General features: G+C 43.8%; 2 protein-coding genes across 4 annotated transcripts; both read left to right on the forward strand.

Annotated features, from left to right (window-relative positions):
- Positions 1-1,628: 1,628 nt before the first annotated feature.
- Positions 1,629-49,862, forward strand: TRPM8 (transient receptor potential cation channel subfamily M member 8). Of its 3 annotated transcripts, XM_075710346.1 has the most exons (25): positions 1,629-1,670; positions 4,754-4,858; positions 6,477-6,550; positions 9,425-9,581; positions 14,304-14,481; positions 14,839-15,011; positions 16,196-16,370; positions 17,412-17,479; positions 22,857-23,054; positions 26,039-26,141; positions 27,134-27,252; positions 27,528-27,818; positions 28,955-29,050; positions 29,902-30,031; positions 32,574-32,719; positions 33,463-33,575; positions 34,045-34,261; positions 37,207-37,298; positions 38,325-38,466; positions 40,083-40,254; positions 40,493-40,670; positions 43,958-44,148; positions 46,400-46,499; positions 47,852-47,885; positions 49,812-49,862. In XM_075710346.1, exons 1-25 carry the CDS (start codon positions 1,629-1,631, stop codon positions 49,860-49,862), a joined length of 3,345 nt encoding a protein of 1,114 aa, XP_075566461.1. The 3 variants fall into 3 exon arrangements, with proteins under 3 accessions (XP_075566461.1, XP_075566462.1, XP_075566463.1); XM_075710347.1 differs by lacking the exon at positions 1,629-1,670 and having other exon boundaries at positions 4,742-4,858; positions 27,113-27,252; XM_075710348.1 differs by lacking the exon at positions 1,629-1,670 and having other exon boundaries at positions 4,742-4,858; positions 28,961-29,050.
- A 25,370-nt stretch (positions 49,863-75,232) lies between these two features.
- On the forward strand, positions 75,233-81,414 carry SPP2 (secreted phosphoprotein 2). Its single transcript, XM_075711477.1, has 6 exons — positions 75,233-75,281; positions 75,386-75,510; positions 76,879-77,001; positions 78,561-78,671; positions 80,889-80,943; positions 81,335-81,414. The coding sequence occupies exons 1-6, from the start codon at positions 75,233-75,235 to the stop codon at positions 81,412-81,414; spliced, it is 543 nt and encodes a 180-aa protein (XP_075567592.1).
- The last annotated feature ends 61,612 nt before the right edge of the window (positions 81,415-143,026 follow it).

Here is a 143,026-nt window from a genome sequence, read left to right on the forward strand (position 1 = left end):
TGCATGGCAGCTGCCTGTTCCTAAGTAATTAATTGCTAGTGTGCAGTATGTATTGTAGGGCAGACACAGAGCCATTAACCCTCTAACTGAAAACTCCTGTAAATGCAGATGTGTATATGCCAAGGTAACATGAGATTTAAGGTAAATAAAGCCATCTCCATCATGGAAGGAAAGATTGCTCTGAGGGCAGGCTGCAGGCTGGAAAAATCCTGCTCCATTCCTTCTTCTGCCAGTGCCTCTTGGCAGAACGACTTGGCTGAGTTGGTTAGCTTCTTTGTGCTGCAGGTCCTTGCAGAGTAGCAGTACCTACCTCACTGTGATTGGAGAGAAAAGTGCAGCTGACACTTCCAGCTCCTGCTCTTGCAAAAGCTACAGAAGTATTTCTGCTGAGCTTTTTTGGTGGTTATCCAGTTACACGTCCTAGCCCGCTGAGTGCATGCTGGGAACATATTGTTATGTGCATCATTCCCTCCATTTGGTTTCCAAGGGGAGAAAAGCTCAGAGCTGGGTGAGCAGAGGGAGCCCAGTGCACGGCAGCGTGTTCTTTAGTTTGGATGTTCTGGGATCACACTTCAGAATGCACTTGCACAGTTTAGAGACACCCCTGATTACCAGGAAACAGCACTGTGAGCTTTTGATCATCAACAGAAACCCCAAACACCTCAGCTTGTTTTTAATGGTTGTGTTTTCAACAGCAGATCTTTAATTACAACACATAACTTGGTTTGTCTTGTGTCTTTTGAACAGCATGGCCTCTGTTCTTTCCCTCTGCTGCTCTGGGATTGCTTATGTATTAGAAGCTTCTGCCCTCCAGAGCTGGATGCATTTTCTCCTTGCATGCTCATCCACTGCAGTGTGAAGTAAAATAGCATTGTGGGGGAGTGCTTGAGCTGGTGGGGTGCTGACATCTGTCCAAAGTGGGTGATTAAAAGGATGTAAATGGTTCTCCAGCAGCACACCCCATAGCTCTGCCTTCTGCCTGGAGAGGGGACTGGGAACAATCCAGCTCTCCAAGGAATCACTGTGAATGTCACAGCAATAGAAATAACTCTTACCAAAGTGAATCACTTTAAGTTAAAGGCAGACGGAAACCAGATTACTTTACACCAATGAGTGTCAGACCAAAAATTAAGGAATTGAGAGCAAGTTTTTTGTTGGGTGAAAATACCAGTTTTTGTAAAATCCTCTGTCGTACTCACCAGTGTTTCAATGACCTTGTAGTAAATTAGATTAATAGGTGTTGATTTTAGAACTGTGTTTCATTATCTTTTGATACATTAAAATCTAATTATTTATTCCCACAAACATTTTCTTATACTTCTGGCTTTTTAATACTGCTGTTGATTGCATGAATTTAGCTTGCAGTATTGTTACCAGTTTCCGCAATACGATGGCAGCAGGTGGGACAGAGGTGTTGCTGTTCTCTTACAAAAAACCTGCAACTGTTATTTCCTGTGCCCTGCTGCAATTATGCTTGCCTTCATTATTACTTGGTGAATAACCCTGACATTACTTGCTCCTGTCTTTATCTCTTCCTCTGTGCCCTCCCTTAAAAGGAAAGCATGACACAGATTAAAAAAGGTGGGGCTTTGCAAGCTGAAGTATATCAAAACCTTCCTCTCTGAGTAATGATTTCACTAGGATTGCTGGGGCATATTCTGGAGATTTTGGTAAGTGCTCCACTCTGGTACGTGATTAGGCAGTGTTTTTGCTCTGCTTAAAAGTATATCTTTTTAATATGCTGAAATTAAGGTAGCTGTGCATCTGAAGTTTGGCAACATCTTTTTCTTTTTGGAAGTTTTCACATAAAGCCAGTTGCTAGAATTATGTTAATGCAAATGGTGGTTAGATTTATCTGAAACCTTTCTGAAAATGGAAGCTGGTCTTGCTTTTTCAGTTGCAGACAGGTTTTTAAAAGCCTATTTATTAAAGTCTCTTTAGAACTAGTTATTTTTTGTCACTTTTTTTTTTTTTAATTAGTCATTTCTAGGTTGAAGATTTCCTTGGAATATGCTCCTTCAACTGCGGTGGAAGTCATAGTAGTAGTCTTATATTTAGAGGATTATTCTAGTATTTATTTAATGGTTATTACTCTCCAAATGTGTTAGTTTAAGAAGGTTATGCTTTAATGCACTAGTCTGTGCTTTAAAAATGTCTTCCTATATATTTAATGGGTTGGAAATGTGGTAGAAAATGAACTGCATTTGCCTGTTGCATAGACTGCAGCTGTGTCACATCTTTTAAAGTATGTATGATTGCTGTGTTATTTCTAACACTCATGGAGTTAATAAGCTTCGCTCATAAATACCAGCTAAACGCTGTGGTTTCAATGCAGCTCTTCAAAACTTAAATTTACAAATAAGTCCAAGGTTTTCAGGGTTCCTTTGCAATCTCGCTAACTTTTTTCAGTTGCAGCATGGTCATTCCTATAAATTATTTACAAATGTAGCAAGACAAACTTGAAATCCTTTAGTGTTTTCAATGAATAATTTAATGCCCTTGTTTCCTTTTAATCTTCTCTCTGTACAGTTATGTCCATAGTCACTTTTCTGGTGTTAACTTATTAAACAAATGAACAAATAAAGTAAAACTCTGCCAATAAGCATCTTGCATAGATCCAGACCAAAATTTGTTTCTCCCCATGGAACTTTTATCTTAAACTACAGCTTTAAAACCATCTTTACATTAAACATCAATTATATGAAATGGTAGGAATTGCATACTGGGTTATTAGGAAATATGTGTCCCAATGCACAGTTGCTATTCTTACTCAGTTTAAGTGATGTGGTGGTGGGGTGTGTGTGTTTGCTTTGTTTCAAAAAACGTGTTTTTAGGGACGGTACTCTCTCAGCCATGCAGCCGTCATTGTCTTGGTTGATACCAAAGTTAGCACTTCACAAAGGGCAGGATGATTGCTTTGTGGCTGTAGCCTCTAAATTCTTCTTGCAGAGTGTCTTTGTAGAAGAGGAACTGCTAGAGCTTTGATAGTTGCTTCTCTGCTCTAGCTCATGCCTGGAAACCATCCTTGCACTCGGTAAAATGTGCAAAGGTCATGTGCTGCCTGGGGAGGGAAGGAGGAATCCTAAAATGTTCAAGGTGCTGAGTGAAACCTGTCATAACCCCAACACCAAGGTCAGCTGTTGTCTTGTAGCTTGCCCTGTTTGGAAACGCAGTGTGAGAGCTACCAGTCTTTTGTTGGTGGACTTCTTGTTTACCAGGCCCTTCTTGATCTGCTCTGAAGTTAGGGTCATGCAGGGAAGGGCACTGTTACCTGCAGGACCCTGGACTTGTTTGGTGTTCAGAGAGTTTGTGAAAAGCCAGGCAGGCTTATAGATGGGCAATGGATGGTCTCATACATAGGGAAAGTAAAGCCAGACTGTATTTGACCAGAACGTATAGCTAGACGATAAAGCCAGAACTGCTGTGTTTGGTCTTGCCATCTGTCAGTGAACGAGTGATTCTAGCCAAGTCCCTAAATGATTCACAGGTGGTTCCTTGGACCTCACTTCATGGGTGCCCAGCACAAGGCTCCACTGGCCCTGAAATGATCTTGTGAAATAATGAGCAGAAATGGTAGTTTGACTGCTCTTGGCAAGCTTCTAGTGCTTTGTATTCCTTTAATGGAGCCCTTCCTGTTGGGCCAGCAGAGACAGGAGGTCCCTAGTGCAGGTGCACACACATGACACTCTCGGGGTTCACAAGCACACACATACTTGTAAATCCCTCGAGCCCTGCACCCTTGCCTGGATAGTTAAGAAATAATTTATTAAGAAAATAGGAGAGACTGCAATGATCAGGTGCAGGGCTCAGCCAGACAAGCCCATTGATGGCCCCATTTCACATGCAAAGGGCCCCTTTTATACCCCTTTCTGCCTATTCATCCTTTGTTCCTCCCCATCTGCCTTCCACTCATCAGCTGGCAGGGTTCCACCAGCTCCCCCTCCAACATCCTTGAACCTCAGGTTTGCATCTTTGTCAGCTGCAAAGTCCCAGTTCCCACACAGTTTCTTGATAGAACTATCAACTAGTATGACCAACAAGGTGTGGGTTTTTTTCTTGCCTTTGTCTCCATTACATTTGCCTGCCAGGTTTGAGCCTCTGTATATTTTGTGTATGGCTTCCCCCTTTTCCATAGTATCCCATTTGACAAGCCTGCCCGATCAGATAACCTCTATGGAATAAACATTCCCACATTCCACATACCCTTATCAATTAGTGTGGTTGACTAGGTTTGGGTGTCATCACTTCCTCCCTTACTGTCTGTCCTCAGGTTTTCCTCTCTGTTTGTTCTTGGTTATGGCTTCCTCTTTCTTCTTAATATCCCACTTAATTTGTAAATTAAGTATTTGTAAATACACTGGAATAGGGACTGCTCATTGTATATAAACACTGAATAGCTCAAGTTCCTCACCGTGCCCATCAGAGATAGGAAGGGAAAGAGAGTTAATATAAGGCAATGAATTGAATGGGATGGCATATAGGGTATGTTCCTTTCTCAAAGCATGTTGGCATGGAGTTCTTTTTGGAGTGGGGAAAGAGAGAAGAAAGTCTCTTTGCGGTAAGAAATAAGAGAAAAGATCTTCTCTGAACGTTAGTTTCACATTTTAGGAATCAATACACTTCCTAATCTTTATGCTGGATTTGAATAACCTCTCCCTTGCCTTCCAAGGGCACTAAGTGTCCTTGCTGGTTTTTATCTCGTGAAAGAAATGACTATTGCTCCTTCATCTGCCCCTCCACCATGCTCTTTCAGGTTTCTATGGGCACCATGCGACACCGAAGAAATGGCAATTTTGAGAGTTCCAGACTCCTCTATTCCAGCATGTCTCGCAGCATAGATGTGTCCTGCAGTGATGCTGTGAGTATCTGGTACATCCTTGATAAGCTTGGGTGTTGTCTTGGGCATGGGCTCCAAGGGTTATGAATTAGGTCATGTCAGGAGAAGGATGATTGATTTTTCAGTTTTCCCTTTATGGAGAAGTTTTCCTAGCCAGTGACCCTTCAAGCAGTAGCGGTGCTTTGTTGACATGGTGAAAGTCTAAGGAGGTATTGCCTTCCTTTTGATTCCTGTAACTCTTTATTGTGCATGCTTAGTCACTTCTGGTTTTAAATCCTTTTCCACATTTCAATTAGAGACAAATCCTGTCTCCATAAGAAGAACCCCAACCTCTTCGTGCAACTTGATGGCAAAGGCAGACAACATATAATTATGTTAAACATCCCTTGAAAAGCCTCAATCATTTGCTGATCACAGCGATTGTCTGGCAGATTTCTTGCTTCTGATGGGCCTGCAAGAGGCCTAATGATTAGCTCTTAGGTCTTTAGCAAGTGGTTCCCCCTCCCTTTTATTTTCTTGGTCTTGCATCATTGTGGCTTTTACTGGCTAATTATGTTCTCTCCCATTTTCTTTCTTTTGGATGTTATAGTCCTTTTCAAAGAATGCTTTTCCACTTGGAATAACTTCCTCTAACTGCTGTTTAACTCCAAGTGTTCTGTCAAAATGATAAACGTAACTATAGCTGTATGTCTTCCCTTTTCATCCCAAGCTAAATCTTTGGCTTGCAAATCCAAGCTGTGCTTAAAAACAGACAAAACCCCCAAAGCCCCCAACCTTTATCGGCAACTGAGAAATGTTTTTTGCTTTCCTAGCTTGCAGAGGCAGATTAGGGGTGAATTTGCATCTCCCAAGTTTAAAAGCTTCCCCTGCACTTGTGGCGTTTCAAGGTTAATATGAGAGTTAATGGTTAAACAAACTGGAGGGACTTTGCATTCCACTGAGGTCACATAAAGCATGACTTTAGTTCTTCAGGTATCCTGCTGGGGTCTTTTTGTGTTAAATTGAAATAGTCCCTACCCAGAGGACGTCTTTGCCTTATTGTTTTTTCTTTTTTTCTTTTTTTTTTTCCTTCCCTTGGGAAGAAACAGTGTTTGCCATAGTGTTTTAAGCAGTGTCTAGACCAGAGTTAACCACTGGTTTTGAAAAATATTGTCAGTGCTGCAAGTTATTTGGAAACATGGCAATGCATGCAAATAGAAATGCTCTGTAGTCTACAGCTAACTGTATTGTGCCACTGAATTCAAGTAAGATGTTTTCTATGTGGGTCTTTTGGATTAAAAGCTGAAATTAAAATAGGCTCTCCAGCAACTCTTAGGATATCAAATCCGTTTTGCTGTTCAAGATTTTTTTTTTTGAGGGGGAAGCCATACCTTTTGCCTCTTTAGTATATATTGTGCTTGATAGATATAAAAATACTGATATCACATCTTTTTTGGAATGCCTATTTGTGATTTTAAGTAGTCTTTTGTGTCCTGTCGACTCCCATCAGTACTTTCTAGTTGCCTCCCACCATCCACTTTGAGAAAGGAGGCTTATGAATTTGCACCAGTTTTACTTTGTGTTTAAACTGACTATGCTGTTTCTGAGGTTTCTCCTGTTTTATGAGTTATCAGAGGTAATTTCTTTTTTTCCCCCCAAGGATTTGGTCAACTTCATTCAAGAAAACTTTAAGAAGAGAGAATGTGTCTTTTTTACAAAAGACACGAAGTCAGTGTAAGCAGACACTTTCTCTTGTTTTACAGGAGTGGGGAGCTGGGAGCTGAGGGTATTTCTGCCTGCTAAGCCATGTGGCAGGGGTCGGGTGGTGAGCAAACTTTTTGATTTTTTGTTATGAGTCTGAATCTAGCAGTGCAGCCTCATCTTAGTCTCGTTTGTACAACTCCTTTTGTTGTCACTGCTTGTTTGGCTTGTTTGCATATGCCTGGGCTATTCTGCAGTCATGGTCAAAAAAGCTGGAAGTCTGGTGGTCAGACAGGCACCCTGGAGTGCTTCTCCCAGCTCTAGACCAGTGCTCTCCAAACTATTTTGATTGCACACCCCGTCAGTAAAAAGATTTTGAGCATATCCCCCAATATATGTTTATTTGTAAACTATGTACATCTACTACTGTACTAATATTATGTATGTTATATACAAAATAGCAATTAAAAAAGGATGAGATAAAGATGAAAATACAAAATAGCAATTTAAAAAGGATGAGATAAAGATGAAATAAACACTATTTTAAACTTTAAAAAAGTTTACTTAGTGTGCCCTCCGCTTCGGAGACCACTGCTCTAGACTGTCAGGAGGTCATGTAAAAACTGGAAATATATCAGTTTGAGATACTTCACAGATAACTTAATGCAAAACTAGAGGCCTGACCTTCATGCTAACTCTGTCAGCATGCCTTCCAGCAGCTCTTAAAGGGCTTTAATATCAAATTCCTTATTTGAAGCATAATTGTGGCAATATATAGGTGCTTTTAGGGATGCAGTACCAGCACTGGTATTGGTGTATAACAATGTATGTATGTGTCAGAGCTTTGCATAATTTAAATTCTCCTTTTAAACCCAAATCACAAATTCCATGCACAAGCCTTTACAGCAGAGAGATACAGCTGCTAGGTTTCGCTTAGGCTGATGTTCTCTTCAGATAGGATATTATACTTGCTCTGTATTCAGGCACAAGTACTGATGCAATATAAGTTTGAGGACCATAACATTGTTTTTGTTTTTTGTTGGGTGGGTTTTTTTTTTGTAATCTCAGGAGAAAAGTGATCAAACTACTGCAGCTGCAGAAGTCCTAATACAGAGCTCTGAGGGCTCTCAGTAATTCCATTCTCCTATGAAGCTGGGAGGAAAAATGCCTTGGAGAGAGAGAGGGAGGGAAATTAGGCTCATTTCAGAAAGTCTTGCTTAGGGTCCTCTCCTGCCATCTAAAATGGGATGTCTGGCAAAGGACCAACAACCAATGGAAAGCTGGTTCTTATCAGCTTCTTCACCTACAAGCCCACTGGGAAAGGATTGCAAATCATACTTTATAACTTGCTGGGGTTTTTTTGTCTATGTATTTTTAAGGTAAGCTGGTTTTATTTGCAAGCTACAGTGGAGTAGAAGAAACCTGTAAGTTTTCTCTCCTTTGAGAGGCATGCTGTGACTTACCTTTACAGCAATCTTCACAGGAGAGTATTACTCAATCTCATGTTCGCAATCTGCAAGCGAACTATAAAGGTCACTGTTAAGCACACAAACTACTGTCCTTATCTTAATCTTTTTGGGCCGATGCATTTTTACTTTTTTTCCCCTCTGTATATTGCCAAATTGCACAGTGCTGTTTATAGCATTGTTCCTCTTGCTTTGTCTCCCCATCTACTTTTTTGTGCTGTTAGCAAAGTTAACATTGTGCAAGTGTTTACCCGATGTTGTTTGTTAACTCGGACAGTAGGGGCCATACTTGCTCCCTCCTTTTGCAGTTGACAGTGCTTACTGTACTTGGCTGACTACAGTTGTCAGTCAACCCTGGCTTTTCATAAGCAAGGACCCTTTCTCAAGGCCCTGTGAGGAAGCAGGGATATAGGCTATGCAGAAGATTTCATGGTCTGTGCTGCAGCTTTTCCTAGGAAAAGAGTTCTCTGAGCTTTCCCAACTAGTCCTGCACAACCAAAGTGCAGATTTTTCCTGCCATTGATGCAGTTTCAGTGTTGGTGAGGAGGGCATTGGTAATGATGGCACACCACGCCATGCAGCGGACAGGGGTGGTGGTGGGGGAAGTGTGCTAGGAACACAGCAAACTGCCTGCAAAATCTGCTCAGAAACCAGATGTCCGTTCCCTCTTGATATGAATATGTCCTAGGTGTGCTTAGGTACCAGTCAGGCCCTGGATTTGCATGGAAAGTGATTACGCTTTGTAATCATCTTAGTGAACACTTTCTATCTGGTTGAGAGCACAAAAATGGAAGGAAACCATTTGTACGTATCAGGTTAGCAGCAGATGAGGTCACTTCTGGTAGTGTCTGATGCCAAGTTCTGGTTCATTTTTTCATTTCCGTGCATAGTTGTAGGGTTTCAAATTAAGCTGCTGGTGATTTAACTTGGTATGTGATAATGAAAGAGGTCACATAGGTCAGGCCCATCCAGAAGTGTCAGCTCATCTCTCAGCACAGAGTGGTTCCTGAGATATACACCACTCCATTGCCCAGGGCTAGACAGAAGCAGGTTATAGGAGGAGGAAGCATGATTTAGGTGCTGGTCTCAGCTGAGAGTTGGTTCCTCTTAGCTGTTAATTTGTCACATAGCAAATCCAAGTAGAGTCCCATGCGCAACTGGTTCCATAGCTCCACCTGCTGCCTGGCTTATTGTGTTTGTACAACCCTGCTTCCAGACTTTGCACTTGATGTGACTGCTGTGGTAGGCACCCTGTGTTCTACTGGCTCCAGGTTTTGCTGCAGAATAACACTTCTTGGAAATGTCCTGAGTGAGCAGAAGTTTTGCAGGTGGTTTCAGCTATGAAAAATTTCTGTCTTTTGTTAATAAACGTATCAGAGCTTACTTTTCTGTGCTCAGGATGATAACTGTGGGGTTTCGTGCCTACTCACTCTTCTTTCAGGGGCAACTTATGTAAATGTGGATACCCCGAAAATCAACACATAGAGGGCACTCAGATTAATACCAATGAAAAATGGAACTACAAGAAGCACACTAAGGAACTTCCTACAGATGCCTTTGGGGACATTCAGTTTGAAAACATGGGAAAAAGAGGAAAGGTAAGTGATTGTATTAAGGATATGCGTCAGGCCCCTGTTGGGTGAGCCATATTCAGAGTCCTGAATCCAGCACCAGTGGAAGCCCCTGCAAAGCAGGGAAGGTGAAGCTAAAGTCAATTTTATTCTAATGGTAATGGAAGGAGTTAGACTACAAATGAGACAAGCTGATTTCTCAAGCCCTGATAATAGGGAACAAAGAATAATTTCTTGAATAATTTCTTCTGTGTTATTTGTTTCATAGGCCAGTGATGGGAGTGAAAAGAGGTTATCTGTTTCCAGGCATGGCGGAAGAATGGGTGAATGAGAGTGATGCTCAATTATTATTTTTCTTTTTTCGTGTAGCTAGTTTTATTGTAATTGCCTTGTAATACAATTCTGAAGATCTTGGGCTAGGAGGAAATAATTTTAAACTAGACCTGTGATGTCTCTCACTGGGGCTCTGTACCCTGACTTATATCAGTGTGCAGTTACAGTGGCTGTTTTGTAGTTCCCATCTATACTGAAATGTCATGGTGTTGAGGAGCAACTTAGTACCCTGTTACCCATCTTTAGTGGTGAAGCCAACATAATAAGCTTATGTGCCTGAATGATCAAGCTCCTGATAAAGATGCTTTGTTCCTGACTGACTTTAATGCCAAAACAAGGCTGGTTTTTGGAACATAGCACCTTTCTAGTGTGGACTAACTCATGCTTTAGAAAGAAAATGGCATGAGGGTGTGCACCAGTGCAACCCTTGAGGCAGGAGCATGTATAACATGCTTTGCCTTTGAAGGTGCAGCAGGATCCATGAGGTAACAACCATAGCAATTTCACATCTGTAGGGATGCAAGACCTTTCTTTGGAGGACTCTTTAGTGCAGAAGCTGCAGATGCCTACTTGCTACTCCATAAAATCATCACTCGTGCTTTGTAACGGCTCTAACATTGCATGACATGTTATACAATGACTGCCTGCAGAACTTTCTGACCTATGTTCCCTTCCTCCCTAGCTGCTCTATGTGCAGATCATTGCAGTCTGTGGATGTACAGTGCTCCTTTCCATACAGTTGTGTCTTATGCCTTGGATTGGACACTGAAGGATGTTGTGGCATGTTGGAATGGGGCGTGTGTGCTCCACACACTCACAGAGTAATTTTGTTTGGAAGGCCTCTCCAGAATTTTCCAGCCAAAACTCTTGCTCAAAGCATATCCATATATACCAGCTTGCTGAGGCCCATAACCAATTGAATATTGAGTATTTCCCAGGTTGGAGATCCTACAGTGATGGTAAATTCAATGGGGATATAAGATACCAGTGGAACTTCAGAGCTTTTGTTCTCTTTGGTTTTTCCTTGGTGTGAAGACAGTGGAGGGATGGAAAGAAGAAAATAGCTGGTGTTGCTGTTTCTGATGATTTATACTGATAATGTGTGAGGAGTCACATGTGGCTGAGCTCATCTGCCTCTTCTAAATGACTGATATTTACCGCCAGTGCAACTTGCTTGAGACAATAAAAATAAATGAGGAAAATCAGAGCATGCTATGTAATTTAATTGGGTTTGTTTTATGCAAAGTAGCAGAAATGAGAGGCATTTGGGTGGGAAGTAAGACTGAAGGTTTTGAAGCACACTTAAACAGATCCAAGTACTTCACATATATGTTGATATGCATATTTTAGCTTCATACTATTGTGTTGTAAGCTGCTGTGTACCTTTACTGAAAGAAGAGATTATTTGCTCTATTGTAAAATTTCTGAGTTCTCAAAGCTTGAATGTTCTTTCCTCATGTTGTGTCCCCCTTCCCACCCTGGAGATTGGTTTGTGTGCCCATAGTTGTTTCGTGAAGACTCTCAAGGCCACTGTGCATGTTTCAGAGCATACTTTGTTCAAATGCCATAAGTCTCCTAATCCATCCCATCAGCACATTGGCTGGAGTTATGTTTCTATTCCACATTGTCATTCACTACATTGCAAGGCACCTGCTGGTCTTAAACATTGCAGAATATTTTCTCTTGATCTTGTGCACAGTGGGGAGAACTTTAAACCCAAGGTAACCTAAGAGTTGCAGACTATTATCAGTGAAGGATGGGAAGTTTCATACCCCTCATTGTACTTTTTAGGATGGATGAGTCCTAAAAAGTCCTGAGCAGAAATAGTAGATGTGAACCGACCAATAAACTCTCTACATTTAGTAAGTCCTGCTTGCACTCTCTTATTTTTGTGGTGTTGCTCAGATCCTGTAACATCCAAGGACATTGCAGTTGCTGTATTTTATGTTCTGAGAGCCCTCAATCTGAAAAACTGCTTCTCTTGAATACCTTTCTGAGTTCAGCTACTGAAAGACTTGGCACTGCCTGTGTCTGAGTGTTGGATCGGTGATAGTTGGGGTGCACCAGCAGGCTGTACCAGGAGATGGCACCGTTGTACTTCAGAGAAAGAAAGTGGCTGAACCGACGGGTTCACCTGCTTGAGTAGAGCCTGCAAAGGACTCTGGAGGTGGCAAGTGCCAGATGTATAGTTGCTGGTATATTGAATGAAACTTAGGTGTAACTGAAGTGTGTTTGCAATTATACACCGTGATGATGTATGAGAGAACGAGATAAGCTGTATGGGCAAGTCTGCTTCAGCACCTTTTTTATATAGATGAAAATGACTTGTATAGATGAAAAGTCATTCAGCTGGAAACCTTAACTGTTTATGGAACAAAGGTAGTCATATAGATACAAGGTACTCTGTGTTATCAGTAGGGTTTAGGAGAAATGCCTTCTAACTACAGAGCTAACCAGATTTGCTGTGGGGATGGCTTACTGGCTCTGTGGACCAGTTAATGTTTCTGGCAGGCTCCCCTCTCCTATGGGGGATGCTCTCCTGAAAAACACCCACAGCTGTATGTGGCTGATGCTTCTGAGAGCAGAAGCTGTGGGAGTCCCATAGCTCTCCTGTGTTGCTGCTGGAGCTTGCTAAGCTTCCTCTGTGATGTGCTGTTCTGAGCCAGATGCAATAACTACTCCTGGAACAGATGAATATGTTCTTTAGTTCAAGTTAAATGCCTCTGAAGAAAGGACGTTTCTACCTCGAACTAATCCCTTGGTTTTGCTCTCCTGTGAATCAGTATTAGCTGATTATAGGTAAGCTATACAAAATCCACTATGATTCAGGTCCAAGTTACTTCTTTTCATCCCCTGGTATGGGTTGTATAGCCGTGACTGTCTTCCAAAAGTCCATCACACTAATCTACTAACAGTGATGAAGTTGCAAAGGGGCTTTTAAATAGCACAGCAAAAAAGTCAGAGCGCATTTTACATAAATGGTGAGATGGTAGGTGCATCTGAAGCCAGTTTATCTATCTAGTGTGTTGTGGCTTCCTCATACAGTGTTAAAGCTTTACTACAAGTTTGATAAAGTTGTGATGTGTTAACTTAAAATGCTGTTATGGGTATATGTTATGATAGGGATGCTATGCTCATGGAGCCTGGCATTTGTAGCTAGTCAAATTAAGGCTTTAACAGTGTAATCAAAATAAGACTGTAATTATTAGTAGTTCACATATAATAATAATGCTACCACTAATCTATAATCCAAGCTATAAATATAGCTTTCTTACAGTTAACATTGTTATACTGTAAACTTCCTCGGTGTTGTGTCCATCCTTCCAATGTTTCTCTGAATCCCAAGGTCAGTGCTCTTGCCTTCCTCTAGTGGAAGGAGGGTTTGGAGGCTTTATGCTGACTCCCAAGGTCTTTGAAGGGATGATTTCAGTACCGATCATGGGGATCCCATCTTCATTGAACCTGGTGTGCTTGGAGCTCTTTCTAGATTTCTCTCAAGGCAGTCTGCTTATGCTTCTTTCTTTTCAGTAGTTCTGAATTATACAGTTATTTTGGTTGTATTTGTTATTTCTAAAAATGGTCTTACCTGATTCACAAGGTTGCACTCAAATAGTGACCGTTATTGGCCATTGTGATTTGTTTTTACAGACTGGGACCTCTGTCATTTGGTGTCTGCATTCTTCAATGCCACCTTTTATTCTGGTCATCAATTGTTCAATCCCCACAGAATAACTATTTGTTACTGTTATAACCTAAAGCAAATCAAATGTAGACAATACTGATTACACTACTAGGCAACTGCTATCGCAACTATACTCAGCTCAGGCCAAAGGGATCCTGAGAATCTTCACTCTTGTTTCAGTATAAAGACTGCGGACTTTTACTAGTCATGGCAAAAATCATATTTCTGGGGCTACACAATTTAGCTTTGCCAAATTAAAGATGTACGTGGCAGAACATGGTAGTGCAACCTGAGCACTGCACTACCCCCTGACCCCACTGACCAGGGTGCTGGAGGTGCAGGTTGCAGTTTTGGGCTGAACCTGGAAATGGTGGAGCTGGGAGATCTTAGGGCCAGCAGTTATGTTCTTCTCTATGCTGCTGGTCTGACACTAGCACTTCTGTTCTGCTTGCAGTAAGACTGTGCCTTATCTCCAGACCTGAGCACTGATCTGTCAAGAAAGGAGATCACCTTGCAAGTCCTAGTTATTGGGTGTCTGGTTACAGGGCGAGGATAAAGATGCTTTAGAGAAAGAAACAAAGACTTAAGCTCTGGTTCATCATCACTTTACCCTGTGTCTACTGGTTGTTGGAATAAGAGTGTACATTGGAGAAGAAAATGCAATTCCTGGTCTGTTCCCAGCTGTCACTATTTATCTCTTGCTTATTTGTTTCTCCTCTTTTCTCTTACCCAAGTATATCCGTTTGTCATGTGACACAGACTCCGAAACACTCTATGATCTCATGACCCAGCACTGGCACCTGAAAACCCCTAACCTTGTAATCTCTGTCACTGGGGGTGCAAAGAATTTTGCACTCAAGCCCCGGATGCGCAAGATATTCAGCAGGCTGATCTACATTGCACAGTCCAAAGGTAAATACCTGCATATGTGTCTGTATTACTTTATTGCTGCATAATACTGTTGGAGAGGTAGCAGCTCAAAGGGTCAGCAGGGAAGCAGAGCATTTGGTTTGTTTCTGCTTGGCTGCTGCACTTGGGGCAAATGTGACCTAACAGTTTGGAAGTAACAGGGTTCAGAGCTAGTCATCAGGATGCCCATGATAACATAAGGTAAGTTGTGTAGCATATTGTTTGTGTTTAACTGAAGAATAAATGCCTCTTCTGAGGTAAGGTCTTGAGAGGCGATTGGGTTGTTGTATCTTAGAGGTAATGCATTAGGAGGGTGGGTATTCCACTACATTCTCCCAGGTTATTGCATGTTGTCCCCAGGGGCCTGGATTTTCACAGGAGGCACGCATTATGGGCTGATGAAGTACATCGGGGAAGTGGTCAGAGACAACACCATCAGTCGGAGCTCAGAGGAGAACGTGGTGGCTATTGGCATAGCAGCCTGGGGCATGATTTCCAACCGGGCAAGTCTGATTCGCAGTGGTGATAATGATGTAAGAAATGTGTATGCGTTGGTGGGGAAAAAAAGAGGAGGTTCAGCTGTCAGTTATACAGATTCTGTCTTTGACTGACTGCTGCTCTCAGCAATAACAGTATCCATGCCAGGCTGATGCTATCAGCCATGTGATGACTGACTTGAGTGGTCAGTCAAGCTCCACTTGTGTGTTCTGGTAAAGCAGAGCTCAGCAGAATGCTTTCCAGTGCAATGTTAACGTAAAAGCATGTCTGTCTATTTAGCCTGATCTACTGTGACCTAAACCATTCAACCTGGGACCAGCTTTTTCTCAATGTATGTAGCAGTGAGATGAAATATGAGGTGCTATTCCCAGAACAGGAGGAAACTAAAGCCTTCTCATGGTCAAGATGGTCTCCTGGTGGGGGGACCAGCATGTGTTTTCAGCTGTGGGCTTAGTGTGTCTTTGTGGAAGTTCAGCTGTTCTAATTTCATATCTGGCAGAGTATTGGGGAATAAACTCTTCCATGGTTATTCTAGCTGCTGCGAAATCCCTACACAGTAGCCTGTAGTGGGGATTCCCATGAGCTAAGACGTGTTGTACCTGCTGCTGCTGTTATGGATCTTGCTCATCAATACTGTTGTCCTGTCTGTCAGATACCCTTGTCTTTTGTCCACTAGATGTTATAGAACATGTCTAAAAACCATCACGCTAGATAGAGAAAAGCAGTTTAGTTCACTGAGGGCTCTAAGGAGGTTTGAGGGTTGAACCAGGTGATCTCAAGAGGTCCCTTCCAACCTAAAAAATACTGTGATTCTGTGAGGTGTTGAAAGTAAGTTTGCCACAGATTTAATGTTTCTGGTGGCTGAAGGAAGCATGCATGGCTTAACAGGATCTCTGAAAGGACTAAACTGTTGCAAATAACTTCTACTATTCCATTGTCTGAGGTGAAGTTATGAGAGGTTCATTGCAAATCAGGCCATTCTTGTAAAGAAAAACTTTCTCTGCAAATATTTATGCTGTGCTGTTCTATGGGGTTTCTTTCACTGTCTTCTGCTGCTGTTGGGACTGCCAGTGAGCAGTGTCTTGAGTCAGGAAATCCAGACTCCTAACTAATGAGGAATAGTTGGTGGCTAGGGGTTCGGCTGTCACTGGTTTGTCATTGAAGGCTTGTGCATGCTCTGCCCTTGGTTCTCTGTTAAATGCTGTGCTTGTGCTTCTAGGGGTACTACTTGGCCCACTACATAATGGATGATCTCAAGAGAGACCCCCTGTATTGCCTGGATAATAATCACACCCATCTCTTACTGGTTGATAATGGTACCCATGGGCATCCGACGATAGAGGCAAAAGTACGAACTCAGTTAGAAAAGTACATTTCGGAGCTGGTGATCCCAGGTAGGTGTGGGTGTCACGTTGCAGACCTCCTTCTCCTTAGACCTTGCCTGCTTTGGGGCTGATGCACAGTGATTTTCTGGGAATAAAAGAGTAGTGGTAGCATCCCTTGGATGCTGAGCTGGAAGGGATGTGTTAACTGCGTTGCATCTTGAGCACTTTCAGGAACAACCATGCTTCTTCAGAGCAATAGCCCTCCCCTCATATTCCTTTCTGTACATGGCAATAGTCCATTGTGGGACACAGCAAATGATCCATTTCAGCCATACAGCCCTTCCCTCCCTTCCTGCTGGGCTATATGTTGGAAGCTGACCCATCTACATATTTCCCACCTGGCACTGAATTCCAGGTAGCTGAAGCACAACTACACAGGAGCTGAAATTAGGCTTTTTCCAAAATATTAATTTGTGAAGGTGATAGATCCATCTGAAACCCGCTCCTAAATCATTTCTCTTTCAGCTCCTTCTTTGCCAAAAAGGAAAAAATCACAACCCTTGTCAGGAAATTCTTAGTTAAAGAGTTTGGGTTTTTGTGTACCTCAGCTGAAGCCTACTTGCTGTTAGTCATGACGAAGCACCCAGAATCATTGTGAAACTTGGTATGTCTCTTAAACACTAGCTCCTAGATTTATGGAATTCTTAGCTTTTCTTTAAAATTAAAAATGTGAAGTCAGAGGTTCTGAATCTTCAACTTGTGATAAGAACCTTGCACCTAGACTCAAAATGGTCAAAGCAGTAGGTAAATGGGATAAAATCACTTTTGGGGGACCTTGGAGCTAGTAAAAATTACGATTGTGAGGAGGAAAAAAGCGTCTGATGGAGAAGGGTGTCTGAAGCCAGCTATGCAAAATGTCAGGCAGAACTGAGTTTTCATTAAAATAAGGAAAAGCTATTAATAAATTTGGCAAAATCAACAGTAAACTAGTACTGGAGTGTCTGCATAAACTGATTGGAAAGCCTTTCATTGTACTCAGGAAAAATAAGTTGTTCAAACTGTGTTAATGGGTTGAATCTTTTTCCCTTTTTCTTTTGGCATGTTTCACAGAATCTAATTATGGTGGGAAGATTCCAATTGTGTGTTTTGCCCAAGGTGGAGGGAAAGAGACTTTGAAAGTAAGTTTATTTCTTTTACTTGTTTCCAGGAGTGACAGGAGGGTCATTGCTCTAATATTTAAGACAGATTACTCGACAAGCAACATGGTAAGGTAGCCAGTCATATTATTTACTGAAGCTTGCCCAGCACTCGCTATAAAAAGACCTTGCTTGCAATTGCATTTAAGCTTATGAAGTTTGTTTCAGTCAAAATTTTCTTTGCAAAGTTTCTACCGCAGTCTGACATCCTGGAAAACTTTTGGCTGGGACAGTTCAGTTGTCTCAATTCTTCCATAACAAATCCAGCACAAAAATGTATGTTTCTTGTGTTTATTTGAGCAGCAATCAGAAGAGTCTTCATCAGCTGTGTAGCTCTTTTTATACAAATTTGCCTAAACTTTGGTTTGGGAAAACTTGGCTTGCCCATGCTCAGTGGAGATTAGTGCTTTCTTGTAATATACAGGGAAGATCAGCTTGTGCTGGAGATACTCCAGCTCAGAGCTTGCTTAAACTGACTTTTGATTGCTGCTTCTGAGAACTGTGGGCTGCACCTAGTTTAAATCTAGGCAGCTGAGTGAGGTGGGAGGGCTCTCCTGACTCTGACCCTTCTAAGCCTAGAAGGGGAGAAAGCAGGCATCATCTTCAGATAGATGACCGGTAGGAAGAGGATGAACAGAACAGGGGAGGCAGAAAGATGTTTCTTGAAACAGGATGCCTAAGTAACACTTAGGGAAGGGGGGAGAAGAGGTGACTTCTAGATCTGTCGCAGTGTTAAATAACAGAATTGTTACTTCCCCCTTCACCTTGCAAGAGTGACAATGAGTGGCCTGAATTGAGGAGGGTTGGGACTGAGGGAGCAAAGGGACCTGGCACCAGGGAATTCAAAGTGAGGGAATGTGCTGTCAGGCTGTGTGGGAAGGGAACAGTAACAGTGAGGATGAGATGGCTCTGACTAACAGCAAGAAGAAGAGCTGACACAGCATGGGCTGAAGGACCTTGAGAAGGAGCTGGGAAAGGGGCTGGGTTTTTTGCAAGAGGGTAGGATACAATGAGGGGAGTATGTCAGTGTTTGAGTCAGTAAAATTGAAGCAGGGTGATATTTATAATTACCTTTTGAAGATGTGATCTTGGTACCGCCTGTTCTGACCAGAGCTATGCTGTTAATATTGAGGTTAATCAAACTGGTTTGCCTGTCAGGATGACAAACAATGTGAATTCAAAGCACAGTCTCTGTTACCATTCATTGGTAACATTAATCAATTAGTCTGAACCACTCCATGAAATTTCAGATCATTATCACAGCCTCCCTGTATGTTTCCTGGGTGTTTTGGTTCCATTCACGTGATTAATTTTAGCTTTGCCCACAAGTAGATTGTAGATGAATACAGATGCAGAGCTCAATGGGTTAATCAGAGGTCCCAAGATGAAACTAAAGCATCCATTTGGGTTTCAGAGCAAAGCTTTTCTGAAAGTGACATGTTCAATATACCCATCTCTCCTTTTAGTTCCAAATTAACAATGTTTAAGAGAGGATTTGGCCATCACTGAAGGAGCTGTTTCTATATGCTATGCAGTGTAGTTTCTTGGGCAGCCTTGTGATGACAGGTATATTATGGAGACCTCAAACCCACTGTTAAGAAATTGTACATAATGCAGACTTACTAGCTATCTAATCAGAATGAATAAACGGCTTTTTAAATCAAATGCATAATTCCTGGCAAGAGGTTCCTCTGAAAAGTAACTGGATGATAGTTCAATTAAGGGTTCATGCCACTGTCTTGGCTATTTATCAGTTTTACTAGTACATGGAGACATTCATGTCTGCCTTCTCACTCATTTGTAGGTGAATCCATCTTCTCAAGGAGTAAATACAGTCTCTGATCAGGCCAAACTGACACAGCAGGTTCCATGCTATGGATGTCTGCCCTTGCCATGTCTTGATCTTAGCAGTGTTGGCCAGGAGAAACTCCCTCTTTCTCAGCTTCTGTGACTTGTGTGTGATGACAGGAATCAGCTTTAGCAGAGGAAAAGCAAAACTGTTTGAAATGTCTGTTTTAAACTCCCTGTGATGTAAAATGTGCACTTCAGCTGGACCCTTCGTAAGAAAACCACTTTGATCTAGTTGGTAAGAATCACAGAATCATAGAATCATTTAGGTTGGAAAAGACCTCCAAGATCGTCAAGTCCAACAGTTAACCTAGCACTGCCAAGTCCACCGCTAAACCATGTCCCTAAGCACCACATCTACATGTCTTTTAAATACCTCCAGGGATGGGGACTCAACCACTTCCCTGGGCAGCCTGTTCCAATGCTTGACAACCCTTTCAGTGAAGAATTTTTTCTAATATCCAATCTAAACCTCCCCTGACACAGCTTGAGGCCATTTCCTCTTGTCCTATCACTAACTACTTGGGAGAAGAGACCAACACCCACCTCACTACAACCTCCTGTCAGGTAGTTGTAGAGAGCGATAAGGTCTCCCCTCAGCCTCCTCTTCTGCAGACTAAACAACCTCAGTTCCTTCAGCTGCTCCTCACAGGACTTGTGCTCCAGACCCTTCACCAGCTTCGTTGCCCTTCTCTGGACACGCTGCAGCACCTCAATGTCTTTCTTGTAGTGAGGGGCCCAAAACTGGACACAGTATTCCAGGTGCGGCCTCACCAGTGCCGAGTACAGGGGGACAATCTAGTCCTGCTGGCCACGCTATTCCTGATACAGGCCAGGATGCTGTTGGCCTTCTTGGCCACCTGGGCACACTGCTGGCTCATGTTCAGCCGGCTGTCGACCAACACCCCGAGGTCCTTTTCTGCCAGGCAGCTTTCCAGCCACTCTTTCCCCAAGCCTGTAGTGTTGCATGGGGTTGTTGTGACCCAAGTGCAGGACCCAGCACTTGGCCTTGTTGAACCTCGTACAACTGGCCTCAGCCCATTGATCCAGCCTGTCCAGATCCCTCTGTAGAGCCTTCCTACACTCCTGCCCAACTTGGTGTCACCTGCAAACTTAACTGAGGGTGCACTCAATCCCCTCATCCAGATCATTGATAAAGATATTAAACAGAACAGGCCCCAATCCTGAGCCCTGGGGAATACCACTTGTGACCAGCCACCAACTGGATTTAACTCCATTCACCACAACTCTTTGGGTCAGGCCATCCAGCCAGTTTTTAACCCAGAGAAGCATATGCCCGTCCAAGCCATGAGCAGCCAGTTTCTCCAGGAGAATGCTGTGGGAAACAGTGCAAAGGCTTTAGTAAAGTCTAGATAGACAACATCCACAGCCTTTCCCTCATCCACTAGGGGGGTCACCTTGTCATAGAAGGAGATCAGGTTAGTCAAACAGGACCTGCCTTTCATAAACCCATGCTGACTGGGCCTGATCACGTGGTTGTCCTGTACATGCTGCGTGATGGCACTCAAGATGACGCTGCTCCATGACCTTCCCTAGCACCGAGGTCAGACTGACAGGTCTGTAGTTCCCTGGAACCTCCTTCTAGCCCTTCTTGTAGATGGGCATCATATTTGCTAACCTCCAGTCAAATGGGACCTACCTGGTTAGCCAGGACTGCTGATAAATGATGGAAAGTGGCTTGGCAAGCTCCTCTGCCAGCTCCCTCAATACTCTCGGGTGGATCCCATCTGGTCCCTTGGACTCGTGTGTGTCTAAGTGGTGTAGCAGGTTGCCAACCATTTCCTCTTGGATTATGGGGGCTTCATTGTGCTCCCTGTCCCTGCCTTCCAGCTCAGGGCCTGGGTACCCCAAGAACAATGAGAACAACTGGTCTGACTATTAAAGATTGAGGCAAATAAGACATCAAGTACATCATTCTTTTCCTCATCCTTTGTCACTATGTTTTCCCCCGCATCCAATAAAGGATGGAGATTCTCCTTAGCCCTCCTTTTGTTGCTAATGTACTTATAGAAACATTTTTTATTGTCTTTTATGGCAGTAGCCAGATTAAGTTCTAGTTGGGCTTTGGCCCTTCTAATTTTCTTCCTGCATAACCTAACAACATCCCTGTAGTCCTCCTGAGTTGCCTGCCCCTTCTTCCAAAGATCACAAACTCTCCTTTTTTTCCCTGAGTTCCAGCCAAAGGTCTCTGTTCAGCCAGGCTGGTCTTCTTTCCTGCTGGCTTGTCTTTTGGCACATAGGGACAGCCTGCTCCTGTGCCTTTAAGATTTCCTTCTTGAAGAATGTCCAGCGTTCCTGGACTCCTTTGCCCTTCAGGACTGCCTCCCAAGTGACTCTGTCAACCAGGCTCCTAAACAAGCCAAAGTCTGCCCTCTGGAAGTCCAAGGTGTCAGTTCTGCTGACCCCCCTTCTTATTTCTCCAAGAATTGAAAACTCTATCATTTTGTGATCGCTGTGCCCAAGATAGCATCCAGCTGTCACATCACCCACAAGTCCTTCTCTGTTCACAAACAACAGGTCCAGCAGGGCGCCTTCCCTAGTTGGCTCACCCACCAGCAGTGTCAGGAAGTTATCTTCCATACACTCCAGGAACCTCCTAGACTGTTTCCAGCAATAAAAAACATCTTGCTTTTGTCGTGGACCTGCTATCCAATTGACAGGAGTAGCGTGCTCACAGTTTTGATGGCTCCAGGTTGATTTTTTTTCTGTTCTGACGAAACTGTCTCTTCAGATAGCTAATAGATGTTCTGTCTTTCCAGTGGTTGTTGATAACTTGCATTGACTCCTTTTGTACAATTTGTTGGCAGACAGCTTATATTCTGGTGACTGTGTTCTCAGTAGTAGTGATGCAAATGAAGTAAGTGTCTCTTGTTGTGGTCTTTGCAACAGGAGGGCTAATGGACCTTCCATCATTATTGTAGTACCATTTTTTTTTTCCTGCTGATAAGTCACCTACAACATTGCTGTGTGAGAAGTCACATGAGTACCTACTTGGAGACATTCAGTAACATTGGAGTTCGATGTTCTCATGATGCTACAGAATTGATCTCTGTGTAAAAGACTGCTGCTTTCATCTCCAGCAAATAAAGCCAGGGTCCTTGTACTCAGCTGTAGTGTTACTTGGGAAATGCTGTGCCATCAACGAGCAGTGACTGTAGCTAGGCAGTGTTGTAGTGTGTCCTGAATGTCATTTCCACTTGGCAATTTTCCTGATCTGCTAGCCAACTCTAAAATTTGGCAAATGGTGATTCCTGTCCCTCAGTTTCTGTGAGGCTCTTCACAGCCCTCTGTCATTAGATGAATGCTGTTTTAAAGAGTTATCATTGGTAAGGTGTCAGTGGGTAGTAATAAAAATACTGCTCTAGACCACGGGTTTCTGTTTTTCTTGCCCGAGTCAAACCTAATGATCTCTAGGCTTTCTTAGTGAATTGTAGGCTCTAATAATACAGTGATGCTTCAAGTGATCACCTCTCCCTCTTTGGCTTCCTAGTCTATCAATGTGGCCATCAAGAGTAAGATTCCCTGTGTTGTGGTAGAAGGCTCTGGACGGATTGCTGATGTTATCGCTAGCTTGATGGAGGCAGAAGGCACTCTTGCTTCTTCATGTGTCAAGGAGAGCTTGCTCAGATATCTGCCTCGCACCATTTCAAGGCTTTCAGAAGATGAGACTGAAAGCTGGATCAAATGGGTAAGTGTGTGCTACGGCAGGGAGCTAGCAAGGCTGAAGGTGGGAGAAGGGCAGAGCAAACAGGAGGTCGGGAGCAGCCAGTGACTTCTAAATCCAGGATGTTGCTATCTGGTGATACCTATAGGATGTGCTGGGCTCCTTGCTATGACTTATCCATGAGGCGTGCATTTAACAGGATTTAAAAAAGAAAAATTCCAAACTCTTCTATTTTATAGGGATTGGAACAAAAGGGGCAGAGAATTGCATTTTTCTGGAAAGGCACCCCATATCTGGGTTTAGGTCTGGGCACAGGAGAGCTAAGGGTACATGTTTTGTAATGGTCTGCTCCCTGAATGCTTGCAATTCCTGCTGGATGTGTCTCTTGGCTCATGCACTGGTTGGTGTCACAATTCCCTTGCATGCTTTGTGAAGGTGGAGAAATTGGATATTTGCCGAATTGTGCCTTGCACTGCTAAATCCTGCTGGATTGCTCAGGGATAAAGGGTTATCACTGCTACTCCATGGACTTCCAAATTTTAGTGAATCTACTTCAGTATTCTCTCATTTGTTCCAAAAGTTTTTCTCTGTCTTCCTGCACCCCTTAAGATACCAGGCAGGTCAAATTTCCCTTACAGACTAGGAGCGGGGCCTTTAGGACTAGCAGCTTACTTGGTCAATATTTTGTCACAGTGGCATCCCTACACCTTCTCCATTGGGACATTATTGCTAAATAAAGTGTTGACTTACTAGTACTATGTACATGGGATGCAGCTGAAAGTACAGCACTGTACATGCACCAGCAAATTCTTCTTTTGCTTTTCTCTACCTCTTTGACCAGAGGTAGAGTCTTCAGGATCCCATGAGTAACTGTTTATTACAAGAGTGTTTTCTGGAGACTGGGGAAACTGGAGAACTAAGGAGAGCGTCTGCTATCTTGGGTTGCCTGGGCAAGTCTCAGGAAACTGTTATAACTCTCTGGTTACCTGACCTTCAGATGGGGACCTGGTTTTAGGTATACTTCTGCTATCCTTAATAGGAACACAGGAAAATGGAGCTCCAGAAAAGTCTTAATGTTCTGTTATTTTTCAGAAGCCTTAGTTCCAATAGCACTTCAGTTCACTGAACAATCCATTAACTTGAGTTAATTGAGTTTCTCAATTAACTGCCCAATGCTTTATCCTGAGGCCTGATTCTGTTTTCCTCTCTTCGTTAATTATCTCCTACCCATGCTCACAGTGGGGAGCAGGGAGTGGTGAGTGATTGCATATTCAAACCTCAGTTGAAGTTCATAATGGGGGATGGAAAATGTTATACTGCTTCCTGTACACTTAAGGCCCCTTCTTTCAGCTTTCTGCCCCCTGCCCTTAATTCCTTTATTTATTTTAATTTTTTTTTTTTTAATGAATGTACCATTGCAACTTGGTGTCATGGTTTAGCCCCAGCCAGCAGCTAAGCACCATGCAGCCGCTCACTCACTCCCCCTACCCCAATGGGATGGGAGAGAGAATCAGAGGAGTAAGAGTGAGAAACACTCCTGGGTTGAGATAAGAACAGTTTAATAATGGAAATAAAGTAAAATAGTAATGATAATAATAACAATATAACAATGATAATAATAATAATAATATACAAAGCAAGTGATGCACAATGCAATTGCTCACCACCCACCGACCGATACACAGCCAGTTCCCAAGCAGCAATTGCTGGCCCCCGGCCAACCCCCCCCCAGTTTATATACTGAGCATGACGTCATATTGTATGGAATAGCCCTTTGGTCAGTTTGGATCAACTATTCTGGCTGTGCCCCCTCCCAGTTTCTTGTGTACCTGGCAGAGCATGGGAAGCTGAAAAGTCCTTGACGAGCGTAAGCAGTACTTAGCAACAACTAGAACATCAGTGTGTTATCAACATTATTCTCATACTAAATCCAAAACACAGCCCTATATGCCTGCTACTTAGAAGAAAATTAACTCTATCCCAGCCGAAACCAGGACAGTTATTTTGCAGGCTCTGGAGAGGAATTCAGACACTCAAAGTTTTGTGTGTATTTTCTTTGAAATAAACAAAGCAAAGCTTCTGGTATTCGAGTTTAAGCAGCTATTGTTTCTGGCAAAGCATGAGTCAAATCTCTTGGTCAGAGTTTGGCAGAGTGCGTCTGTGGGACAACTTGCACGTTCCACTGGGCAACCTGCTTCACTTGACCCTGTTTTGAGCAGCACGCTTGGACTAGATCTGCAGAGCTATCTTCCAACCTCAACAATTTTCTGCTTCTGTAATAAGAAGCTTGCAGGAAAAAGGGCAGAAATAGGGCATGGCCTTATACAGAGACAGTCCTGCAGAAACCGCATCTGAACTTGCACTTTGATCCTGGGGGCTGTGGTGTCCAAACATGAAGAGGAAGAACTGCCCTCTGAGCAGACTGTGAGCCTCTGGATTCCAGAAGGAGCTCTGCACTGGGGAGTGTGGAGCTGCTGAAGGCAGTTTTCTCTGTTTGGTCTTCCACTGAGCTGCCTTGGAGTGTACCTCCTTCTGTAGTCAAGAATGGCTAAGACTATTTGTTTTCTATGTGCTAGAATGCAAGTAACTTTATAAGGCTTTGTTATGTGAGAAATTATCTCTGGTTTTGACAAAGCACAAGGAGGTAGAAACTGTTCTCTGATAAACTGCTAGACGTTCATTGAAACTTGTGCTGTCACAATGTTTTTTCTTTATAAGTAGTTTCTAATTACTGAGATTATATCTTTTTGCTTATGATGTTCTGCATAGGGGAATCACAGTTATTTGCTGTATGTTCAGAGGGTAATTAATCTTGTACTTTGGTGACTTTAAAATAAATCTCATTATCTACTTCTATCTGGACTTGATTAAATTTTAACTGTATGTGGAAACAGGACTGAGAAGTAGCTTTGCTATGATATGATGGGAAATTTCCTTTAAAGGTGCTCTAGGAGATCAACTACTAAACAGCCTAGATTGCTTTGAAATGGAACTTTTCCTTTTTGTAGATCAAAGAAGTCCTTGAGAACCCTCATTTACTGACAGTTATCAAAATAGAAGAAGCTGGAGATGAAATTGTGAGCAATGCCATTTCTTTTGCCCTGTACAAAGGCAAGTAATTGTTTTTCGGGAGGGGTTTTGTGGTTTGGTGTGTGGTTTTTTTGTTTTTTTTTTTAATAGATGGAAAAAAATGGCTATTTATTTTCTAGAACAGCCTTCCTTAGAGTAGTGCCATCTCTCTAGAGATAAGCTCCTGCCACAGTGTGGAGCTTGTCTTCATCTGAAGTGGTGTGGACAGGCTAAAGCAGCATCAAGGGTTCTGTTAGCGTGGGTGAGATCAAAACTCAGTCCAGATAATTGGGAAGGCATTTAACAGAGCTTTGGGGATGCTGGAATAGCATCTATGAGAGTAGCACACAAGTATGCAACACAACAGGGAGTCAGGAAGCCAAGCAAAGGATCTTTTCTGGTTATACTGCAGAATTGGATTACTCAGCATCCTGCAGTGTAAAATCAAGTATCTTTTAGTATATATGTGGATTGAAGAGGTTTGACCTGCTTTCAGCAGGGACAGAAGTATCCAGTTAATTAACAATCAGTGCAGGGCTGCTTCCCAACTCTTTCAAATCTCAGTGACTTACTACCATAAGTGATTCAGACCTGGGCTCTCTGCTACTCCAGCGAGCAGAACTGGTACTCAGTGAAGGTTTCTGGGCTGACCTAATTTTCCTGTTTGTGCATGGAGAAAGACTATGAACGTTACAACTTCTCATGACACTTCCTGTGTAGGGCCCCATTGGGAATCCCGCAGAATTTCTTTTGTGTAGAGGATACAGGAGACTGAGGAGCCTGAAGGAAATGTTGTGCTGATTTTGGTTGATGAGGTGCTCCTAGCAGCTCATTTGTGGCCTATGTTGACCATAGATATGTCTCTCAGCCTTCAGCATCCTCTAAAACCGAATCGGGAAGATGTGTGTGAGTCTCGGGAAAGACGCTTGATAGGGGTCTTGTCAGGTATAGTGTGAAAAGCAGAGATGACTAAGTATGCCAAGAAGCTCTTCTGTCTCTGGTCTTTTACCTAGAGGATTGTTTCTCCTCTGCAGCTTTCAGCACCAATGAACACGACAGAGATAACTGGAACGGGCAGCTGAAGCTGCTTCTGGAGTGGAACCAATTGGACCTGGCCAGTGATGAGATCTTCACCAATGATCGAAACTGGGAGGTACAGACCACTTCTCAGCACCCCAGCCTCTGTGATGATAAGTAAGAGTGTCTATTCCTCCTTGCACTGACATCACTGATTGCAAAGGTTACCTGCCCATGCCAGAAGTACTCTAGGCCATCCAACAAAGGCAACTGCATACAGAAAAAAATGATTCTGATGAAAACGTGGCAGTATGAAGGAAAATGTGGCAGTTAGCCATATGTGTCAGGCCCTTAGATAAGCTTTATATGTCTCACGTGCTCCCTAATATTTGTTTTTCCATTTCTTCCTAGTCTGCTGACCTACAGGATGTCATGTTCACAGCCCTAGTGAAAGACAGGCCCAAATTTGTCCGTCTCTTCCTGGAAAATGGCTTGAATCTGAGAAAGTTCCTTACCACAGAGGTCCTTAGAGAGCTGTACACAAACAACTTCAGCAGCCTGGTGTTCAAGAATCTGCAGATCGCAAAGAACTCCTATAACGATGCACTCCTCACATTTGCATGGAAGATGGTTGAAGACTTCCGAAGAGGTCTCAAAAGAGATGACAAAAATAGCAAGGATGAGACAGAGATAGATCTTTCAGTAAGTAATGAACAGTTTGATTCCACTGTGTGTCTCCTGAAAGAAAAAACAGAATTTATGTTTTGTTTCTGGTATAGCAGGATTTGCTTTAGAGGTCTCAGCCTTGTTTTATGTTTAACATACTGCCCCATTTTACAAATGCACATAACGGTCATTTAACTACAAGAAAAATGGGTGAGTTTGTTAGGGTGTTGAGTTTAAAATATTTTCTATTAGAGCAATCAGTGCTCTAGTTAAGCTTGTAATTTATGCCAGTATAAATTCAGAGTTTGGTACAGAGGTGCCAGCTGGGCATGAGGAATTTGGACTCATATTTTGGTACAGACTCTTGTATCTTAAACCTTGCTTGTTGCAAGGGTGTGAAGCATCTTCTGGACTTTATTTCATTGTCAGTTAGAACCAGACTTAGTTATCACAGCACAGCAGGTCCAAACATCCGATCCAGATCTGAGTTTCAAAGCTGGAGCTTGGGCGTCAGATAGGAAACTTTTGAAATCAGTTATTGACTTCAGAGATGAAATGCAATACATGTGACATTTGGGGGAAGCTTGGTTTGAAAATGCTGGTTAGCTTTGGGAGTTTACACCAAAGCCTGTGGTTCTTAAAAGTTTTGTTGCTCAAGAGTCATTTTCTGGTGGCTTTGCCATCCCCAGGTGCTAATTGCTTTAACGCAAAGAAGATGGCCGTATAGAATTCCTCTCTGTTTAAGTTTCTGTTGAAGTTCAGGGTCTTGCTTAAACACAAAAGGCATATTGGTATAAAGTTAGTATTCCTTTTAGAGGATGTTAATCTGTGTTCTCACAACACAAAGTCAAGATGTGAGTGAGGCTATCTGAACTGCATGGGTTGAAGCAGAAAGTGACTTCAACCCAAATGCCCTTTAATGCCAACTTTAGGAAAAACAGGGAGGCTGATTCTTCCATATCAAATAGGAAAATATAAGGTTTAAATATACATATAAAATATAACCTAACTTACATTAGTGTGTGACAAGCACCAGATAGCTGAGAGAGGATCAGTGGGCTGGCTATAAAAGGAAGAAAATATGAAAACAGGAGAGTGGCTGGCTAGGATTTGTTCCAGTTGAAAACAGTTTGGTGAGCTTAGGGCTGAGGAGTTGTTACTCTTTCTTTCAGGATGAGTGTCCTATCACAAGGCACCCGTTGCAAGCTCTGTTTATTTGGTCAGTTCTTCAGAACAAGAAAGAGTTGTCTAAAGTCATTTGGGAACAAGTAAGTTGAATTCTCCTTTATTCCTCTTTACAAACAGTACAGTGGTACTCCTTGTCTTTGGTTTGTAGGCCTTTGAAGGCTCTGGATCCATCTTCAAACACAAAACCACAAGAGGTAATTGCTAGATGACTCTGTAAGTAGGTTTAATATTACCCATTTTGTGTTTGGGTGTGGATTTCATACTTTACTTTCCTATTGTCATGTGTGAGTCAGCAGTCCAAGCTAGTGTTTACCTATAGTTGTATGTTCTCATCCATGTTCAAGCTTGGATGCTGAGTTCCCCCCCATTCCACAATATGAGTGTGTTCTGATTCCAGGTATTTGATTGAAATCTATTTCTAATTTTGATTAGACAGTACATTTAGTGATGATTGTATCAAATACATAATTCACAATCTGTAAATGTGAGGCTAGTGCAAGCAAAGCTAATGGATGCTCATGCTCACGTTGGTCTCCATGTCTGAAACAGAGTGCTTCTTCCCTGTATGTGTGGATGTTCTGAATGGAACGGACTAACACAGTCTGGGCAGTTCTGGGTACACCCCACTGATCCAGACTGGTGTACAGTGTAAATGGCAGTGTAGCTCATGACAGAGCAGACCCTCTTTTGTGAATCTTCAGCCAGAGATGCAAAGCTGATATGTAACTATTATATGCAAGACCTTTTCAGACTGGTCACAAAGTTGTTACCAGTACACTGATGGTTACTGTTTGTTTTGTGGAACTGGATCTTCATTTGCCAGTCTTGACTCGGAACTGAGCAGCTGCAAAAAAAAAGGGGGATAATTTTTAAAGCATATATCACATTCCCTTTGCAGAGGGCTTTGCATGACTTAACTCTCTCTCCATAGACCAGAGGTTGCACTTTGGCAGCCCTCGGGGCCAGTAAGCTCCTGAAAAGCATGGCGAAGGTGAAGAATGATATAAATGCTGCTGGTGAGTCTGAGGAACTTGCTAATGAGTATGAGACAAGAGCAGTAGGTAAGTGCCTTCTTTAAGTCCTTTAGAAATTTAATAGGAGGGGTCAGAGATCAGGAAATTGTTTCTGTTCTTGGAACATTACTTGTTTTAATGATCTCTAGGTCTGCTGTGTACCAATGATTGCATAGTGATGTTTTTATTTTGTGCAAAGCAAAACTGATAACCCTGCTAGTTTTGTTCAGCAAAATGCAAGGCAAGATAATTCATTCAATTTGCCTGAAATGCTGCCCAGAAATTCAGCCTGAATTTTAAAGAAGAGAAATGACATGTCAAAAGGAAGTAGAAAGAAAACTTTATTTAGAAAACTAGATATCCAACATTAAATGCTTCCCTTTAATGTCAAAATGTGTTTTTACTGCTTGGAAATCTCTTCCACACCATCTGTTCCCAGTAGAAACTGCGTGTCCTGTCTGAACAGCTTGCCTCCAAAAGTGGGTGTTATGGGTTTTTTTTGGGGGAGAGAATTCCTTTCATTGGGAAGAAAAAACTACCTAGCTCTAATGGCAAGGCTGAAGAAGAAGGGTGCCCAGAAATAAGGAGGAGAATGTAGAATGAGAGAAACTTTCTGCATGAGTGCTGGTAATACTCAGGTTGAGAAAAGCCACCCTTCAAATTTGCAGGAGTACTTTTGGGGCGTGAGAATAAATTCCAGGTAAAAAGTGGATTGAATTCCTAAATTCTGGACTGCAAAATCATACACATTCTGTATTCTAAGATGACAAGCAATACTGTCGCTCATTGAGAATGCAGATCTAGCCCAGTTATTTTTCTTCCTTTGTATGACCTTCAGTTCGTCCTATTGCAAGGACTGTCAGTAATTCAGAATTGAGCCCTGCATCTCATAGGCTGAACTGACCAATAGTTTCTTGTTTAATGAGGTAATGGGTGACAGGAGAGCAGAGGGACCTTCTTTTTTTTTTTTTTAGGACTTCCATTCCATGAGCAGGCTGATGTTTCCTCAGTGTCTAGTTTTCCTGCAAATTATTCAGAGAAACATGCAAGTGAAAGCCAGCACAGTTGGCAGATACCATGGCTGGGTTTAATTTGTAGCACCCACAATTTATAAATTCAAGCTTACCTGTGGTGCATCTTGTGGAGCAGGACCTTGGTTTCTAAACTTGGGAGGAAATACATTACAGTGTTGCCTCTGGGCTTTATTGCAGGTTATAGCCTTGTTCTCTTGCCTGATGCAGAAAACAATGGATCTGTAACTGCATTGCTGCCTAGCAATCTGCTGTCATCACCATAAGTCAGATTAGGTGACAAAGTGCAATAACCGTGCAGATTGAATAGGGAAACAACAGAAATGTTGCTGGAAAGGGCTTCTGGAGGCCTCTAGTCCAATCTTCTCATTGAGGTAGTGTTACCACCAGGACTAAATCAGTTCAGTCATGGCTTCATTTAGCCAAATCTTGAAAATCTCCACAGATGGATATTGTTTTATTGCTCCTAAAAGCAGACCATGTTTGTTCCTTTTCTGGGGGTCATGGAGACTAGATTGACCTGTTGAACTTCTGGCTTTATTGTTATTTGTGTGTATATCAGAATGACTACAAAGCTATTTCACTATCCACTAAGGAGTGGCACAAGGCCATGCTGAAAATATCTTGCTTGTTACCAGAAAGTATCTCCTATTTCACAAGGCGAAAACTGCTTAAATAGACTTTCTTAAAGGTATCTGCATCCCTCAGGTCTGATTATTTAGCAAGGCATTTAGAAGTGAACAGGTCCCATTGGAGTCTGTCTGTCAAGATCTATCTGCATATTGCAGTATATGTGGTAATACCAGCTGAAAGTATTGCTGTATTTTTGCATCCTTGCAGTCACGGTGATGCACCTGTTTCTGAAATGCCTGGGAAAATGCACTGTAGTAGAGAAGTGAATCTAGTGAAGGCTGGTGTGTTTTCTAGAGGCTGGATCATTCTTCAGGGCAATGTGCTCTGTCACAGATACACCAACAGAACTGCCTTTGAGTGGGAAACATCCAGAGCTGGAAAGGGAAATAATTTTTCACTCTATGTGCATTGTTAGTGGCAAAAATCTTTGGGCAGAATAAGATGCTCGTGACTCTTCTAAAACAACTGTTTCCTAGTGAAAAAGCATCAGATTCTGCCCTTGTTCAACCTTACTGTTAATATGATATACTGAGACTGACTATAACTCATTAGATCAGTGCTAAATGAATGAAGAGAAGATGAAACAAGCAGATATACTGAGTCATTTGATTAGGAGAAGTTCATACTTTTTACTCAATTTTTTAGTGCAGAACTGAACTTAATGTTGTCTCTGTGTGAGCTGATTTAGTATTACAGTTTTCCATCCAGACATGAATTCTGTATGGAAGTGTAATACATGCAAGTGGGGTTGTAAAGCATTGCACACGTTGTTTTACCATGCTGAAAATGTGGAAAGAGTTCTTGTATCTGCATGCTTCAATATTATAAATGTTATACTTTGGAAGTCACTGAAGACAGTTGCATCCAAGTTGGTGGGAAATTGAGCCTGAAGTTGGAACTCAGTGGGGGCTGCCTCTTTCCTCCAGAGCTATTCACTGAGTGCTACAGCAATGATGAAGATCTAGCTGAGCAGCTGCTGACCTATTCCTGTGAAGCCTGGGGAGGGAGCAATTGTTTGGAACTAGCAGTGGAAGCTAAAGACCAGCAGTTCATTGCACAGCCAGGGGTGCAGGTAATGTCAGTGAAAAGAAGGTGCACAGATTACTGTAACTCTTGTGATCTGGGTAGCTTAAAAAAAATGAATATTCTTGCTGTGAAAATGCTACATCCACATGAACAGTCTGTGAAAGGCCAATGCTCAGACACTGTCCTCGTGGAAGTGAAAGCCTGCTGGCAATATTTCCCAGCCCTGTGAACACTGAGCTTTGCATGGCGGCAGCGTAGCCATGTCCTGCAGCATGCTCACAGAACCAGCATCTGCAGTGCTGTGAAATGCATCCTAGAGAGCACTGACTGTGGCTGGTGGGGGACAGGGTGTGTGGCTCCTCTTCTTGAAATAGGAGGTGGCTGATTTGCCCACAAATGCTAACTCAGGAGGGGAAGACTTGATTTAGAGCTGTAAATCATAATGAGCTAGATGATGAAGACTGCCTGAAGTGACTTCTCCCTTGGCACAACTCCTATGTGTGCACAGTGTGGATGTACTGCCCAGCATAAAGTGCCTTATAAATCAGGGCAAGTCCTGCTCAGCCTCACTTTGAATTCCTCGTCAAGTAGAGTGGAGGATGGCTGGACTAAGGAACCAGCACACTGTTACTGATGCAGAAAGCTTTCTGTATTGTTGAAACAGGAATCCCAGTTATTTTGATTGAAATGTCAAAGTTGTTTTTTTCTAAATCAAATGTTCTCTAATAGCATTCCTAGCTTATTTTGTTGCTGCTGGAATAAATGAGGATATTTTCTTCTTCCCTGCAGAATTTCCTTTCCAAGCAGTGGTATGGAGAGATTTCAAGAGATACTAAGAATTGGAAGATTATACTGTGTCTGTTCTTTTTCCCTTTAATAGGCTGCGGTTTCATCTCATTCAGGTAATCAACTGGCTTCTCATTAGCAGAAGCATAGCATGTCATAGAATCATAGGGCAATTCAGGCTGGAAGGGAGCTCTGGAGATTATCCAGTCCAACCTGTTGCTCTCAAAGCAGGGTCAGCTAAAGCAGATTGCCCAGGACTGTCCTGTTGGGTTTTGAGTATCTCCAAGGATGGAGGCTCCACAGCTGCTCTGGGAACCTGTTCCAGTGTTCAAAAATCACTCTCAAATAAAGATATTTAATGGCTGAATGAACTTTTGACAGATCCCATCCTCACTCTGATCTGGAGTTAAGATGTGCCAATTTACTTGTGTGCCTGAAGTCAGTGGATGCAGAAGGGCATTACCTTTAAAGTAATGTCCTGTGCTAGACTTTGCACCTTTCTAATTTTCACTTTGACAAATAGCACAAATGTTTCCAGGCATAAAAGCTATGCTTTGAGACCTTTCCCCTCTCTTAATTCCTCAGGAAAAAGCCTGTGGAGAAGAGTAAGAAACTCTTCTTGTATTATGTGTCTTTCTTCACCTCCCCCTTTGTGGTCTTCTCCTGGAATGTCATCTTCTACATCGCTTTCCTGTTGCTCTTCGCCTACGTGTTGCTGATGGATTTCCAGAAGGAGCCTACCATCCTGGAGATGATCCTTTACGTGCTGGTCTTCATTCTGCTTTGTGATGAAGTGAGACAAGTAGGCAGCGCTTGCAAACCAAAAATGTTTAGTGCTAGATTAAAAGCTTCCCAGTAGCGAAAGGCAGTGCAGGCTGCTTCTAAGTTACAGGAAAACCACGTCTTTGTAGATATGTTCAGGCAACTCAAGGCACAATGGATATTTTAATTTTTTTTTCCCCTGATGTTTAATTCCTACTTACACCCCAATAGCTGCAGTGTCCATGCACCAACAGGAATGTGTATTGACTTTGAGGCTGTGTGGATAAACTGATGCCAGTGGAGATATTTCTGAGGAATGCTTGGCTTGGATTGCCAAAGCAGTTGAGAATAGAAGGTTAGATTTAACACATTTATCTGGATTTAACAGATTTATCTGGATGGATACCTCTAGATTAAGTGATTCCTGCCTTTCTTCTCCACATTCCACCCTGTTGGTTGTGGTGTTTTGTTTTTTTTTTTTTTTTTAAACCAATGAGCATCATTATCATTATGTATTTCTGTTTATCTTTTAATCATAAATACAGTTTTTGCTAGTTTCACATAGTCCCAAAGACCAGCTTTGGACTGGCTGCATTGCTTGTGCTGGTATGGTGTGGGAACAGTGTGCAGGACTGCCTTTATAGTCAGCTGCATAGTTGATATTCTTCTCACTTCATATGTCAGGGGACATATGACAGATGTTGGTTTTCAGGCAAGCTGGTCTCTACCAGTCAGTGTGCGGAATAGTGGGAAGATGCTGGGGAAATCAGAAGAGAAATGGGTGTGTGGTTTCAGTGCAGTGCTGCTTTCTGATTGTCCTGTAAGACATTAGTCTCTAAATGAGTGTTTGTGGGTGATCTGCTGGATCAGACCACCCTGCAACAATATTTCTTGCATGAGCTCAGATGACATGACTGAGTGTTGATGTTACTGTGCTTAACTTGCTGTGTGGTCTTTTTCCTTTCTAATAGTCAAGGTGGTACCCTTTTTAAGGCAACTTTACTTGCTAAGGAAAATGGGGGAAAAATAAAAGACTCTGTTGCAATGAAAACACTAATGGAGCGTTTGTTTCTGCTGATTTAGGTTCTGGTGTCTCTGGACCTGTCCTTGCACTTCCTGTGTGTACCCAGCAAAAGTCCTGGGAAAAGCCTTAGGGAGAGAAACCTTTTTTTCTTACCAATGTCACTATTTCTAACTACCCTGAGCAGGTAGAACAGCATCAGATCCCAGTAATCCCATTAATAGCTGGTGGCCAGACTGTACCAGTTTGATTGTGGGAGTGAAGGCAGCTAAAACAGAGGTGTTATTGAAGATTTAAAGTTATCTTAAGCCAGTGTCCTGGCTTCAAACCTATTTTATTAAGGAGCAGAATGCAGAGCAGTGTCCCAGTCCTCTAAGCTTCTCAGAAAACTTTCTCCCTGGCTTCCTCTAAGATTGGACATGCGTTGGTCTAACTCTGCAGTCAAAATAGTATCTGTGTCCTTAATATTTAAAAAAAAATAAGAGGAATGTCTCCGATTCTGTTTTCACATCAAAGGAAAAGTAAGAGTAACGTTGCTTGGGGTCCCACTATAGCTGCTGCAGTCAGATAACTCGTTTTGGGGAGAAATCAGCCCTCTGATTAGAGAGTGGTGTGTCTGTGGAGATGACAGCTACTAGAAAGTGTTCCAAATTTAAAGCAGGTTGTTCTGCTGTTCAGGAGAACTGAACTCTTTCTGAACCATAAGCCACTGGCTCAGGCCTGTTTTCACTTCTGGTGGGCCTAGAGAGTTTTTAACTAGCTGGAGCTACTTTCTGATATCCCATTTAGAGCTGTCATGGCAATAGTGAAATCGGAGATGCCTTTTTCCTGCTATCTTCTTAGCCATGTGGATGTAGCCTCCAGACAGGTGAGTGTATAGACTTGTGGGGTGTGCAGGAAAACACCCTTTTCTCAGAGAAGGAATCTGGACAGAACCTCTGTGCATGTTAACTCTTAGCCGTGGGAACTACTTGATATTTGAAGGACTGAACTGCGCTGCAGTGTCGGTTGTTCTCACCTGTTTACATGCATCTGCCTCTGTTTTCTCCCTTTCTGCTTTAAACTAAAACCTGTTTCCTTTCCTTCATCCACAATTGTGCCCTTAATAGAAGAGGCAACAGGCGTAAACCTGCTGCATTTAATACAGCTGTAGTGCAGTGATATGCTTATTTCTTTATGAAAGACATTTGGACCCTATACATCTAGTTGTTCACATAAAACACCAATTCACTGTCATGTATAGCAAGACAACTTATGTTTGATTCAGGGAGTTACTAGACAGAAACAACCCAACATCATGGGTGTCAAGATGTGCTGTCCTCACCCAGAGCTCAACCTTTGGTACTTTAAGTAGTAAGAAAGGTGTGTGTGTGTCCCAAGGTGCTGAAATAGTGTCTGGTAATATCTTAAGCCTGACATCTTGGTAGCTGCCACACCTGTCCATCACGTGGCGCATCCCATCATGTGAAGAAAATGCAACAATTATGGAACTGGAATAGCAAAGTGGCGCTCTCTACTCACAGCTCTTTCTGCATTTAGAAGAAAACTCCCCTCAATCTCTGTTTCCCATAAAAATACTGAGAGCAGAACTGCTTTCCTTGGATATGCCGGTTTTAGAGAGATTCACTCATCAGTACTCTACTCAGCTTTGTTATTTCAATGAAAATTAAAAAGAATTATGATTATGGACTTGGTCTATTTCTTCAGGCCTGGTGGAGGTTTCTCCTGGCCTTAAGTTACTTGTCCTAATGATCATGAGTCACCTCTGACTTGTATCTAGAAGTTGGTTCTTGTGCAAACTCTGAATCCAGGGTGCAGTACCAGTCAGTCTGGGAATGGGCAGAGATTCTCACTAGACTTGCAATTCAGAAATAGAGAGCCGGGTAATTAAAAGAATAACTTAAATCTGCATCTTTGATCAAAAGCATGTGTGGTGGTTACTTTCTGCTCTTTTTCCTTTCCAGTGGTACATGAATGGCAGTAAGTATTTCTCAGATCTGTGGAACGTTATGGATACGCTAGCAATCTTCTACTTCATAGCAGGGATTGTGTTCAGGCGAGTAGTATCTTTTCTTGTGGCCATGTTATGGTTTTGCTTTCTTTCTGGGTTTTGACTACAGCGTGCAATGAGATTTTGGGAAACAATGTGTTTGTGAAACTCCCTGTTCTTTATGAAGACCCCAATACTGCCAAGTCTTGACACTAAATCTTTAAAAACAAATAAACAAATAAAAGAAAGTGATTGGGGGAACATCTGCATGCAATATTTTCCCTTTTTTGTTTAATGGAAGTTGAGTCTATCCCTGAAATCAAGGACAAAATTAGGCTTTCCTAAACTCAGATCTTTTTGGGCCAGCAGGACAGTCCTTCTTAATACTTAGGTTGGCATGAGCATGTCTAGAAGATGATGTTTGAAATGGGCTTAGGTTTCATGACAGTGTCTTCAAGACTGGCTACATAGAATATATTAGGCAAAATTGCAGGGTAAGATGACCAATATCTCAGAGAGTCAGTAGTTCTTTGGGATTTTCCCTGGCTCCTATTATTGACTATTTAGTATGGTAAGCTGGACTCTTTGAGCTTTAGTGTGTTATATTTAAGGGGACTGTAATTGTACCTACAATAGTCTAACAGAATGTCATTAGCTCACATAAGCTGTTTTACAGGAATGGGTGAGTTAACAACCATGACAAAGAAATGATGGAAACACATTTTACAGTGTAATTGTTCAGTCAACTGTAACTTAGTTCTTGTTGCCTCAGTGCAGCAGAGTGGTCATTGCATGGATGTTTTTGGAGGGCTGTGGGAATAGCTAAAGGTACAAGATTTCCTTGCTGTTAATAGTTTTAGAGGGGAAGGGGAGACACAGCAATGATGTAGCTAAGATAGGAAGGCTGTAAACAAGGTGTGCATTAACCACTTCTACCACCTGTCATCAGGTGGGAGAGGGCATGGGGCCCTGGATAGCTGTGCTCTGTTTTCCAGTTACTCACTTTCCACTCCCCATTTTGGTGTATTTTTACCTGACTTCTGTATGCTTTACCCAATGCTTCTCTTCATTTTCTTTTACTGTCTCCATCAGGCTTCACTCATCTGATGAAAGTTCTTGGTATTCTGGGAGAGTCATTTTCTGTTTGGACTACATAGTTTTTACTCTGAGGCTGATCCATATTTTCACCGTTAGCAGGAATCTAGGACCCAAAATTATTATGCTGCAGAGGATGGTAAGTTTCTGGCAGCTATTCAAGAGAGTCTGAATAAATGATGTGACGCCTTGTTTTTCCTCAAGAGTGAAAATCACCACTGTTCTGATGATGGCAGCAAGTTCTCTGCTTCTCTTAAATCTGCTAAACAGGATTAATTAAGATTTAAATAGGACCTAATTAAGAGCAGGGCCTCTTTCTCTCCCTTTGCACTGGGAGAGCATAAAGATCAGGCTGAAGAACAGAAGAGGTAGTTTGTTTCCTGGCAGCTTTTGTCTTGCATGTCTCAAATGTTTCAGTGGTATGTTCCATCGGTCTTGTTGCTCACATGAGCATTCTCCAAACAAGGCAGTGATGATAAATGGTATAGGAGGAGGAGGTCAGTCTTTAATAATTCCCTGTCTTCTACTGCATCCATCACACAAGTAACTGCAGAAGCGGGTGGTGAGGATCCTCTCATGGAGTGGCCTGGCTGATTCTGTCCTTTGTAGCTGGAGGGGATTTTTGCTAGCAGACTGGGAAAGGTAATAGGAAGAGAGTGGGGTTCCATATAATACAGATATGGCTTGCTGTAGGTATGGGAATGAGGAGCATTAGAGAGCTGGAGTATGTCTGCTTGAATCTTCCTTCCAGTGATACCTCTGCACACATGCACATATACTCTGAAGAAAAGAGATTTGAAGTGCACTCAACATGGGAAGCATTTGGGGAACGGCGCTCAAAGGGCATACAAAGTGAATATTGCTAGATGTCTTTAGGAGAGGTTTTCCATGTCTTTCTGCATTTCTGCAGTGGTCTTGTGCCATAGCAAAGGATTGGCATATATGGAATTTAAAAAACATCTGTGTGGTGACAACAGGAGTAGTAGTGTGGTCTGCAGCTTACCCAGAAAGCCTTTATTTTGCCTTATACCACTGCTGCAAAGCTGAAGTCTAGAGATTACCTGGTCCTAGAGTGCCTTATGATATGGAAGCATCAACAGAGGATTGTTTCCTGTACATCTTTCTCTTGTTTAGCCTTCTTTAAAAGGGATGAGTTTTTGAGTAAGTCTAATAATAAAGTTGCTTGGGGCTAGTGGAAGGGCAGATCTCAGTGGAGGTGGATCTGCAACAAAAGGGAAAGCTCAGCTGGGACAGTGCCAGTCTTCAGTTATCTGTATATTGTTAAGAGCCAGAAATTCATGAAACTGTTAGCCAGAGTGTCTGGACTGTAAATGCTGGTTTGAAGCTATCCAGGGTGGCATTTTCAGAAGTGGTGGCTGGTTTCACCTGACACTCGGCTGCAGGGTCTGCAGATACAGTTGTTGCATAAATATGTGTGGATCTGACTTTTGTGCATGGACCCTGTCTGATGCCAGGGGGATGTCCTGTATTCTGAAATGTGCCTTGGTTTTCTGGTTGTGTAAACATTTTGGAAGTTCCCTGAGTGGGAATGATAAATTATTTGCATGTGTGTGTGTTGGTGACTGTAAATTTATGAAGCAGTGATCTTAAAACATGCATTAAAATGGTGCTGTGTAGGCTTTTCTAATATTTTTTCTCCACCCAAATATCAAATCAGGGAGGAGAAAAGGCATGTGTGGCTTGCGACAGGCATGCAGTGGGGCACTGATGCATTTGCTTGTTGTCCTTTTTCAGATGATAGATGTCTTCTTCTTCCTCTTCCTCTTTGCTGTGTGGATGGTGGCCTTTGGTGTGGCCAGGCAAGGCATCCTGAGGAAGAATGAGCACCGCTGGGAGTGGATATTTCGATCTGTCATCTACGAGCCATACCTGGCTATGTTTGGCCAGTACCCTGATGATGTTGATGGTACCTGTTTTCTGTGGGAAGCTCTCCTGGGTGGGTGGAAGGCTCTGTCCTTTCAGTGGTTATCCAGTCCTGTGTTGACCTCTTTCCTCCAAGCAGCAATAGGGCAAGGTTTTATGTCTGATGGGGAGGCGGGAAAGGAGGCGGCCACATGTATTGTGGTCAGTGGCAGTACCTGGGTCTGGAACCAACAGAAAGAGGGGGAGAGGGCTCACCCTTTGCTCTCATCTCTCACTCTGAGGTACCACCTACAACTTTGACCGCTGCACCTTTTCTGGGAATGAGTCCAAGCCCTTGTGCGTGGAGCTGGATGCCAACAACCAACCCCGCTTCCCAGAGTGGATTACCATTCCCCTTGTCTGCATTTACATGCTCTCAACTAACATCCTTCTTGTGAACCTGCTTGTGGCCATGTTTGGGTATGTAATAAAGGAGCAATCACTTGCTTGTGATCTCTGTATCAATATCCCTCTGAAAAAGGGAATGAAGTTGTGGAAAATGGCATGAAGCCAGGCCTTAGACTCTGCCTGTGTCTTTTGCAGAGGAATTGCTGGGAGCAGTCTGGACAGGGTTCCCAGCTTGAAACAGAAATCTGAAGTTAAGGGTGTGGTGGGGGAAGATGAACAAAGGCAAGGTTATTCAGCATTTCTCACAGCAGTCTGATTAAAACTGGTACAGTGTCCTGGGGAAGGATTGCTGCCTGTTCTTTTACTATTTCTCTAAGCATCCTTTGCACAGTGGGCTTAGTACAAACCCCTTGTCCTGGTTTCGGCTGGGATAGAGTTAATTTTCTTCCTAGTAGCAGGCATAGTGCTGTGTTTTGGATTTAGTATGAGAAGAATGTTGATAACTCACTGATGTTTTTAGTTGTTGCTAAGTACTGCCTATGCTAGTCAAGGACTTTTCAGCTTCCCATGCTCTGCCAGGTGCACAGGAAACTGGGAGGGGGCACAGCCAGAATAGTTGATCCAAACTGACCAAAGGGCTATTCCATACCATATGACGTCATGCTCAGTATATAAACTGGCGGGTGTTGGCTGGGGAGCAGCGATCGCTGCTCGGGAACTGTCTGGGTATTGGTTGGCGGGTGGTGAGCAATTGCATTGTGCGTCACTTGCTTTGTATATTATTATTATTATTATCATTATTATATTGTTATTATTATCATTACTACTTTATTTCAGTTATTAAACTGTTCTTATCTCAACACAGGAGTGTTTCTCACTCTTACTCCTCTGATTCTCTCCCCCATCCCAACCCATTGGGGTAGGGGGAGTGAGTGAGCAGCTGCGTGGTGCTTGGTTGCTGGCTGGGGCTAAACCACGACACCCCTGTGGTTCACACAGGGGGTGATACCTGGGTCAGTGCTTTACCAAGTATGAGTTGCTGCACAACTGACCTTGCTAGACTGAATAAATGAGTTGTTAACGCAGTCTTTTTGTGAAACTGTGGTTTTATTAACCAGAACTGATGTGTGGTGATGATGGGTGTGTTACTGCTCTGGTGGACCTGCTATTTATTTTTCTGACTTATACTGCAGGCAATGGGCTGCATCTCCTTGGGACATATAAAAGGACGTTGTCCTGAAAAATGCCATCACCTCTGTTTTTCTATGGCGATTTATCTGTCTGTGGGTTGACCAGTCAGGAGGCCTATCCTGGCATCTTGTGAGGTATTACACCATGCAGATGGATCAGACACTTGAAATGTGGTGCTGGTAACTGCTGACCTTATAACATAGCCAGCACTGAATTGCCAAATAAAAACGGTGGCTGTTGTGCACATTATCAAATATATATTGACTACATTGGGAGCAGCAAGAGCAGGGAAAAGTTTCCTCAGCTTCTTCCAGAAATCTTTACTGTTTACACTGCAAGCTCTGACACAGAGTTGAATTAATAATGGAAAGTCCTTCATATCAGACTTCAGAAGTGAGACAGGAGGGCAACACACTCCGGATTTGTGAATGCAGTTAGATCGGTGCTGTGACTCCGTTCTCCTTCCCAGCCCTGCTTCTTTTCTGCTTTACACTCCCTTGCAGCATAACAAAAATACTTACAACCCCTGGGCATCATTCTTGAGGTCCACTATGTTTATTTTTGCTTGTTTTGATGGTACTTTGTCAGTGACAGACTTGGCAGGAATTTGCTTTGGCAACAGCAGTATTTGCAGGAACTGCTAAGGACTCTTGGTTTGCCTCAAGAGCTTCTCCCTTCTGAATGCCAATGCCAATTTTTCCTGGCCTGAGATAAGATGTATTAGTGTGATAAGTTTAGAACCCCCCAGCTTTGGGATTTACTCTCCCCTCTGCTCTGAACCTTTTTCCCATGCTGACCTGGGCTCCAAAGACAGTCAGAAATACAACTTTTGGCAAGGCAGCATATCTATTTATTGTACATGTGTTTTCCTGAGCTTCACAGGACCTGGGGACAGTGCTTTACACTCCCTAGAAAGGGTGAAAGCAATTCACATTAACAAAGGAAAGTATAGCAGTAAGCCAGCTCTACCCTAGAAGCTTTTGATATTTGTTACAACACTTATTTTAACAGCACCTAATGGTAAAAGTTCTGGTTTATACAGTTATACCAGTAAAAGCCTAGTTTTTGCCAGTTCAGCTTATTTTGTGGAAGGACCCAGCATGAACTCTCTAATGACACTCTCAGAGCTTTGCATAGCTCATTTGAACAACAGACTGAATGATTTGATCAAGCCAGGAGTGCTGCATTGTACTGAACTCAGGAAGCCCAGTGGGCAAACAGCAATCCCAGGTGTTTTTTTCTTGATGCAGTTAGAAACGTGTGAATCTGTGATGGCTCTTCCTAAGTCCAGTGTGTACACCGTATTTGTCAATCTTTCCTGATGTCTATTAGACACCAGTCCAATCAGTGTCTCTATATGTTGTAATTACAATTATATATTAATTTTAACCGCAGAGAATCCAGCTTTTTCTTTGCATCCAGTATGCATTAGCTAAAAAAGGATGGATATTACTTTTTAGATACTTCTGAAATTCAGGATTGTATTTATCTCCTAAAACAACAGATAATTTCCACCAGCTGAAGGTTTTAGCTTATCTCGTGTAAGGGTCTGTTAGGATCTCAACAGATAAATTTTGGAAATACCCATCTGCCATTTAAAGTCAGCAATGAAAGGTCAGGCAGTCTGTGAGCTGTTTGCTCTTGTGGTTGTTGCTTTGCTGGGTTCATACAGCGCTTAGTATAGTAGGTTTGATCCATGCCTGGAGCATTCTTAATGCCTCTACTAAAAATCTCAGGAGCTTTTAATTTTTTGTAAATATTCTATTTTTAGGGTTTTTTTTTTTTTTTGCTTAGAAAGAAGTTAGCTGATGAGTTAATGAGACACAGCATCTTGCAAAGAAGCATCCTGTTCTCATGTGTCTAGGCTGGAAGAAAATTGCCTAGAGCAAGTATGTGGAGTATTTTCTCCCGGTTCCTATTTTTTTCAATTTATTTGTAACTTCAGGGGGGGTTCCTACTGTCTTAGCTCCTCCTGTTTTCAAATTTTTCTGTAAAAAGGAGGACAAACCCACTAACCTCCTAATCAGTAAAAATTACCAGCTCCAGGATGACTTCACAAAAACATGCTCTGGTATAATAAAAAGAAACACTGTGTTACTTGGCTCTGAGATGGAGTTCTCTGGTGAATAATTAATGCTGTATGTATTTCCTCTTTCTTTGCCTGTTAGTTACACAGTTGGATCAGTACAAGAGAACAATGACCAAGTGTGGAAGTTTCAGCGTTACTTCTTGGTACAAGAATACTGCAGTCGCTTAACTATCCCCTTCCCTTTCGTCATCTTTGCCTACATATTCATGGTGATGAGGAAATGTTTCAAATGCTGCTGTAAGAAAGAAAGTAAAGAGCCATCTATTTGTTGTGAGTAGGATTATTCATTACTGCCTAGAAGTCAGCTCTGTGGCAGGTGATATCTTCCATGATATGGTGTGCTTAAACCAGGCAGCTAGTGTTCTGGGAAATTTTCAAGGGCAATGTAGACCTTGGAGGAGGTGGAAATGAGAGCAGCTCATTCATGTTCTCTGTCAAATGCAAAACCACTGTGTGGCTGGAAATCTCTTTGATAAGATTCCAATCAAAGCCTCTGGCTGCTTCTCAACCATAGTCTTCCTTCAGTACTCAAGGTGTGCGCTCTTTGGGGTGTGGGGAATTACATTCCTAACTCCTTATGCTAAAACTCCAGTTGAGCATTGTTGTGATCCCCACTTTCCAATAGCTTTGGTTTTGGTCTGATTACAGAGCTTTTGTGTTCTACTGTGAGACCTGCTCTGCTTGAGTACTGTGCAGAGTTATACAGTGCTTTCTTGTCTGAACCATTTTGAGGCAGAATTACCTCATGTATGTAAATCAATTAAGTCTTCAAATCAATCCTATCAGTTTAGGGCTGCCTATGCTGCTTCCTAGCTTTGAAAGGTTTGGGGTTTTTTTTTTTGAGCCCTGAATAAATTCATCCAGAGCCTGCAGCAGCTGAAAGTCATCTTCATGGTCTGCATGAAAAATGTAAACCATCCCATTTGTCATAGTGCATCCCTCCTGCACTGCTCCCGAGTGGCAGAGATCCCTGATCTTGCATGCTCTGAATGTTTAGGTAAATTGTACAAGAGGTGGTATTAGTCTCTGCTTGCAACTCTGCCTTCTGGAATTGCATTTCTTTTTGTCCGTCCATTACAGTCTGCCAGCTAATACAGCTAATAGCTACTAGGGAAGCTTAGTAGTGCACAATCATCTTCAGAGACTCTTCTGCCTGCTGGTGAGTGACTGGAAGAGAAAGCAGAGTCTCCTGGCCAAATGGGCAATCTGCCTCAAAAATGCAGGATTGGCTGAATCAGTCCTCTAGCTATTTCCCTCTTATTTACTCTGTCAGAAGGCATAGATATGAATTGTTTTAACAAGCTTTTTTCCCCCAAACAAATGGAATGTTTTCTCTTTTTTTTTTAAGTGCCATTCAGAAGCAGATGAGATAGGATAAGTTAATTGACAGACTTATTCTCATCCATCAGCAACCTGACTGTTGCCCTGCAGCACAGGCTGGATTTGTTATTAGTTTAAGAGAAAGATGCCTGCTTTGGGGTATAAAATTCCTTAGCACTGACTAAATCATTTTGGCTGTCCAAATCACTGTTTGGTTTCCTTGCTGGGGAGGTTGTTTAACTGCAGATATTTCTGCCCAAGTGGTAAACTGTTGATGCTGCAGTTCTAAAAGCAAATGAAAGAATTAATTAGAGCCAGAATATCATTGTGGTTGAGCTGGTGACAGGAACCGAGAACTGCATGGAGAAAGCACACTAATGTATTGACTATTGCAAAATCCTGGCTTCCCCACTTAACTCTTATGGAAATGGTTGGGATTCATGTGCTTAAATGCCTGTTGATATCTGGGAGAACAACTGAGGCTGTGTGAGGTCAGAGGAGCACTGACTAGAGGACATGGGACTTCAGTCATTTGCCAGCTATGGGCTTCTTTTGTCTTGGCTAACTTTTTTTATTAAAACCCATGTGGTTTGTGCTGTCCTGTTGGAACAGGATAAAATGCAGAAATATTATGCTGGAGGACTTTTCCTCAAAGTGGTTTGCTCTGTGTCACTCTTTAATTTACAGCATCAACAGGAGATGCTTTTTAGAGAAGACAATTCTTCATCATCTTGAAATGTTTTAGTTCAATGATAAGTCATACAACATGGTTCTTAACATGTGTTACTCTTAATGATCCAATATGGGATAATGTAGAAACAAATGGAAAGCTTAAACCCAGATAGGAACTTTCTGGAATGACCTATGCCTGTTGAAGCAGCTGCCATTTCACAAAGCACCTGCATTAACCAAGACTCAAAAAATTCCAGAAAGACTTTTGAAGCTTGTTGGGGTTTTTTTGTTCATATTTTCTTTTTTTAACCAACTCTGGTTGCCAGGAACGTATGGCAAAACGCATTAATGTCATGTTTATCAGAGCTGTGTTACAGGTGGGATGTGGGGCTGCGAATGCTCTGGATGCAAGGAAGAGATTCATTAGCCTCTGAATGCAAGCACTAACCCAGCCTTTTTGCATCTTAGCATTGGAAAGACAAATTAACTGAATCTAATTTTGTTGGTTTTCTTCACATACATTTTCCAGGCTCAAAAAATGAGGACAATGAAATTCTGGCATGGGAAGCTGTCATGAAGGAAAACTACCTTGTCAAAATCAATACCAAGGCAAATGATTCATCAGAAGAGTATGTCTGCCCTTCTTTGTCTTCATTCTCTTAACTTTCTGTTGAATATTTTTAGTGAAGGCAAGTTTTCAGCAGCTCTAAAGGTTTGCAAACTAATGAGTAGATAAATAAACTCAGCATAAATGTGCCATTTCTTCTTAAGTAAAATGATGGCTTTTTTGTCAGCTGCTGCAGACTGTCTTCAGAAATAATTGATTGAGCTGGTAAAATGCTAATGGCAATATTGCAAGGGTTATAATGCCATATTATGCACACCGTAGCTGGGTAGTTGTATTAAACACACTTGTTCCAAATGTCTGTCACAGTATTTCTCAAATTATTTCACCTTTCTGTACTTGAGTCTTTCTATTTTACCACCAGAGGAGAAAATGTTGTCTTCCTGTAGTGTTTTGAGGTCTTATTGTGGAAAGCAGAGCTATAGCTGACTAGTTTTGTAAATTTATGCAGTTAACAGAGAATATTTAGCATTAGACATGGAATATCAAGTATTTCCACAGCATCAATCTATACGGAGGTGTGTACTTAATAGCATGAGTAGGAAAGACCTCTGGAGAGGGGCAGATGCTATTTGGAATAATGGTATTGGAAGGTTGGTGACTTGGACTACTCTTCTTTGACTGCAGAGCATGACGCTTTATCTTTGGGACCTGTCTCAGTGTTTTCAGAGTAATATTGTAAGAGGAAAGCGAAATATAAAGAAAGCCAGAGAACAGCAACAGTAACCTGCTGTGTATGATGGTGTAATTTTGTAGCTAGCTTTCAGCAGCTTGAGTATTTCCTTAAATCAAATGTAAGGGAAGAGCTGATAAGAATGGATAGGAAAGACCAGAGTCTTCCATGTCCTTATGCCCCTGCTGTGGATATTGCTGTCTGCAAGTACGTGTTTATGTTAAAACTACCCAGAGGCACTTGGCATTGGAAAAGAAAACAAATACAAAAAAATAGCTTTTATACTGGAAGCAGAATTGTCTTGACAAGGAAAATGGAATAGTACAGTACTAACAATAATTCATATGTTAGTTAATATACTTGTAATAAAACCAATACCAAACCACCTGCCGTCCTGCCTTCTTGGCAGGTTGAAAGACTGGTGTTCCCAAGCAGGAGCATCTGCAGACAATCTGTTTTGTAACTGACCTCCGACTACATGCAGAGGGCAGTCTTCTGACAGCTTCAGACTCTGTAGTTGCCTTAGCTCCACTCTTTGGCCAATGATGAGGATTATATCTCTTAGCTCCAGATAGACTTCTGCAAAGCAGTTCTGCACAGTTTTGCAAACGGGGGAGGTGGGTTAGCCAAGGCTTCTCTAATACCTGGGCTCAGCCTTCTCTGTGTCCTCTTTCTGTTTTCAGAATGGTGCATCGATTTAGACAACTGGATGCAAAGGTACTTGGGTTTCAGACTTCTCTGGGGGATGTCTCTCTCTCTGGTAAAGCAGGTAGTGGTCCCCGAGGAAAATGAGGATCACTGAAAGTTGTGTGCAGTCTATTGCCAGGACCCCATTTTAATTGGGCTTTTTTAATGTGCTCCTTTGCACCTTTGATTCCATACATAGCTTCATATTGTTCTGGAAAATGAAGTTAAAAGATGCTTGCTTAGCATTGAAAAAGTGTTTATAAGTATTCCTTACTGGATGGAGTACAAGTAAAAATAACTTCTATCTTATAAAACTGCAATATTCTGCTGTGTAACAGGCCCATGGAACACTGATGGGAAGAAGGGGCATTACACACTTAGAGTATGCCCTTCTCAAACATGTGTTCTGTCAAGTTTAGCCTCTAGTGCTGAAGAATGAGGTAATTAATCCTACTTTTTTGTTTGTTTAACCTCTGCTTATAAAATGACATGGCATTTCAGATATATTGTGGGAAGCCTGGTGGTGCTTCAGATAGCAGAGGCAACACCTGCTATGTAAACAAATGATGCTCCATACATATTGCAGGGTAGGAAGACTTTTAATTACAATTAAAATGACCAATCCTCATCTGATTCACAGAAACATCCTGTGTTGAAGCAATATAAAACTACCAATCTACTAGAAAGCACGTCATTATGGGAATTGTCATACAAGTATACTTTTTATGACTGTGATACTGAAAAGACTGTAATAATGGGTATTTTTTGAGGGCTTGATTGAATTATGTATTTTCCCTCTGAAGTGGGGCGTTGCTTTGGTGTGAAGAACAGGGTTTTTAGAAGTCCAAGGGTGAAAAGGCCCACACATACTTCAAAATGCTTCTTTTGATTGCTGTCAAATAATTTAGATTACAAAATAATAGCTTGCTTTCAAGACTGAAATGGAAATGGTGAGCAACTGAGTATGTGTCTAGTGATGCTCCTCTTAAAACTGAAAAGAAATACGATAACTTTAATTCTCTACTGAAAAGTAATACCCAAATTGTACCTCATATTCTGTGAGGGAATACCTTACAGCAAGCTGTTTTGTCTATTCATGCCTTCAGCTTTAATGACAGAAATGTACTGAGGTCAGTGCTAAGGAGTAGTGCCCCTGAGAGCAAGGCACTCCAGGGATATCTCACTGGCTCTCACTTGAGATGATGTCCTAAAAACAAGTCTGAGGATGTGACTGAGTCCTAGGCATGAGCCTTGATCATGGAGTAAACTTTTCTTTAAACTTGATGCAGATGTCCTGAGGAATAATGGACTTCAGTTACAGCGTGGGGAGGGTTTGAAGGCAGCTCCATGTGTCAGAATGAATGCTCCACAAAACTCCACGGATCTGCAATCTCTGCTTTGAAGGAGCACAAAGAGATGGCGTATAGATGGGAGCTTGTAGCTGTCATGATGCCTGCTTGTTAACTAGGTGAAATACATATGCATTAGGGCTCACTGCATTAATTGCATTGATGAAAACTGTAATTGTGAGTGTCCTTTCAAGCACTGTTGCATTTGGTATAATATTTGGAGAGGCAATTACTTGTTACTCATATTACTTATTAGCATTGCTTTCCTGTGAAAAGCAATATTAACACTGCTTCATTTGCTGCCACAGTGGGACTGCTGAATAAAAAGTGCAGTCAGTTATTGCTTTCAAAGTAGTGGCTGGCGTCCACAGGGTAGCCAGGGAGGCAGGAGTTCAGATAAGGGGTTTTATGCCTGTTGTTGCTGATGATGTACGGTATTTTCTAGGATATGTAAGTTCTAGGGTATTTTAAGGTACTTACTACTGCTTGCTTGTTTTGTTCTCTGCCTTTCCCTTCATCCCAAGCTGCGATCATCTGCTGGAATGAGTTAGATTGACTTTATATAAACAACGCTTTTTTTTTTTGCTTTTTTTTTTTAATTCTTAAGTTCTCTGATTTGAAAGGCCTGCTGAAAGAGATTTCCAGCAAAATCAAATAAATGCAGCTGAAATACAAAAGCAGCTACGTGAGCAGGGTAAGCCCTTTTTAAATCCATTCTCTGACTTGAGTAAGTTTTCAGCATCTGTGATGTTAAATTCGTCTATCTCTGGAAGAAGAGCTAGTATTAATTATTGATGCTTGTATTGATGTTGTCTAATATTGGAAAAGAAATAAGAGCTAAATTCTCTTCCTCATTTGTTTCTTCTGAAAAATTTAATTTTCCATCTGGTGTTTCTAATGATTTTTGGCAGGGTTTAAAATATCTTATTTTGCTCCCTTGCCTTTGAAAAACTGTGAATAACCCAAAGTTATTTTAGTTGTCTTTGTGCTGGAGGTCCTCTGGAAAATTAGGAGCTGCTGTGCTGGATCCTTTACAGTTGGTTCATTTTAACTCTGAAGTTAAAAACCAAATAGAAAAGAGAGAATTGTGGGTAGGAATAAGGTTTATTTTCCCATTGTCAAAGTGGGGCATTATGTTGAATCACTATAGCCTTCCTGTGTCCTATACGATAAACTGCAGAGTGAAGAGTTGATCCAATGTCTCCAGAGCTGTCGTTCAGTGTCTGGTCGTGAGCGTTGTGTCCTTTTTCATCAAGTTCTGTGGAAGAACTGGGTTGGTTCTGGTACCCACAGGTACCAGTGGGATGTGAAAGCCAGGCAGAATATTGATGGATGCAGAGAACGCCTCTCTTCTTTAAAGACAGCGGGTTAAGAAGGGTTGAACAAGGGAAATCTGGAAATTACTTGATCAGCCTCAATGTTAGAGCCTGGCTCCTTCTCCCATAGAGGGTTTTTCTGCAAGATAGCTTATACCTGTGCCAAACGTTCCTGAATCTGTTGTCTCACCATTTTTTCAGGGATAATTTCATATTCACTTGACCTGAAGTTCAGTTTAGTTATGGATGACTTGCAACCACCTAATAAAATCTACAAGGATTACCAGTTACTGGGCATTTTCTTGGATGCAATGAACTCCAAGTCACCTAGAGAATAGGCTGTAGAGTAATGGAGCTCTGGAGGTCATCTAGTCTGTCCCTACTCAAAACAGCACCAGCTCATATCAAAGGTAGCTGAGTTCGGCTGAAAAATAGGTTGCAATTCATTGAGAACAAATGCAAATTTTACAGTTACCTGGGAATTACTGGCTACACAGGCACAAAATGGGGGGAAATCTGATGAGACAGCAGTTCTCCAGAAAAGTGTCTGAAATGGAATATTAAATAGCTAGTCTGTTGTCTGTGAGATGTATGAAGTAATCCTCCTGCTGCTTATAGTGCAATGAATCCTCTGTTGGGTACAGCATCCAGTGTTAGCACTAAGCTTCAAGGAAGATGATGGAGTGGATGGAGAGTGTTCAGAACAGTGACAAGAGGAACTGAAATTCCTAACAACATAATCTGTAGAAAGGAGTGAATGAATTATGGTTAGCTAGCCTGGGAAAGAAAATACCTGTTTATGATGGAGCTTGTGGAAATGACCTCTCATTATATATAATCAGTGCCTTGAAAAAATGGAGTCCCTTTCCAGTTTATTCCTGATAAACTATCGAGATGGCACCCCAGTTGTGACCAAACTGTTTTGCATGTGAGCTGTCCTGACTCTGAAGCTGAGCCTTGGCAGTCCACAGTACTAACCTCATGGTGTGAACAGAGAGGTTAGTGTCTCACAGGAAGCAGATGTGTGTATTATACTAACTCATCTGAAAGGGAGTGCTTGCATCTGTGCTGACCATCTTCGATATGAGATGCTGCATTGGCCATTCTAGGTACTTTGCATGCAGGTGTTTCATTTGCTTTCACCTCCTGACATCTAGCATCTCTGCTGCTCTGCTAAGACACCATGTTCTGGATGGGGGCTGCAAAGAGCTCCTTGATCCCCAGTGCTGCCCAAGACATCTAATTTTCCGAGCTGATGTCACGAGGATGAAAGCAAAATGTTGAGGTGGGCTAGGAGTTCGACTCTAAAATTTTTTCTTTTGCTCACACAGGTACCGATTCATCAAGAATAATTTCTCTGAGCTGGCAGTAACCACCAAGCAAATGGTAACTGATCTGCCAGAGTGGCAATGTCTCAGCAGGAGTTACTAGGATTTTTTGGTTTGGGTGGGGATTTTTTTTGATAAAACAGCACTTTCTGCTTGTGCAAGGTGATCGTAAAACATTAAGATGACTGTTTATCTCCTGGCAGAACTCCCATGTTACCCAAGCTCTCCTTTTTCCTCATCTCCCCTGAAGTTCAATGGCAGCAATTAGTCCTTGTCAGCTGCTGTTAAAAAGCACTCCTAATTCCAAGTGTTCTGCTGCTGCTGCCAAAATCACTTTGCTTTTCAATTTCACTCAGAGGGACTTGGGTTTCCTTTAGCTACTAATCGCTTGTCTTAATGAATCAATCTTGCTTCCCTTTCCTTCGTGTAGTAGCCAGATCTAGCTTGTTAGTTGCATGGTCTGTCTGTCAGACCTGCTGAGGGTCTGTAATGCTGGCATGCCAGAATACAATGTATTTCAGCATCATCCCCTGGAGGAAAGACAGCCTTTAGTCCAACCATGCACCCACATCTCAGGCTCTACATGAAACAGTGTGGACTTCTTCCTGCTCTACCTGGAACTGTGCGGCAATGCAGAAGGTCAACTATTACAACCCTGCATGGGAGAGACTTCATCTAGAAAGTGTTTCCAAAAGCCTCATGTGCGATCCTTGCTTGTTCCTTTTGTGATAATTTGTATACTTGGAGCGTTGCAATTAATTTTTTTTTTCTGACATCTGTTTGCAGATGTTTGCATTTTGAAATGGAGAAGAGATTGTTGGCCAGCTTTAAATATCGTGATGCTTGCTATGGTGGCGTTGCTCTTTCTGCTTTCTGTCTAAAATAGCAGCTGAATCTTGTGGCATTTTGTGTGGTATAACTGGGTGCATTGCCAACTGAAGGGAAACAACTACAAATGACATTTATTTACCTTGCAAAGCATTGTATCTGTCTTCATCCCCAGTGTCTAGGAACAATTGATTTTTGAAGGTTTGGGTATTTTCCTTTTGCTGGCAATAGCTGTCATAGTCCATATACTTTACCATGACTTGCAGCTAGTCTGAGGGCTGCCAGGCAGAATATGTGGGTGCTTACATGACTGCCACATGAGGTCTCCATAATTAGGTAGATGGAGAGAGAGTTTCTGCTGAAGCAGAACACTCCCCAGGTGAGTCACCTTGACCAGTGGAAATACAGCCATCTGCTGCCTGGCTAGAAACCAAAGCCTGTGTGCAGGCCTGCCTCTGCACAATAGCATGTTCCAGTCCATGTGTGCTGTGAAAACTTGTTGGTCCAAGACAGTGAAGACAAGACAGGACCATTTTGTGTGTTTTGGTGTTTGCTTCAGTGTAGGGATATGAAGCGCTGTTGTACGTGGGGAATGTTCCTACTTTAGGATGCAGCTGATTGAGGTGCTGCTTACTGACTGAGGAGGCCAGCACATGCATGCATTGTTTACTGAATCTGCTGCTCTGCTTGTCTTTGTAGCTGAAAATGGAATAGTTTTACAGGGAAAACTGTGATGAGTTGTTATCAGAAAGGTTACTGCTCTCTTTTTGCTGCTTCACATTACCTAACTTTTCTGTATGCTGTGCATTACATGATCCTGGGGGATATAGCACTACTAATAGCAGCGTTACTTGTTTATATGTGGAAATATTTGTGTTTTCCTGTTAAAAAGTTTATAAAGGATTCAGGCTTTCATTGACTTCCGTGGCAGTTAGCTTGCATCATAAATTATTGAGATAAGTTTCCTTTCTAGAAATTATTTTTTCCTATGTCATTTGTATGCCTTGAATGTGAAAATTGTGCTTTTAGTTCATTCCTTTCATATATAAAACCTGCAGTGTACTTGCCAGCAGCTCTAGTGATCTGTTCTCTTGTAAAATGGTGAATGTAACTTTGAACCAAGTTCTGAAAATTCAAAACCCTGGAGTCTGTCCCTGCCCACTGCTGCAGCCCATCACTGCCAGCCTGCACCCCACACCCACTCCCTTCTCTCGGGCGTGCGGCCCCACAGGTTCTTCTCCAGGCTCCTCTCCCTCCATGAGCCCTGGGGTGCTGACGGAGGCCGGGCCCAGCTGGGCTTTGGCAGCAGGGTGGCACTGCAGCTCCTCGGGGAGAGTCCAGCCCTCTGCTCCCTCCAAACCCTGGCACCAGCCGGCTGCTGGCTGGGTGTTGTGGGTGCCCTGGCAGGGAAGGCCAGTCCTGGGTGCAGGGGGAGAGTCTGCACCAACCCTTCCCTCCATCCCCTTGCGCTCTCTCCAGCTGGTGCAAGACAGCAGCAGAGCAGATGAGTACCTGCAACAGTCCCTGCTCTACCTGCAGAGCCCACAGGAGTCCCTGCGAGAGGCGGCCATCAGGTTCATTGGTGAGACACAACCCCCCCACACACACCCCGGGGTCCCTCCCTGCCCCACTGCAGCTTGGCCCCAGCCCCAGCTGCTGCGCTGGCAGCAGGAATCGGCCCAGTGGCTGCAGGGCCAGGGCACCCACAGGGCTCCCTGCTGCCCTCTCCCACCCCTGCCCTTGGGCGCCATGCTTGGGGAAGGCCCCGGCCTCAGCCCTGCCAAGGGGAGGAGTGCTGCTGGGGTTAGTGGGATTTGTGACAGGCTGTGCGTGCCTGGGGTTTGTGGGGCAGCACGTGAGGGGTCAGCAGGAGGAGAAGCTCCAGGTCATCTGTGAGGGTGTGTGAGGGCAGTGGGGTGTCAGCGGGGGCTGGCAGGGAGGAGGAAAGACCCTGGGCAGGGAGCTGCAATCCCTGCCCCGGCTGGGGAGGGGTCTGCTCCCTCTGTGGATGAGGGGCAACATGGGCAGAGCAGAGAGAGATTTCAGGGTCACATGGGGTATTTGTAGCCAGCACCTTCTGGCTGATCCTGTTGGCCTCCGCTCCCTCCTGGCCATGGGAAGAGCTGGGTGGGGTGGCCCTGGCAGGAGGGGTTCCTGGGGTCCCTGCAGATCCAGGTTCTGACCTCAGCTCTGTTCCTCTCTGTCCCAGCCCTTCGAGGCATGAAGGATGACACCAGCTGCTCCATCTCAAACCTGGTGGCTCAAACCCTGTTCGTCCTAAGAGCTACAGAGAGAAATTCTTCTTCTGGATTCAGAGTAGCAGTGCTCCAAGAACAGCTCCGGAGGGCACGGAGGAGGAGACCTTCTCTCCCATGCACCAGCTTTCTGTGCTGCTGGAGCTCTGCACAGAGCTGACCCTGGGCACAGCTGAATGTGTGCAGAAGGCTGGGTGGCTCCTGGCCTCTCCTTGCCCTCCAGACAGCTCCAGCCCTCAGGCCCTGCCCATCCCCTTTGCCGGCTCCCAGGTCATCCCTCCGCTTGGCTTTCCACAAACAAACAGCCTGGCTCCTTCACCTTATCTGTGTGTCTTTTCTTTGTGGAAACAAAATGGCAGAAAACTTGGGCCCTGAAGCACACAAGCCCTGGTCTGGCCTTTCTTTTGCCCCATGTGTGCAGAGATGAACAAGGGCAGTTCACGGTGGAAAGGTCCTCCAGTAGGGTCAGTCCCTGTTCTGAAGGTTCCATCACCTTCACAGATGCAAGAGGATCTTTCTCCATCTGGCCTGGGTCTCAGTGCTGCAGAGGAGAAAGCTGGCAATGGATTTTAGGAGAATGGCCTTCGCCACTCGGGGACAGGTGGGTTGGGGTGCTGAGCAAGGGGATGCTGGCTTTGGAGAAAGAAGTTATGGAGCTTTATTCCTGTTGTTCTCTGCATATTTCCTAAGCGTTCATTGCTGAGAAGAACTGCTGTTTCATCTCCTGCCCACCCCTCCACCAGCTGGTTGGGGCCACCATCTCAGACAGCAGCTGGAGCTGCAGAGAGCATTAATTGCCTGGGAGTCCACCTAGGCTGCTTGTTCCTGGCCCATTCCTCAGCTCCTGCCTTGCTGCTGCAGGGATCTGCGGAGGGTAGGGCAGTCTCACCAAAGGGTGACTGAGGACAATTCTGAGGAGACAGGTCCTCCCCCTGAGCAGCAGCCACCCCAGCTCCCCAGGGCAGTACCACAGAGATGAAATCTCTCCCAATGCAACTTGTACCCATTGTCCCTTGTCTTCTCCATGTGGCTCCTTCTGAAGAGAGGGCCTGCACCCTCTTTACAGCTACCCTTTAAGTACTGTGATTGAGGTGTGTCCCCTCCAAGCCTTCTCATCACCAGGGGGAAGAGACCTAACTCCTTCAGTCTTTCCTGCAGGTGCTGACAGGCACCCCATCTAGCTGGTGGCTGTGCAAACCTACGCAGAAGCTTAAGGTCTCCAGGGAGGTAGAAAGGCTTATTAGGCAGTGCTTCCAGGTTGTTGGAAGCCTGGTGGTAGAGACCAGGCGAGGGCTGTGCTCTGCAGCAGACAGGAATCAGCTACCTGGCCAGGATAGCCTGGGGTGAATGGAGGTGGCCACCCAGACAGAGCTTTCTGTCAGGGAAGCTGCTGTCCAGGTGGAGGGCTGCAGAGACTGCACCCTCCCTCCTGGGTGGAGGAGGGTGGAAACTCCACCTGTGCAAGGTGTGCTCTGGTGGAGTCACTCAGGCAGTGGGTGGATGAGCTGCAGGACAAAATTAGGAGACTATGCTGTATTAGGGGGGGTGAACAAGAAATAGAATATTATTCAAGGCTTTGCAGGAAGAAATACTAGGGGCCTTTGGCACTGACCTCCAAGGACCACCAGACAAAAAGCTTCAACAGTGAACAGACAGCACCTTGGAGAAGGAGATGCCATGGTCTCTGGTGATCTGTGGGATCAGGATATCACTTCACTCCTCTTCCTCATATGTACCAACCAGCAACAGATACGAAGCCTTAGCAGCGGACAAAACCAATGAGCAAGATTCACAGGGAGAAACTGTACCAGCAGCACATACTGAAAGCTGCAAACGGAAGCATTGAGTGCTACTAGTGGGTGACTCTGCTGAGGGGCCCTGAGGCACCCATCTGGCAGCCTGATATACAGTCAAGGGAAGTTTGCTGCTTGCCAGGAGCCAAGATCTGGGATGTCACAGAGAGACTGCCACAACTGGTAAAAAACCACAGACTACTGTCCCCTACTTCTTTTTTTGTGTGGGCCAGCACAACCTGGTCTTCACAGGTGACTTCAGTTACTTGGACATTTGTTGGGAAAACAATAGAGCTGTGTACAAGCCATCTATCAGGTTCCTGGAATGTATTGGGGACTGTGTCCTGCTACAGATACTGGACATGCTGACTAGGAACAATGCATTGCTAGATTTACTGCTCACAAACCAAGATGACTTACTTGACAACATAACTACCAATGTTATCCTTGGATACAGCAACCTTTATCCTTGGATAAAGCATTGTGGAGTTTAAGATCTTGCTGAGCACGCTGAAGACCATTAGTAGAACAAGGACCCTGGATTTTAGAAAAGCCAACTTCACTATGCTCAGAGCCCAACTGCAAGGGATTCCATGGGAAGCATCCATGGAGGGCAAAGGAGCTTGTGAATGCTGGGAGCTATTCAAGAGCAGCCTCCTGAAAGCACAGGAACAGTCCATCCCCTACAAAGAGAAAGGAAGAAGGGAGAACAAGAGACCACCCTGGCTTTATAATGCGTTTTGGGTGTGCTTGAAAGCAAAAAAAGAAACATACTGGCTGTGAAAAGGCAGCCAGATAGCAATTGAGGACTACAAGAACCTTACTAGGGCATGCAGAGATGCAGGCAAGAAGGCTAAGGCTCAGCTAGAAAATTGGCCAAAGATGTCAAGCATAAGAGAGGGTTTTTGAGATACAGAAGCAGTAAGCAGAAACGCAGGAAAGATGGAGACCCATTACTAAATGTGGCAGGGAAGCTAGTTACTAATAATGCTGACAAGGCAGACATTCCCAATACCTTCTTTGCCTCTGTCTTTATCGGTGTAGCTGGACCCCAGATCACCCGGTCAAATAGCTATGATAATGCATGTGTTGACCCACCAGTAGTTGGAGGACGGGCTGATCTGCGGGCTTTTGCAAGGGCTCAACTGACATAAATATATGGACCTGGACAGATCCACCCCAGGGTGTTAAGAGAAGTGGCTGACATTGTTGCAAGGCCACTATCTATAATATTTGAAAAGTTGTGGAGATCAGGGAATGTCCCTGATGTCTGGAAGAGAGCAAACGTCATACCCATCTACAAGAAGGGCCCATTAGTCTTACTCAGGTCCCTGGAAAAGTAATGGAACAAGTCCTCCTAGTTGGGGAGAGCAGTAGATGTTGTTCACCTGGACTTCAGCAAAGTGCTTGACACTGTTTCCCACAGCCTTCTCCTGGACAAACTGGCAAGAAACAGACTGCATGGGTGGTCTGCGAGATGGGTAGGAAATTGGCTAACACGTCACATTCAGAGGGTGGTAATGGTTTTTACTCAGGCTGGCAGCCTGTCACAGGTGGGGTCCCCAGGGATCAATGCTGGGCCCTATGCTGTTCAACATCATGGATGATGGGATTGACAACATCCTCACCAAGTCTGCTGATGCCACCAAACTGGGTGGTGCAGTGAATACGTCAGAAGGGAGAGCCATTTTACAGAGAGACCTGGGCAGGCTGGCCGAGTGGGCTAGCACGAACAGTACGAACTTGAACAAAGACAAGTGCAAAGTCTGGCACCTGGGACAGAATAGCCAAGGAGCCCAGTACAGGCTGGGATCTGTGTGGCTGGAGAGCAGCCTTGCTGAAAGGGACCTGGGGGTCCTGGTGGACAACCAGCTGAACATGAGTCAGCAGTGCGCTGCTGCAGCAACAGGCCAATTAGATCTTGGGCTGCATCCGCAGGGGCATTACTAGTAGAGACAGATGCATGATCATCCCACTCTACTTGGTGCTTGTCAGACACCACCTGGAGTAGGGGCAGCATGGCAACGTTGGTGGTGAAATCGATAGCCCATCTCAAGTGCATGTACACCAATGCACGTAGTATGGGCAACAAACAGGAGGAGCTGGAAGCCCTTGTGCAGCAGGATAGCTATGACATAGTGGCCATCACAGAAACGTGGTGGGATGACTCTCATGACTGGAGTGCTGCACTGGATGGCTATAAGCTCTTCAGAAGGGATAGGCAGGGAAGGAAAGGTGGTGGGGTGGCTCTGTATGTTAGGGAGTGTTTTGACTGTATAGAGCTCGACACTGGTGATGATAAGGTCAAGTGCTTATGGGTAAGGATGAGGGGGAAGGCCAACAAGGTGGATGTCCTGTTGGGAGTCTGCTATAGACCACCCAACCAGGATGTAGAGATAGATGAAGCGTTCTACAAGCGGCTGGCAGAAGTCTCGCAATCGCCAGCCCTTGTTCTTGTGGGTGACTTCAACTTGCCAGACATCTGCTGGAAATACAACACAGCAGAGAGGCAACAGTCTCGGAAGTTCCTGGAGCGTGTGGAGGATAACTTCCTGACGCAGCTGGTAAGCGAGCCTACCAGGGGAGGTGCCTCACTTGACCTGCTGTTTACAAACAGAGAAGGGCTTGTGGGAGATGTCGTGGTCAGAGGCTGTCTTGGGCTTAGCGACCATGATATGATAGAATTCTTGATTCTTGGCAAAGTAAAGAGGAGGGGCAGCAAAACTGTTACCATGGACTTCCAGAGGGCAGACTTTGGCCTGTTCAGGACGCTGGTTGGGAAAGTCCCTTGGGAGGCAGTCCTGAAAGGCAAAGGGGTCCAGGAAGGCTGGGCCTTCTTCAAGAAGGAAGTCTTAAAGGCGCAGCAGTGGGCTGTCCCCGTGTGCCGTAAGACCAACTAGCGGGGAAGACGACTGGCCTGGCTGAACAGGGAGCTTTTGCAGGGATGTCATGGTTTAGCCCCAGCCAGCAACCAAACACCACGCAGCCACTCGCTCACTCCCCCTACCCCGATGGGATGGGGGAGAGAATTGGAGGAGTAAGAGTGGAAAAGAACCACTCCTGGGTTGAGATAAGAACAGTTTAATAATTGAAATAAGGTAAAAAAAAATTAATAACAGTATAATAATGATAATAATAATAATATACAAAGGAAGTGATGCACAATGCGATTGTTCACCACCCACCGACCGACACCCAGACAGTTCCTGAGCAGCGATCCCTGCCAATGTGACGCCCATCTACAAGAAGGGCTGGAAGGAGGTTCCAGGGAACTACAGGCCTGTCAGCCTGACCTCGGTGCCGGGGAAGATTATGGAGCAGTTCATCTTGAGTACACTCAACAGGCAAGTGCAGATCAGCCAGGGGATCAGGCCCAGCCAGCATGGGTTCATGAAAGGCACGTCCTGCTTGACCAACCTGATCTCCTTCTATGACCTGGTGACCCACCTGGTAGATGATGGAAAGGCTGTGGACGTCATCTACCTGGACTTTAGCAAAGCTTTTGACACCGTCTCCCATAGCATTCTCCTTGGGAAGCTGGCATGTCATGGCTTGGATGGGCGTACTCTTCACTGGGTAAAAAACTGGTTGGGTGGCCGAGCCCAGAGGGTAGTGGTGAATGGAGTTAAGTCCAGTTGGTGGCCCGTCATGAGCAGTGTTCCCCAGGGCTCTGTTTTGGGGCCAGCCTTGTTTAATATCTTTATCAACGATCTGGATGAGGGGATTGAGTGCACCCTCAGTAAGTTTGCAGATGACACCAAACTGGGTGGGAGTGTCGATCTGCTGGAGGGTAGGATGGCCCTGCAGAGGGACCTGGACAGGCTGGACCAATGGGCTGAGGCCAACTGTATGAGGTTTAACAAGGCCAAGTGCCGGGTCCTGCACTTGGGTCACAACAACCCCATGCAACACTACAGGCTTGGGGAAGAGTGGCTGGAAAGCTGCCTGGCTGAAAAGGACCTGGGGGTGTTGGTTGACAGCCGGCTGAACATGAGCCAGCAGTGTGCCCATGTGGCCAAGAAGGCCAACAGCATCCTGGCTTGTATCAGGAATAGTGTGGCCAGCAGGAGCAGGGAAGGGATTTGTCCCCCTGTACTCGGCACTGGTGAGGCCGCACCTGGAATACTGTGTCCAGTTTTGGACCCCTCAATACAAGAAGGACATTGAGGTGCTGGAGCATGCACAGAGAAGGGCAACAAAGCTGGTGAAGGGTCTGGAGCACAAGTCCTATGAGGAGCGGCTGAGGGAAATGGGATTGTTTAGTCTGCAGGAGGCTGAGGGGAGACCTTATCGCTCTCTACAACTACCTGAAAGGAGGTTGTAGTGAGGTGGGTGTTGGTCTCTTCTCCCAAGTAACTAGTGATAGGACAAGAGGAAATGGGCTCAAGCTGCATCAGGGGAGGTTTAGATATGTTAGGAAAAATGGCTTCACAGAAAGGGTGGTCAAGCATTGGAACAGGCTGCCCAGAGAGGTGGTGGAGTCACCATCCCTGGAAGTGTTCAAAAAATGGTTAGACATGGCACTTTGGGACATGGTTTAGTCTAGTCTACCCTTAATTGGTTTAGTGTGGACTTGGTAATGTTAGGTTAATGGTTGGACTGGATGATCTTAAAGGTCTTTTCCAACCTATGATTCTATGATTCTATGAGTAGTGTCCAGTTCTGGTCTTCAGAATTCAAGAATCCCTGCCCTTGGATAAGCCACAGTCAGAAATCAAACAAAATGAGACCAGAGGCAGAGGACCCTTCTAGTCTGTCTTGGACATTAATGCAGAACAGCTGAAGACGTAGCTGCTGCTTCTTCCTCCACTAGTATTTGGGGTTTGCTGACACTGGATCTAAGCCAGGTTGTGCTCCATTGTCCAAAGAATGTTCAGCGCAAGCATGAAAAATGCACAGTGGAGAGACCTGGATCTTGCTTAAAAGAGCATCCTGTGGGAATAGGGATCTGGTCTCTGTCACTGAGAACAGATGGGTTTTGCTGTCATGACTGGAGGCAGGAGTTCAGAGATTTGAAGATGACAGCAGCTAGCTTGTGTTTGCAGAGGGCCTGGGGCTTTAAATCTGAACCTACACCCGGAAAAACACTTGGAGAAGTAAGAACTAGAATGCCTGTTCTGAAAGGACTGTAAGTAATTCAGTTTTGCTAGGGTTTAAGTGTGTGTTTGTTTTCCCCAAGAAAAGTACTAATTTGGGTAAATCCCTTTGCAGGAAAGGGAGTTGCTTCCCAAGGAAAGTGCTTCCCAAAAAGTTCCCAGTGAGTTAGGTACAAATGTCTCTTTTTGGATCTCTCTGTGGTCCTTCTACTCCTGCTGGCCCATTGCACTTCAGCGAGGGGCAGGGGAAAAAGCAGGCTTGGGTTCTCCCTGCAGCTGCAGAGACCAACTCTAAACGTGGTCCATCCCAAACACGTGCCAGCAGGGTCTGTTACCCACCTTTCCGCTGAGGTCTGAGCAGGAGCATCTCTGCCCAGCTGAGAGCCCCAAAGCAAGGGGGGCACACAACCCCTGTCATAACAAATCCTGCCGGGTGAAATGACTGCTTTGTTGTCAGTGAATTATTCAACATTAAATACACTGTCATGGTGACTGGCTAGCTCCTGGGATATGGTCAGTTCAGTACAGTAGTGAGACCTGTGGATTACCTGTGCCTTTACCCATGCAAGCACATCTTGTCTATTTAGGCTGCTTTAATCCATAGCAATATGTATTTGCCTAGCTTTTGCTGCTATGCCGCAAGAGGTGATGGTTCTATCCTGCTTTTTACTTCCCTTACACAATAATCTAAGCTGGGGATGCATAAATTTAGTGTCACGATATTCTAGTGCCTGATGTCTCTAGACTTGTGCCTCCTCTCCTGTGCAGATGGAGATGGTTGCAGACAGATGGAGAGTTAGTCACAGCCTCTTCCTTGGTGGAAGGTGCTTTGGCCCAGAGCCAGCACAGAGCTGAGGTGCATGGGCCATGCGTCTTGGAGAGTCCTCTGTATGGCACCCACTGATCTTGATGTGTCCCTGGCCTCAGGAAAGGGTTGGAAGGTTTGACTCCCAAAGCTTCCTGCTGATTGGCCCTTTCTGTGCATCTTGGAAAGAATGAGGTAGGCATTTTTGGCAGCTGTTACTGTTGGGCATTAGCAGACCTTAAAATCGGGGCATGTTCTTGAACAAGCACAGCTTAGACATCCTGAAAGGAGGTGGATGCCGTTTGCTCTTCTCTTTTGATATGTGAGGGTTTGTCTGGTTTCAGGATGACACTAGACTATTGTGGGTATGTGAGGGGGTACTATGTGTACACAAATTGGCCTTTAGACAGCCAGTCCTGTCACCCTGGGTCCCAGAAAAACCTCCTAGTTGTCCTCCATCCACATGTGGATGCTGGTCAATACTGGGCTGTCCTGGAAATTGAGGCAGCTGATTTTAAGCTTCCATGTGTACCTACACATCAAGCACAACAATGTTCCTTCAGATATCCTTCAGGATATACCTGTCCTGCTGGGTCTCCTCTGACCTGATGGATGTTTTCCACATCTTGTGATATAAGTTGCTTTCCTGTGGAAATGTCCTACATCTGTTCCCAGGGGTGGGGGCCCTGGTATGGGATGGAGAACTTCAGGAATGGGAGGATGCATCATGGCCCACTGCTGATATTCGAGGCTCCTAGAGGAGCGGGCAATGCATGAGGCTGTGTGTCTTGGTCAGGAGGGATGTGTGTGCTGCTGGAGCCTGCTCTAGGAATATCAGAACAAAAGCAGTGCCTGGGTGTTACAAATAAGCCAGTCTGTATTTCCTCACAGAGGAGGTGGCTTACATGTTTTTGCCCCTGGCTGTCTCCTGCTTTTCCATTATTAATTTGATTTAAAACATTGATATGATACTGTCTCAAGGCAAATTTGTGTCGAGTTATTTTTCTGCATCCCCAGTATAAGTGGGTAGTAGCTCTTGCTTTATGCTATTCCTATTTTTTTTTTGTGTAGGTTATTAACATATTTCCAATAACAACATTGTAAAACTGTCATCTAAGAAACATGTAAATCTAATAATCTTCCTGTTAATTTATGATACGAGTTTTCTGCCATCAGGAAATCTTTCTTCTGAAAAGGAATATTAAAGAGATCATATAAAAAGTTGTTGGGTTGGTTTTTTTTTTTTGAAGAGGTATTTGCTTAAAAGATGTAGATTTGCTCTTCATGGTAAATAGCTGAAAAGCACTGTGTTTTATCTGCAATGTGGGCTTGGTCTGGGAGACACTAAAATGACATACAGTTAAAAATATTGGCTCAAGCAAGAATATATGAGTAAGCGAAGGCTGAAAGCATTCTGCTTGCCTAGGCTGGTGGCTGGTATGCAGGTATTGTGAAAAAGGATTTATGTAATTTAGAAATTAGTCATGGGCTTTAATTAAACCTTGATTGCAATAAATTTGCTTTCTGTGAAATCTCAGGTTCATATGTGCAGGATTGTTTCAGCAGGAGCAAAAATGCAGAATGAGGTTGTAACCACGTGGCTATATATTGCCTGCAGCAGAACTACTAGAGGTGAAGTGTTTCTTGGTTTCTACAAGAAATCCTTTTGCCCACTTCTGGCTGGAGTGTGCCCAGCTTCACCACAAACTTCATCTTTCTTTCCTTTTCTGCTCCTAAGAGGTTTTGTTTGGATATTAGAGATGTTTTTTGTTTTGTGGCTGGTGTCAGTGTAGAATTCAAGCTACAAAGTATTCAGGGTGTTTGTGCAGTATTTTGTACTTGGCTCGTATACATGTGCTGATGGGGTTCCTAGTGCTTATGCTGCAGTGTAACCGTAAAACTTAATCTCTGTAAATACTTGCTCATGGGCTTAGGTTGGGAGCGCTTGATAGCTGACACCCACAAATTTTTTTTCAGGGCAACTTGAACACACAAAGAGTTCCTACCTTGATGGAGCTGTACTTGTCTAGAATTAGTTGCTTTGGATGACTTGTGACAGCATATTTCCCTTAAGGCCCTGCCTCTTGCAGTTTGGGAATCTCCACTTAAAAGCAAGAAAAAACCCAAAAGCTTGCTGCAAGCCCTTAAAACGGTCAGCAAGACATAAACTTGAACTATAAAATCCACAAATCCAAAGGCAAAAATCTTTACCCATTTTATAATTTTCTTCAGTCTTTTGGCTTTCTGAGGTTCTATGTTCAAATATTTGAATGCTAAGAATCACTCGTGTCAGGGATGACTTTGATGCTGTTCCAGGTACTGAACACTCAAGAGGCAGCAGAACTCCAGTGCTACAAAACTGTTGAATCAAGGATTACTTAATGCTGCAGAAAATGCTTCAGGAGCACCACTCGTGTCACCATTGGAGTTGGCATATCCATGTTAATGTATATCTTTGTACTTTCTGCCAGTGCCATGTGATTGCATTTTGCCGGTGTGAATGCCCTTAGGATATTTGTTCGTGTGCTCAGTACATCAGGAAAGTAATTGTATTTTGTTTCTTAGAGCTGGCCATTGCAATCAGGTTTGTCTGCTAAATGCAGCCACTCGGGGAACAGAGGCAGTATCACACAGTTGGTGATGGATTGCAATGAATGCCAGCGTGGCAGGTTGACCTCACCAGGAAGCTAAGCCCGCACGAAGTCACTCACTCACCCCCGCCCCCAGTGGGATGAGGAAGAGAATGGGAAGGGCAAAAGCAAGGAAAAAAACCCCTTCTGGATGAGATAAAGACAGTTTAATAAATGAAGGATTAAAAAAAAAAAAAGAAAAATAGTGATGTAAAAGCAATCATCATCAGCCTGGCCAGTCCCTGAGCAATGGCTACTTTGGAAACACTCCTTCGAGTTTTTGCTCTTTGCTGATCATGGTGTCATATGGCATAGAACATCCCTTTGGTCAGTTTGGTCCTGGCTGTGTCCCTTCCCAGTCTCTTGCCCACCCCCAGCCCACTTGCTGGGGAGGCAGCATGAGAAGCAGAGAAGTCCTTGATGCTGTGCAAGCACTGCTCAGCAATAGCTGAAATATCTATGTGTTACCAACACTCTTCTCGTCACTGATCTGAAACACAGCACTATGCCAGCTGCTGTGAAGAATACTAACTCCATCCCAGCCAAACCCAGTACACAAGTTATGATTTGGAACAGCAAGCTGCACATTTAAATAAACTTGACAAAGTAATTCTATGCCTAGGAAGAGACTGCAAGTGCTGAAACGGAGAATTCACTTGGAAATGATTGCTCAGTTTGGCTGGGAGCAGAGTTGAAGAGGGTGGTGAATGGTGCTTGAAGATGCTGACAGAAGCTTGCAGATAAACTTTTGTGAGTTTATTGTGTAATCAAACCAAGGATTTCAAGGGTTTCCTCCAAGCGTAAATGGAGGAAGAAGTGTTGCAGTAACTCTGAACCAGGGAGGATCAGTTAGCATTTGCAGACTGGGTGCAAAAGCTGTGTTGCATGATAGCAAACCCAGATGTGATTCCTGTTCCCGTAGTGCTGCCACAGGAGATGGGGTTTTAAGCTTTGTGTACATGCACATACAAGGGGAATTGATGAAAACAGTGGGACTGCAAGAATTTAAGATAGTGCTGCAAAGTCTCTGTCTCAGAAGAGAGGTGATTGAGCAAAGTGCCTACTGACCCTGATCGACCTGGATCTACTCTGGGTCCCCAGGTGGGCCATGAGGTACAGGTGTTTATCAGGAGTGGTCCCAGTTGCTGTGAACCTGCGGCCTGGGCTCACAGAGAGCTTGATCTGTGACCTCTCCCCTGCAGGACATCAGGCTGCATCTATTTTGGATGGTTTTTGCTTGTGCAATACTGACAGAATTAGGGCAGACTGACAGTGTAGAGGGCTGTGCCCCATGGCTTTCCTGCTCAGGCCTTTTCTGCTGTGGTTCAATCCTGGAGCTGATTTGCTCTATAAATCTATAAGAGACACATAAGAGGTTCAGCAGCTCTTCTTTGTACTGTTGCTTTCTTCTGTGTTGGGTATAAGTAATCACTACCAGTTGTTTGGACTCTGGAATATCTTGTCTTGCTTTCCTTTGCTGTACTTGCTGAGTAGCTGAGGTTCCTCCTGTAGCTGTAACCAAGAAGCACTGCTACCCTTGTTGCAGAAAGGACCAACACCCTGTCCTGCTTTTGGCTGGGATAGAGTTAATTTTCTTCCTAGTAGCAGGCATAGTGCTGTGCTTTGGATTTAGTATGAGAATAATGTTGATAACTCACTGATGTTTTAGTTGTTGCTAAGTACTGCTTATGCTAGTCAAGGACTTTTCAGCTTCCCATGCTCTGCCTGGTGCACAAGAAACTGGGAGGGGACACAGCCAGGACAGTTGATCCAAACTGACCAAAGGGCTACTCCATACCATATGACATCATGCTCAGTATATAAACTGGGGGGAGTTGGCTGCGGGAGCAGCGATTGCTGCTTGGGAACTGGCTGTGTATCGGTCGGCGGGTGGTGAGCAATTGCATTGTGCATCATTTGCTTTGTATATTATTATTGCTGTTATTATTACTACTACTATTTTACTTTATTTTATTTCAATTATTAAACTGTTCTTATCTCAACCCAGGAGTTTTTCTCACTCTTACTCTTCTAATTGTCTCCCCCATCCCATTGGGGTAGGGGGAGTGAGTGAGCAGCTGCATGGTGCTTAGCTGCTGGCTGGGGTTAAACCACGACACACCCACTGGGGCCAAGTGGTCCAAGGAGTCTATCAAAAAGGAGGATATGAGATGTGGGGAGCAGCTGGCCAGCACTGTGGTCTGCCTGCATAATACAGTCCTCTGTATCTTGTCACTTTTGCACACGTAGTGCACAGGATTAGTGCTCCGTGCTCCGGCTGCCAACGGGCTAGCAGCCAGGACACTTGCCTCCCCACTGTGGCTAACTATCTCAGTAATGGGTGAGCAGGAGGAGGCTGTAGCACAGGTAGAAGATGGCAGCTGTGACTGGAGTGTATTCAGGCCTATAGGGAATCCCTTAATGAACAAGATTTCCCAGAGCTGAGGCGTGCTCCTGGTGGAGAACATGTAATGCAAAAATTAAATTTTAGGCTGCTTGGGATTGACCTTTGTAAGGAGAACATGACCAGCTGTAGACTGTCTCCTGAAGAGTCCGGGTTTGGGGTGTGTCTGACAGAGGAGAGGCCTTATCCTAGCTTTGGGCTTTAGTTTTGTTGGTTGTAAAATGTGAGCTTATGTAGCCTGGCTTGAATAATAAGAATGGGCTGATAATACCTCTTCTGAGAGCAGTGTGCTTGGAATCAGAGTTGATTTACCTGCATGGCCCTCAGCAATTCATAGGGAAAGGTGTCAGCAGTTGTGCAAGACGAGTCCCTTTTATGCTGTTTCATTTAAGCATTTGTCAGATGCCCAAGCACAGCCCTTGAATGAATTCATAAACCTAATTGCTCCAAGTAGTTAAATGAGTCTTACTTAAAAAAAAAATACACCACTTGCTGCATCTTTTCAACAGAGAGGACACAGGTGCTTATGCCATGTCTAATCTGGCAGAGCAGGGTCTGTGGTGTTCTCAATGCTGGGGGAAAGGGTTGATTAGGACAAGGCTTCATGGTGGGATCCAGAGCATGTCAGAGAGTGTAGAAGGAGGTACCAAGCTGTTCCTGAGTTTCGTGTCCACTCCTAACTGTGCTTGTGCTGAGTGGTTGCCTAGAGGTATGTGCATATGTGGAGGAGGAGGACTGGGTGCCTGATTTTTGTGTTTGAGGGCTTCCCCTCAGGAGGTGAGCTTGCAGAGGGCCTCCATTGTGTGGTGTGCACTCACCAAGGGACTGGCATGCTGTGGTGCTCTGTCCTTGTACATTTTTCTCCAATCCTCCTACTATTTGCACTCATTTATTCTCTGTGGTATCAGGTAAACAACTTCTGCAGTCAGTGCCTCTGCCTCTTAGTGGGATCACAAGTGAGCTGTTTCTAGGAGTGTTTCTAATGAGCATAAGGGCTGCCTGCATCCCTGGTTTTGTTGTTGGTTTTTTTTGCAGAAACTGTGGTTATGCACCATCTGTTGAACTAGGACCAGAAGTGATTTCTTGGGCTTTTCTTTGCTTCATTATATTGAGCTCACCCCAGTACAGTCCAACCACAGGCACCAGATTGGTCCCTTTCAACATCTGAAAGTCTTTGTGGTTTCATGTGTACCCTGAGACTTTTGCATCCCTTGCTAAATGCCAGGTTGCTGCTGTGCAGGACACGAGACGAAACAGTGCCTGGAAGTGCCTTTTTGGCTGATTCTTGGTTTTGCTGCTTATAACTGAAGTAATTATCTAAAATATATGCTGATTTAAAGCTTGAGCTCACTGCCAGTGACTTTTTATCTAATGTCTAAAATCTTGTGTAACTGCTCAGAGACTCTAAAAACACAGAGATGAAAATGACAGCTTTGGTATTTAAGAATCGTTGAAGTTTGTTTGAACTTCTGATTTTTCTGGTTATGGATCTTAATGCCTCTGGGAAATTACGAAAATATACGAAATTTTTTTGTTGAGAGGAAGACTGTAACTTGAAAAAAAAACTTTTTTATTTTTTAAACTCATGCTAAAAATTCATGAATTTTGTTAATCTGAATACGCACCTTGTCATGACTTGCAACCAGAAACAACCCTTTGTGTGTTGAATTACACCAATGCGGAGGGTTGAGGTTGAAATAGCATTAAAAGGAAATGCTGGTGTTGTGACTGAATACCAGAAAGGCTGAGCCTAGTTCAGCAATGCAAGGCACTTTCAAGAAATGGCAGCATAAGGCTCACAAGGGACAGGGTATGACACTGATGGCTGTACTTGGCAGTTGATGGCTTCACAAGTTGGAGGTGAACGTTTTGCCTAGTTTCATCTAGGATTTCAAGTTTTACCAGGGCTTGGTTTGACTGGTTGGTTGCAAGTAGCTTTCACTAAGAATGCAAAAGGATGTAACAGCTGAACTATCTGAGAACATGCCCGAGGGATAGGGCAAAAACCTTGAAAATTATCAGTACAGTCAGCAAACGTTTAAAAAAAAATAAAAACAGTTATAGCTCTTTGGCTTTTCAGGTAACAATCTTTGGGTCTGGAGGTAATGTTTGCCTTGCATCAGCTACAAAGTTGTGCCAGTGACCCCATAAGAGCTGTTACTGCTGACCTGGCAGGCACAGGGAATATAAATATTTAAAGTTTCAAAGGCTCAAAGTAGTGAAGTGAGACCTCTGAGGTACTGCTGCAGCCTGTGATGTTTCAGAACAGTCATCCAGTATGTGTTTTGGAGGTTTCGTTTGCTGTAATGTGTGCTTTCTGTTGCTTCACTCTCAAAGTCCGCTTCCAGCAACAGCAGTAGAAACTCTGTAGGTTTACATTGCCTTCATTAGACCAGCATGTACAGGACACCTCACAAATGCAAAGGAAAAGGGGTTAGGCACTACCTCTACGCACTTACTGAAATGTCTCCTTTAATCTTTGTAAAATTACTGTTAAGACATCAGTTCCAATGGTTTTCAGTCTGGACATAGAACAACTCAGTGAGTTTTCCTGGAGCATCAGTAACCCTTGCAGAGCATGAAACTGCCATGGTATAAACTCCAGATTTATGAAATGCATCTGGTTTCATCCTTAATACTGTAGGTATGGGAAGCTGAGGTATCACTATATTCACTTGTCTTGACTTTACTCTCCCTTTGACCACCAAATCTTCAAGTGCTTTACAGTGGAAAGCTGTATGTGGGGTTGAGAAATGTAGCCAGCATGGCAGAGGGTATCTTATGAGACCGTGAGAGCAATTAGAGAAGTTGGAAGAACAAAGACTTATTTTCTGTCCGAAGTGGTCAAGGGCTGGAGAACGTTCAGCAGTCCAAGGGCAGTGTCTGCACTGGCTTTACAATCCTCTGCTAGTTTCTGAAGGGAATCAAAGCTGAGTCTCTGTTGGTGTCTGAGCTATGGATCAGGTCTCAAAGTCTCTGTTAGTCTAAGCAAAATCTAGAAGCCTTTCTCCTGCCTCTATCAGCTGATGTCAATACAATGGTTAGTCTTCTGTATGTGTGAGGAAGAAGTGACTCATGGAGAAGAACTTTTAGGGAGTCTTGGTTTTGCCAATGCCATGATGCAAGAGCTTTCCAGAAAAAAAAGAATAACACGTTGTTTTGTATTTAGTTGGGTTTTCCTTTATCTGAAGGGACATCATTAACTTTCGTCTGTCATCTGAATGTCCAGGAGACAAGGTATCAGGTACAGCTCCTCAGTGCCTGGGATGCTGTTTAGACTGTTTTCAGAATACAGACATGTGATGATGCTGGGAAATTTAAATTTTAAATGAAAATGCATCTTGTAATTATCAAAATTTCATTCACAGAGAGAAATTATTGTTCTCTCAGTTGTCTGGGAACAGAGCTGACTTGATTGCTGGGAGTGAAAGTGGTCTGATAATTAGTCATCTACCAGAAGCTCTTTAATTTCCTCTTTTCTTAAATGGTGCATGTCTGTTTGCTGTGTAGATAAAATTGGATACAAACCCCCTCCCTCTGGACCAAGGTGCCTGGCATATGGAATTTGCTGGTAGTAGAGTCAAAGTTTAGTCCTTAAGTTGTGAAGAGTGTTTCTCTATCTTGCCCCCTCCCAAGTTTCAAGAATTTTTGTATTTTGGAGGGGTTTAACTATAACATTTGTCTTTTCTAAGAAGATATATATGTAGGTGCCCATATGCTTTTTCTGTCTGCTCTGCAAGCTCTCTCTAAAAGTCTTCTCAAACTTCTTCAGTCTAGTTAATCGGGAGGGGGAAGGAAGTTATCCTGATCAGAGACATTGTGAGCTCTGTTGCTGCTACTACAGCCAGAAGCCTTCATAAAGCTGCGGATGAAATTTGTGACTTCTCCCCAGTGCTATGTGGCATCTGGGTTGTCTTCCCGTGAAAGCCTGTATAATTCCCGGGGGTGTGGAAGGCAGCAGGCAACATGTCAGAAACACTTGTCTCATTTTTTGCACCTTCTCCATTTTGTTCCGCCCTGTTTTCAGTTTGAGGCAAAGGCTTCACCTTTCGTCACTTCCCCATGTGCCACAGCACCATTCACCAAAATGGCTTGTAACATGTAGTACCTAGTAATTCATGGCAGGGTCATTATCCACAAATGCCAGAAGCTGGTCTCTAGAGGAAGGGAAGGATGCTTTGCTCTTTCTGCATGGTCATGCCTGTTGTTCCCTTAGCATAGGTGAAACAACTTTCTGTTCTGAATGTGCCAATAAATGAAGAGTCTCTTGGGTTCAGGAATTTGACCTCAGAGGCTTTCTGCAAAGTATTGAATTTCAGGTTGAATTCCAGTCGCTATTCACAAGTTTAATGGCATTTCCTAACCTGAAGCTTCAGTTACAGTCTCCAGTCCAAAGTGAAAACCTCAGACCTCCTCAGAAACCCAGAACTTGGGGCACTTTGAGTCTGAAAATGTAAAGTTGGTTCCACTGCTTAAATCTACTGAAAGCAGAGGTTTCCCAAGAATGCTTCTTTCCAAACCGCTGCCCCAAAGGAAAATACCCCATCCTTGTCTTGTTGGCCATGCCTGGCCCATTAGCACTAGGCAGGTGGTGCCTGTGGAGATGCATTACCTGTGAGTGGGGACAATGTGGTGCCCTGCTCAGACTTGCCTTCCCTCCTCCCACCAGCACATGCCCAAGCCTGTTTTCTTCACAGACTTTCCCTTCTCCCTGTTCCCATCCTGCCCACCCCCAGTTTCTTCCTCTTACCCAGGTCCTGTCTCTGTTTGGGTTGAGCATCCTCAAGCCAAACACGCCGCTGACACGGACAGTGATTTTTGCTGTAACATGAGTCTACTGGAGTGTATAATGTATCTGTGGAGACATAGGAGAAATATTTACCAAGTTCATCACAGACTTAATGAGCCAGGATTCAGAGAGGTGGAATAGCAAACATCTCTCTTCTCTGGATGCTGCAAAGCAAAGCCAGAGCTCTGCAGAGGAACTTTCATTTCATTAAACAATTTTATTTTCAAGCCCCACTCAGCATTACTACAATCCTGCTGGCAGCATTTCCTAGTAGCTACTCTAAGAAGAAAGTCTTTAAACCTTGTTCCATAGTTAAAATTACTGCTGGACTGGCTACAACGCTGTGGCTTGGCAGTTAGGAAGCAATTTTACATATTCAGGTTCTGGTGGAACATTAACCGGTCCCCACATGCCAGATGCAGATGGTTCCTTTTCTAGGGATGAAGTTGAAAGCTAAATGTTATCCAAACTACCTCAGCAAGTTGGTGGTGAAGCATGCTGGAAAACAATAAGGACCTGGGGGCTCCGAATGCCAAGTTCTTTCCATTCAAGTTGTTTGAGCTGTCTCGTTCTTGTGTTTCATTATCACAGCAGCAGCACGACTGATTGCAGAGAAACCACTGCAGAAGCAGGTCAGACAGTGTGTCGGAAGGTTTTCCTTCTTGATCTGAGGGAGCATGGTCTTGGCTCTGGTTGCAGAAAAGTTGGGCATAGTGCAATTCTTGAGAATCTCCAGCTCAGTTTAAATCCTCCTCATTGTGGTGCTCTGGCGTGGCTGCAGCCACAGAAGAATATTACTGGCCTCCCCGTTGCACAGACAGCAGTTACAGAGAACTGGGAAGCAGGAAGGGCAGACCATGCTACAGATGAGTGTGTCCAAGAGCCGGGAGAGAGTGTTGTCAGCTGCAGTGAACGAGCAGAATGGACGTACAGAAGAGGCTCTGGCTTTTGACTGGGCAAAGTTTTAATCGGCATTTTTGATCATGTTTCCAATGCTGAAATCCAAGTTGGCTGGTAAAAAATGCCCACCCCTTTTTGGAACATGCACCCACATCCACTTCTCTCAAAGCAGTGCTTGGGTGGGATGGCACACACGTGGTGTGGCACTAATCAGTAATGTGGCCCCGGTGAGGTTCCTGTTTGGCGTTGTGTTTGCTTGTGCCCCCCAGGCATGGCTTGTTCCTAGCACACTCTCTGCTCATGTGCAGCTCTACCAACTGGCACACAAACTCTTTTCTGGGGTCTACTCAACAGGTTCCTTTTCTAGGATCTCACAGCAACAGGGAATAAATCCAGTGACTGCACCTGGGCAGTGGTTTCTATTGTGTCTTAGAAGAGCATTGCTTTTATGGGTCTCTGCCTTAAAGTACTTACAGTGTGAGTGACACTTAACCGAATCCATCTGTCACCCGAGGAGTCAGATCCCCCTAGCATGCAACCTTCTGATCGGCTGCCATCCTGCAATCTGACAACCTAACAGCCAGAAGCAACTTCATCCTCTTCCTTGTTAAATCTGAGCACTAGTACTTTGAACGTTCCCCTGTCTTTCCTTGAGTGCTTGTCATTTGGGAAGTCCTTAAAATGACCCTGTGACACATAATTCAAGTGGAACTGCGATTTGAAGGTTAATGAAGCCATTTCACACATGGGATCTTCAAAATGAATATGATTAGACACATCTTTGCCTTGTGAACAGTCAGCAATGGGTGAACTTGTTTGAAGGCAACCGTTTCCCTCCAAACTCCCATGTACAGCCTTTAAGCACTGAAAACCCAGGTGCATCTCTGAACCTTGCTAGAGGTATTGCAGTGGCTCTGTTGTGGAGTAGGTGTAGTAAAGTGATAAGATATGTTGCCGTTGTCTGGAAACCAAGACTAGCAAGTGCTGAGCGCTGTGTGTTGGAGAGGGTATAGCAAACACCTTGCCCTGTTGCAGTCTGGCTCCAGGTAGCTAAGAGCTGAGGTGTCATGTCCAGCTCATCCCTCTAATTCCTTATGATGTTTTCAGTACTGTAGTCAGGCCATAATTTTCCCAAAATCCCATTAATTTCTGTGCTGAAACTGAAACCTGAGCATCAGGGGTTCTGACAGGGGAAAGCAAATGTCCACAGCCACTCATTTAGTTAGCTGGGCTCAGGCTGAGCAAGAGTCAAAGCAATATGGGAGCTCTTCTGGCACGTACCAAATAGCAGAGGTCCCAGTAGCTTGCAAAGCAAAGAGACTTGGGGTGACCCAAGGGTCTGCTGTGTGCCTTGTGTCAAGGAGGCTTCTGCTGGGTGCTTTGGCCTGCAGGGTGGTGGTATCAGACAGGTCGACATGGGTAGATTCCCGTTCCATGCTGGGGAATTGTCCCCTTCTCAGGGAATGCCAGCTTCTGTGTGCTGTCAGTTGCTGCTGAGACACAAAGGTGCTGGGTTCAGTGCTAAGGAAAGAGTTGACTCACCAGCTTTAAATGGATAACTAACGGTTAACAGTGAACAAAATAATTAGGTTTTGTCTTTGGCTATGGAGATATCAGGACTTCAGTGCTTCCTTTTAGTTGCAGTGCTGGGAAAAAGGCACTGCAGCCCATCTCTTACCAGAGAAGTGCTGAATGGGGAAAAGCTGACAGCAAATATTTACTCTGAGATCAATTCTGTTTAAAGTGCAATGTTTGTAGCAGAGCTTGGAAACAGGAAGGTCAGGTGTGTAGGATCAAGGCTGCATTTATATAAAGACAGAGGAATATGCACTGGAAACCCTTGCTTAGAAAAGGAAAAGACCAGAGGATTTTGAAAGTCACGCTATGAGGATCTTTATTTTTGTCCTCACACTCAGTGTTTTCTCGTGTTCAGGTAAGTTGCTCAGAATGGAATCACATCCTCTTTCTTATGGTGGTTTAGGGAGGAAAAGTATAAGACCACACTGAACTTCTAATGGAACTGTGCCTCCATCTCAGGGTTTCCAGTGTACGACTATGAACTCCCTGTCACAGAAGAGGCTCTCAATGCTTCCATTGCAAGGATCAATTCTCAGTCATGGGGGACAAACCTGTACGGTGTTGTCAGGAGCCATGTCACAAGAGTAAGTGTGCAGATAACGGAGATCCTTTACCCGAAATATGCTTTGCTGTCATGGAAAATTCTTTTTCACCCAATCCTGGAGACCTAGCTGTAGTTGGAGTTTTCTGATGTTACTTGGAAGAGGGTGGTTTTGGGGCATTATCTGAAGCTATGGCTTTAGGAACCTAAATATTCTTTGTATGTCAGTTTGTAATTAAAAATACTTTAGGAGTTCAAATTTTGCACCCCTAGAATAGAAATCTTTGAGGGATGTCTTGTAAGATTTTCTTCAAAACGGGTGTTTTTAAATACCTCCAGGTAACTGCTTTGCTTTGGGCATAAAGTAAGCTGGTTCATCTGAAGGTCTCAGCTGAATGTCTGCACTGCTAATTAAATGCCACCACAAACACATTTAGGATTCTTTCTCCAATCTGTGTTTACATTATCTGTCACTACACACCAATTCTGGTTTAAATCTACTAGTGGAAACCCTTATCTGTTTTAATTTGTGTTGCTAGGAGTTATATTGGATACCCAGAGTTAAGGAGTTAAAGCTTCCTAAAGTTAGCATGTCCATGTTCCTGAACATCCTCAGAACCATTCTGTTTCTCTAGATGGCATGTATCAAGTCTTCTTCAAGAATGAATGACAAGATGACTTTTGGATTGATCTAGTTTGGGAAAAAAGAAAGTGCTTGAAAGCAGTGGGGATTTGTTGTTTGTTGGGGTTTTTTGGGGGGGGGAGTGGGTTTGGTTTTTTTTTTTTTTGAGTCTCCCACCTTGAGCTAAAACATTGATTAGACTGTGAGAAGGAGAAAAGAAAATCCTAATGTGTCAACAAAAGGAACCAAACTCTAAAGCTTCCACTGTGACAATGCACACTGCCCACTGAGGCACCTGAGCTGACACGGAGTAACTCTATAAACTGCATTAATTCGATCGCTTGCAGTGGTGTGATTTACTTTCCAAGTAATGTACTTGCAATAGACTTCCCAGCAGTCTAGATATCCAGAGCAGAGCTGTTAGCAACCTGGTTCCCACAGAAGAGGGAGCAGCATGCAGGGGTGATGCTATGCTTGCCTACTTTTGACAGTTACACTCCCTGCAACTGACTGAGCAGTAGGAGGTTCCTGCAATGGGCTGTGGGGTTTGAAGTGAAACTCCCGTGGAAAGCTGTTCTGTGTTGCTGCTACCAAATCTGCCTAAGAGAATAACTCCTGAGCACAGTAAAATACCCTTTCTCGCACACAGTAATCTGCTCTAAATTGGGCACTGAGCCACAATGCTCCTATGTCTTGCTTTTGCTTGACAGAGAAGCAAGGTTGCCATGTACTGGGCATAGAAGAATGACAGGCACTAATTAGCTGTTGTGTTGACCTTCCTTTTACCAGGTGGACATGTGGAACAGTGATGCTTATAGACTAGAGCTGCGGTTCAGTATTCGTGAAACTGTATGCACGAAAGCTTCAGGGAGAGACCCATCCACATGTGACTTCAAAATAGGGCCTTTCGTGGTAAGTGCATCTGGTGTGAATGTGAAACCCCTGCTCCATGCAGGATGTTCTCAGGACATGTTGAAACACTACTGGTGCTGAAGAATGAAGAATGAAGAATGACTGGCCTTCTGAAAACAAAACCAAACCCAAACACATACAACCTACAGTATGGAGCAGGTGTTAGATGGGAAAGGTCGCTGCTGGAAACTCTTCTGCCTGGTCAATGGGGAATTTGAACTGCTCTGAGCTGAAAAGAGAAGATGCGTCTTGGAACAGCAGGTAGTGACAGTGTCTGTGTGCTTTGGGACCAAATCCTGGAAGGAAGGTGTGGCTTCTTTTCTAACATAAGAGTGTGGAAAAACTGACATTTGACCTGCTTTTGTCTATCATGCATCTAGGCACCAGATGAAGGCTCATCTTCCTATGTAGTGTGGATTGCCACTCTGTACTGACAGTGCTAATCTTTCAGATTTACAACTCTCTTTTCAGCCTGAAATAAACATGGATCAGGCTCTTGATACAGCTCTTGCTGCGCTGTGATTCTTAGATGACCAGCTTTGGTGTAAATGCATCATGTTTGAATCTGGACTTCTCTGTGCACCGTTATTTTTGACAGAACATGGCTCCCTTTGCAAGCTTCTGAGTGGTTGTGTCCTAACTGCTTGGAGTAGATCTTGAGTCCCTGTGTGCAATGATGCCATACTGTGTGTCAGACTGCCACAGAGATTATCTCTGGTTCTTTGTGCTGCTCCAAGCTGAACTCTTCTTGAGTCTTTTTCCTCTATGAATGACTGCTAAACTTATCTGTCCTTCCTGGGAACAGGCTTTAGGGAAGGGGAGGGATTCTGGGAAGGCACTGAACAGATGGTGCAAAGGCTTTCCTCATAGGTTGTCATGCTACTACCTCAGGAGGTAGTTTACTCCATAAAGAGGTGGGTAAATGTGCCTTTGAGTATTGCTACACTTGAGCTAAGCAGCTTTTGTGTACGTGTAGATGGGACAACATGAAACTGATGGTGGTTGCTACGTTTTCTTTAAAGATGCAAGGGCTGGCTGCTGCAAAGTTATCACTGTATCGCAGACACCATCCCTCTTTTCTTCTTGGGGAAATACTGTATGAAAGGTACTATGAAGATCTCTGTTTTCCAAACTTGGGTGCAGGTTTTGCTGGAGCTTCTGTCAAATCGTAGAGACAACTTCTTTAAAGGTAGTTTTTCTAGAGATGGAGCTGCTATCAGCATAGCCCTGCACAGCTCTTCTGTTTGCACTTGGTCATGCCAGAGCCATGAAAAGGATTTGGAGATTTTCTCCTACCTCAAGCAGGATCAAGGCTTCATACAGCTAACATGCAGTTGCAGATCAATAACTTGTGTGTAGTCATATGCTGCCAGAATATATTCATCTGGCTGCAGTCTGCTCCAATAATTTGTTAGGTGTATAACCTTTCTTGAGTTTCTTCCTTTTGGAATTTGTTTTTAAAATCCCTGTACAGGTTCCCACCTCCAATGAAAATCCCATGAGCGGGTTTGTACTGTAGCTTTGCTCTACAAGATTTGCTCTATTTTGATCTGTTTCAGCCAACCACTTTCTGCAGAAGTGTTGTGGACGTATCCGGTGAGCTGATCTCGAACATTATCGTGCAGTGCCATCGTGGCACATCCAGCTCTGAATCGATGAGCAGTGAGGAGGTAAGGAAGGGTGTCCTGGTTTCAGCTGGAATAGAGTTAATTTTCTTCCTAGTAGCAGGCATAGTGCTGTGTTTTGGATTCAGGATGAGAATAATGTTGAGAACACACTGATGTTTTTAGTTGTTGCTAAGTACTGCTTATGCTAGTCAGCTTCCCATGCTCTGCCAGGTGCACAAGAAACTGGGAGGGGGCACAGCCAGAATAGTTGATCCAAACTGACCAAAGGGCTATTCCATACCATATGGCATCATGCTCAGTATATAAACTGGGAGGAGTTGGCCAGGGGGCAGCAATAGCTTCTAGGGAACTGTCTGGGTATCGGTTGGTGGGTGGTGAGCAATTGCATTGTGCATCACTTGCTTTGTTTATTATTATTATTATTATTATTATTATTACTACTACTACTACTACTACTATCATTACTATTTTACTTTATTTCAGTTATTAAACTGTTCTTATCTCAACCCAGGAGTTTTTCTCACTCTTACTCCTCTGGTTCTCTCCCCCATCCCATTGGGGTAGGGGGAGTGAGTGAGCGGCTGCGTGGTGCTTAGTTGCTGGCTGGGGCTAAACCACGACAAAGGGGAAAAACGATTTCTGCTGCCTGGGGGAGCGAAAATTCTGCTCATCCTTTTTTAAGGATAAATCAGGTGTATATGTGTGAACTGCAACTCCTGTTGCAGTTGGAGGTTTTGATCGCAAACCAGAATGTGGTTTGAAATCCAGCTGTCTTCTGTAATGCTTCACTTTCTATCAGCTGAGAGGTTTGACCTTGCTTGATGGATGCCTGGGGAGAATGTGAATCTCAGCAGCAGTCTGGCACATCCACCAAGTCCAAGACTCTTTCTGCATTGACATATAGAGTATGTGCCTGGAGAACAGTGATTGGCGCATCTTAGGCAGAAACAAATACCAACGACTAGCTCTGTTACCAAACCGAGTTCTGAGCATGTAATCACAGTATAGCGGAAGAATATTTGCCCTGCTGAGATTTGTGTTCCCTTTTTGAGCTCTTATTTGGTTTTTAAGGTGTGATTAAATGCCTGTGAATTCCTGCTAGCTGTTTTCAAATCATGCCAATGTCCACTTTTTCCACAAACTGACACTTGAAACTGGGTGCCAGCACTTACACAACACAGGTCTGCTGTGGGTGTTGTGCTTGAGGATTATATGCAGGGAACAAAGATAGTTTCACAAGCAAGGTGCCAGGGGATGTGGACAGCTTTTATTTTTGGAAAATGCAAGTGACTAAATGAATAACTTGAAGCAAATAGGATCCTGTGTCAAGTTATCTTGGTTTGAATTGCCAAATTAGCTTGTAATTTTTGTTGTTGTTGTTGTTCAGAATCTCTATTCAGAGCTAGCTAGTGAATGCATCACAGGAAGTCTTGATTTGCAGAGCAGAAAGACTGCATGTGAAGTACTGAAATATGTAAGGTAGTCTTGGATGTTCAGTCTGTCCTTTGTGGGTTAGGCATAACTCTTGTTTAATAGGATACTCAGTGTAAACACTTGCTTTTACAAGCAGACATCTTCCTGCAAGTCTTCTTTACCATGACTTAAAATTCAGTACTGCTGCCAATATTCCTGCTGGGCAATATATTTCCTGCTATGTTAATAAGGAATAAATGCCAAAGGGAATAATTGCACATGAAAAGGAAGTATTTCTTCCTGCAGACGGCTGCAGCAAGTGCACCGCAGCTCTTGCTCTACAGCTGTAACTCCATTTAAGGGATCTCAGCCTGGTTCACTGTGGATGGTGTTGGTGTAGCTCCCGTAGTGCTGGTGGCATTTGGACAGGAGAAGGAATTGTGATTGGCCAAGGCTGGGATCATATTACTGGGATAGAGACCAACAAAAGAAGAGTATAGAGGACTTTTTTAAAAGATTTGGGATAAATGAGTCAAAGAGGTGCCCTGTGTGACTGCAACAGACTAACTCTGCTCTCCAGGCTCTGCTCTCCTGGCTTTATCTGCACTACAGGAAGGTCAGATAAGGTATTAAGTATGAAAGATGTTGACCTGAAAACCTACCTGCAACTGCATACTTCCTTAGCAACATCACTGCTTTGCAATAGTATCAGCAGTAATCTTGTTTTCAGAGAAATTAATAATGAATTTTGGAATTACTTCAGTGATCACGTAGTACCTGAGGAAACGAAGGAGAGGCTGACTTCTTGACAGATGAGCTTTTTAAAGAAATGTCTTTAATTTACAGATGATGCATATGCCAATAATGAACCCCAACAGGCGAGGCAGCAGTCGCAGAGAAGGTAAGCCATTTCTGCCATGCCGGACTGTTGGTTTGCCTTTTGGGTCATCTCTTTGGACCATCTGAAGGTTATCTGTCTGAGGGAGAAGGAAATATGGAAGACCAGCAGTTTGCTTGGGTCATGCCCAGCTGTTTTTTCCTGTGCAGAGGGATGTCTCATTGAGGAAGCGGTGAGGGCATTAGGCTTCAAAGTAGGGCAATGCTGAGGTTTGTGTACTCTGTGTAAGCATATTCTGGATTGCCAGCCTTGTGCTCTCATAACCCGTACTTGTGTGCATCCTTGAGGTTGTCTTGATGTTGTGCAGAATGCTGAATGAACACATGTTTGAATGCATATAACACTCATGTATGTCTCCATGTTCTTTTTTTAAAAGATGTATTTGCTCCTGAAGCTTTCCCTTCAAGGGGAAGAGGCAGCAGCCATGGAGATTGGCATAAACCCAGCTATTTCAGCTCTGACAAGATTGAATAATATGGTTTGGGTGAGTAGAATTCAAAGTGTAGCTTTTATGCACCCTACGTCTGGAGGTTTTGCGGCAGGGTGGGAAAGTGACTGCTCAGGATAAAGGTTCTCTTTGGGAATGTGCTTCTTGGCTGTGAGCGTGTTGAAAGCCATTTTACTCTGGGCATTTGTAGGACTTGCTTATGGGGAAATTCAGTGACACAGAGTACAAACAGCACTGTCAGCACCATTGACGACTGTTGCTTGTGGTGGCAATCTCTGGTGCCTACAGGAAGTCTCACAGAACAAGTTGTCTGACCAGTTGTCAAAGCAGCAGAAGACATTTTTTATTTTCCTCTTATTGCTTCACTCCTAGGAGGACATCCAACTACAGAGCTCACGGCTTTCACTCGCTCTTGAGTAGTCCATCCCACATGCTCATGCAAACACCAGTGTCCTGGTGTGCAGGTAGTGTGAACAGTGTGCAAGAAAACCAATCTGCTGGCCTGAGTTTAGCGTAGGACTCAAGCCTTGAGCTATAGTTCTGCCTTTTTGCCTCCATCTCTCTTGGCTGGCAAAGACATGTTTCTGTTTCATGGGTACCTTGGACCTTACCCAAGCTGGTTGCCCTTAGCAGGAGTGTATCACTTGACTGTGGGATCTGGAACATGCCTTGGCTGAGTATTGGGAAAGACACAGATGAGTTGTTGGGTGCCCCATTCTGCCCCAGTCTTTCATCAAGTCACCTGCCATTTTTGCGCTGGTGCTCTCCTCACACCCATGACTTCTTGTGTGTCTGTTTATACTGCAGACTCTTGGAGGAATGGCCACGTCTTTGTACCAAATCTAGTGCAATAGGGCCCTGAGGCTGCACAGTTCAGCAAACAAAAAAGGAATGTGGTAGTAAGGTATCTGGGAGAACCAAGATGCAATTTACCCAGGGCAAGTATTTGTTGCAGAGAAGCTGTGAAGGAGATGTTTGGAGCCCAATTAATGGGAATGATAATGAAAGGCACTCATGATTCATTGGAGCTGGCAAGGCCTATCCTACACAAACAGCCTTTGCTGACCTACTTCTGAGCCTCCATGTGGGAGCAGCTCTAATTGCTGCTTATATTTTACCTGCCATTTTAGGAGTTAATCTAAAGGGAAGTGTTTTTGGAACAGTTTTAGCAACACAGAATGGAGATCATTCTTTGGCATGCTATACAGTTTTAAAGTAGTTGGGAAAGGAAGAGGAAATTACATAGCACTATGTCTTTGTGATTAAAAAGGTTTTGCACACTTGCTTGGGTACATATCATTAGCAGGTCTCTGTCCCTATAGAGAGTGCCAGAACTGAATGCTGTATGTGCGTGGAGCTCAATCCAGGCCTGCTGCACTGGAAACAAGACAGTTTTAGATGTAATTTAGCACCGATGACTCACCAAAAACTAACACATGTTACTCATAAGCATATCCGTGGTAAACCTATGTGCTGAAGGAGACATACCCCTACTCTCCTAGAAACTGGATATGAAAGGAAAACCCAGTTATTCTGCTAGGTCAGGTCTGTCTTTGTAAGAATGATTTCATCAAATCCATATGCTATTTTAGTTTATCCATGAGCCAGTAAAGGTGATATGCTGTTTTAACCACTGCCTTTCCTCTTACAGGAATCTCTGACTTTTCTAAATGTCTCTGAACTTCCTTGAGCATCTTGCAGTGGCATTCTTGTGTGCACTCCGTGTCCTTCTGAGTAGCTTTAATCCAAGGAGATGGTGTGGAAAGACTGAGGCTTACTGAAGAGTAGCATAAGGTTGACCTTCTGTTCCAAAGAGAGGGACAAACTTTGTAAATGCCTGACCATTGTTGGCTTCTGAGAACCAAACTGTCTCAGTTTGGCTGGGTGAATTTGGGTTGAACTTTTGTCAACCAATCTTCCAGAAAAGTTGTGGGGAAGGAGGTCTATGTGCTTGAAGTGGGCAGATATCCTTTTCTTTGCATTTGGAGGATGCCAGGTATTTTAAATTAATTATTTGTCTCTCAAGAGGGGCTATTCCCATTAAGTAGTAATCACAAATGTTTTATGTGCCTGGATCTAATGTCTGGCAAATCTCTAAACCAGAAGTAAGCTGTAAAATCTTGTTGAAAGAGAATATGAAACAAATGGGGAGAAATTTATGGTTCTTGAAATCTTGTGCAGTTCAAGTTTTAATACTTTCTGCTTGCTCTTGAAGATAGGTTGCGAGTGTCAGTTGTGGAGCTGTGTTTCATACCAGTGTCCTAGGTTTTGGACATCTCAGAGGGAGGTACATCAGGAGATTAAGGGACATTTTCAAAACCCCTCAAAACTGCTTGTTTCTCTTTTTTTTTTAATTGATTTGACTTATTATTAGCTGTAAAGTCTGCAGAGAAGTCTTACTTCTCAATTTAACTTGTATCCAGAATTAGAGGGTTTCATCTGTGGGTTTAATTTGCAGCCACATGTATCCAAATTATTTCCTGTGTTTGAGGTCAGGAAAAGTTATTTATGACTTTTTTTCCCATGTTTTGGCACCTGTGTGATCATGGCTGGCATTATTACAAGCCACACTGTGATGGCAGTGTTTGGTGGGGCATGGGAAATATGTGCTGTGTTTTGAGATGGCAGTAGCTCAGCTGGCTTAGCTTAGCTGAGAATATTTTGGGGGAGGCTGGGGAAACAGCAATTTCATAATAGAAGACTTTCATCTCTTACTCAAAGAACCTGTTGCTGACAGGCAAAGCTAGACAAGTTCAGGTGAGAAATGAAATGTGATTTTTTTTTTTTTTTTTTTTTTAAACACAACAGTATGGGTAACTGACTACTGCAAAAATTACTATGGCAAGTGGCTGAAAGAGTTTTTCATGCTGGCTTTTACATTTTCTGAACTAGTTCTTCTTATCTTTTTGGCTACAGGAATTATTTCAGGGGAATCCTGTGCCTGACTCAATTCAAGAAGCTAGGCTAAACGATCTCACTGGTGCGCTAAATATTCAAGAGGAAAAAATCAGTGCAATTCTTATATAAAGAAGAACTTTTTCAAGTCTGCAGTCTTCAGACCCACCAGTCTGCTGATGCCTGCAGGAGTTAGCAAACTGCATATGAAAGAACAACATCAATGATTAATGAGCTTACTCCAGTGACAAGACCTAATCAGATTTTCTGGATTTATTTCCTAGTGCATCTCCGGAACTGGGGAGACTGTAAAATCCACATGTCATGCTGTGGACCAGTCTTTCCAACAAATAGCTCAGGCACATGGGTGAGTCACAGCAGGAGAGCCAGCTGCTGTACAACAGCTGATCACCGGTTAACAACCTTAGCCTGCAACAAGCATTAAGGTCATTAGTTAGCTTGGCCTGCCAGGTATGTGCGGAGCTTGTTGGAGCTGTGTCAGTTGCCACAGTGTCAGCAAAGGGCATGTTAGTGATGCAAACAATCCCCTGCTGAAGTTTTTGGGGAGGAGGGACTCCTGCTCTGAAAGGATGCTGCTTAGCACACACACAATATGAAAGGCTTTTTGAGTGTGCACAGGTATGTAGAATTATGGGTTCCATTAAGCTGGAATCTGCTTTATGGTGTTTGTGGCTCTGAATCACAGAGGAGCCTAAAAAATGGCTCAAACTCGCCTAACACCTTGAACCCCAGAAAGCAAAAGAAAAGGACCCCAATGCTGTGCTCTTCCAAAATCAACTGCCTAAGGCAGTTGTCTTTGTGCAGGGTGGAGTCTGACCTATGACTTATGTCTAGAGTTTCACCAGCAGTGCTTCATTTCCTTAAACAGAAAAATTAAGAAGAAAGCTCTTGCCATTGCTTGCAATATACATGTAGATTGTGAATACTGATTTTCTCTTACTATCATTAATCACACAAGGAAATTGTTTTTTAACAGACAATCAGATTCCTTCTGCATCAAGCCAAGGGGCTGTGATTTCCTCCTTGAGTTTTCTACATTTTCTTAAAATTACTCTCTGGCTGAATTCTCATCTGGCATAGCTCACTGCTGGCAGGAATGTGGTGATGGCAGTTGTTACAAGCTGATTTAGCAGCCTTGCAGAAGCAGAAGTGAATAGACTGGTGTCCTTGAATATTAGGGTGTTTTTTTCAATGGAAGAATAACTGGCAACATTGGGCCCCTTCCATTCATACCCAAGAAATCCAGGATCCAACCTTCAGAGTGAAATGGATGTTTGTTTATGTGTCTTCTAGAAAAATAATAATGGAGTAGGGTGAATAAACCTCCTGGGGCATGGAAAGAAGAGCTTTTATCCCCAGTGTCCTCATTAAGAAGCTGCTTGATTTTAGTTCTAATTTTGTATTTCTCATGGCTTCCTATATTCTGTCTTTGTTTTCTCCTCTCCATTTACCCACCCCACTTTCTACAGTTCTCAGAAAGCAGTTTATTGCTTTCTGGGGAAAAAAGTGAAGCATCAGAGGGAAGGAAAATCCCTGCAGAATGGGATCTGTTGCATAGTGCATGAGCTCCGTATGGGATCAGCTTTGAGTGAGAGCTAGAGCAATTTATCGCTTAGGCAACGTGGAGGAAATGACAGGCTACCATTGTATTCCTCCTGCCTTGGAATCCATCTGTGATAGCTAAGTCCTTGTGTCATCTGGCATCTGTGATATGCTGTAGCACAGAATACAGCATGCTTTCATCTGTTCAGAGGTGAAGGACTGAAATTGAAACAGACCCAGGCAGGACCTTTCCTGATGCTCAGGTCAGATCAGGGTGCGGGGATGAAGCAGAGGTGTTACAGCAGAGAGGAGAATTGGTGTGGCAGTGTAGTGTTGCTATTCTAAATGGCAGCAGTTTTTGCCTTGCCCTCTGTCCACCTCTTCTGGATCTGCTTTGAAGGATTAGACCCACTGCTGCACTGAGAAAGTTGTTCCTGCTTCTGGAGGATGCAGAGCTTGGATGATTCCTTAGGCTTCACTATGTCTTTAAGGCCTGATTGCAAGCCCCTTAATTTAGTTGCTGGAGACTTTAGTGAGGAACAGGACTTCAATGGAGGAACAGAAAGGACCCTCAGCTGTCTTCCAGCCTACTGCTCAATGTTGCATTTTGCAAGCACTAGAAATGAGCTTGTCAAAGCATCATGCAGGTTGGGAGGGACCTCTGGAAACCCAAAGCAGGGCCAGTGTTATGAGGCTGTGTAGCTGAGGCTCGAATATGCCAGGATATAGATCCCTCATCCTCTCTGGGGTCCAGGTTCAGTGTTGGAGCACTCTTGGGGGAAGATTTTTTCCTTAAACTGAGGTGAAATTTCCCATGTTCCCACTAGTTCCTGTTTCTTCTCTTGTCATTTAGTCCCCAGTGATGAGTGTAGCAGCTGGTCCTGGTTCTTTGGCCTGCATCCCCCATCTCCAGGGCTGGGCAGGACCCAGGTGCTCCTGGACAAACCACTCTCAGAGGGTCACTATATCTGTCACTACCACATGTGTGGACACTCCTTTCTGGCACAAATCTATCCCAAAATTTCTACTATGGAATTGTCTTACAGAAAGATTTCAGGTTGCCATGGTGACAAACTTGCTGAATATAACAGTGTAGGCTACAGACTGCTGTAGAAGCAGTCACATGTTCTTCTCTCAAATTTCTTGTGCATATTGTAGCTCTTAATTCAGATACATTTCTCAGAAGACCATACACCAGCTTATAGCCTCAACCATCTCTGCTTTTGAGACTTTACAATATATGTTGATTTATGCCCCATGTTACTTACTTCACTGTTGTTAATTTTTCTAGTAATCTGGTTCTTTTTTTCCTTTTTTTTTCACTAATTAGCAATTGACATAACATTTTTTGCGCATGTGAAGTGTTTTGCATATGCAGGTTTCTTTTTACAGATTCCTTATGGTGTGATTCTGACGCTAAACAAATTAATAAGCAACTCAGTGAAGCTGAATACATTTTTTCGAGGCCATGGATGCTTGGTTAGTTCTGTGAAGTATGAGACAAATGTTGAGCTATGACATTTCTCCCCCCTCCCTTTTTTTTCAAGTAGATTGGAGAATGAGAAGAATCAAGAATCAAAGATCCAGCATGTGAAGAAAGAACCTGATGCCATTTCCTTTTCTTTTTCATGGAAAACTATTCCGTAATGAAGTGACGGGCTTTCCCTAAACTTACTTTCTGCTGTAATGTCAAATAACCATTGGATGAGCTCATGAGATGCTTTAGCATGCACTTCTCAGTCGATAGCCACCGTCTGATGTGTTAGAGCTCGCTGGGAGGACTCTCTCAGAAACCTAGTGTAACTGTGTCCAGTATGTGTTGTACCATCTCATAATGATGCTATTAAAGGATCATTATTCCATCTGTTTGTTCTGCATTGCTCTCTGGTTGCTTGTAATTTTCTGTAATGCTTGTAGCTAATTATTGATTCATTCAAACTAATAAAGGCGCTTAATTCCTTTTTGTCTGGGGTACAACAGCTGTGGACAAGGTGTCTTGCTACAAATCCAAAGGCGTGAATTTTAGCCCAACCAGCAACCACCAGCTTTAATGGGTACTTAACCACTAATGTGGGAAGCTGAGGGAAGCTAATGACAGTGATTGTCAGGTACTAATATCTTTTGGAACGACGCCAGGTTAGAGCAGACCTTTGATGTGTTCCTCCCTGGGAACAGGTCTTTTTAGTCCTGTCCCTTTCTCTCCACTCCATGCAACAGAGGTCCCCCTTGCAGCCCTTTAGGAAGGGAAAGGTTACTGTGCAGTTTTGGGGTAGGTTTTGTTGTTTCGTTTTTTTTAAGCCTTTACCACCAATTCTGCACTTGGGTTATAGTTATGGTGTAGGCTGGTATTAGGGCTGTGCTTCTATACAAACCTAGTTCATCTAGTGCAGACATGACCACAGTGGACATACGCAAGTCATCGGCAAATAGGCAACAGAAGCTGTTCCTACAGAAGCAGTCATGTAGGAAGGTCTTTTGTACGTAGTGAAGGTACTGAACAGGTGGAGTTTTACGCAGTTGGAATAACAGCAAAGGTTCATCCATGTGCTGGGTTGGTCACACTGGCACCTGGATCAGCAGGATTACAAGGACTGAGCAGCTCTGCAGTGCGGGGAGCCTGTCCCAGCTGAGCTGCAGACCCTGCTTTAAACTGCGCACCAGAGACTCTTGTTGCAGCCGACCTGTTTGGGCGATTTGATTCCCTGCATGTTACCTGACCTGAGATCAGTGGAATCGTTTTCCTCTTACCAAGCATTCTGTGAAGCATGGCTTTCCACTGCTCCTAGCTGAAACGGAACTAAACCAGGTGAGGAACGTGCAGTTTTGGGACCAAATGTCCTTTTTTCCCTATCTTTCTGTATGCGTTTCCTTCTCTGTTTCCAGCTCCTTTTTTTCTGGTACGGGAGGGAAGAAGCCTCGGGGGGGAGGTGCCTGTTGCCTGAGCACTGGGTAGGTGTTGTCTCTAAAGCACCCAGATAGGTGTTTTCTATCATGCTCATGATTGGTTTTCTGCCAAACTGGATTGAAGTAAGAGGTGAATCTTCTGAGACAGAAATGGTAAAATTAGTTGGATATCTGGTGGAATCCAACAGTGTCATTTAGTGCCAAAGAAATCTTTAAAACATGCAGATATAATGAAGATGTCTCCTTTAGGAAAAAGTATCAGCTGGGTTTTAGGATCTACTTCCATGCCCGTTTGCTCCCATTGCACAGCGCACTGACTTGGTTTGTCCTTTTGCTGCTGCACTCCCTAGTACTCAGCTGTTGTTCTCCCTAAGTGGCAGTCGTGGGAGCTGCAGAATTGATCGTTGGCTCCTTATCAGTTATGCAATGGTCCCTCCTTTCAAAATCAGCTGATTTTTCTTTATAAAGCAACTCTTCCCATCCAGTTTGACTCAGTTAATTTTCCTTACTGATTGCAGCAAGGTAAGCTGATTTGTAGGGATTTCTGTCTCATAAACATGACACGTAGTCAGAGGAGCCCTTGATAATTACCCGTAGCAGCAGCAGGGAGTGGAAGGTGCTAATAAGGTGTAGAGTAGAGGTCCAGCAGAGGAAAGGCTGCTTTCCTTTCTCATCACGGTTTTTCTCTGCCCGTGTCAACAGGGTTGGGAACATCACCCCTTCCTTCTTTGTGAATGCACAGCTCCAGAGTCCTTGCATAATCTCTTTCTCTGCTGCAGTCGAGTAATTTTTGCTGAGCATCTTCTTCCTAATAGGGGTGACTTCACACATTTGTGCTGATTTTATGTAGAACTGTGACTCTTCATTTAAAACCTGGTGGAAACAAACGGCTTAGCTGCTTTCTGAAAATCCTGAGCTCAAGTGATTGTGGCCTTTGTCTTCTCATGTAGACATGTATGTCTTCCTGTGCTAGGCAAAGGCATGGGTGAGCAGAAGAACTTCCTGGGCTGTTCTTCTAAAACCATATTTTGTCTCCTGGAAGAGGTGAGGTGGATTGACATGAAACAAGTTCAGCTGTGCTTGTGTTCTTCCCTATTTCACTCTTGTTTTTCCCAGTTCCCAACAGACAGTTCTCTTGGCCTAAAAGCAGACATATTTTGCTGATTGAGAGTAGTGGCAGGCCTCTGCATCAGCAGAAGAGGAGAGGAGCACGTTTGCTACAAAATCCTTGTATTGTGACTTTGTATGTCTGGGAAAAGAGAAAGAAGAGACCACTGAGTTTCACAGGGGGTCTTTCAAGACCTGGAGTAAGAAGAATTGTCTTTGAACTAAGGGCTGGCTAGCTGATGCTGGAAAGATGAATAGAGCCTGTCCCTTGCTCTTTCAGGTGCAGTGTGTTTGGGGAAATAACCATCTGTAAGCAAACAAGAGTGGAGCACCACTTTCCTTCAGGAAGCTACTTTCAGCATCATTAATTTACCTTATCTGCCATCTGCATACAGAAGTTCAGTGGCAGGCATCAGTCCCTGCAGTGATTTCCATCACTCATGGGATATACTGCCACTACATTGTCACTGGCAATGCCTGGACATTTATATTATTATATATACACAGTTATTGTCTGAGCTAAAAAATCTTACTACTGTTAAAGAATGAAAACCGAGATTGCCTCTGACCTACAGATGTGACCTTTGTATAGAAAAGGTCTCCTGATCTCTTAGCATTGCTAACATAGGTGCCCCATGAGCAAAAACTTCTCAGAAGGCAGGACTTTGCAGTCATGTCCCCTGGGAATGAGGACAAGAGCTTGTCTGCAGGCAAGCACCATTGCAGCACATGCATGGGCTGTAACATCTCCTTTTGATAGACATAATGAAAGCAATGAAAGGCCAGCCTTCTCCAGCATACATGGGACACCTATATGCTAATTGTATGTGCACTTCTCTCTCAAAAAAAACAAACACTTTCCCCCCCTCCCCCCCCCCCCAGCAAAATGGATTACAGGTACTTTAAGCTCCTTGCTGCATGCTTCACACCTAGAAGCTGATGTGGCATCTGCTATGCAGATGTTTATCTGGCACTGGGGAGTAATATTTTCTTTGTCTACATTACTCAAATCTTTTGTGGTCTCAAATTGCTGACTTAGGCACTTGTTCCTCCAACATACCAATGATAGTTGCTATGGATGTTCCCTTCCAACTCCCATGTCTGAGAGTTTGGTCTGAAATACCACAACCGCGTCCAAGAGCAAATCTCTCCTCACTGTGACTGAAGCCTGAAATCCTTCCGGCGTCCTGGTTCTGTTTGTATTCAGCCACGTCCTCACACTTGTGGACTCCCAGCCTCCAAGTACATTGGTAGGCTCCAAAACTGCCTCCTCGGAGGGAGCAAGCTCAAATTGAGAACTTTATCATCAAGCCCTTTTTGCAGTCCTGCATCAGGAAATATTTTGACTTATCCATTTGCATGCTGTGTTCTCCATGTGTACCATCCTTAAGCTGTTACTTGCAGTAGCTTTGCTAAGTGATAACCAGGCTGTTACACTGGAGTTCATTAGGTAACATACTGCCTTTCTTCTGTGTTGTACAAGGGACATTGGCATTCTGTATTTAGCATAGAAAGGAGGAATCCTGCAAAGAGCAGGGTGCAGAGCAAAGTACACCAAGGGGGAGGCAGGCTCCATGTAAGTGGACCACTAGTTTTGTTGTTAGATTTTGCTTGAAGAGTGAAGATTTATGCAGCAGCAGGAAGAGGGAGGGAGCTTTCCCCACACCACTTAGAGATGCTAATTGCAGTGGAAGGAATGTGCAGAGTAGAAGTTCTCCTTTTGTAGACTTTGAGGTTGTTCAGAAACTCTGAGACAGCAGAAAAGGGAGCTATGTCTGAAGGCAGACAGCAAAACCATGAGGTATTAGACTGGAGCTTGCTCCATACAGGGACTTTGTGGCAGTTTGTTTGAGCCTTGCCTCACTAGAAGGTAAAATGTAGTTACACTGTCAGTGCAGAGCATCTGGAGCAGTTGTAGGATGAGGGAAGAAGGGAGGACTTACATTGATTTGGACTTGTGCAATGATTTGGGGAATGAGTAGGAGCCTGCTGGAGCATGAGCAGTATCAGGAGGTCCATCCCTGCACACAGCAAGCATGTCCTACACAGACCTCCAGCACAGCAATTTGTCCCTGTGGAAGGAGGGAAACTGCTGACTTTTTACTCACTACGACAACATAGTAAAACCCGCATTCATGGCAGAATCAGTCCTTTTATATGCATTTTCTCTTTTTTTCTGTACACCCCAATACTTTTAATGCTGGCAAGTGTCTGAGCAGGAATTCCCATGGTGTGGTATTGATGAAGGACAACACCATAGAGTGGTGTTGCAGAAAAACTGGGTTCAGTTCCCTTCTTGCCCTTCTGCCAACACTTGGGGAAACACAGCAGTATTTGGGCTCCAGGGTGCCACAGCATTTAATTTCCCAGACTCTGTCTCTGCCATCGTGCCATAGATGCTCAGTGATAATTGCTGCATATAGTGCTTGACACTGGTATGGTTGGTGCTACCATGGGAAGTGTGCTGGTGTGTTGGTAGCCCCATAGCAATTCTGTTCACTTGAGCTAGCTGGGAATGGGTAGAATTACCAGCGACTAAGAGGGCTTCAGTGCTACATGAAACTTGTCTAAAAAAATTTCTCAAAGGGCAGAGATCATCTCAAGTGAAAGCTGGATGGAGCCTAGCCCACGTTACAAAGAAGGTTATTGCTCATCCTGAAGGAATGTAGAGATTTCCTGGCATACACTCTCCTGTCAGCAGCCTAATCTCAGGTGGGTGACAAACCAGACTGACCCCTGGATGATCTCTCTGAAATGAAAGATAGGCCTTAATTGCCAAGCCCATGTACTAATTTAGAGTAGTGAGATGCTGGGATCAGGGCCTGAGCATTTTCCAGTCTTGACTCCACTGTAGAATGTGCAATTGTCCATTGTTGCATGTGCAAGTTCAACAGGGAGGATTGGGAGGGTTTAAGAAGACACAGCTGTGCTAAGGATGGAGCACATCCCTCATGGCAGAATTAGTCAGTAGTCAATGCTGAGCATCAGCATTACTGCTAGGGCTGTTTGTGAGTGTGGCTGGCCACTTTTGCTCCTACTTCCCACCGGTGGCGATACCCACTAGGTGTCAGAATTGAATAAATGCAAGGCTGGCCCAGGGGAAACAGGATCCCAGTTTTCAAATAATTCTGATTTATTTTTCCCCTACTGATTTCTGCCCTGCTGTGTAATAAAATTACTTTTGGGGAAGGAGGATCTGTTTGTTTAAATGGTGAAGAGAAAAGGGGAGGAGGAGGAGAAATGACTGAGACAAAAAAATCCTGACCAGGTTAGAGTGCTTGTTTTGCACATGGGAGCCTAGAGCTCAAATTCTGCTTCAGGCTCAAAGATGGTTTTGCTTTTTACTGCTGAGGACAGTAGACTTCCCCATCTCCTGCATGACAAACTTATCCTTTTTGATAAAATGTCTTTTAATCAAATTTCCCCGCCATCCCTTGCCTTGGACTACAGGCTGTAAGGTGCCTTTGGTAAGAGGAAAGATAGAGAAATGTTGATTGCAGAGAGGGTTTAATTTTATAGTTGAAGATTTCTACCTATTCCTGCTCCTCTTATTCAAGAGCTCAGCTCATTCACTGCAGCTGATTAACATTAGCAAGGGCATCATAATGGCTTTAAAGATTAGGTACACTAATTAATGCTTACACAACCAGGAAGAAATTTGCTGCTGTCTGACACTTCACAGCTGCCACTGTCTTTTCTCCTTTCAGACCTTTTGCTGGCTTTAAAATCCTCTTTTTTCCCCTCTCCCAGGGCAAATTGTTGCCTCAGTCTCATGGTGCAGTGGGGACTCTCTGCAGGAAACAGCACCAGTGGATCCCTGGAACCTCAGACCAGTTGTATTGGATAAGCTTCTGGGCATATTGCTGGTGGGGTTTGGTAGTTCAGCAGTCAGAGCTGCCATGTGAAGACCCAAGAAGGTCTCCCAGCTGGCTCCTGGCCAAGGAGACATGCTCTTGTAGTTTTCTTCCTGCAGCATTGGTGGGAAAAGCTCCTTCTCCTTTACGATGTTCTCACATGCCTTGCTCAGTCAAGGTTGACTCAAAACATCTCTCAGGAAAGGAAGCACTATGTTGAGTGACTTGTTGGATGTGCTTGTCCTGGCTTTGTCTGGTTCTTCTCTTCCCAGAATATGATGTTTCCCACTTACCTTGGGTTTTCTTCATACTGTCTCTGTGTCACTTTCTTGGTGAAACAAGAACTTAGCATTAGTGATCTTCGCTATACTTGAGTACAGTCCTGACTATGTTACTACTTCTGACTGGGCTGTAAGTCTGAATCTTTAGCAGCAGCAGCCAAATGAAACACTTTTCCTAGCATGAGGAAGAAGCAAAACAGGAGTCAATCCTTTACTGAGAGAGTGTGATGCTAATAGCATTAGGAGAACACTTTTATATCTTTTTTCCCGGTTGTTACTCTAGTCCTGTTTGATTCCTCAAGCACTAAAATCCTTGGGGATCTATCAGATTCATTGATCATGGAGTACCCAGGCACGTGCCCCTCCCCATCTTCCAAATACTGTTCGATTTTTAGACTGATACTGAAGCCAGATCCAGCTGTGCATATCTGCCTTGATTGTCAACATGTGTGGCACTTGTTGCAAAGACCAGCAGCAGATTTCTTGCACAGCTTCAATCCAGGCAACATCAAATGGCTGATAGTGCACTTTGGCAATCCTCCATGTGGCAAAGGCTTCTGAAAAGGTGGTGGTGATGTGTCTATGGGCATTGCTTGTTCTCTGTGACAAGCAGGAACTCTGTGCTAGAAAACCAGTGTTAGATAGTGCTAGAAAGGGAAGCTTAAAACATGGGCCTTAACTCTTTCAAGGAAGTCAGGGTCCTGGAATTGGTCTAGATGTTCATTGCAGATTAAGTTGGGGGGATGTGAAGCTGGAACAGAACTGACAGCAAGAAGGAAATTGGGTTTTCTTGTTGGCCTCTAGAGACCAAACTGATTTAGAATGTTAGCTATCTGTGAGACTTGGAGTTGAAGGAGGAGACCACCAGGAAAACCACAGAACCTGGCAGGATCCCAGGGATTACAGGCCATGATTAATGAGAACTTAAAAAGAATCTTATGTGCTTTTTGAGACTGAATCTTTTTCTGGGCAGTAGGGAGGTGCTGCTGCTGGCTGAGCCTCCTGATCTGGAATGAATAGTGGAGGAAAAAACAACAGCCTCCCAGATTGAAGGCTATTGATTTAAATAAAAAAAAGCCCTTATAAAAAATAGGCACTATGCAGAGGACTGGGGGCCAGAAACATTTAAACTTGGAAATATTAAAGCAGTAAGCCTCGTGTCCACACCAAGCATATCAATTGACATGATCTTGAAAGTGTGTTTGGAGTATAGCAATGTAGTAGAGTCTTGCCAGTGCTCTTTCCGCAGAGGAAAGCTCATGTTTGGGATGTATTATGAAAGTAGAGGCCTAATTTAGACTTCCCAAAAGCCTTCCAACAGGCCTTCCTAAAGAGAATATTAGAGAAGATTAGGCATGACGCAAGGTGAAAAAGTGTCATGGCTCAAAAACTGGCACGGGCAAAATTACAGAGTGAGTGGAAAGGCACTTGACAGGTGCAGCCGGCACAGAGCTGGTGGTTGCAGATGACCTCTGAAACTGTGGTGAATACTTTTGTTGATGCCCTTACATGCGGCATGCTTCTAGAAAAGGGCTACATGAGAGCTGTGAGTTAGTGGAAGGGGCAGTGAAAGCCAAACCATTTTTTTCTGTGCGTGTTTTAAAGGTCTTTAATTTTCTTTTGTATTTGAAAACTGAAGGCAGTCTTGTCCAACAGTGAGAAGTCTCCATTAGGCAGGGTTGCCAGGTACTTTGTGAGATCTAAAGGGGGGAGAAAACAGAAAGCCCTGGGATGGTCTCTGATGCGGGGGCTACTAAGGAATATTTTATACCTTTCCTGCTTAGTGGAATGTCTTGCAGCGTATTTTGAGGGGAAGAAGCATTGACTGTAGGAAATGCTAGAATTGATTGCAAGAGATTTTGACTTGTTTGGTTTTCTAAGCTGGTTAAAAACTGTTGTTTTATTAATTGCAAACTTTTTATCATCTTGGAAAGAACTGAAATAAACACTTGTCCATGGAATTGCTTACAGGTTCTTGAGCCCCTAAATGCTTTTAAAGGATTCCCAGGTCCTGGTGGTGAATTTTCTGGAACAGGTAGTATCAAAAGATAACCAAGGCCCCACACCATCTTTCCAAGAAGAAAGAAAATGTTCCGAATAGATGAGGTTATTGCTTTGAGAAAGACTGTCACAAGAACAGGAGCAGCATTCAAAGCCTGCCTCTTTCAAAGGGTCAGAGCAGTGGATCTGTGCATCTGCAATGTGTTCAGTGAACCAGAACACAGCATTTTCTCCGGAAAGCTTACATGCCAAAGTCTGCAAATATACCTACTGAAGTGGGGGTGTTTGGGGAAAGATCAGAAGTGAATGGTTGGGTGCTGTTGCTGCTTGCCTGTCATTCAAAGAGTGTCACAGATTTAGTTCTTTCACTGAAAGAGGATGGAACAAAAGCCTGAAGCTGAAATATTAGGCCTTGGTTTTCTGCCCCAATTACATTACTGAATCTTTAAAATAACTATTCATTATGACTATTTCATAGTGAAATGACTATTTTGTTGCTATCTGCCGTTGCACAATAGGCTACATTCTGACACTTCCAAATTTCTCGCCCCTCTTTGGCTGAAACAACTCTGCAAAAAGTTGCCAATAATCTAGTTTCCTTAAAAATCCTATTTTTAGGAGAACTTGCTATTTATTGAAAATGTTGCATGGTCCCACTGTGAATAAAAGCACAGATACTCAGTGTGGTGCTCATGCCTGTCATCGATTGACATTTGCGGTGTTGGTCTTGGAGCAGAGGGCTGGAGTTCCACAGGGACATGCTGGGAGGCTGGAGTCTGCCATGGTTTGAATGCAAATGCTGCCAGCAATGCAGGAGACTCCATCTGTTTCATATTTGTACCCATGCTCTGATGATACTGCAGGGCTCGGGGCCTGGCCTTGCAGGGGCTTCAAAAGCCAACGTGCCCAAAAGCCTAGCTTGTAGGAGTGGAGTGTGATCTCTGCAATGTGCACCTCTGAGCAGCCAGAGAAATTACAAGACTCAGGTCTAGGGTAGACTAGAGTCTAGCGTAGAAATTGCAAGACTTGGGTCTAGCTTCTTTGTCTAGGATACTTGATGCCAGGGCATCAAGTCCTGCTATTAATTTTAAGATAAGACATCTGCAAGACTTGGTGTTAGTGGTTTTTTACAACCTTGAGTGCTCTTGGATCCGCCATCCTTTATACAGCCCTGGTACGTGCAGTGGTGGAAGGAAGTGGGCTTGTTCTACCTAACATCTGTTGGAGCCAAGGGCAGATTTGGCAAAGGAGGGGGTTTCTAGTGCTTGTGCCTCCTCTTTCCTTCTAGAGAGAAAGATCTGTGTTTCAAAGAAGAGATCTGTGTTTGCACAGAAGAGCTGCTTTTCAGTTCCCAACTAAAGGGAGGCATGAAGCGTTTCTTTGCCCATAAGTGTGATTTGCCAAGAGTGGGAAAATTACTCTTTAGCAGCCCATGACATATGGCAGAGTTCAGTAAAGGCTAAGCTGAAAGTCTTGAAAGCACTTTCTCTTGTTCTTCTCTGAATGTCTTATCTCTTACCTGCTGTCCCTGAGCGCAGTGTATGACATGACTGCTGTGCTGCTGATGTCTTGAAAATACACCTCCCCAGCCCCCAGTGTGTTAAAAAATATTACAGCTGCTCATTACAGAGTTGGTAAACGATGTTCTGAATGGCTGAGCCTAGCATGGGCCAATACTCTGCCAGTTTCCCTTGCACTAATCCCATATAATGTAACTACAGGACATGCTGTTGTGTGAAAATACAGTGAACAAATGCTTTGCAATTATTAGGCCCGTAGATACTTGCTGGTGTGGAGTGCTGCCCGGTTTGTGGTTACTTGCTCTTTGGAGTCCACTTTTAGAGTAGAATTAAACAAGTCAGTTACCATCTGGTTCCAAGACACTGAGTTTAGCAAAAACAATAATAAAAGTCTGGCTCCTCTCTTTACTCCCCCCCTCATCCTGCTCTTCGCTGATCAGGGACAGCCAGTTCAAATGTGCAAGTAAAATGCAAGCTGAAAACATGAAAGGCAGGGAGACGAGGCAGCTCTGAAACTAGGTTAGAGATGAAACAAGCCTGAAATTTGGCAGCTGTAGGCAAGGCTGGGTGGCCCTAGGGAAATGGCTTGAAATGATTGATGAAATAAATGATTAATGAAATGGTGTGATTAGTCTGTCACGGGATTGCATTACTGTTTGGATCCCAAAGACAGAAACTAAGAGGAGCCATGTGGGTGTGAATGATATAGAGGAAAGAGTGCAAGAGCAGCATCTCCCAGAAGGCAAGTAGATCCCTCAAGGCAACCTCACATTTGCTTTATTGGACCCTGTGGGGTCTAAAATATACCCCTCACTACTACTGTGTTCAGAGGATTAACTCATCATTTGGTATTGGGATTTACCATCTGTACAGCTATCCTTTCTCTGTTCAGGTGACTCAAAAAGAAGGCATTTTGTTTTATGCATTGGTATTTGCTCTTACGTTTGCTGCCATCCACTGAACACCTGGGCAGAGCAGGATTTTTGGTGTATCAGGAATATTGGGTGTCCTGGGCTTCCAATGGCTTTCTGGATAGGGGCAGTAGCAACCCTGAGGGTTCAGATCTCGTTCTGCTTTTTCCTGGCAGATACTTATTTTGGGAAGGCAGAATGTTGGTGTAAGTTGTTCAAATAACAGCTAATCTGTCATGCTGATAGTTGTGTCAGTGCAGTCTAAATAACAGACTGACCTATTGTTTACACCACCCCCCTCAAATTCTTGGAGAGGGAAGATTTCAGAGCTTGGAGAGCAGCTTGTGGGAACTCGTTGCATCTGCCATTAGATTAATAGATTCAGACTTTGGAATGGCATGACTGTGCCCTCAAGGGTTTTTTCGCCAGTTAATAACACAAATACATCACTGTTGCTCTAATCCAAATGTTTACAGTGCAAAATACTGCCAATCAAACTCTTGTTCATTAGGAGTTACCTTGAAGAACCAGTCTCTTCAGGCCCATCATATGACTTCTATATTTCCAGAACTGCAGACACATGCATTAGCTTTCCATGGCTAGCATGTCCTAACAAGTGGCTACCTCCTACTACAAACTCATAGCAAAAACCGCACCAGGAAGATGCCATTTCTCCCAGAAATTGCAGCACCTTCTGGCCATTTAATGGTGACTGACTGGGATGGCTGGAGACTAAATATTTATGCGCATGTACACATATATGTATATATAGATATAAATGTGGCTGTCTTTAATATCTAGAAGATTTTCTTCTCCCCCTTTGCTCTGCAGTTCTTCAGCTGTCATTGATTAGGAGGACACTGTTGTATAGAAGCCATACAGTATAGAAATGCCAGACTTCTTCACCTTTTCCTTTCTGACATGAGTGACTTCTTCAGCATGGCCTGGTAGCTGAGGTGGTGTCCTGAGCAACGCAGGTGTGTGCTCTGTTCCTGCTTTTGCTGCTAAATAAAAAGGCAGCTAGCTTTGCATCCCTGTATTGTCTCCAAGAGTTTCTCAGGGAAAAACAGCTCTGTATGAAGGTCATTTATTTCCCCAAGGGCAATAAACTTACATGGAATGGATTGTCAAAGGACTAAAAGTTGGATTTTTTTAAGCAGTCCTGAATTTAGTCCTGGGTAGCTGTGCTGTAGAAATGGGGTATGCTCAGTCTTTCATAACTCGTAGTGGAGAGCTCGTAGTGTTGGTTACTCACTAGGTTAGATGTAAGCTCTGGTCCAACTTGGAGAAATGTTAAGACAAAAAAACCCCGTATTTCTGCGTGTCTGTCCTTTGCTCATTCTTTTCTTCTTCTTAACAGCAAGATATGCATTTTGGGGAGTGTGTGCTCTTTCAAAGGCTTGGATGGGACTCTTGGGCTGGGTGATGTCACTGTTTAAATGCTGAGGTGGGTTTCAGGTACTTGTTAATTTGGTGGGCACAAAGTCATGAGCCAGCGTATTTGGCTGACCTTCTGCAAGGCATTGACATCAGGAGATGAGGACCTCTTATGAAACCATTGAGGTGTTACACAAGAGCTATTCCCTTCTCTTGCTCCTGCTGACAAGACTGTTTGGGTGGCTCCTTTACAAAACTTCGTGGGACTTTTGTGAACAAGTACCCATAATGGTTTGCGTCTGAGGAAGCTTGCTGTGACTCCTGCCATGTGCTTGGGCTATGTTATGGTTAAATGCCAGTGGGGCGCTGCAGCTATGCCTGGTTTTGGCTGAACATTAAGAGGCATATATCCAAATGTCAAGTTTTTTCCATGTACACAATCTGAATCTTTTTTAAATGAAGGGATTAAAACAAGGATGCAGAAATGAGATCTCTGTGTGATCACTCCATGTAATCTGTTCTGTCCTTGATGCTGCAGAGGAATTGCGTGACTTTCTTTGTTCCTCAGGAAAGCCAAACCTTGCAGCTTTTCCTCTGCTTCAAAGGAGTCATCCCTTGCTGAAATAACCGGGTAATTGCCTTGAACTGAAACTTCCAGAGCATGGAAAGCTACCAAGTGTTATGTCATCAAGACCAGCCATCTAATGTTGGGATTGCTGCTGAGTAGGCTGGAAAACCCTTGAGACCAAAGATCTCTAAGATGTGTCATCGTCATGAGACAGAGAGAAAAAAAAGATCTATACAGAAGCCAAGTGCACTGGTCTCTTCTTGGATGGCACCGGTAGAGGTTTTGTGACACAAGGAAGCCATCTTTCTTGTTTTCCTACAGGACTGCTTTCCTGTAAGGTCCTGGGAGCTGAGAAGCCTTAGGAGAAATGTCATAGCCCAATATCTTGCTCTCAGACTCATCTGCAACCATTCCTTGCCTTCTGCAAGGGCACATCTTGCAGGCTCAATGGGATGCTGGGAACACAGAGGGTAATGCTCAGCTGCTCTTCATGCTCTTTTCCCTGCCTGTCGTTCCTTCCTTCTACTGGATATGATATGCATATCTCAGGGCATTGGGAATCCTGACAGCTGCTGAATTTGGTTTCAGAAGCCAGACTGTACTTGTGATTTGAGGTTTCTTTGAGTAAAGTGAAGGATGAAAAAAAATCATTTTTTTAAAAAGATAGTTTAAAAGAAAAAAGTGGTGCAGAGCAAAATAAAATGGCATACTGAAAGAGACTGACAGGGTGGTGTCATCAGCTGCTTGCTCTCACAATAAGCATATGCTTTTTTTTATCAAAAAAGGGGCATCTTTTCCAAGTGAAAGTTATCTTCAGTGCAGCGTGCTGCACCTTGTCTTCTCTTGGTTTAAGTGAAAGGCAGTGATGACTGCTCCCCTGAAAGTGGTAGTGAACAAGCCAGTTCTGCTGCCTGAAGATTCCTGGGTAAAAGGCATTATGCAAATGTCAGAAGAGTATCTCAAGACTTGAAAAATCAACTGTCATTGCTTTCACCTTAACATGAAATAATATGCAGGGAAGGGAGAGAAGATAGGACAGACAAAAACTGAACTCCAAGCTAAAAGTAGGCCTAGCTCTGAAAGGAGTTTTCTGATCAAGAGGTCCCTTTCTCTCCACATGTGGTGGGTTGACCTCACCCAGCTGCCAGATGCCCTCCCAGATGCTCTCGCACTGCTCCTCCTTGGCAGGACAGGGGGGAAAAATAAGATGGAAAAGCTCATGGGTCAAGATAAAGACAGGGAGATCATTTGCCATCATGGGAAAAACAGGCTTGCCTTGGGGGAAATTAATTTAATTTCTTGCCAATTAAAATAGATTTGGATAGTGAGAAACAAAGACAAAAATTAAAACAATACCTTCTCCCCACCCGACCCTACTTTGCCCAAGCTCAACTTCACTCCTCCATTCCTGACTCCTCTATCTCCCCTGGCCCCTGAGGGATTGGGGATGGTTGTGGTCAACTCATAACAGCTCTTTTCTGCGACTCCTTCCTCCTCACACTTTTCCCCTGCTCCAGTGTCAATCCTTCCCACAGGCTACTGTCCTTCAGGATGACCTTACCTCTACATGGGCTCTCCATGGTGTTCAGTTCCTTCAGGAAATATCCAACTGCTCCAGCATGGGGTCCTCCATGGGCTGCAGTGTGGACATCTGCTCCATCGTGGTCCTCTCTGTGGTCTGCAGGGAAATACCTGCTGCCCCATGCTCTCTCGATGGACTGCACCTCTTCCCCCTCCTTATTCTGTGGCCCTGGTGTTCACATGCTTTTTTTCCTCACTCCTCACTGCTCTCTGACATTTTTTGACCATTCTCGAATATGTTATTCCAGAGGTGCTAACTAGCTTTGCCAATGGGCTCAGCTGTGTCCAGCAGTAGGTGAAATGCCTTGCCACTTATACCCAATACACCATAACTGCGAAAATCGCTTCAGTGCAAGATTCCCCATTGCACCTGCAGCAGTGGTGGCCTCTCAGCCTTACTGAAATGTTTTTGCACATCAGCCTCTGTTGCTTTGTTGATCCAGGCAATGTGCTTTTACCATTGTCCTTTCTGCACCCAGCACCTGCTGGGTACTGGGCAGAGGCAGTAGAGCAGCTACAGCAGTAGAGAATAATGGTCTGAGACATCAGAAATCTGGACTATTGGCAAATGAATTTGTCCTTGGGGCGTTAATTTCTAACTCCAATACAGGAGACAATGTTGACCTTCTATTGTGAAATATTTGGGGTTCAATTGATAACTGTCCTAATTGAGGGTGTAGTGAGATTGCCAAGTTATTTAAAATTCCTATTTCCCTGTTTGTTCTGGCCTTGCAATGAAGTGTTTAATAAATCCTTTACAATACTGAGAATTAAAGACAGTTTAATAGGTTGTCACTTCAAGTTTATGTTATTTTAGCATTTGCATAACTGCATTCATGATTTTGGCACGCAATCTGAAGCCACTGCAGAAATTCTAGCTTCTTGGCTCAGCCAGCAAAAGAAAGCAGGGTTGGGGTAGATTGCAAGGGTTGATTTTCCTGTGGGGTGGGCAGGAATGTTCTCCATGCTGGTAAATATAGGCTGCTTCTAGTTCAGCCAGGCTAACGTATCTGAAGCAAATTCAAGTCTGCAGTCCTCCCACTTCTCTTCTTTCCTGGCAGCTACTACAGCAGTAACAGCTGCTTGCGGGCCTTAGCTGTATGAGCTGCTGCTTCAGACCAGGCAGCTGGGATCTTGTTCCAGAAGAGAAAAATCTGAGCCCAATTCATCATCTGTGTTAAATGCCCCCATGTCACATCATACTGAGCTGAGCTGGATGGCTCATTGAACAAAACCTCTAAGTCTCTTGACAGTACTTCAGCTGGGTATCTGGAGTAAAGAACCTTTTTACCCTCCTCCTAGTATTGTTTCCCCTAATGAGCCATCAGCCATGTTTTCTCAGAAAAATGTGTTTTAAGAACACAGTCTGCAATATCATGGATGTAGATCTAGCTTTTTCTTTGAAAGGAGTTTTTTGGATATGCCAGTCAGAACTGGCTGAGATTCCTTTTCCAAAAGATTTGTAAACATCTGAAATAACCACAGTGCCCTGATTTAAAATCAGAAAATCCATAGAACAAAACCCAGGCATATGCAATACAAGATGCACACTCCAAGCATCTCATACTGCACAAAGGCTTCAAAAGCATATTAGATAGCAGAAAAAACAATTTGTAATTACTTCTTGATGGTGTCTTGATGGGACACTAGAGTGCTTGCTTTGACAGTAGTGCTGCTGAAATAACAGGGAGCAGAATAACAGGAAAGCTCTGGAGGCAAAATGAACTGGGAGTTTTAATAGCCAGACTCCAAAAGATGCTGAACTCCAAACAGTGATGTAGGTGTAGCTCTGCCTCACAGAGCTTGAGACGCTTTCTGCCTCCCAGAAATGATGAAAAAGGAATGGGTGTTGAGCTCGTGTTTATTCAGAGTTTCTCATCTGTAGTTGTCCGGAGATCGCCTTTGTAAGCTAGTTTCTAAATCTTAGAGAAGAACTTCTTCCCGAAACCCCTGACTACCTGGCAGTGATCTTTAGAAGTATTTAGTGCTCTGTTTCCCCTTGTCCCTTTTATCTCTTATTATGCTGGATTGCTATTAATGTATCTAGCCTTATCTAGGTTGTTCTAAAATCCACAATAAATGTTTTTGTTTGGTCTATCAATGTGAATGTATAGGTACTTTTCTTACTGTAAGGCAGATGCTTTAAACTCTTCTAGTTCCTAGCTTATTTCTAGGAAACAGCAGGTGTCCAGTCAGAAAAACATCACTGATAGAGCCCATTTGCAATCTTGTTTTCTGGCAATTTTCCCATCTTTGAAAAAAATCTTTGAGAGTGCTCTTTTAAAACCAGTCCTTCTATTTTTGGAGACACTTTAGCTTAATCTTGACCTCAAAATATCTGACTGAGCCAATACCAGATTCGATACTCTTCAAGGTTTGGTTTTTTTTTTTTCATGTGGAAACTTGACACTTCCACTTTGCACCACCTGTGATGAAGGAGATTTCTTAGGATTTCTGTAGGAAAATGCTCCCTTGCTAATGTGTTGGGAGGATGGTAACAGCTGCTGTGTATTGGCAGTGCCCCTGAAGGCTCCTGGAGTTCAGAGAGTAAGGGCAGAGTGAGACAAGAGAAGGTGAAGCCAGCAGCTGGAGGAATGTGGAGAATGAAAAGAAACTAAGAATACCCTTCAGTCATGCCAAATGTAAATGTGAACACCCTGTATCACTGGCATCCAACTAAAAAGCGGAAACGAATGAGCTAATGAGATGCTGAAATTCATGCGGCATGCAAGAATGCTGCTGATCCAGAGCTGCTCACTGAGCAGGGATGGGAAGCAGCTGAAAGTTGAAGTGAGGTGATTATTTCGGAAACAGCTCCCACCTTATCTTTTGAGCAGGCTTGCAAAGCCTTTGCTGAATTAGAGAGGCTTGAAGTGTGTATCCTGTCTTGCATGTGTGTGTTTGCTGCTAGTTGTGTTTTCTGATTTTAAATTATTCAGGTTGAATGAAATAGCAGCTTGTTAAACCTGTTAAAGAGCAAGACCTGTTCTTGGAAGGAGGCAGAGGGAGAGGACTGGTGGAGCTGTGTTGCCTCCTTAAAATGGTTTTGGTCCTAACCTTGATACAAGGACATGGGGTGGAAATGTTAAGGTCCAGGCTGCTCCCCTGGAGCAATCAATGCCCTTTCCACAGCAGGAACAGTGGCTGCTGCAGTGTTGCCACTCCTGCCCATCCAGAAATGGTTCCTGTTTCATTACCCTGAGAATTACTTAAGCAGACACTAAAATTTGACCCACAGCTTAGAAACTTGAGAAGTAGATGAGCCTAAATGTATATTTTTAACTTTCTCTGCATTCATCAGTGTTAAAAACTGAACATTCTCTGCATGAAAGTGGAAATTTTGTTGATTGCTTGAGTCAGAAGTGGGGAAAAAGAACCTCTCTTCCCCTCATCCTTCCTTAACCGTCAATGACAGACTGTAACTGTAATAGTGTGAACAGTGGCATTTACTACTGCATTGCCAACCAGCGCTTCTAGGAGTCACTTTCTCCAATATTTAGTTCTTACCAGGCTGTGACCTGAGAAAGGGTTTGCTGTGCTTACAGGAGGAGTTGGGCTATGTGTAGGGTGTCTGCTGACCGTGGTTGCACATGGGTGTGGGATGTGGCTTTGGAGATGCTGTGGAAGCCGTGTTTGGAAAACTGCCGCTCACCATCTCAGTGAGAGTCAGTGGCAGATGGCAGTAAGCATCAGTTGCTGGTCTCCAACTGCACAGTAACAGCTTCTCTTATTTCTAGCCTTTTCACACCAAATGTGTGCAGCAATGGATGGGTCTTGTGTCTGACCTAGTACAGCCCCCAGAAGTTTCCCGCCGTAGTTACTTTTCTCCAAACTCTTCATAGCATTAACAGTCCATTTAAACAGTGGTCATGTCTCAAACTTTTGGGGGTGGATGATAGAGGCTGCTGTAAACGGCATGACTTCCGTAAATAGCTGGGACAGAGTTGGACTCAATGCAAAAATACCACTAGAGCTATCAAATATACAGGTTGTCTGTCTTCAGCAACCTCAAGATTTTTCTGCCCCAAGATAATTTTTTACCTTGTAGTATGAATCAGTTGTGTCCTTAGAAAAGCAAGCAAACCCACAAAATCTGAGGCTCTTTGCCATCACTAATCTCCTGATAAGGCCAATACGAGTGGCTGTTGAATGGGGAAAAACATCACTTGCACCTACCAGTCCCTCTATACACTTCAGTTATGTTGGGAAGTAGGGGAAACTACCCCTAGCCAGGGCTCCCTATCCTCCTGGCAGAAGCTTTTCTGTAAAGTGTCAAGATCATACAGAGAGTGACCATGCATACATAAGTTTCTGGCAATTCCTGTTTCACCCTTTAATTAGACTGGTTTCCAGAAGTGTTTTTACTACTCAGTTATGTGCTAGTTAAAAATTTACCTCTGCAAAACTCAGCTTGGTTCCCTGTATATAAACCAACAAATGCTACTTTTGAATGCAAGTCAGTAATGCTGTTGTGGTAGAGTTGCTGATTCCCATGGACAAATCCAACACCATCATGTGCTGACATTCCTGGCTCATGTCTGACTGTGAAGAATGAGTCAAGCCAAGCTCTAACAAGCTGTAATACCTATCATTACTCTTATCTGGAAATGGTGTTGAGGAGTGACTGTCAAATATCCTGTTACACTTGCAGTTCCAATTCCACTTCAGCTTTCTGAAAGCAAACCACTTTGTGTCACACGTAAACTCTCTATTTTGGGTTATGTGACTGCATGCTGATTTTCCAGTAAGTCACAGAAAAGTGGAAAAAAAGCTACCCTAAAGTTTTACTCTTCAAACTTGACTAGTAGTTCCAAAATCAGGGTCAGCTTTTCTGCCTGTCACTTTTCAGCCAAGGTGATAAAATGCACTAGGACAGGGATTTCAAAAGCCTTCTTTGCAGTGGTAATAGTGGGAACTTGGATTCTGCAGGACCCCAATGCTGAGCAGCCTACAAGGAATCTTGAAATCATCTTTGATATGCTGGGGCTCCTTCTACATGGAAAGTTGTAAAATCTGCCTGAGATATCAGCAGTTTTGCCAAGAGGAACCTGGCAAGCAGGCAGGAGCCTGTATGCTCTTGTCACCTTGTGTAGGCTGTAATAAATGCCAGGGGCAGTTGCATGTTTAAGGTATGGATCCACAAAGAGCATTGAACAAAGTCAACTCATGGTCCGGAATCCTTCTTTCCTATCTAGGAAAAGCACTCGCTGAGTATAAACCTCCAGACGACGTGCCTCACTCCAGTCTTTCCCACAGTTTTCAGCAAGATTTTTGGACATCCTTGTTCTTTCCTTCATTTAATTCAATATTGAGACCCTTGCCTCCTACAGCTGTCTTCCAATATGCTATCTTGCAAATGGTGGGAAGAAGTTTTGTGTGTCTTGTGTGTGTTTTGGCAGAGAGTAACCAGGGTTTTGATATGGTTTACAGCAGGTTTCTGAGAGATATCACTAAGGAAGGAGCAAAACTCAGTGTCCTTGGCAGTCTTTGCGTCCTTTCAAATTCATTTAGCACCAAAATTCTATTATCTCCTGAGGACCTAGGTAGGATGAGACTAACCTCGCCACCTACCTGTGTACCTGAAGAATAACCCCTCTGTAATGCACGTAGCTAGAGATGCTATTTACCAAATGATTGTTTAATGCTCTGACTTGCTACTCAAATTAGAGCTTTATATTAAGTACACTACTTTAATAATTAACAGCAATAACCAATTGCACTATAAGATAATTATTTTGCCCAATAATACTTTCTAGGAACTCTCAACTTTTACATCAGCTCTAGCTTGCCCCTGGCTTTCCTGCTGCTTTCTTTCAAACTTGACAGCTATTAGTGGCTTTGTAGCGGCTTTTTTATGCGAATGGTTGTTGTCACACTTCTGTGATGATTGCTCCTCTGAACTAATACAACTGAGCATGTTCCCCGAAGGATTTACCGAGACCTGTTCATGCAGCTTAGACCCTGTAGCTGTTGGGTATTTCAAATATGCATAAGCTACTGCCATACTTCTGTACTATTTATTTCCTACTCAACTGTCTGTTCTGTGGTGGATTTTTTCTTTGTTCTCTTTTTTATTTCTTTGGGGGCTTGTGAAATTCTCACTGGAAAAGTGCAAGTGGAGAGCATAGCAGAAGCCCATCACTGGTTTGATATATGGGCTTGAACAAGTCATCTAACCTGGCTGGGTTTGAAGCTGTGTCAACAAATTGAAAAGGACTAATTGAAAGCACCGTAATTAGAAAATTATACCCTGGAAGATTTTTCAGGTTCCTTCCTATATTTAAACAGCAATGCCAATGGAATGTTCAGTACCTTCTAGGAGTAACTGCAAGAAATCCTAGATGGAAAATTAGAGGCACAACCTTTGTAATCTTACCAAAATAACAGTAGGGAGCATTGCTGAGAGCTGTCTGTGAGCAAGGATCCAATGCATGTCAGATCCTTCCTTCAAGTTGACAGCTCAGCTCCAGCCGTGCCTGCCTTTCTGTGCTGCTTTCTTCAGTGTCCCACCTGGTGGTAACTCTGCTGAGGTTTCCTCCAGCGTAGAGAAGCTGCCAAGTGGACATTTTTAGCTTACTTATTAAAACACTAGGAAAAGGATTTATAATTTTTGTTTTGGTTTTTTTTTTTAAATACACCTTTCCCATATCTTCCAGTGATATGGCTTACACCATGGAAATTGAAATGCAAACTCGGAGCTTTGTGCAAGCTTTTTAACTGCTAGAGACATCTGTTGTTAGTGCCATGGGCAGGCTCTGGAACAGACAGTGCTGCTGACAGCAGACAGGAGAAGATCTGTCCGGACAGCGTTAATCACAGTCTTTGGCAGGCTGGGTATTCAAAGCCAAGCACAGATGGCTGCCTATTCTGCAGTCACTCCCTTCAAGTATGAACTCACCATTATTTGTAGCTTGTTGGTATTTTGTGAATCTATCTCATTTTAGCACATTTTCTATCTTATCCTCTCACCAGGCAAGGACTGCCATAGTTCTCCTCTACAGTGACACTGAACTGGCAGCTCAAATTCGATTCTCCACTACACTTCTCTCCCATGTCGGGGTACGATGTCTGTCTTTGTGGCCAGCATCTCATGCCATTTAAATGTCTTTTATTTGAAGGGGCTCCACTTACTTAACAAGAGAAATAAGTCTCTTTTAGCTTGAGTAATGCTTCTTTATCTTCTTTCACCCCAATCACATTATCACTGGGAACTTGATTAGGAGGAAATGTAATGCAGATCTTCAATGAAAATATACTTCAGCAGCTTTGTATCTGGAAATGATCCTAGAAATATCATTTTTCATTGACAACTGGTTAACAGAAACTCTATATGTAGCCATTAACATACCTGACTGAAGCCTCTGTAATAATAAACTGTGTTAATGCTTTCATCAGGGCAACAAAACAGGCAAGTCAAATCTCACCGCACATTTTCAGTGTCTCTAACAGAAATGTAACTGTGGAGGTCATCATCTCACATGCCTAGTCTGAATGGTGCTATAACATCAGCTAGGCACTTAGAGCTTTCCTGGTATTAAGGCCCTAAGTGGACAATGAAGATCTCAGCCAACTCCTCCAGGACTCCCACATCGTTGTTACTTGGGTTAGTTTTAATTCACTAGCACCTTTTGGGGTAACACTTAATATCCTTTATTACTTCCGAGATGGAAGTGGTTTGTTTTAGCGCAACAGCTGCTCTTTGAATACAGATGAATCATTTATTGATCCCTTTGCGGTAAGTAATTTGTACTGGGTGCAGGTGCCCAGGAGGTGGCAGGGAGGGACTGCAGGAGGGCTTCTGTGAAGGTCCCAGCTGTCTCAAATGGACCTACTGCAGGGCACAGCTGAGCCACAGGTGGGACGCCTCTGGGAAAATGGTATTTAAGCAAGGGCAAACACATAGAGAGCAGTAAGGAGTGGAGAGAAAAGATGACCAGTAATTTGTCTGAAAAGCTAATATTAGCAGTCTATGTGTAAGGAACAACCTATTGGTGAAATAGGTTTAGTGCAGAATTTCTAGGTGCTGGTTAAACTGGCTGGTAACTTGTTCAAATAAAACTAACCAAAGAGTATATATGTTGGTAAGCTCTATACTTGCATGTTTACAAAGTACCTAATGTAAAGATGCTGTTCTGTTGAGGATGATCCTCTTCATCACTATCAAAATACTGATGTCCTTTTGTAAGTGTAAGTCTGTGTGTGTATATACATGCCTCTGTGTGTGCATGTAAAATGAAATTAAGCAGAGAGGGTTTGCCTGCTGATTGAAATCAGCATCTAGAAATAATTTTAATGTTAAATGCCGCCTGTGCCCTGCAGAGTTGTCAGTTGATGTTTTCTGTTAGTTCAGCACTTAAACAAGAGTCTTAAGAGTGAGCGTAATATTATGTTTGAGTGTTGGCTAACTTGCTGTCCTTAGTCCAGGGGATATAGGGTGGTATTGCATGTAGTCCTTGTATCAAAGTCCAGCTGTGGCAGAATAGCAGAAAATATCGCTATACCTCCTGCTTAAAATCTGGGAAGTTTCAGTGACAAGTTTCTTGGTGGAATGCTCTGTTTGAGTGGGACTGCATTACCATGCCAAGCAGCCTTGCTGGGACCCTGGCTCTCCACAGTGTCTGTGTGCAGTACGTCTGTGCAGCAGTTACTGTGCAACCAGGAAAGCTCATCCAAGTGCTCCACATTCATGTTTCACCAAATTATGCCCTTCAGTACTTCTTGTTGCAATGATTACTCTGATACTTAAAGAACCTCAAGGATTATCCCAGCATTGTAATTGTTCTGGAACAAATATGGAATATCTACTGGAAAAGAAAGCATGTGGGTTATTTTGTAGCATGGTATTTCTTTGTTCAAAAGCATCACTTTTGCAGGCAATTACACTGTGCTAGGAGAACAAATTTCAGTGAGCAGTTGATAAAATTAATAATTAATGAGCTTTGGCTACCACAATGCTGATTCTGTTCAAAATAAGCTCACATTCCATGCTTGCTTTTCTAAATACTAATGAGTCTGCCATTAGTAGAATCAAATGTCATTTAGACATATATAGCCTGGGGGAAAGCACATTCTTCAGCTGTTTAGTACCTGTCCCAGTCTGTTTTCAGGGATATGTTGATTTTTGGCCTTCTGGGCACAAAGTAATAAGAAGAAAAACTTTCTCCTCTATTCTATCTAAAATGCTGTCTGTAGGGCAAGACAAATTTATATCAGGTGAATACCTAAAGCATGAAATGGGTGGAGACATCTATGTGAGCTGGCTGTCGTCTTTGATATCAGTGTCTCCCTCCCATAGCTCTCCTCTCTCCTGGAGGACAGCATAGAGAAGGAAATACCACTTTCTGTGCTGGAGTCAGCAGTGGAGAACATCATCCTTCCTCATTCTGCTGTGTCTTGCAATGAGTGCCTTGGTAATCATAGAATACCAGCTTGGAAGGGACCTCAAGGATCACCTGGTCCAACCTTTCTTGGCAAAAGCATGGTCTAGTCAAGTTGACCCAACATCCTATCCAGCCGAATCTTAAGTGTCCAATGTTGGGGAATCCACCACTTCCCTGGGGAGATGATTCCAACAGCTGATTGTTCTCGTTGTGAAAAATTTTCCTCTTGTGTCCAAGGAGAATCTCCCCAGGATTAACTTGTACCCATTACCCCTCGTCTTTTCCATGTGACTCCTTGTAAAAAGGGAGGTTCCATCTTCTTTGAAGCCACCCTTTAGATACTGGAACATGGTGACGAGGTCTCCCCTAAGCCTTCTTTTCTCAAGGCTTAACAAACCCGGTTATCTCAGCCTTTCCTCATATGGCAGGCTTCCCAGTCCTTTGATCGTCTTTGTGGATGTTCTCTGGAACCTCTGCAGCCTGTCTACATCTTTTTTTGTTATAGCAGGGACCAAAACTGAACACAGCATTCCAGGTGTGGCCTGACAAGCACTGAGTAGAGCGGAATAATGACTTCTTTATCTCTGCTGGTGATGCTATTGTTGATACAATCCAGCATCCTGGGAGGCTGCATTCATGAAGAGGGTGTTGGAACACTGGGGGAAGAAGAAAAAGATGCTCTTGTGAATCCAGAGTCTGGGTTTTGGGGTTTTGTGCTAGTACTAGTGCAGGTGGCCCAGCTCACTGAAATGGCTGGGCTAGCAAGGAAAACCCTGATCTTTATCAAACTTAAGGCTGCTAGAAGAACTGATGTGTCAAGTGAGCCACCCTTGCAGATCGCACTTTGGTGGAGGGTTGTTTCCTTGCTGGCAGGTTCAGTGATCTGAGTAAGTGAGCGTGTTTGGAGGATGAGCAGTGGAGTCAGTCATTTGCTGCAGGGAACTCATATTATAAATTAGCCCTGGCTGCTCAGGTAACCAAGAAAATATTCATGAAACAATCAAAGCTGAGAAAAGGCGATCTGGGAAAGTTGAATTGGTCAAAATGAAGGAAACCTCAGCAGCCAGTTCAAGTAGGGTTAAGAATCACAGTGTGATTAGATGTTCACATCTGCCAAGCCAGAGCAGGGTTTTTAATCTTCAAACCAGCCTTAGATTAGCTCTACCTTGGCAGAGATTCTACAATTTATTATTTTTCATCTGAGTGAGATGGTTGCCTAAAGTGTGGTGAGAACATATTACCCAGAGTCCTATCAGGGAAGGTAGAGCATTTTCCCCACTTTCAGATCTTGGCAACTGTATCTTATAGGAAATGAATCTGTGTCTAAGGAGGCTCAACTTTTCTAATAAAAACTACTTCACTTCTTCCCTACTGTAGCTACTGCAAACGTTTATCTTTGGCCTGCTGCTGGTCCTGTTGGTAAGAGAACCTGGCTATACAATTTTGTGTAGCTGGGTTAGGAGCCAAATAAATTCAGGTGCTGGGACATGTCCTCTGTGTGTGCAAATGTCAACCAATGTCATGAAGATGTACATGGTCATTTAAATGCCGTAACTTCCATTTACCAGTGAGCTGAGGTGGGGTCAGGCCGGAACAGAGACTCCCAGGAGCTACCTTCTCATGGTGGGAGGTCCTGGGGACATCTGAGGTGACATAGGAAAGGGGCAACAGACTAGAAGCAGCCTATTGAAAATAAGAAACCCAGCTCTGGATGAGAGCAGAAGTGGACAGGTAATGCTGTTTTGGGTCTCGGTGCGCTTTTGGAGTTTTTTAAGACTTTGGCATCCTGCTTTGGGACAAGCAGAACCCATGGGTCTGAAACTCAGGAAGCAAGACCCCTATTCACCTGCACTTTGTGGTGTGGTGTGTTTTTTGGTTGTGTTTTTTAAAAAACAGAAAATCCCCGTTCACCTGCTTCTTTAGCTTTAAGAGCTTTAAACAATCTTTCAGTTGGCATGGAGAAACTGTGTGGCAAAGTGTCAAGTGGGCATAAGCACCTGGCTGCCTCCCACAGGTTTTTGCATGTTGGCAAAGGGCTTAATATTCCTTTAGTATCCCAGTCCCTTTATAGTCTAAGGCAGTTTGCAGGGCATGAAAGAAAACGCAGCTTCGTAGCAGGATTCAAAGGGAAAATAATGAATCGTGGTCTGTTCCAAATAATTAAAATACGCAGATATTTAGTGATCTATCAAGAGGTATGAGAGAGTAATATGACACTGTACAATTTGTTTTAGAGCTAGAGTTTGAGCACTGTAATATAAAATTATAACCTATGAATTAATCACAAGGAAGTTAACTGTATCTAGGTCAAATCCACATGTGAACCTCTGCAAAACTTTTGCTTCATTCAGCTTTTTCATGATTATCTTTACTTTCTGGTGCCTCAAGGGAGGAAAAAAACCCTTTGATTAAAAAAAAAAAAGGGGGGGGGGATTTTTTTTCAGTTTGTCTTTAACTTCTCCTCCCTGCCTCATTTTTAAAGTAGAAAGCTTTTTCCTTTAAAAAAGAAAAAAAGAAAAAAAGGTTTGTTTTATGTGTGTTTTTCACTGAAGGTTGCTCAAATTCAACCAGTCCTATTGTGGCTGTAAAGGAGCCATAAAATTTCATTACTGCTTTTCCACAGAAACCAATTCAAGTGTCCAAGGCTTAGTCTTGTGGTTTAAAGATCTCTCTCTCTAGAATTGCTGTGTGCCTCTTTTCTATCCCTGTGCGGCTGCCAGGTTCAGTTCACGTTTACTGAAGTATTTCTTTTGGGACTGAAACCAATTAAAACTGTGACGAATTAGAGGTTCTGCTTTTGGGTTAGCTTTACATCTCGGCTTCATGTCTGTGAGCATCCCACTTTGCAGGTTACCATGAGGTTGGATGTCTCATTCTGATTCTCATTCTGATTTATACAGAGACTGAAGAAGAGGGAGCTCTGTTGCCATCTACTATTCTGTTTCTAGCTGAAGATCTGAAGGGTGATTGTTTCTTGGGTGGTTGTGCTTTTTTTTGGGGGGGGGGGGGGGGGGGGTGTCTTCCCCCCACCCCCATGGTAGACACTGCTAAAGCATCATCTTTTGCTGATGCTTCCCTGGTGAGGTCCAGCCTCAGGGCTCTGTTCAAGAGACTGAAATACTGGGCTGCAATTAGTCTTACATTTTCTCCAGGGACATTTTTCAACTGTGTTCCTGTGTCAGCAAATGGAGCTATTCTTTGTGTGATATAATGTAGTTTGTTTTGTTTTAAGCATTTGCACTTGTTTCCCCTCTGAACTCTTTTCCTCTTTCTCTAACATCTGCAGTTCATTTCTAGTCAGCCTTTAGCAGCTGTGGGCCTGTTGAGAAAATGGAGTTGTACCTGCTCATGTTTCTGCATGACCTCGGATGTGCTCGTTGTGCATCTACAGGGCTTTGCTGGAGATACAGTCCTGCAAACCTGTGTGCAGCTACAGGAGTCGCCAGCCTGGCCCTGTTAGCATAGCAGATCTTTGTGAATATGCATTGTCTTTTTGGTGTAACTTGTTCTGTCTCTGTACTAGGGAACAGTGGGATGAACTATATGGGACAAGGTAAATGGTACAAAGAAATCATATTCCACTCATATACTAGTAATTGCTCTTCATTAATAGCCCTTCAAAGAGCTTTAAAGATAAAGTGGTCATAAAAATAAGAAACAAAACATTCAGTTTTAGCTCCTCTTTTTCCCTTTTATGTTAAAGCTTTTAACATCTGATTCCTTTGAAAATGTACCATCTCTTCAGGTTTGAGCCACTAGGGATAGTTCCCATAAATCTTCCTACTTTAGAGGACACACATACAGAAAACTGGAGTTTGAGAGTGTGTCTGGAATATTTTAAGGCATTCTCTTGGCAAATGATGTCTGAGATGTGCCAAGGCAGGGGGGTGAACTCCTGGACCCATGAAGCTGAGGCAAGATCCAGCACACACCAGTTCTTTGGTATATTCATTACTGTGAGAAGAAAACCAGGGTGCCTCGGTTTTGGCAGCACTACACCACTGTGAGTTGCAGTGCAACTTCACATTGCTAAACCAAAAATTGCAGAAGGGCATGCACTCCTAGGCTGAAGCCTGCTTATGGCAGCTTTTTTACTGAACCATATACAAAGCCTAGTGCTGCATCTCACATTTCTGCCACGTGCCAATCAAAAGAATTTGGTAGCTGTACAGCTGAGCTGGTATTATCTCAGAGCATGCATCTTATTTCCAAAGCTATTCCAGCTTGCACAAGGAATGCATGAGAGCTTATGCCAGTGTTGGCTTGGTTCTGTTAAGTGCCAGCTACTTCTACAGCTACTTTGAGCCTGGTCCCAGCCTGCATCTTTCGAACTCCAGCTTCCAGCTGGGCAGGAGGAGAGAATGAAGCACAACACCCTGGAAAGCTTTCTTCAACGTTGCAGGAGTTACTAGCAGCAGACTGACTGATCCTCCTCTTCCTCTCCTGTTGTCCTGAGATTTGCCTTTTGACTTGAATGCACAGCAGAGCTTGAAAAGATTACATCGATTTTTTCCTTTATAAGGCTGCTACAGCCTTGCAGGAAAGAAACACTTCTGCTCCGTTGGCCTTCATTGGCTGCATATTCATCTCCTGCATGCTGCTGCAGTGAGCTGAAATGCACAGTATAGACTGTTCTGTGCCTTCGATCTGGCTCTTTGCATTTGCCAGGAACAATTAAGCTCCTGCTTTCCTCCTGTCTCTTATGGGTCACTGTTTTCTCTCCATTTTGGTAAGTCCAGGTTCTAATTTTCTTAGGAATAATGGCAAAAAAACCCTCCAAAACCAACCAATCCCCCCCTCCCCCCAAAAACCCCAAACCAAAACAAAAAAACAACCCCCAAAACAAAACCAAATGTTGGCAAGGAGAGTGAGATATACTGTCGTGAGTCTGATGATATGACTGTTATCCATACAACTGGTCACACTAAGACACTGGCTTAAAATACCTCTTTATTGTTTCCAGAGATTGCAATTTGAGTTAGCCTATAAATTCATCTTGACCATTCTGCCTTGTCTTAGACTTGATCTCTGCACCAAGGATTGCTTCAGCTGCTGACCAGTGCAATGAGGCCTGATCCTTTCCCTCTCCAAACATCCTCCTCTTGTGTCCCTGAGTGATTAGTCATCTCCTCTGTAGCGCTTCCCCTGGAGCAGCAACACAAGAGCAGTGGCACCGTGGCAGGGTGGTTGTGACCACCTCATTTATCTACTGAAGGCTTGATTAAACTCGAGACGACTCGGGTGAAATTGCTGCTTGCTCCCTCATGTAATTACACAGCAAACTGTTCATCAGGAGCCCAGATACAGCCCTTGCCCTTTGCTGAGGCTGCTAGCAAGTGCTGCTCTGCATTGCTGAATTGCACAAGTGGAGCTTCGTGCCTGGGTATACCACACATACTAAAAGTGAGCTGTCATTGCATGGCTGCTTTGCCTGACCGACCCACAGTGAGAAGCATCTGTGCTTTTTTAAGTGCCCCTGCTAGTTGCAGGCAAAGCTACTCACATTTCCCAGGCGGCCCATGGGCAATATAGTGCAGCCCTTAATCAGAATAGACCCTTCTGACAGTCATAGACTGAATAAATGTCTCTTCCTTGCCAGCTTTCCATTCTCATCTTGCTTTCCCCAGTGATTTGCACTCTCTCACCACCACCAAGAAAAGAGATTTATTTTTGAATGTGTAGCTAAGCTGGCAGCAATGTAACACCTTTTCAGCTCTTCGTTGGTGTAACTGCAGGAATAAATAACTGCATTCTCTTTCTAGTCCCAGGAATATTTCAGCTTCCCATGACTTTTCAGTAGAATTTGATTTATAGGTAGTTGTAGCTATGCATTGTTTGCATCTGACCTAAGGAGATTTTTATTGCTCTGGAGTGATAACTACAAAGGGAAACTGGAACCCCAAACGTTAAAGTGCCAGTTGATTCCTTGTCTTGGGCACAAGGGCAAGGCAGAGAGGTTTGCCTCTGCAGAGAAACCAAGGGCTAAGGAGACCTTGATGGGCACAAGGGGGCTAGTGGCTTCACAAAGTCCAAGATGCGAGCAGGGGAGCTTGGAGTTATGTGATGTACAGCAGGCAAGGAAGGAGCAGCAATGTCCACTGCTGCGCCCACAGCTGCTGCTCTGGCTGGCCTTTGCCATGCTGGAGGCATTGGACCAGTAATGCAGGTGCTCGTGGAGGTTGTTCATTAATGGAAGAAAAACTGGAGCTTGGACATGCCATCTGGGAACTACCTGAGACAGGGACTTAGCCAGGCTGTGGTGGCTGAAACTTTACTTAACAATAGTTAATGGCATGAAAACTCTGCAGTTTGGATTGAAAGAGAGATGCAAAGGTGTTACTTGTTTACAGGAAGATAGTTTTGAGTTAACAGGTAAATACTGAAGCAGTGGGGGGATCTAGCAGTTGCCCCTTTGCGTGGAATGAAGGGGCTGCAGCCAGACCTTTCAGTCTCTGCAGCCCAAACCCTCGCCCTGAAGGTACCTAATCTTGCAACATGCTTTTCAAGAACAGAACCGATGGATGTTTGCTGGTTTAGATACACTTGTTTTCTCTGCCCATGGGAGCTGCAGGGCAACCTGTGCTTGAACTCTTTGTGCCCCCCCCCCCCCCCCCCCCGGCCACTGCTTAAAATGTCCTAAAAACCCCTTGTGCTTCCAGTTTGGGCACTTCTAGGTGTGTAAGTCTTGCTGTTTCCTTGGGGTGACTGTGGGAGAACATGATCTCTGCCGAGAGGCTCTGCCTTCTGTTTGGTAGCACTCATTGCTTTTCAGACCAGTTTCTGCAGGTATATGGCCACCTGTACAAGGGTTTGGTATGTGCTTGACCAATGGCAGGAACCTGTGCTTTTGAGTGTGGGTAAATCTGAGCTGGAGGCGTGCTGTCCCATTTCTTACTGAGTCATGCAGTGCATGAGGATGCTGTCAAGAAGTCACTGGGGTGTGTGGAGGGGGCTTGAAACAAGAGTCTGATGGCAGCCTGGGATGGAGAGGGGGAGAGATGTATTCTCACTTGGCCCCTTGCAGTGCCCCAAACAAGGAATTAATGGTATAAGCCTGGAAAGCCAGCACTTCCCTCTGTCAGACCCCTCTGCCAGAGCTGTTCCATGTGGACCACCTCTGCTCGCTGAAACAGGAGACAACCTGCCCTTTTGACTGCATCTACTAGCAGGTTTCTGGGATTTTTTTCTTTCTCTGGCCTCCCACGTGGAAAATAATCCTTCCAACATGCCGATGGCAGCTCCCTTTGCAGAAGGCTATATTTTTGCTTTATTTATAGAACATGTGTACATGTCATTTGCAGGGTGTTACTCTCAGTATTATATTAAAAATAGCTACCGTATTAAGCTTCTAATTCTCACCTTTTTGCTTGCAGTCCTGATTTCGGAGTCATTTATGATTTACAGTATATAACTTCTCTGTGGTTGAGCAAGCTGGTCTAGGTTTCTATGAAATGTCTACAGCTTTCTTCTAAAATCAGGTTCAGTGTTTCCAGGAGCTGATAGTTAAAAACATAAAAAAGACTTGGCTTATTCGAAAACTGCTGGAGTAGACACTGGACATCTATGTCCTGGGTTCAACGCTATTGCCTAAAAGCACAGAGTTAGTATGGAGTGAATGGCAATGGTTTTGCTGCATGACTGGACACTCAGGTCAGCGGTGGGAGAAGTGGTAGAATCCTCCAGTAGACTGTCAAACTGCTGAAAGTTGGCATTAGGAAAAAAAAAAGCATTTTTTTTATCTTCTAGCCTTTCTCCCATTATTTGTGCAACACCAATGGCCTTCTGCCCAGAATGCTGCAGCATTTGGATGTGCTGTGTTTCTGGGCTGCTGCTCTGTAGGGAGAAGAGATGAAGTGGGAGGTAGCACAGCAAGAGAAATGATTTTTTTTTTTTTTAAGCAGTATAACAGCACCACCACCACCATCCCCTGCTTTGTCCTGCATTTTGTCCCACTTCGTCTCATGATTATTAAGGATCCTCCTGCCCCTGCTTTCCTTTCAGCAGAAACTTAACTTAGTCCCATGGAAAAATAGAACGCCAAAAAGCAAATGCCTTGGACTGAACTCGTCATGTGGACTGAGCTCATCATAACATCTCATGATGCTGCTTCTACGCTGGACCTGCAGCAAAGTACTAATACCTTAGCCCGGCAGACTACAGACCAGTCTGCACATCCTTGGGTCTAAGTGCGAGTAGCAACCATGTGGGCAATGAGCAAGCTGCCAGTACTTGGTCCATGGCTGTCCTCAGCAGGTAGCTTGGCATCTGCAACAAGACCCCACGGTAACAGCATCTTGTATGTCCTGGCACACTGGTTAGCTGGGGCAATGGCTTCTGGATACAGGAGCCAAGAAGACACCCAGGAGCTGTCACTGTGGCTATCATGTCAATGTATGCGTAAATTCTAGCATCATCTTTACCATGAAGTTATTAATGAAAATCATCACCCTCATTTAGTAGCTGCCACCACTTAGTAGATTAACCTTTATCAAGCAACTTTGCTATGCCAGCTGCACAGCAAAGTAATTACTTTTAATAGAATCTGCCCTTGATTTAAAGCCACAGGGGAAGCAATTAAATTTAACAAAGGCAAAAGCCATGACTTATAAATGAAGATGGATGGCTTTTGTTATCTGTTTCATAAATTTTATTGTGTACAAGTATTAGAAAATATTCAGTCATCTCATGTTTTGGGGGTTTTAAAATATGATATTAGACTCTTTTACTCTACGGATGAATTGAATGTCATCAGTACTAGCTCTGGGACTTGGCTCAGAAATAGAGCTTAGTATCATTTACACTCAAGTCACAAATGACTTGCAGGGGACTTTGAACTTGAGCTGCCATTTGCTTCTCAAACCTTTGACACTTGTGTTCAGCATGAAGAGTATATTTAATGATTTCTTGGGTCATCTGATTTCTTCCCTATATCTAGCTAATTAGGCAGCATTTTTCTTTAAACCAAGATGCACTCTATGCTGTTCTACACGTCTATAGACTTCTTCAATTAAGATTGTACCAGTGAAAAAGAGTTGGTCAGCATATATCATATGTACCTGTATGATGGCCCTGAGTGTGTTAGTTTGCAAACAGTTCATGGGCAACAGCTGCTGTATGTACTTCTGTTCTAAAGTTATGGTGATGTCCGAGCTCTTTGGGAGAAAAATCTGTCCTAGTTCTTCCTTTAAACAACTACTGTGTTTGCTTGGAAAACTTGGCATGTGTATGGATTGGCATTGGGCCTGTTGAGAGATGGGCAAGAGAAGATTTCTTTTTTTTTTTAATTGGAGTCAGATGCACTTGTCTGCTGGGGAATAGTTTCTTCTGTGTGGGAGATGATTGTAGTTGTAAGAGTCTTTGTGGGCTTGTATAGCAAGGTTGATCTCTAGTGTCAGTCATGTTAACAGACTTGACCAAAAGAAACTTCTTACACTACTGGGTTGTTTTTGGGGATCTTAAAAGTTGGCATGGTTGTGTGATTTTTTTTTTTTTTTGGAGGGGGGCTGTTACTTTGTTGGTGGTTTTGATGTTTTCATGAGTGAGGGGAAGGTCATGAAATGCATAGTCATCCAGATTTCACTGCCTGAACAATGGAAATCTGCTTGTGAGTAGGTGTGGACAGTCCCTGCACTTGGCGTGAGTGTGGTGGTGGTATCTTGTCATGGCACTTGTCATGCTGCAGCATCCATGGCTAGCTGAGCTTCCTGTGTCTTTAGCTAAGCCTGATTGACTGTGAGAGAATCCAAAAGGTTCAACAACATAGATCAGGCTGCCAAAACCAGTTCAAAACTGGGCTGTAATAGTACGGTAAGGACAGCGTGGTGCTGGAACTACTCCTGGGGAGATCATGCCAATGTTGCAGTGGGAGGTTTAGGAGAAATACTTACCAGGAATCTTTGAAGTGGAAGGCATCCTGCTGTGGGGCAGGTAGGTGCTGGGTAGCATCATGTGGTCCCTTCCAGACCTTGATGTCAGGAACCAAAAATACAAATGTCCTTTTCTTCTTCAGTTTAACCCTGCCAGGTTTGGCTTGGTTTAGGTGTAGACAGGGCCACATGTCCTGCCCAGACCTCCAGCCAGACTCCTCTCCTTCCTCCACCACCCTGCTGAGAAATAGCTGCCTCGTCAGTAGCACTCTACCTGTATGAGCACTTAACTCAGCCTAACGTATATGGTGTCTCCTAGATGTCTTTCTTGCTGACAGCTGTTTCCAGAGGACTGGAAAAGGCTTCTCAGCAGCTCCTTTGAGCAACTGTGTGCCAGCATCCTTCAGGAGACCTATGGAGCCATAAGGTTGCTTATGCAGAATGGGGAGACATCTCCTAAGCTGCAGTGCTAAGAGTACTATATCTGCTGTGGATAATGCAGCTAAGTAAGTGTCCCTTTGCTTCAACAGTCCATTCCCAGGTGACAGCCTGAGTCTCGCATCTGATTTGAATACAAACCACACAGCTAGCCTTTCAGTATCAGCCCAGGGTGTATTCCCTGTTTATTTTGTTTCTTGTACCCATTTTGGGGAGCAGCCAAGTCTCTCAGTTGCTGTCTCTCTCTGAGCAGTGCTCTAGTTGCTCTGCTCTCTACTGCAGAGTCCCCAGCCTGCAGTGCTGTCCCTTTGCTCACTGCCTCTGCGATGGATGCTCAGTTACCAGGAAAGCTGACTCTCTGTAACGTTACTGGAAATGTTTTGGCCAGATGAATGGTGGGATGTGCTTAGTAAATGGAGACAGAAAAACAGTGGACTGCAGCCCAGTCTTTCTCATAGCTGTAATCTGTGAAGAGAAATCCTCTTTGCTCTGGTTTGTCTGTCAGAGCAGCTTCTCTTCACTTTGCAATACGTTGTTGCAGGGCTACTTGGGCTCAGAGCCCTGACTTGGCTTTCTTCCTTCAGTTCAGTTAATATCTGCTTTGCAATCAAATACCTTTGCCTGAGACTTTGAAGTTTCTATTTCTTTTGAAAAGTGGAAGAAGCCAGTGGTTTCTGACAAGCATAGATTAGCATGAAGTGTTCCTGCTCTGCTGTAAGTCTCTGTGCTGAAATAAGTCTTCTACTTCTTGGGGCTGCTTGAGGTCACTCACTCAGTGCTTTCATCCTTTGTGAAGCTCTGGGGTGATTTCTGCATCCCAAACACTGACCATAAATGGCTGGTGTGCAGAAGTGCATGTGCAGCATTGCAGCCTCTGCATCAACAAATTGCCTCCTGTAAACCGTCAGCACAAAATGCAGGATATCAGTCCTGAAAGAGGCAAATCCTTCATTGCTGCAAACTTGAGTTCCTAGGCGTGATCTGTTCAATGGCAGGAAAGGGGGTCTAGGGCTGAAGTGGTATGCTGGGAGAGTCCCTCTCTGCCACTGAGTTTCCAGAAAGATTTGTGGAAGTCTTTAACATATCACTGTTGTTTTTTTCTAGTCCATAAGAAAGTAGGAGAAAACATCTCCCATGATGGCTTCTTTATATAGTTTCACAGAGCTGAGCTTTGGCCTTTCCCTTCAGTGTTGGGAACAAGAGAAGAGGCTGGGATGCAAGAGTTGGGAGCTTCCTTGGTGGCTGCTTCTGCTCTGGAAAGCAAACTGAACATCTCTGGGAAAAACTCGGGAGCCCCAAATCCTTCCTATGAAATGGCTAGTGTCCTGAGCAGCCTGTCCCACACCTCTGCAGCCATGCTGCACACTGAGGAAAGTAGACAGCCTTGTGACAACTACAGAGCAGAACAAAGCCTTTGGTAATTGGTCATTGCTCTCTGAATTTCCACTGTTGCGGTGGTGCTGCAAATCGCTGCCAAGGTACAAGTAGCCCTAGCTGTAGAAACCAGGAGTGTGAAGGCTGAGCTTGCACAGGACAGGGGATGGAGGCAAGGTGATCCCTGCAGGGTGCCCTGCAGATGTGGTGGCCTGTCCGAGCTCCTCTGCCATGCCTGTACTCTGGAAAGACCTTGGGTTCCTCTGGGAGCTGATTTTTAGTTAGTGCATCTAATGCAGGAAAAAAAAAATGTGACAGCTCTTGGGAATGGAGCAGCTAATTAAAGAGGAAATAGGTTTTATCCTGTGCTAGGCAGCTTTGATTACTCCCCTGAGAGCTTTGCACCACCTCTCTTCTGCCGCTGGTGGCAGACCAAAACCAGGGTCTTCACTAACTGCATTTTCCTCAATTCACACTGACCCTCACCTGGGAGATGCAGTATCACCATTCCTCAGATTGGGTGCAGGACATATGGCTATAACATTTCTCCTGAGACTGGTAAAGGTATCCCGTTGGTTATGACTCTCCTGGAGGAAGGGAACAGGACCGAGTTTCATATTACTTTGTTTATGTCTCTGCCACAAAGCTGCTTGCGTTTTCTCTGCCAGTGGTTTAGTGCCTGTCCTTATTTTTGATCTAGTGGTTTTATTCTCCTTTAGGGAGATTGATTGCACTGGAGAGGATGTTCTTTGACTGGTGAAGTCTGTTGTTTCAAATGCAAAAAAAAAAAAAAAAGCATTTAAGGCTGCTTTAACTAGCTCTTGTAGAAAAGGATACATACACATTTCTGAGCAGCTTCCAAAAGCAGCTATAGTCTGGCAGTGAGCAGCTGCCTGTGCACGTGCAAAGCCAATTAAGATTCAGTGCTGCTTCAAAGCTTTCATTTAGTCTCAAAACAGACCTCTAAAAAGCAGGAGAAAAAACAACTGTATCAAAAAACAGTTTCCAAATTAGAATTGTTTGTCCCTCTCTGAATAATCGGGAGCTGACTCTGTCTTCCTGCAGCCCTCTAGAGCATTGCCAATCCTGCCTCAAATCTGTCCTGCGTTGGAGCCAGCCTCATAGATGGCTGCAAGGTGGCTTTGTCTGCTGCTAAACTTCTGTTTGATGTTTGGTAAAATGGATGTTTTTTTCTTACATTTCTACTTGGGGTAGACCTTCAGGTGAACTTCACACCACATGCTCTGCTAGCCTGAATACAGGCAAGCCTTCTCATTTCGGAGTGTATATGTGTTTTTAAAAGCAAAGCAAACATCTTCCTGCAAGAGATGGGTAGGCAAGAGACAGGTGGCTGCTGGAACACCAGGTGATTTTATATGATTTGAAACTAAACAGCAGGTGGTTATGCAGAGGAAGGACCCAGTGTCTCTATGAGTTGGGTGGATGTTTAATATGGAAGGGGTTGGAGTCCAGTTACAGCCTGTCTGCAAGTTCCCGACACCCAGGAAAGGCTTAAACAGTTATGTAGATGCAAGAAAAGAATGAGTTTTACTATGAACACGTCAATAAAGATCTTTTTACTAGCAGGAGCAATATACTGATGTAAGAATACTGTATCTTGTGTATGCAGTGGAAATTAATCTGGATTAATTTGAGAAACTAAACATGATTAAAATCACTCTTTTGGAATCAGAGTAGCCTTTTATTTGATTTAGTTTAATTGGCTTACAGAGTTAAGTGGCTGTTCTCAAAAGGATGTTCATACCCATGCTGTCTATGGAAGCATATACTTTGAACAAACCCTTCTCTATCTGGCCTTTAGACTTGCCTGTGAACAGAGTAGTTATACGGACAATGTTATACCATGTAAGTAAAGAGAACTGCCCTCCAGGCTTGCTCTCACCTGGGATGCTGTAAGAGGTAAATGCTGCAGATGACACCTTCCTCTGCAGCAGGTATTGGGAGTGCAGGAGTTGTTCTCAGCACCCCAATGCAGAGAGGCCATCTCCTCTATACCTTCAATTTAGTAAGTGGTGAAAAAGTCTATGACACCGTCAATGGCATAGAGAGAAGGGAAAGAGAATCCCTTGTTTATCTTCCCTTCTGCTGGAAGAACAAAGAGGCAAAACCCACCATTGCACGCTGGCATTTGCCCCATGATCAAAAGCACTTCTGCGTTTTATAACCAGCCCCAGGGATTTATTGCTGTAAGAATCTCTGACAAGCCAGGGCTTCAGGATTCCCAAAGGGATTATGTGCACAAATGACAATATGCCCCTGGAGCAAATATTAAAGTGAACTGGGGTTTTGAGAAGGTTATTAGCCTTCACATCTGGGGCTCTGTCACCTTTACTCATGCTTAAGCAGGCTGCTGGGAATTCTCCACCCACAGGCACCAGCCTTTTCAAAGAGAAGGTCTGGGACAGACTGTGGCTGCGGGTGGGGCTGGGGACCACATGGGCTTCTCCAAGCCCAGATCCAATGTCCATGAGTCAGCACAGCCTGCGCTGGATCTCACCCTAAACAGTCATTTCCAGCCCTGCAGGTCAGAAGGAAAATGAGGGTGCCCCTGGCTTCGCAGCATATCAACCATGGGGTAGACACTCTTCTGTGTTTGAAATGTGAGACTTGTCCTTCAGCATCAGCACGTCAGAGCTGGCTTGATGCTTTTCAGCAGTGTTAAGCGACACTGAATTTTGCTGCTCTAAGGCTGGATGACCAGGCTGGCCCTGTCCCAGAAAGGGAGGGAAGGCTCTGGAGACCCAAACTTACAGCTCTTGCAGCTACCCAAGGAGAGAAAGGTGTTTACTGTGGGTGGAAGGGGCTGTTCTGTGTTGCACATCTTCAATATTTCTGCACATCTGCTGCACATGCAGCCATGCCCTTGGCCATTCCACAGCTCTGAAAAAGCACAGTAGTTCAGAGCAGGGACTGAGGCTTTCTGGCAATGTTTGCTGATACCCTTCCTAACTTTCCTGCCCACAGTCATCTGTCCTTTCCCTATAACAACTACTTACAAGGGCAGACCACAAGATTTATGCTCCTGCTGACTTCAGTTGCAACAGGTAGGCACCCAGCCCTTGGGAACTGCTGTGGTGCGGAGATCTTGGTAGGGAATGCAAAAAGCCAGGAAATTGGTTTGGGTCAAGATGTAAGTCACAAGCACTTACGTGCTAGTTATCTGCAGAGCACCCAACAGAGGCAGGTTCCCTCCTGGGGAGGGATTTGACAGGCATCTCCCAGAACAGGGAGGAGGAATCACTGATGGTGTTGCAACACCAAATGCAACAGAACATTGGACATGCAGCTCTCCACTGAAAATCTTCTCCCCAAGGAGTGCAGGTACAAAGGTTTGCTTTTAAAAATCACTTTTATAGAGCCTGTCTATGCTCCTGTGGCTCTGTTGTCATGCCATTCCTCCTTCTAAGTCACTTTGCCTCCCCGTCCCCCCCCTTTTTTTTTCCTAGAAAAGCTTTAAATGGATCTATATTTAGAACAGGCTGCATACTGCCTGAAGACTTTCTGACAGCAAATAATGATCTTAAATAGGCCCCCCTGATACATATCAGGATTCTTCCATTTCTAATGCTCTGTAGTTTCAAGCTTGAAGAAGTTTTGTCTTTTTTTTTTTTTTTTTTCCTTCCTTCCCCCAAGGAATGACCACCTCTTGGTGTAGGGTAATTGAATTTGAGTCAGACATGGACTTCCTGAAGGATGGGCTTGCTGCAAAAATAGAGGTGACAGTGAAAGCTGTGCAGCAATGGCAGAGTTTAACCTTTCATTCTCCCCAAGTCTTTACCAGGCAGAAACCAGGTTACTTCTGTGTAAGATTACTTGTGGAGATAGCTCTTTGCCATGAGCATCGAGCACTGCTTAGATTGCTGGCCTGGCTGAGGCAGAAAGCAGGTGTTATATGAAATATTACAGAGGAGCAGATTTTCTTCCCATGGGATGAAGCTCCTCTCCTTAACCAGCAGCCCACAAGGTGATGCATCCTAGAACTGTGGGCTGCTGTCCCTTGGAGCTTGCTGTATGTGAGGGAGTGGTAGCTCATGGAGCAGAACAGTGGTCCTGTGCCTGGGAGCCTGCAGCCCCACAAGATGCTGCTTGAAAGGGCTCTTCTGTCTTTGGTTTCTCTCCTGCTGCCCCAGGGATTTCAAAGGAATGGCTGAAGAGCCACTTCTGGCTGATTCCCATTTCATATTAAATTTAAGGCTCGACCCCTGGCGCTCTGGATTAACCTTTTTTCTTTGCAGCCACTGTCAGGGATGAGGATTGCTGCTACAAATGGCTGTTCTGATGTCCCCTGTCAGCTCTAATGGGATCCTGCAGGGGTCTGGTCTCCCTGGATGCACAAAGTGTAATTATGCTCTTCTGCCCCCCATGTCTGCTCTACTCGGTCTATGTGGAAACCTGCTTCCTCCCCCCGTTTTGACCTACAGACAGTGGAATCAGAGTCAATATTTCTGGTTCTTCATAGCTCCCAAGTGAGCTGGTTCTCTACTGAAACTTCTCCTGTGGCAATGTAACTTCTTTTTCTGTTTTTTTGTGGTCAGCATGCCATAGCCAGATGGCTGCCAGTGCTCTCTAAGGACAGCTGGTTTGATAGATCATGCCAGCTCCTTATTTCCAGGGATGACACAGCTTCAGTTCAGCTATAGACCATCACAAGCTGAATCTTTTAAGAGCTCTTTTCAGTGGCCTATAAGCTGTTCGCTTTGCAAAACACTGACTTAAATAGTTCTTGAGTTAGGCTGACAGCAGGCATTTCTTGCAAATGAGGGGAAGACAAAATTGATGCTTTCAAGAAGCATTGTTGTACGTGGGAAGCTTTCCTGTGTTGTAATGTTTATCTGTTTGAGCACATTATTACAGCTGTTTTTGCTTTTTCAGCACAAGTGAAAGGTTGCAAAAAATATGTCTGTTCTCTGCTGTATGCTTTACATTGCATCTGGAATAGGGAGATGCCATGGTGGTTAGAATTAACAGCATCAATTGTTGAATACTGCCATTTTAACATTGCACGGATGATTGCATTTAAGTAGGTAGGATAAATATTAATTAAAATACTTGGTCTGAAAGACTTGTAGAAGGACTGGAAAATCAATTGCGTTCCTCTAAGGAGCTTTCTTGTTCAGATTTTTTTTTTTTATTCTTTGTAAACCTTGGTGTCTTGCTGTGCTTGCTAAACTTCTGTTTCTTCTACACTGCTGTAACGCAAAGCAATTGCCCCATAAAACACCACAGCGGTGGGGTTGGAGAGCAGTGAATTTCAGCAGGAAACTATAACATGCATTACATATAAAATGAAATAGTGAGACTTTTAGATGTCTTGATGGAGAAATGAATATACAACAAAAACCATCCTTGGAGGGGGAAAGGTGTGGAGTTTTCAGCTGCTGACACATGGATGAATTTGGCTTGCTGTATAAAGACTGTTAGAAAAGAACTCTCCTCATCCTTGTGCCCTTTCTGCATTAGTGGCAAAAGGTATCAGAGTAACTGTGTATTTGCTTGTCAGGAACTGAGAAGCCATGATGCTGATGATAAACTGTAAGGCTTAGGGATCTGTCTGTAGTATTCCCAGGACAAGCAGGGTAATAGGGACAGTAATTCAAGTTTCATTCTCTTTGCTGTCTTTTTGGCAAGAGATCCACAAAAAGCTGCTGCTGCCTCTGAACTGCTATTCTTTGTTGTCTTGGGGAACTGCCACCAGCAAGGATGGAGTTGAGTGCCTACCAGCAGTGCTTGTGAGCAGGAATTCTAAGAGTTGGTGCAGTAAGTGGGGAGCCAGTCAGCTCCCCAACAAAATGGTGAGGGGTGGTGTATGCCTGGGAAGCATTCCTCTTGCATCCTTGTCTCTGTGTTGCAGCACCCTTTGGACTTGGCCAAGGCTCTGTCCTTCCCACTGGGGACCTTTCCAACCTCTGCCTCTTCCCCAAGGACCTGCCTTGCCACCCCCCAGCTGTCCAAAGACCAGTGGACTTGTATTGCCCGAGGGCTTTAATGGAAACTCTCTGTCTGACATGGCTTCTGTGTTGTTATTGAAGTCATTGGGGATATTCTACAACTAGCTGCAAGCTGGTTGCATTGCATGGTGAATGTCACTATGATGAGATAATTAAAGCAAGCACTTCAAACTCATCAACAGAATCCTTCCTGACAGGTGCCCCATTCGAGTTGTGTTGGATGTGACCCTCAGTTTCAGGACATCTGTAACCTGCCTCCAAATATGAGATTAGGCTGCTGGCTCTAAGTAATGGTCAAAGCAAAGCCTGTTCTGTGCTTTCTTTACATCCAAACGTGTGTCTAAATAAAAATTGAGCTTGGATGAGCACATTTATGTTCCTCCTGCTAGGGATCCTTGCTTCTTCCCTGACCTTTCTCTTTGCAAAAAGCTATTGAATTTTTTAGGGAATGGGTCAGGCCTTTCCCTGGGGAGATTGGGAGTGAATACAGCTGTGTAGCTCCATGGTTATCGTCTTGTGTCTGGAAGACTGGCATTAGAAAATACTCTAAAAGTTTCCTTAACAGCCTGTCTGGCAGAGCAGCGCCCAAGTACTGTTATTTCTCTGTCTTCCACCTGAAGCCACCCTCTGTCTTGAGTATTTTTGTTTTCCTATTCCTTCTCACCCCCTCCCTGCCCTGGCCTGCTTCTGTTTGTTTGTTTGTGTTTAACTGCTTGCACATTTTGTTAGTAAGTAGGTATCCTGCATTAGAGATCATGATAAGTACATATTTATTGTCTCCTGGCTGCCCTGTTGTTGGTGCTTATGATGCAGACCTTATTGTTGCATGGCTGACATCGTTAATCATAGTTATTCTGTACGTGAAAAACTCTGTGCACTGAATAAGCTGCGCTGGCCTTTTGGGTCTGCACGTCACAAGTCAGCTACTAGTGACTGTGTGTTTCCATTTGAAAATAGTGTGTCTTCATCTTGCTGTCCTACAGCCTTCTGCCTAGGGGTGATGGGGTACTGTTTTCCTGAAAGGAGGCACAACACACGGCCCTGCTGTTAAACTTGCCTAGCACGGTCTTTAGTGTCAGTGTGATATGGGGCTACCTTTCACATCTGGAAGAAGTCCAGCCTGCAAGGAAAGACATTTTTGCAGTAAGAGGGGATGTGAGTGCAGAGTCTGAGAGCAACAGGTGACTGCAAGTAAATGTACTAAAGACAAAAGAAAAGTTGCTGCCCTCACCCAGAAGTCATGACACCTCTCTGATACTCAGTGGCCAATGTGTGACCACCCTTGTTTGCATACAAAGAAAAAGGTGTAATTTGCTGAGGTGTTCCACTGAATCCCGTTTCTTTTGCATTGTAACAAATTTATGGTAATTATACATATCTGGTACAAATATTTTAAGATGCGCTGTTTGTTAATAGGGAAGCTCAGTCTTTGTACATAACAACATCCCAGGCCATGTCCAGGAATAACCACACCCCTATTTCTTCTTCAAATGAATGAACATGATTAAGAGGCTGAACACCACATGGTTTTGTAGAAAAACACTCGCTAAACTTTCTGTGAGTAGACATCTTTGACAATGTTACTGAAATAGAATTTAAAAAAGAAAAATGAGTGGAAGAGATAAGAGCACTTTAAACAAGCTTATAGATGAAAAAAATGATCAAGCTCATAGACAACTTGCATAATACAAATCAGGTAGTGAGGGCATGTGCATTAACTTTTTTCTGCAAGTAATAGACCTCCTTCATGTCATCAGCTCCTCATGTGAAGAGACAGCAGGCAGTCTTTCTGTTTATGAACAATGAAGCACCAAAAATGTAGCTGCAGTAACAGGATAATGAGAGAGTACTGAAATAAAAAGAAAAGAAGAGTGTATTTGCTGTATTCTTGTCACTCTTTGTCTTGATGCTGCAGTGAATATTTTTCAGGACAGCAGGATATCTAAGTTGCAGTTCTGAAGATGGTAAGGAATCTAGTATAATACCCTGGACAATATAAGGTTCAGAGCTCCTGTCATCAAGTAATGTCTGCAGCAAGACAGGACATGATTACAGCAAGCGTGGCTCATGAGTGTAGAGGCTGTGAATGATTTAAAGTAGACTCTAGCATATGCTGTTCTTGGGAGATGGGCAAATAAATTTTCTTCTGCTTGTGACAAACTCTGTCCTAGGATGACGTGAACAATATGGTTATGCCTGCTGGAAGTGCTTAAATGTAAGACAGGGTATTTTGGGGTGAATAATGTTTAATGTCACTTTCTGATGTGTGGAAGGCTTTGAGTTCATATTTTTGCAACAAGTCTATGACTGGGCAGCATTTCAGTACTCTTCCAAAACAAGACACCACAGTGACCAGCTCAGTGCATACCCTACATTTAGCTGCTGTCGTGGTTTAGCCCCAGCCAGCACTAAGCACCATGCAGCCGCTCGCTCACTCCCCCTACCCCAATGGGATGGGATGGGGGAGAGAATCGGAGGAGTAAGAGTGAGAAACACTCCCGGGTTGAGATAAGAACAGTTTAATAATTGAAATAAAGTAAAATAGTAATGATAATAGTAACAATAAAATAATAATAATAATATACAAAGCAAGTGATGCACAATGCAATTGCTCACCACCCGCCAACCGATACCCTGACAGTTCCCGAGCAGCGATCGCTGCTCCCCGGCCAACCCCCCCCAGTTTATATACTGAGCATGACGTTACGTGGTATGGAATAGCCCTTTGGTCAGTTTGGATCAACTATTCTGGCTGTGCCCTCTCCCAGTTTCTTGTGCACCTGGCAGAGCATGGGAAGCTGAAAAGTCCTTGCCTAGCATAAGCAGTACTTAGCAACAACTAAAGCATCGGTGTGTTCTCAACATTCTTCTCCTACTAAATCCAAAACACAGCACTATGCCAGCTACTAGGAAGAAAATTAACTCTATCCCAGCTGAAACCAGGACAGCTGCATTTTAGGAATGCTGTCCATGCACCTGCTGTGCACAGTCCACAAGAACGTGGGCCAGCTTTGGAAACCAATGATTTCCAGAGACACAGCAGATATGCCTAAATTACCTGTGGAGGTTATCCTGACTATCGATTGGACATTTCGTTCTAGTTGTTGCATGTTTTGTGTCAGTTGTGCTAAGTCCAGCATGTGGGGCTGAATATGCTTTTAAGCTTTCCTTTGTCATTCCTGGTGCTTCTCCAGATTTCAATTATTTTGTTACAGCTGTGGGACACTTGTGGCTCAGCTACCAAGACCTGGGCTAAAGTTTTCATGAGAATGCTCATTTACAGTTGATTCTTTTGGGAACCTGTGGCAACCTGGTCTTCAGAAGTCATCTGCAAGACAAGGACTATGCATCCTGGGGGATTCAGACTCAGACACCACTCTAAAACCTTAACCCATGCTTCTCTGCTGCAGTATATTAGCTTGGTGCATTTATTAGGTTTAGATCAATTTTTTAATTCTTTTTTTCTCTGACATCCAGGGCTTTTGCTTTTTTTGTAAAATGTTGATGCTTTGAGCTGATGTAGTCTTCTTTCACTCCTGCAGCTAGTTCTGTTTGTGTTCACTTCTGCATCTTTAAATCAGTCTTTTTATAAAGTTGGAGTCTCTCTTCAGATCAGCATTATTTAGAGATAAGATACTATCTGTTGATCAATATATATTAGTATATTGGGTGGGCTGGTTTTTTAGCTAAAACCAACATTTTTCTAAGAATATTCCTACTTGAATGTAAGCATCAAAGGATTTCTGATCAACGTGGGATTATTTAACTATGGCACAGTGTTATCTTGCTTGGATTGGTCTTAAACTTCAGAGGAAGCAAACTACATTCACAGTGGAATCAGTCTGATAGTTAAAAAGATGGTATTGCACATCACAAGCTCACAAGCTGAAGTCCCATGAACATGATGGGTTTCCCTTATCTGTTACCCTGGCTCTAATGAAAGGCTGGAAAGCAGGGGAGTAGGCAGCTGCACCAATGTAAGTGCCTTGCAGTTGTGCAGCTTAATTGGGCTTGTTGAAGTGCTTTACTGTGCAGAGCTTGTTCCTGTATAGACATATTTTAAGCCAGACAGATTACACTCTAGGTAGTTTCTGTGATGAATGCCCAAGTCCTTCTTTCAGTGAATTGTTTTTTGGTGGGTTTTTTCCCCGCTAGAGGGTGGCTGAAATGTAAAATTATTTTCTATCTGGTGAAGGCTAGCTGCTTACAGGGGAATTGGCTGTTGCAGCAGAGTCCAGCCCAGGGTTTATATCCAAGTTCATAAAAGATTCATACCCTGTATTCTGGGAATATCTGTAATTACCATTTTACTACACAGGCACCCCTTTTACATAGCCTGGACAGCTCAGTCCAGCTGGCTGGTGTCAAACTTGTGTCTTGAGGTCATGCTAGAGCATGTTGTGGACGTCAAGCAATGGAAAATAAAGCATAGCTTTGAGATGACTTGTTCTGGTGTGGGTTTTCTTATCTCTATTGAGACGTCATTGATACGTATTTTTCCTAGTCTTGCATTTTCATCCATCTAGCTTCCATCTGATGGCTTTTGCTGCTGCTTTATACTGAGAAAATCCTCTCTATAATATTTCACTCTCTTCTTCCCATCAATGTGTGCTCTGATCAGTGATGGCCTTTCACATCGCTACTCTTCAGCCTATTTTCCAGGTCTCCCAATAATTCAGAGAGTTATTCTCCAAATGTTGCCAGTCTTAGGCATGGCTTCCTTGGGACAGTTAAGCCTGAGGTGGGGGTGGGTGTGTGTGGGGGAAGATAACTGTATCTTCATTGTCCTGAGGTTCTACATGAAATGACTGAAAATTTTTTAGCTAGGGAGTTTTGTGGAGAACTTGGTTTTGGCTGACAATTTATACCTGCTTGTTCTTTTGTTATGGTGGCAGTCTCACTTTGTGAGAATGATCTGCTTTTCTAGTTCCTAGATATGACCTTATTTGATTGTATTTGAACATGCCTCTGTCTAGCAGTCTGGTCTCTTTGAAATTGTTTTCACTATTTAGCCTTCTCCAGTGATTTCCATTATCTGCAAACTTAATCATATCTTGGTTTTAGTTATCATAACACAGGTTAATTCCACAAGATTGCCTGGACATATCCCCTCCAAATGTTGATTCCCTATTGATAATTAAACTTTGAGACCTGTTGATTAACCAATTCAAGTTTGTTCTATGCCTTAGGATAGCATTACTATTGTAACATGATAGTAACTGAAATGGTGATATCTGACTCTGTGTCATGCTTCCCAGACCTTTGGTGCTCAGAACAACATGACATGTCTCAATCAAACTTATAAATAAAAACTTACAAAAATCATGTTATCCTAATAAAACCCATGTAATTAATGTCAATAAATATTACCATCCTTTAAATATTTCTTAATTTGGTTTCATCCTGACTGCTGCAGTGTGTTCATGATTGATTCTGAGAGTCTATGAAAGATTGAACTGAAGACTGGATGACAAATGTCAGGTGTCTTCCCAGTTACCTTGGCACTACCTTTGTTCAAAGGCTTTTCAAGAGCAAATCTGAAGAGTTCAGAGGATTCTTTTTGAAAAGATTCCTAACTTATCTGATATCAGTAGTTTCCATTTAACATTACTGTTTGGAATTGAAAGGTTTTCAACATGATTTGAATGCTTCCTTTAGCCTGGTTTTCTAAGGAAATAAAATATGCGGTTAAGACCTCTTCCTTATACCCCAATAGCTTTCAAAACCATTATCAAATCAAGTCAAATTTAGCTAGAAAAGTTGATTTCTCTGAGACATAAATGTCTTTCCAGTCTTGTGAATATAGGCTTCTGTGTAGAGGAGAAAAACCTTATCAAGTAACTCCATAGAGGGGAACTGGTGTGGGTTCACCATCGACATGTACTTTCCCACACAGAAAGTAACTGGGTTTGGGTATACTCCAACCGTGAGAGACATTGGGCAGACCCTCTTTAGATTTCTGGAGAATTCAACCATGAGACTGAAATCCATTGCTTCTAGTTTCTTAATAAGCCAAGGAAGAAGCAGAGGGAGATTTCTATCAGCAGATAAGAGATCACTGAAGAGCTGCAAGAGTTTTGGGGGAACATGGAGCTGCATCAGACTTGCCTGTTGACCTTTCTGAGACAGTGGAGGGGAAATTATCAGAAGATATGGCTTGCTGATTACTAAGCCACAAAGAAGACTAAGATAGGAGATTGTTGGGAGAACCTACCTGCTGGTTTTTCTCCAGGAAACAGATTAGGGAAAAGAAATTCAAAGAAGTTCAGAGGTTCTTAACTGGGAGCTGCTGTGGCTGGAGAAGACACCTTTGTGGTGGAGACATTTAGGAGTTTCTGATGGAGATAGCAAGGAACTGCTGGGAGATGGGGCTTGGACACAAAGGATTACTAAAGGCTTGAGACATACCTCAGACCTGTCACTGTTGGGGGCGGGGTGGTGGTGGGGGTGGTTCTCTGTGGACTTCCTTAAAATGGCTGCTGGGGTGCAAGAACTAGGAGTGTTTGTATGTGATTTACCAGTTTTGGGACTGTGAGGCTGCAGTGCTGAAACTGAGTTTGGTTCCTACCAAGATATTGCATGTTATTTGAAACAAATGGCCCCAAAGTAAGTAGAAAACCTGTGACTGTTCTTTGGAGGGTGCAAAAGAACTAGAGCACAGTGGCTATTTCCAGGGATGTCAGCCACAAGGAGGTAAGGTAGAAGGCAATGTCTGTGAATCTGCTCTTAAATGCAGAACAAGTAATTAATCTCTGCATTATTCTTGGCATACCAGAAATAGCATTGCTATTGCAAGAATTCTTTAAGCTCTTTTGAAGTCATCTGGACATTGAATTATTTGAGTCCCCCTCCCTTCCCAATGAATATAAACCAGGAATTAAATAACTGATTCAAATCCCTCCTTACTTTTCCTTCCCTTCATGAAGATTACACGTCTCACATCACTTATAATGGTCTTTCATCCCAAGGCTTTTCAAAACAGCAGTCTTCCTTGAATCACAGTATTTGTGGTTGTCTAGCACCTTTTTTTTTTTTTTTTTTGAGGGAAAATATCCTCACTTGGACTTTTAATTTCTCGCAACTTTTCTCCCTTGACTATGTTCAGTCTGAAATTTTCCTCTTTGAACACATAAGCCAGTATTTCATTAGTTTGGCATTTGCTTTGTCTGTGCATTAAAAGATTAGTGTGATTGCTTGCACTGAAGCAAAGGCTGACTTTCAGCTCAGCTGTCTTTCTATATTTCTCTGCCCAGACAAAGGTCTGTGTCAGCATGGCTCTGCAGGGGGCCGGCTTTACAGACATTTTTGGTAAATTCTGAAAAATTTTTAGATAAGAATTATAGCCCTAGGGAGGCTTTGGAAATGCTGGGATGAATCACTCAGACTGCTCCCCTGGTAAGACTTTACTTTGCATTTTGCGGAGAAGGAGCTTAATGACCCTCCCATCAGTTCATGAGCAGACAGCAGTCAGCGCTCTCCCTGTGCACTGGCAGAGTACATGCTGGCGATAACTTCCTTCCAACCACCCATGACTCGTACAGATAATACCATTGCTGAGCATCCCTCCCCTTCCCAAACAGGTTATGAACACTGGCTTCTTTTATATATTCCAATCATGCAAATTCCTCCCAGAAGGTTTCAGTGATACCAGCTAGGTCAAATTTATGCTCTGTAAATGAGCAGTTCCCATTTCTCTTGTTTATTACCCAGGCTTCTCACATCGGTGTAGAGGCAATTACAGAATTTTGTCTCACCCCTTGGTGACTTGATTAATGTTGTTCTTGACATCTTTGTTTCTTTGTGCTAAATGAATAGTCATTTGTGGTCTCTTCTCTTCCTCCTTCTTCCCCTCCCCACCTCCTCCTTCTGTTCCTTGCTTCTCACTATGTAAAATCTTCCTTCCTCCCTCAAGCAGCTTGACAGTCTCCTAGATGAGCCCACGAACACAGCCTGTCCTCCACAACCCTACACCTGCATGCCTTTGTGCAGGAGAAGTTACCAGCAGGTTGCCTGGCCCTTCCTCCTGTTTTCTCCTGTTCAATTTACTTTGCAGCGCGCTGTCATGTGGGATGCAGTACCCCATGCTGATTTCAGCATTTTAAACTGCTTTGATGAGAACTCCAACCAGATTTTGGTGTGCATTTATCATAGAATGGTTTGGGTTGGAAGGGACCTTTAAAGGTCATCTAGTCCAACCCCTCTGCAATGAACAGGGACATCTTCAACTAGGTTCAATACTAGAAATTTCAGTTACTCTTTACAACTTTCTCCAATTTCTTATTTTGCTGTTTTGTAACTTAGTGGTAGAGAGGGGGTTTTTTGGTTTCTCTTTTTTTTTAAATACCTGAGCTGACTTCTGACTCAAGTGAACTGCTGCTTTTCAAAGCTTCCTCTGGAGAAATAACTCTTTCTAAATGCATACAGGTAGTCAGAGCAGTCTTGATCTTAATGCAATACTGAATTATGACCAGAAACTAGGGCAAGCATAGAAATAGGAGTTCTTGCTTCAGCCAGGGAACACAGAACCCAGTTGGAGGCTGCCTTGCTTTAAATGCTGTGCAGGTCTGAGTGCAGAGATGAGTAACCCACTGAATGATGCTTGAAGGATGTTTTTGCTTCCCCTCCCACCCCCTGTGACTACAGTTCAGTGATGGGCAGGGAAATGTAGACAGCTTGGTCTTGCAGCTGGTTTCCATTTCAGGATAACATCCCAAAGTAGGGACAGAGCAGTTCAGGGGAGGAGAGATTTGTTAGAGAAGGAGGTTGGAAGCATTTGTGAATCCAAGGTGATAGAGCCTGAAATAACTGCTTTTAATGGGTGGATTTGTCTGGATAATGCCTGGAGGAGAAGAGAAACACTGACAGATAAGGAGGTCCTGGGTCCAGAGCCCTCAGAAGGGGGAGAATATCTCACGATCCATATGGGAAAGCTTGGTTTTGCTGTTTTTCTTGTGGCAGGAATGCTTGTCAGGAGAGAAGGACTGTTTCTGCTGCTACCTGACATTTTTGTCCACTCACTTTCCTCTCTGGGCCCACACTGCTTAGAGCCATCTGTGCTGGAAGATTTCTAGGGTTCAGTTATCTTTGGTAGAAAACTGACTGAGGTGGGATATGGGAATGGTTACGTAGGTCCCATGGACAGAAAACCTTCTAGGCTCTCCTCTTGCTCCATAAGGACACATGATCTTCATCCATGTTTTGAGTTTTTAATTCTAGTCCTCCACTTCAGTGGGGAGATTTGTTCTTCTACACCATAGAAAAGCCTGGTACGGCTGCTCCTATTCCTCCCAAGAACTTGAAGTCAGGAGTCTGTAAGTGCTGCTCTGTGTCTGCTCAGGGGGATCACTCCTCCGCTCCTTCCTTTCAAAGTAGCCATTATGTAAGAGATGCAGCCTTTGAAGGCATCTCAAAGAATGGATTGGCTTCTTCATTGTAGGCATCAGAAATGCTTAATGACTCAAGACTGTGGCTTTCTTTGAGAAAGAGCATGACTTTCACTTCTGCAAACCAATTCAGCAAGACCAGTGGTGAGGCAATCCAACCCGAAAGGAGAAAAGCTGCTGTTTTGCTTTCTGACTTTGACAGATGGTGCACATTAGTCCTAAGCTTGTCAGCTGCCCTTGGGTCTCAACATCTGGGTGTAAATTTCAGACACATATTTCCAGTGAATAAATATAGACACCTCCTGAACTGATTTCTTCTGAGCTAGAAACACAAATTTTAAGACATGCCTCTCCAGATGGTCCACCATTGCTCTTCTCACCAGTGGGAAAGAGTAAATGTCTGCAATTCCTATCCCAGAGCCCTTCTTTTATGGTCTTGTGTCCATCATGTGGCTGGAGTCAGCATCCCACTGCATCACTGTTTCCCTAGAGATCTCCCTGACCCTTTCCGAATCTTATTGTCAGTGCTGTCACAGCCTGAAGAGGATGGATCTGGGGAAGAACAAACTGGTCAAATGCAACCCTTTCTGTATCTTTAAAATCTGTTTTTCCTAGCTTGTGCTCTGGCAGATGATTGCTCAGAGCCTTTCTGGTGCAGAGATCTGGGGACATAAATTCCAGGCGGGCACATTTACTTCCCTCAGACCATGATAATGGAGAAATGATTCACATTTATGGCATAAGGAAGAGATGTGCTCAGCATTCATCCCATGGCACTCCTGCCTTTCTCCTGTACCGTTCTTGGGAAAACAAGACTCCTTCCATGTGCTCTTTGAGGACTGTGGCAGTTCATGCTGCCTGGAAGTCTTGGGAGAATGATCAGCCTGCAGAGACTAATGAAGGCGAGTGCAGTACGTCTCCTCTCCCTGGTTGAATTTTGGTTTGCTGCTTGGAGAAAGTCACCTTTTTCAAACCTGGCAAATATTTGCTGAGCTGTGTTTTAGATTTGAGGTAGCTGCTTTGCTTGCTCCGTGTTCGTTATTGCTGTTTTGCACCTGCTTTTGGTGTATGTGCAGTTCATCATGCATTGTGGGGGAGCAGAGCTCCCCATCAGGGGCTCCGGATGTGTTCCAGGAGTGTGGGGAGGTGGGAAGATCAGCAGTCCTTTGGGCCAGGCAAGCAGCCAGGCAGCTGTTGAATACCATCTTGTTTGTGCCCACCCTGGTGCTTAGCTGCAGGGGAGGAGGGAGAAGCTCCTATCCATGGCAGGGAGCTGCTCCAGGAACACCACCAGGCTGCAGGACTGAAAAGGCTGTGGGGCTCATCCCACCTGTGTCTATCCTGACTACTGAGAACCAGTACCATCCGCAGAGCACTTCATAGCTAAGAGTCTGAATGAACAAGCACAGTATAAACATGCTGCTTGTCTTAGCCGTGCTTGCATAAATCCTTTCCTGACTTCCTGCTGACTCTGCTTTTTCTTCATGCCTGCAAGTCCATACAGAGAAGAGACCAGAAGCACCCCATCTACATGAAGCTGTCAGCTCTAATCAGCCATGAAAAAACATCTATCAGAGTCCAAGTTTCATTAGCTCTCAGCTCACAAAACTTTTATGTGCCCTTACTTGGCCCTTGTTGCAGGCCTGTTCCCAACAGAGATGGAGGACTCGGGGCACTGAAACTGGCTGTTGTGATACCATCCTGAAGGGGAGACTGAAAATAACTCAGTGGATTTGTAGAAAATCCTATGTTGCTTAAGCATCCTTTTGGGTTTTTCTTCTCTTTTTTTCTTGTTGAGTAATTGTTTCTGCTGAGACCTTGAGATGTTATAGCAGTGACCCTCAGGGGCAGGAAAACAAGCATCCCACTGGGCAAGCATTTCCAGGGCTAGTGTTTCAGTGTGTGTAGGCAAGTACATCCCTGCTAGCTAAGGAAGCACAGGAGATGGGATACTCCTGATGCCTTGGGCTCCAGCTTTGCGTGGCTAGGGAGCCTGGACCTTAGATCTGAACTCTCCAGCCCTTTTCCCAGGTTATGGGGATATTGTACAGTGTTTTGACAGCTGAAACAGCCCAGAAATAATGAGCTCAAAGCAATGTTTTCTCTCGTGTCCTCTTTCTACTTGGTGAACAAGATGTATTGTTTAGCAACTGAGGCCAGGTCTGTTTGCTCAGGGCTGCTGTTTAATCAGGGAGTGCGAGTGGAGCTCTTCTCACAGGGTGTCTTCCCAGGTTTTTCATACCATTGACAGCTGAATATTATTTTCCCACATGGCTTCAGGTCAGCAGAGGGGACAAGCACCCAGCAAATGTGGTTCAGATTTGACTGATCTTAATAATTTGGATCACACTATTTTCATTTTTATATGTGTCCAGGGTTGTGTTTCTAGAGGGTTTTTTAAATGTTTCTAGAGCTTTCTAGAAGCTGATAAAATGTGCAGGTTTTCCTGCTCCACAACTACAATTCTGTCATCTTTACTTGTGTTATATGTAGTAGTCATTCAGCAGTATTTTCCATTTGAACGGCTGCATTTTTAAACTAATTTATTCTTTTTATGGAAGTTCAGAGGTATCTTGTGGAAATCACTGCAAGAGAGAGCAGTGAGTTTCGTTACTTAGGTTGCATCCATTCACACATGGGTTTGCCTCAAGTCAATAACAAGAGTTGACAAGAACTGGAATGTAATATGTTGTTGGCTGTGGATGTGTAGTAAATGCCTGGGGATTTAGGATAATAGTGGGAAAAAATACAGGGTCTGTGATTGTTTTGGTTCTTCCTGAGACCTTAACCTCCTCATTGCACATCTGCCTGTCTTTTCATCATAACCCCTGTGACATAAGATACAAGCTCATGATTATGCATTATTGCTGAGGTGGAGGGAGATGCACAACCAGCTATAGCATAAGGAGTTTAGCTCCAGCCTGCACAGCCTCATGCCATCCAGAAGAGGAAACAGGGTCAAAAACCAGGGGAACATCATCTGTGCGGGAGCAAGGAAGCCTACAATGGGGCTGCTGGAGCAGCATGCCTTGGGCCGGGGCTGTATATGTGCTCCCAAGTCCATGGGTGCTGCTTCAGGCCTCAGCAGATGCCTGTGCTTTTTGTCAGCAAAGAAGTGTGTGAGGTGAGGAGGATGGAGGGGACCTTCTCTGCCTTCCAAAGGACTGAGGTGAGGATGGTTATGGCTGAGGAAGTCAAGGCTGCGTTTAGCTGCCTTGTCTCAGCTGTGCTTGGCTCTACATGCAGATCACAAGGGAACAGGCACAGTAGACCATACCCCACAAAGGTGTATTTCCAGAAAAAAATGCATGAAGAGGAATGGAGTCTTGGGACATGTGAGGCAGACACAGGATGACCCCTAAAGGCTGATGGAAAGAAGCCCCTGATGTGTAACCTTATAGTGCAAGGACCACGCTGCTCAGAAGGCAAGGACGAGCCTCTGACAAGCCTCTCTGATATGACCACTGAAAAGTCAATTAAAACTTCCAAGTCCCAATAGCAATTCCCCTCTCTTTGGCTGCACTGGCTATTAATGTGGGGAGGAGATGGTTATCAATGCGCTCTCAGCTGTCTCTGTCCTCATGTTGCTCCCCCATGGCAGCAGAAGCCTTGCTGGCTGAACAGTCCCCTGGAAAGCTGGTGATGTTTGGCTTGTTCATAAGCAGTCCCCAAGGTGGTAATCTTGCAGGCTGTAGGTCTCTCTTACCCTCTTCTGACAACACCTGTATGCGGGTGTATAAAAGGAAGAGGCTGGGGGTAAGCGTAGTGGGTGTGGGGAATGCCGAACGCAAAGGGCAGCAATCAACCAGGCACATCCAGAAAGTCATTTGAAAAAAAACATTGTGCAAATTACAGTCCTGAAATACCCTAATTAGGAGTTCTGAATTATCTCAGTTGGATCACAATTAAAATATTCAAGATAACCAGAAAAGGAAACATGTCTCCCCTTCCTCCTTCAGGCTGCCTGACTTCTCTTTCTTTCATTGTAACATTTCAAAGGTGTTTTTTTCCTGAAACGTGGGGCACGTGTTCCCAAAGGGAATATGCTTATATTTTGGTGTTCTCTGAGGTTGTTTTGGTTAATTACAGAGAAGAGATTCTGCAGCATTTCTGTGTGGTTCAGAGGCCCGTATGTAATCATGCAGAGGGCTCTTTATCTGCACTGTGTGCTGAATTCTGAGTATTACTCTCAAAGAAAATGAAAATAAATGCAGCTATATTTGGTGGAACACAGCAGCAGCTTTGACTCCAACAGGGAAGTGCCTGGCTGTGGTTTAACTCTGGCTGTTGTGCAGAACAGTGTATCAATGATAATCCTGCTCTGCTGCCAGGCTGAGCACAGGTTTTTGCATCACAGTGATACCCTTTGCTCCTGCAACCATCCAGCAGCTAAGGCAGGCAGCAGAGCTTCCTTGCAGAAGCTTTGTACAAGCCTGTCCTCCAAGGGCAGCAGGGGTGTTAAGTGGAAAGGAGCTCTAGGGAGGATGGAGAGAACAGACTCGCACCTTCCAAAGTAGCAAGCTATATCCTGCTACTCTTCCTTTTTCAAATTAATAATGGGCTGATTTTTCAAATTTTTGAAACTGGTGTCATACAGAGCTTGGGGAACAAGGTGAGCCAAAATCACAGGGACTTGGGATGTCTATATGGGATTTTTTTAATCTGC

This window comes from Pelecanus crispus, chromosome 5 (assembly GCF_030463565.1).
Source record: "Pelecanus crispus isolate bPelCri1 chromosome 5, bPelCri1.pri, whole genome shotgun sequence".
Taxonomy (NCBI): domain Eukaryota; kingdom Metazoa; phylum Chordata; class Aves; order Pelecaniformes; family Pelecanidae; genus Pelecanus; species Pelecanus crispus.

Excerpts from the sequence above, each read along its gene's own strand:
- SPP2 (XM_075711477.1), top strand. The coding sequence starts at position 75,233 with ATGAGGATCTTTATTTTTGTCCTCACACTCAGTGTTTTCTCGTGTTCA. Across the intron at positions 75,282-75,385 it reads CAGTGTTTTCTCGTGTTCAG|GGTTTCCAGTGTACGACTAT; the intron begins GTAAGTTGCTCA and ends CCTCCATCTCAG. Across the intron at positions 77,002-78,560 it reads TCAAAATAGGGCCTTTCGTG|CCAACCACTTTCTGCAGAAG; the intron begins GTAAGTGCATCT and ends GATCTGTTTCAG.
- TRPM8 (XM_075710346.1), top strand. The coding sequence starts at position 1,629 with ATGATTTCACTAGGATTGCTGGGGCATATTCTGGAGATTTTG. Across the intron at positions 26,142-27,133 it reads TTCTTTTGCCCTGTACAAAG|CTTTCAGCACCAATGAACAC; the intron begins GCAAGTAATTGT and ends TCTCCTCTGCAG. Across the intron at positions 38,467-40,082 it reads TTATTATGCTGCAGAGGATG|ATGATAGATGTCTTCTTCTT; the intron begins GTAAGTTTCTGG and ends GTCCTTTTTCAG.